The sequence below is a fragment of the Macrotis lagotis genome, chromosome 7, assembly GCF_037893015.1.
Source record: "Macrotis lagotis isolate mMagLag1 chromosome 7, bilby.v1.9.chrom.fasta, whole genome shotgun sequence".
Taxonomy (NCBI): Eukaryota; Metazoa; Chordata; class Mammalia; order Peramelemorphia; family Peramelidae; genus Macrotis; species Macrotis lagotis.
Window position 1 is genome coordinate 95,381,192 of NC_133664.1, and position 130,000 is coordinate 95,511,191.

Here is a 130,000-nt window from a genome sequence, read left to right on the forward strand (position 1 = left end):
TCTTATGAAGAAGTTGAATGCTATAGAGTTTTAAAAACCAATAACAACAATTTATTGTCTGTAGAACAAAGTCTAAAATTCAAAGCCCTCCCAATGGACATTTACATGCTTCTCTAAAGAATCATATAATGTTATCCTCCTGGGCACTTGGACTCACAATCTGTTCATTTATTCAATCTATTCATATTCATCAAGGCCAGTGCTCTATCCACTGCACCACCTAGCTGCCCTTTGATCCTCTAACCTTGTCAAGTTTGTGACTTCTAGATGTCAAGCCTTTCATCTTCAGATGGTGACCCACAATGGCTACCAACCAGTCTCCATTGCTTAAAAACCTCATTGCTTGAGCCCTGACTCCACTCCTCACTTGAAAGGGGTGCAGCTCTATGCCCATTTGTCAGCCTGAAGTAACTCTAGAAAAATGAGACATCTTTCCCTTTGCCACTAGCTCCCAAAATTAAAAATGTGGGAAATGATAGTGTTAACTGCTGTGTTTAACTTGGATTTTGAAATAGAAAGGTTAACTATGATACCATGGCACTTGGCTTTGTTTGGAAAGAGGTCTCAGACTTAGTAACATAAACACGCTTTTGTAAACTAACCACATAGGATCATCTTTTCAGGCAGAGCATAATCTTGCACCATTTTCTCTAAGGCCCCTTACTTGCCATCAATTCCTCTCAAACTCCATCCTTGAAAATTTTACATATGGAAAATTCCCTGGCCTCTGGGGTACCTGACTAGGGTTCAGAATCTTTCCTTATAAGCATTCTCTTTCTACCAATAGTCAGACAACTACCTTAAACCATTTCTTGCCTTGACTTGATAAGCTTATGCTCAATAAAGGCTTGTTGCTTCCTGCTTATGTGGGTTCTCTCACAGTCATCCATGGACCAGGACAGGGTACCTAGAATCTTTCTGGGTCCCTTCCCTAAGTATTATGGTGTTATTTATTTGTTCAGTCATTGATTCCATTTCATTATATTCCATTCAACAAACATTTCCAGAGTAGCACTATATACATGTTCCAATGCAGGTTACAGTTTATAAGATGGCACCCCTTAATTGTGCTATGGTCTAACAGAGAACAAATAAATGTAAATGACTATAGCATCAAATAAAACATGATTACTCATAAGAAATTACTTTTCTCTTAGGGTTTTTTTTTTGCAAGGCAATGGGGTTAAGTGGCTTGCCCAAGGCTACACAGGTAGATAATTATTAAGTGTCTGAGGCCGGATTTCAACTCAGGTACTCCTGACTCGAGGGCCAGTGCTCTATCCACTGTACCACCTAATTACTAACAAAGTGCTATGAATGTTCAGACACAATAGACATTATTAATATGTTGGACCAGAGAAGACTTTATGAAGGAGGAGTGACATTCAAATCCTCCTGAGAGAGAAGAGTGTAGGATTTCACCCCTTCAGGGAACATTGACATTTTGACAAAATTTCAAAATTTAAAACTCTGAGGGTCTTCCCCTCTCAGTTTGAGTCTTTTGTGAAGGTAAACTAGTCCATCAATTCCCTGAATTTTTACATAGTTTTTACTACTAAATGACTTGCTCAGACAAACTGAGCCCTGGGAAAAACCATAGCTTAAAAAGGTCACCATCTCCCACTATATCCTGGACCAATGACAATCATCCTGACCTATGTCTTGCCCCTGAACTCTGATAATTCTGGAGGAGAGACTGAAGTTAATGACTTTGCATAACTCTGCCTCATTTAAATTAATTCACTTGCAAGTCAAGATAACTTCCTAATGTCATTGGTTCTCTTTAAGAATAAAAATGAAGGATGAACAACAGCAATATTTTAACAGGTATGTGCCTTAACTAAAAAGAATAAATATTTAGTGGTAGAAATTTTAAGCATGCTGACAGAACAGTGACAAATTTATGAGCAGATGGAAACTTTTCTCTGAGGTTTCAATCTTCAGAGAATCAATATTATTGAATAGAGAACTTGGTATAGGACAAGGCAAAATAGGCAGTCACCTAAGATAAGATAAGGGGTAGGGTTACTGGTAGAAAAGAGTCTTATAATAATTTTAAAAAATAAATTCATGGGGCAGGTAGGTGGCGCAGTGGATAGAGCACTGGCCCTGGAGTAAGGAGTACCTGAGTTCAAACCCGGCCTCAGACACTTAATAATTGCCCAGCTGTGTGGCCTTGGGCAAGCCACTTAACCCTATTGCCTTGCAAAAAGAAAAAAAAACCCTAAAAAAATAAATAAAGTCATGTATTTTGTGCCAGAATATTCTATTCTCTATGCCAAGTTGCATGTCTTACAATGAAGATCCAAGGTATCCAGTGAATGTGTTGCAGTTAAGTTGTTGCAATTATATCTGATTCTTTGTGACTCAATTTTGTATATCCTTGGCAAAGATACTGGATTTTTGCTAAGAAGTATACTGGAATAGTTTGTAGCTTCCTTCTCTGCCTTTTTTAGATGAAGAAAGTAAAGTAAACTGGGTTAAGTGGCTTGACCAAAGTCACACAATTAGGAAATGTCCATAACTTGATTTTAACTCAGATCTTTCTGACTTGAGGTCTGGTGCTCTATCATTTGCAAGAGAATGGTAACACTTAAGACCCATTGTTTTTACAACTCACCTTGAGCCCATGGATATCTTTTCCCAATTCCTTTGACATGCATCCTTCAAGAGACTTTGGAAAAACTAAGAAAAGAAAGATGTTTCTTTATCTTAAAAATAAAATCAGGTGCAATGTAAGACTGCACCAGAAGGCCCCAGTACTAAGAGTATCCACCTTTTCCCTTATCAGCTTCTGGTCATAAGTACCTAGAGACTGGTGCATGTATTGATGAAGGCTTAGGGGTGCCTGAGGAACGGGAAGGACTAATGACTGAAGAGAAGTTGAGCCTGAACCCAGTAGTTCCACAAAGGAATCATTATATCCTTCAATGGCCTTTTATGCATTTGTCTCCCCGGACCCAACTGAGCAAGTAGGAGCTGCTAGGGGACTCCAGATGGGCAAAGGGGCAGAGAGTTGGCTTTCTCATTCCTCACCCAGATGCCCTGAATCTTTAAGAGTGTGACATTTACTCCATCATTCTTGTATTTGTGCTTTATATGTTTAATCTTTTTCTGATCTTTGGAGTACAAGTGTTCTGAGAGGGAGGAGTATTCAGAAGACCAGTGAGATCCAACCCACTGAGGTTACATCTCCCACTGCAAGTCTAGAAGCCAGTGGAAGCAAGGATTGAGCCCAGTGAAGAACCAGGACAGTCCATAGGAAACCTGCTCAGGCCAGCCTAGCAATGGAATGAGAGAGCAGTTAAGACAGTGAGAACTGCAAAGGGTCAGTTGAGCTGAACAAAGGCGTGATTCATTCATCAGTTATGTCATACCCCAACCTGAACTTGGTGAGGCCCTCTAGAAGAAGAACAGGACTCTCGGAACCAGGAGGCATCCCCAGGCCCCAGGTGCTTCTTATATAGATGCCAACGGGCCAGTGTGTGCAGAGGAGACTATGTTCCTTGGTGTGAAAAGAGAAAGGGGCATTTTTGTAATTTCAAGCCTTGCTGTACTTTCTTGGGAAAGATCCTTTGGGAAAAGCTAATTGCTAACACCTGGCTAGCTGTTATGGGAGTGAGTGAGGCACACCAAAGGAGAACTCATAAGTGATGGTATGAGAAACTCGATCTCAAAGGATTATTTCTGGAATTCTGTGATTCCAGAAATGGCAGTTCCATCTGCCTCCCCTGACCCAACCCCCTCTTCCTCCCCCTCCACCACCACCACCACCCCCACTGGGACCAAGCCTGTTTCAAAGGAAATTGGTAGAGACCAGACACAGGGTAAACAGGAAACAAATTGTGATGTGATAGCCCCATGTAGTTTCCCCATCCTCCTCACCTACCTTCTCTGCTAACTGAAATAACTTTCAGTTTCTGATTCTAAACTAAGAGCATGTGATTTCTGGGAAAAACACAGATCAGTTTCATACACTTATAATCCTGCTGGGTGGTGCAGTGGATAAAGAGCTCAGCCTATAGTCCAGAAGACTCGTGTTTCTGAATTCAAATTTGCCTTCAGACACTTATTAGCAGAAGTTTCATATAAATAAACTTATGTGACCTAGCTCATCCTTCTGTTCATCCCAGATAAACTTCCCACTCCTCTTACACATAAAAAAAATTCTACAAAAATAAATTATGGTTTTGTTTGCTAATCAACCAGCTTTACCTAGAGCATATTAACTAGCTGGTCACTAAGGCTAACTCACTGGTAGGGTGGGGAGCCCACCCTGGTTGCCTCAGTTTCTTCATCTGCAAAATGGGCTGGAGAAGGAACAAAGTATTCCAGTATCTTTGCCAAGGAAACCCCAAATAGACATGACTAGAGTCTTGACTGAAATGACTGAATAAGCTGCTCCATAAGTCTTTTCTCTCTATACTGAGCTTATTCTATGCTACTCACTCTAATTCATCCTGGGAAATCTCTCTCTGTCTGTCTCTGTCTCTGTCTCTGTCTCTGTCTCTGTCTCTGTCTCTGTCTCTCTCTATCTCTGTCTGTCACACACACACACAAACACACAAACACACACACAAAGACAGAAAAACACTCACCCCTATGGCCTTCTAACTAAAAGAGTTGATAATTACCTGTGAAAATTATAAAGCTGGACTATGGAAACAAAGAACAGAACAATGCAGACAACAGAGGATGCTGCCTTATCAGCTGTTTCCACAACTTAATAAAATTTTTAAGATTCCATATTATGAGTTAATGAAACTGCAAGGCATGTGCCCCTCTTCCCAAACTAGCAAAATAACTCCTCTCACATAAGGTTAGCATAGTTATAGTCATATCTTTGGGTCACACCCTCTGGGCAGAAGTTTCATATAAACAAACTTAGGTGACCCCAAAGCATAGCCAAACTTCACCCGGCTGTTCACCACAGAAAAATTTCCTCTTCCTCCTCCTCACATATAAAAAAAAAGTACCAAAAAGCCTTACTTTGTTTACTGCTCAGCCGCTGACTCACTAGTGGGATGGGGGAGCCCCCCTGTCTCTGCCCAAGGGGAGCCATGATCTGACTTTTGGAAGATCTTCCTGTACCCCTCTAATCATGGGCAGCTCCAGACAGACGTCGTCCATCAGTCTTGCCCAATACCATCCTTGGGCATGATGAAATCCATGTAGACAAGTATTCTGCTTCATTCCTGACTAGGCCCAGTTATTGTTTTCAGCCGTGGACAGTAACAGTAACAAAACAACCAGATCTTTCATGCGTGAAGTCCTCTAGGCATGCCAGAATTCACTCATTTCATATCATTCTCTTTTGATTCAAACAGATTCCTTGAAACAGGAAGCTAGGGACCAAAGAGCAGTGATTGCCCAAGATCAGAGGAGAGAGAGGGAGGGAGAGACAGAGAGAGAGAGAGAGAGACAGAGAGAGAGACAGAGAGAGACAGAGAGAGAGAGAGAGAGAGAGAGAGACAGACAGAGACAGAGACAGACAGAGACAGAGACAGAGAGAAAGAAAGATGGAGGGAGAGGGAGGGAGAGAAGCAATAGCTGGGCCCAGAACCAAATTTCTAGACACTTGATGAGATTCTAAAACCAATCTGATTCCTCTTTACTAGGATAAGCCCAGTAACAATTTGCCTCTTTGTCACCTGTCTCAGGTCAGCACCTGCCTCTCAGACAGCCTGGCTCTGCAGAACAGAACAGAACTGAGAGCAGAGCAGCCTGGGTCAGTGACACTTGGGCAGTGGGAGGAAGAGGAGGAAAACCTCTAACCAGGAATTGGTGCTTGCTATCCCAGCATCTTGGCTGGGCAACATTAAGGAGAAGCTCCCTGAGGATCTGTCCTCCAGTGAGAGGGGATGAGAGAGAGAGAGAGACACTTTTACAGAAACCCTGCCTCTTCTCCTTTAAGTTAAATACTCACTCAGGTTTCAGTCAGGAGAGAAAGGGAAATCAGAAACTCAGAGGGGCCCAGCTAATATTCCTCTGCCTTTCACCTTATCACCATTCCCCCATTTCCTTTTTAATGATTATTGTTTAAACAATCCTTGGAGAGGGAAGGGTTTCGTTATGTCTAGAGAGGGTGCTGGAGAGGACACTAGGTTGATTTTCTTTCTTTCTAGGGGTGTCGTCCTGAAGGTGTAGAGATCATTCCATGATAGGAAATATCTAAGGAAACCCCAGGCACCCAGGTGGCATAATCAACAGAATGCTGGGCCTGGCTTCAGGACAACCTTAGTTCATTTCTGAAACAGTCCCCTTTTTCATTTCTTATGGCACAATGATATCCCACCACAAACATGTACCACAGGTCCTTCAATCATTCCCTTAATCAAGAGGTATCTGGTGGGGAGCTAGGTGACACAGTGGGTAGAGTATTGGCCTTGGAGTCAGGAGTACCTGAGTTCAAATCTGGCCTCAGACACTTAATAATTACCTAGCTGTGTGGCCTTGGGCAAGCCACTTAACCCCATTGCCTTGCAAAAAAATCTTAAAAAAAAAAGAGTTATCTGCCAAATGTTTAGTTATTCATTGTCACTAAAAGTTTTGCTCTAAATATTTTTACACATGAAGGTCCTTTTCCTTTTTCTTTAATCTCTTCAGGATACAGATCTAGTAGTGATAGTAGCAAATCTATCAAAATATTTCAGACATAGCATGTTTCCAAGAACTGAGCCCCAACAAGCAGATTGTGCTCTGAGCTTGGCCTAACCACAATCCTTTGCACTTTGGATGGTCTCACCCCCTGACAAACAGCACCAGATGTTCACTGAGGGATCTCTGTCCCCTATTTCCCAGGGACCTCAGGGTCAATGTGCTGCAGCCAAAGTCTCCATCACTTCTCATGACATGTTTGTGATCTCTGGACACAGAGATCAGACACAGATTTTCAGACTGGCCAGTGAATTAAAGCAAGTCCTTCCCACCTGCTCCCATCACAGAACTCTGGTTCTGTAGCCCACAGAGTAATCATCAACTAATTCATCAACTATTCCCACTGGACCCAGGAATACTACCCATAAGCCTATCATGGAAAGAGCAACTCATGACTTAAACATGATTGTGACACAAGCCAACCTTTCTGCCTTTTTCTAAGAAAGACAAGCCCTTCTGAGGGCAAGAGACTTCCATTTGCAAACATCATTTTCCTCATTCTGAAATTAACTAGATCTCTATTTGTTTACTGATTCCCGTCTCTAGCCCCTTTTGTGTGATTCTGGCCACCTACAGGTTAAAGTCCAGTTCCAGTGCAGTTGACAGATCAAAGAGTATGGACAGTTTTATAGTCTTTTGGGGCATTGCTAAGTGGAGCTTTTCTTAAAATGATGAACACTATTGAAAACTAAGAGCAAGCATTATCTGGAATGGAATAAACTAGAAGGATATTCATCATCATCATCATTATTATTCAATATATTGCATCCCAATTTTGATAACTAACCAACTTCAGTTTCTGGGTTTGGTGGACAAAAAGTATGAAGTAAGATCTGTTCCAGAGTCCTAAAAACATATTCCATCCCCACTCCTCTCTAGATTCATAAAAACACTGTTCCCTCCCTGAATGGTATGACTGGCCAACTGGGAAAGCTACTTTCACTGTCAAAATCAATAAACCTTGGACTTATTTAAAATTTTTTGGTTATTCCTTTCTTCCCACAATTTTAGTAAAGTTACAACATAAAAATAAATCCACACAAATCATCGGCAAGCTCATATATCACCAACAAACATAGTAGAAAGAAATAGAAAAAAATTTCACTTTAAATTATTGCAGACAGTATAAAATACTTGGAATTTTATTTGTCAAGATACACAGGATCTATACGAACAAAATTACAAAATACTTTTCATAAAAATAAAGACAGATCTAAACAATTGGGAACATTAATTTCTCACATGTAGATTGAGAATATAGTAAAAATTATAATATTACCAAAATGAACGCACTTTTTCTGTGTCAAACTACACTATCAGAGAAATATTTTGTAGGACTTGAAAGCTACTAAGAATTTTCATCTGAAGGAATGACAGATCAAGAATAAAAAAGGAAATAATGAGAAAGGAAAGAGAAGAAAGACTAACAGTACCAAATTTCAAACTGTACTACAACTGGTAATCATCAAAACAATCATGTTCCAGATCAGAAATACAGTAACTGATCAGCAGAATAGATTAGGCATATAATATACAAAAGTAAATGATCATTGATAAATCCAAAGGTCTACATTTTCGGGGCAAGAACTCACTAATCAATTAAAATTGCTGAGAAAACTGGGAGGGCTTCGATAAGCTGCTACAAAATAAAGTGAGCAGAACTAGGAAGACATTGTGCCCAATGACAGCAATATTATACTGACAATGAATTGTAAAGGCAATAGTTACTCTGATCAATAGTGTAATCCACATTTCTGAAAGATGCAAGAAGAAAAATGTTATTCACATCCACAGATATAATTGGGAAACTCGGTGCAAATTGAAGTATATTTTCTTTCCCTTTATTTTTCTTGTTTTTTCCCTCTACAACATGACTGATGTGGTAATGTTTTTTGTATGACTTCATGTTTATAATAGATCTCACACTTCTTGCCTTCTCAATAAGTGATGGAGAGGATGAAGGGATGGATGGAGAGAAACTGAAAATAAAAATAAATTTAAAAATAGATTTTGGGGGTTACATACATAATAATGTTTCAAATATTTTTCAGCAAAACATTTTATAGCTTTCCTAATAGTACTTTTCAAATAAGGAGTTCTTGTTTCAATCATTTGCATTCTTGATTTATTTGGCATGATTGCTATGTGCATTATTTATTCTATTTTACTAGTAACCTTTTCTAGGTTTTATACAAAACTAGATAATTCTGATAAATACTATTTTTTGTTAGAGTCTGAGATCTGGTAGCACCAATTCCTATTCATTCCCAATATATTTATGATGTCCCTTGATATTCTTGACCTTTTGTTGATCCATATGAATTTTATTATTGCCTTACCTAACTCTAAGTCATATGCCTTTGGTTATCTGGTTGAAATAGAGCTAAATCTATTATTTTAATATTATTTCCATTTTTGCTATATTGGCATGGTCTAGCCATGAGCATTCATTATTTTTTAAATTATTCATGTCTTTTCCTTTTCTTTAAAACTGGTTCATATATGTGTTAATATAAATTTTACGTATATTAGGGCATTTTAAAATCAGAAATGAAATTTCTCTTCCTTTACTGGTTTTTATTGGTAATAATATTTATTGATTATTAATTTTTATGGATTAATTTTGTTTATTCAATTAATTATGGTGGTTAACTTTCTGTTTATTTTCTGTTCTCTAAATAATTACCTTATCTTCAGATAAAAAATAATTTTTTCTTCTTTTTCCTAGTGTAATTTTCTTAAGCATATTTCTTATTTTATTGCAAAAATGTAATTTAGTATATAGAGTTCTTGTCCCCAAAACAAGAGAGCCTGGGTTCAAGTCCTGTCTCTAAAACATAATGACTGAGTAACCTTAAGTAAATCACTTACTCACAGGATTCTTGGTAGCATATTGTTAAGAGGGAATTTTCTCATTCAGGAATTCTTTAAACTACCAAAATCACAGGTTCAGTTCCTGTTGCTATAATATTGCTACATCTAAAACGTACAGAACTAAAGAATGTGATAGTGGAAACAATGAACATCTTTTATTTACCCTTGCTCTTACTGGGTTACATTTCCTAGTATTTCTTGATTTTTATGTCTTTTACCATGTTATGAAAATGTCCTTTTATTCTCATTTATTTTAACAGATTTTAAACACCAATGAACACAATATTCTTTCCATATCAATTGAAATAATGGAATGTTTAATATTTTCATCATAAATTTAATTTATTGTATTTATAGTTTTCTTAATGTCAAACCATCTGCAATCCTTACTGCTATAACCTTTTCACTAATATTTCATTTTGTATTTGTATTCAAGAGTCATGTTGTAGAATGTTTTCTTGGCTTTATAAGAATTATCAATATAGCTAATAGTCATAAATATCAGGTTTCAATATTTACAAAGTATTTGACACATATTATCTCACTTATTCCTCACAACAATCCAGTAAGTTAAGTGCTATTATGATCTCCATTTTATAAATGAGGAAACTGAGAGAGAGAAACTGATTTGCCCAGTGTCACACTAGCTAGTAAGTGTCTGGAGTCAGGATTTGAACTCAAATCTTCATAACTCCAGGTCCAATATCCTATCCACCATGCAATTCAGTGATACCCACGAAGTGGTGATCTGGAGATGTAGCCTCTTAGAAGGATTAGTTACTGTCTTTCTCAGCTTATGGAATATGGTGAGATGGGTGTTTGTTCTTTTAATATTTTATTGAATTAATTTGAAAATCTATCTGATCTAGTACTTTGTTTTTAGGAGTTTATTTATTACTAGCTCAAATTCCTTTTGTGCTTTGTTAATCTGGTGTATTTTTTTAAATATTCATTTAATTAGTTTTCAAGTATTTTGGTATATGATGAGTATACTAATTTTTAGCAATTTTCTTATTTCTTCTTTATTGTGAATTACTCCTTGCATTATTTGGTGATGTGGTTCTCTCTCTCTCTCTCTCTCTCTCTCTCTCTCTCTCTCTCACACACACACACACACACACACATTTAAATATTTTATAGGTTTATTTACAATCTGTGGCTAGTTATATCCTAGCATTACACTTAACCTGTTTTGGTTAACTTAACCATCTAACTTTCTATCCCCAAGAATACCCTCACTACATTTCCTGAGGCGCTCATTTTATAGATCAGCAGGTATATCAAGAACCGATTGGATTAAGAAAAAAGTCAATGCCTCTTGTATACTGTAATCAATAAAATTTTCCCTTTAAAATATATACATATATTCATTTAGTTTATTTTTTTCTGTGCCTCTAAGAACAAAAATGGTTAGGAAGGACCTTTCACATAAAGAAAGCCTCCTGGTAATCACATCAAATTAGCAATCAGATCAAAATTGCAATAAGAAAGCTAGCTTTCTTGTCTCCCTAGATCCCATCATGATAAAATGCTTTGTGAAGATCTTTTTATTTTTTATAACTGATAAACCCCAGGTCTGGAGTAAGAAGGGACATTTTATAAACTTAATGAAATTATTGATAATGATCCTTCCTTCCAACCTTGATGGATATGATTCAAAACACATCAGGAAACTCCTTTGATGGATAAGTACTGAAAATTGCACCAACTGAAGTCCCCACCTTCAGACTGTAGCATTTTCCTCCTCAAAAACCTGAGAACTAGGGGCAGCTAGGTGGCCTAATGGATAGAGCACTGGCCTTGGAGTCAGGAGTACCTGGGTTCATATCTGATCTCACACACTTAATAATTACCTAGCTGTGTGGCCTTGGGCAAGCCACTTAATCCCATTTGCCTTGCAAAAAAAGAAAAAAAACAAACCTGAGAACTGAGCCCATTCTACTGAGTCCCCTTTAATACAAAATTGCCTGCAGGGCTAAGTGAACAATAAATATGTGAATGTTAGCCAAACTCTAAGCAACATTTTCCCTCATCCATTTCCCTATTCTACTGAAAAGGCTTTTCTTCTGGAAATCTTTAATCCTTTGGATAAAAGTCTGAAAGTCATCATTGACAGGATAGCCTCGGCCTCCATGTCTCCAAAGCAGTTGTTGCACCATTTCCAAAAGCTCATTAACTTGCTCTTCCTGGGCTGGACCACGTTCTTTGTTGTTAAAAGCACAGCATCTTCCTCCACACCTTTTAATTAGGTTCTTAAGAGATTTATTATTTGAAGTCTCCAGGTAATTCTTCAATGTCTCAGTTCCTAGATCATCTTTCCTTGTGAAGACCACAATCATGTACTCAATGACCTCTTCTCCAAATATGACTTCTAGTTCGGTAATGCTTTTCTCATCTTCTTCAGTGAAGCTACCCAGCTGAATCACCAGAATGAAAACTTTGGCTCCTGGAGAGAGGCAAAGGCTACGCAAGACTTCTTCCTCATGGTTAAAAGCTTCATTAGTAAGGTCAAAGGATGGAGTATCAACAACTATGATTTCCTTCCCATTCCAGAACCTATTATTATTCTTACAGGTCTTAGTAACTGCTCTTCCTGCTAGTTTGGCTTCAAAATTTTGCTCCCCAATAATGGTGTTCCCAGTTGAGCTCTTCCCAGTTCCACTTTTCCCTACAAGAATAAGGTTTAGTATATCTGTGGGAATAAACATATAAAAGATTAAAAACCAAGTCTTCATTGGAAATGCTACTGTCCATGTGTTCTCTATTTCTCATGTGCTGCAATGCAGGTTTTCACCTCCTTCCTACTGGTTCAGTTTTATTATCTTCTCTAATTCCTTGTTTCTTCTTCTCTGGCTAAAGATATACTCTCCTATTTTCAATAAGATAAATAGAGTAAACACTCCAGGTGTTCACTTGGTCTATTTGTGCCTAACCTGTCATAGAGCATTCTAAGCTGGTATTGGTATAATTGACCATAGCAGGACATACTATAATGGTTCTGAAACATGATGATATCCTTTTGGTCTTCTTCAGTAATGAGGGATAATAATCCACCATACCCTCTAAGTATAATACTTTCATCTATATTCAGTTATTTAACTATCCTAAAAGAAATGCATTTCTCGAGAACTACAAGTGTTATCTTCCCTTGTAGGGATGAATACAGTTTAATGTTCTTAACTAGTCTTTTTCCCTCCACTTTATATTTATCTTTTTGTGTAACACTTGAGTTTTATATTAAAGATTGAATTTTCTCTTCACTTCTGCTCATATGAGCCTCATATCAGAAAATTTTAGACATGCTCTATTTCATTGAAAATCCATCTTTTTCCCTGACAGACTATGCTGAATTTTACAGGGTAATGTTGAAACTGTTAAGTCCTGTGTAATTTTGATTGTGCTTGCTTTGTATTTAAATTGCCTCTTTTGAGAAATTTGTAGTTGATTGCTTACTGTCTCAGAGAGGGGAAAGGGAGGAAGAGATAGAATTTGGAACTCAAAACTTGAAATAAAATTTAGTTTAAAATAAAAGATATCCTAAGTATTTCAAATATACTGTTTCCAAAACTCATTTTAGATTTATTTTGCTCTTTTGTGTATTTTCCTTTAAAGTTTTCCAGCTCTGGGAAAGATACGTGAAAGACTCCTAAGTAACTAATTATGATCCTTTAATTTATTTTCAATACACTTAAATTTTAATTATAAAAACTAAACATTTGATAAATGATTTTTCATTTATTATAGGAAGGAAATTTAAAAAATAAGTATATATTAAGAGCCTACTATGTACCAAGCTCTTTACTAAGCTCTTTACAAATATTACTTCACTTGGTCCTTACAATAACCCTGAGAGGTAAGTACTATTAGCATTCCCATTTATCAATTGAAGAAACCAAGACAGATAGAGGTTAACCAAGATTTCAGAGTGACTCAGCATCACCCCTGATTTGCTCTCCAGTCTTACTGACTCCAGTCTCAGTACTCTATCCAATACCCTGTCTAGTGCTAGTATAGAAAGATGAATTATTGTTGCTATGGGACATTAGGGGATCTAAAGTTTCTGGGTAATTGGCTCCTCTTTCAGCTTTCCTTTGTCTGAGTTGATATATTACTATAGGTTCAAGGAATAGGATTGAAATGAATACTTACCAAGTAGACTGGGCTCCTTTTGATGTGGTTGGACTCTTATCATACGTTTCTAAAATAATAAGAGGGAAGTATCCCATGTAAATAACCAAATTGATCTTGTTCCAAAAATGGAAAAATAAATATTTTGAAACACCCACTATTCCAAGATCAGTATTCAAGGTTTTTGAAGAGCAGACTATTGTTTCATAAGTTATGAATAGTACACAAGATACTTCTTCCAAATGTTCAAGAGTCTAGAACAAGAGTTCTAAACCTTTTCTGTGTCATAAACCTCTTTGGAAATCCAGAGAAGCTTGTGGCTCACTTCTCAGAATAATGTTTTTAAATGCATACAATAAAATATACAGGATTAAAAAGAAGAACAATCATGTTAAAATACAGTTAATGAAATATTTCCTAAAGTTCATGGATTCCAGGTTAAGGATGCTTGATCTAGAACAAGACCAGCTAGGTCTGCACAGAACAATAATCAGTCCATCTGCTGCTCTTAATACTTACTCTACTGGAGAACAAAAGAACCTATATGTGAGAATTTCAAAAAATGTCACTCTTTTCAGTTTTTGTTGTTATTTCTTTTATTTGTTTCCACATACCTCCCTATGAAGGACTCTCCAATGTAGCAGGCATCCCATGTATGTATGTGATGACTACTATTCTCAACATTATCCTGCAGAGTATTTGCACTATAGGTGTAACGTGATGTTGCCTATTATCCAATCTGATATTTTATAATTATTCATTTTTATTTTATATTTATTCACAAAGAGGACATTCCTAGCCAATTGTCTCACCCTACTCAATAGTAGGGAGCAAAAGCAGTTCTTTTCTTCAATTCCACTTCTTTCAGCCTCATGGGTCCTATGCTCCATCCAATGGCAAAGGGTTCTTGGGGTTAGCAGCAAAGACTCTTTGATTCTCAAAGAATTGCTTCTCTCTCCTGGTTTCCCCATACCCCATCTTGGTTTTTTTAATACAAAGATTAAGTGTGTGTATTTATCCCAACATATGTATGCATACATACATGAATAATTATATACATACAAAGACAAACATGTACACACACTTATGAGTTTCTTTTAATGACACCAGTAAAAAAATGAATAAAATTAAAGAGCATCAAAAAAGCCTTCTAAACTGTACATCTTCATAAGAACAAATCGTCCCTAACCTCCCTTCATTTATAGATAACACAAAACTAAGATAGCTAAAAGACTCCCCATCAAACCTCTTTCAGCTCATAAGGCAAATAAATTAAGCTTTAATCATTAATTCCTCATCTGTAAAAATGAAGGCCTAGGTTAGAATTGGTCTCCAGGGTTCTTTTGGAATCCTGAATCTTAAGTCTATTTCTTTCTTAGAGTTAAAAGTATACATGAAAAATGTAAGAGATCATCTTGAACAATGTAATCCTTGGGTTCAGGTTCTTACCTTCCTTTCTTGGGTAGCTGGTAGTTTTGATAACAGATCTGCTTTGGTGTATATAGTATTTTCCTGCTTTTCTCCAGTAACGTTACATTCAGCATAGCACCAGTAACCATTCTCCTTTATCAAAATTTTGATTTTTTTAAGGAGATCCTGAACTTGGGTACTCTGTTCTTCACCCCCTATTCTATTTTTGAAAGCACAGTACCGACCTCCACAGATCTGAACCAACAATTTGAGGCATTCATCATCAGTTTCTTCAACATGCTTTTCAAGTGACCCATCTTCAAGCTCTTCTTTTCTTGTGAAGAGAAGTATCACATGTCTTGTGGCTTCAGCTCCAAAGGTCTTCTGAATACCCTTCACTATTTCTCTATCTTCCTCTGTATAATGACCAAGAGTGGTCACCAAAAGCAGGATGTGGGGACCAGGCAAGCAAAGTTTGTGGCAGTGCCTGATCTCTTCTTCCCTATCTCTATCACTCTGTCTCCTTCTGGAGAAAAGATCAGGGGTATCAATGATCACAACTTCCTTCTTTCCTACAATTCCACTTTCTTTCTTGCAGATTTTAGTCACTGGAACCTCACTGAATTTAGATTCAAACACTTTCTTCCCCAGGATACTGTTTCCTGTTGCACTCTTCCCTGCTCCATGTTTTCCCAAGAGAAGAATCCTCAGTTCTAAGGATCCAGAATCCAGTTCTGAACCCATCCCTTGCTTCTGGATCTTGTTAGTAGGCTCTGTTGGCACAAAAGTGAACCATTAATGATCAGTTCCTGACCTCCACAAAGTCATCAGAACAAGATCAGATTATGAGAAAGGGCAAAAATGTCCCTTGTACAAAAATATTCATAACAACCCTTTTTGTGGAGGCAAAGAATTCAAAATTAAGTGAATGTCCTTCAATGACTTAACAAACTGTGGTATAGGTATGTGGTGGAGCACTAGTGTTCTATTAGAAACCAGAAGGGATATGAATTCAGGGAAACCTGGAAGGATTTGCATGAATTGATGCTGAGCGAGATGAGCAGAACCAGAAAAACACTGTACACCCTTACAGCAACATGGGGGGTGATGATCAAACAAGATGAACTTGCTCATTCCATCAGTGCAACAATCAGGGACAGTTTTGGGCTATCTGCAATGGAGAATACCATCTGTATCAAGAGAAAGAATTGTGGACTTTGAACAAATTGTTTTTGGTTTTCCTCTGGATTCTTTAACAGGTCATCTAGTATAGTCCTAGATCTTTGAACAGCTGAATTTCTCATAGTTGGTCAACTCAGCATGTAGTTGTTAATGGATATAATGTTCTCTTGGTTCTAATCTCTTTGCACAGCATCAATTCGTGTAAATCTTTCCATACTTCTCTAAAGTTTAACCATTCATGGGTTACAGAGTAACAGTGCATTGCTTACAGAGCAATAGTACTCCATAACATTCATATACCACAACTTCTTCAGCTATTTCCCAGTTGATGGGCAGTTCCTCAATTTCTACTTCTTTACCTATATAAAAAGACCTGCTTTAAGTATTTTTGAACATGTAGAACTTTGCCCATTTTTTAATTTCTTTTGGATATCAGCCTAGTAATGATATTGCTAGGTCAAAGGGTATGATCAGTTTTATTGCTCTTTGGCTATAGTTCCATATTACACTCCAGAAGAGTTGGATCAGTTCACAACTACACCAAACTGCATTAATGTCCCAATCTTGCCACAGTCTCTCCAACATTCATCGTTTTCCCTTTTACTCATCTTAGTCAATCTATGAATGTATGCATGTATGTAACTCATATTTGTTTCAATTTACCTCCAATCAATAATGATTTAGAGCATTTTATATGATTATATATGGCTTTAATTTAGTCATTTGAAAAGTGCCTCATACTATCTTTTGACCATAGGAAATGACATATGACCTTATAAATTTTATTCAATTCTCTATATATTTTAGAAATGAACCCTTTATCAGAATCCCTAGCTGTGTAAATTATTTCACAGCTTTCTGTTTTCCATCTGATCTTGACTGCATTAGTTTTCTGTAGTCTTTATGTTTGTCAAACAATGGATTACTATAACTATTTACTGCTGTTTCTTTTATACCTATTCTAATCCACTGGTTCTTTACTCTATTTCTTAATTAGTATCAGGCAGCTTTGATGACTATCACTTTATAGGATACTTTTAGTTCTGGTACAGCTAAGTCACTTTCTTTTGCATATTTCTTCCATCAATTCCCTTGATATTCTTGACCCATTGTTGTAGCAGGTGAATTCTGTTGCTATACTTCTCTAGCTCTGTAAGACTGTAAGATAGGTTTTAGTGATTTGATTGTATGGCACTGAATAAGTAATTTAATTTGGGTAGAAATGTCTTTTTATAATATTTGCTCGATCTAAACATGAGCAATTCTTCCAGTTGCTTAGATCTGAATGTATTTGCGCTGAAATGTTTTCTAATTATATTCATACAGTTTCTGGGTTTGCCTTGGGTGATAGATTCCCAAGTATTTTATGTGGTCCACAGTTACATTAAAATGAATTTCCCTTTATATTTCCTGCCCTTGGGTTTTATTGTTCATGTGTATAACTGGTGATTAGATGGGTTTATTCCATAAAAATACTGTTACTCTGATAAAGTTGTTAATTGTTTCAAGCTGTTTTTTAGTTAATTTTCTAGTTTTCTAAAAGTATACCATCAAATCATATGCAAAGTGAAAGTTTTGCTTCATCATTGCCAATTCAAATTCTTTCAATTTCTTTTTCTTCTCTTATTGCTAAAGCTAACATTTCAGGGGTGGCTCAGTGGCGCAGTGGATAAAGCACTGGCCCTGGAGTCAGGAGTATCTGGGTTCCAATACAGTCTCAGACACTTAATAATTACCTAGCTGTGTGGCCTTTGGCAAGCCACTTAACCCCATTTGCCTTGCAAAAACCTAAAAAACAAAAAAAGAAAAAAAGCTAACATTTCTAATTCCATCTTGAATATTAATGGTGATAATGGGCATCCTTTTTTCACCCCTAATCTTCTTGGAAATGCTCCATTTATCTGAATTAAATATAATGTTTTATTGATGGTTTTATTTTAAGGAAAAATCAGTTTTCCTATACTCTCCAGTGTTTATAATAGAAAAAGATGTGGATTTTTCTCAAAGGTTCTTTACAGCATCTATTGAGATATGTTCAATTATGTTAAGTGTTTTCCTGATAATAGACTATCCTTGCCTATCCAGTATAAATCCTATCTAACCATTGTGTATTATCCTAGTAATAACTTGTAATCTCTTTGCTAAAATTTTATAAAGACTTTTTTAGTTTAATTTATTTAAGGCAATGGGATTAAGTGACTTTCCCAAGGTCAAACAGCTAAGCAATTATTAAGAGTCTAAGTCTGGATTTAAACTCAAGTCCTCCTGACTCCAGGGCCAGGGCCCTATCCACTAAGCCACCTAACTGCCCCACTAAAATTTTATTTACGATTTTTGGATCAATGTTCATTAGGGAGATTGGTCTATACTTTTCTTTTTTTATTTTGGCTCTCCCTGGTTTAGATGTCAGCACCATATTGGTGCCATCAAAGGAATTTCACAGAAGTCTTTCTTCTCCTATTTTTTAAAATAATTTATGTAGAATAGGAATTAATTGTTCCTTAAATGCTTAGGGAAATTCACTGGTAAATTCCTCTGGATGGGATGATTTTTTCTTAAGGAGTTTATCGATGGTTTTTTCCAATCTCTTTTTCAGAAATGGGATTAAGCATTTTATTTCCTCTTCTATTAATTTGGGTACTTAATATTTATGTAAATATTCATTCATTTCCCTCAAGTTGTCAAATTTATTGACATAGAGTTGGGCAAAATAGCTCAGAATTATTTCTTCCTCACGGGTGGCGAATTCACCCTTTTCACTTCTGATTGTGGTAATTTGGTATTTTTTAAAAATCAGATTAACCAAATGTTTATCTATTTTATTGGTTTTTTTCCCCATGAAATAAACTCTTAGTTTTATTTATTAGAACAAAGATTTTCTTTCTTTTAATTTTATTATTCACTCCATTGAGTGTTCAGAATTTCTAATTTGGTATTTATTTGTGGTTCTTTGATTTGTTCTCTTTCCAAATTTTTTACTTGCTTGCCCAATTCATTCATTTCCCCATTCTCTACTTCATTCATATAAGCATTTAGAGATATAAAATTCCCCTGAAAATAGCATTGGCTGTATCCCATAAATTTTGGTATGATGTCATTTTCCTGGAAGAAATGGTAAGATATTTGCAAGTTGTTTGATGCACACATTCTTTAAAATTACGTTATTTAGTTTCTAATTACTTTTTTTGTTTCTCTTACCATGACCCTTTATTACATGTAATTTTTATCGCATCATGATCAAAAAAGCATGCATTTCAAATTAAACCATCTCTGAGATACCACCTCACACCTCTCAGACTGGTCAGTATGAGCAGAAAGGACAATGATCCATGTTGGAACGGATGTGGGAAATCTGAGACACTAATGTATTATTGTTGGAGCTGTGAACTCATCCAGCCATTCTGGAAATCAATTTGTAATTATGCCCAAGGGACAACATAAATGTGCATACCCTTTGATCTAGCAATACCACTACTACTGGGTCTATACCCTGAAGAGATGAGGAAAAAGGGTAAAAACATCACTTGTACAAAAATATTCATAGCAGCCCTGTTTGTGGTGGCAAAGAATTGCAAATTAAGTGAATGTTCTTCAATTGGGGAATGGCTTAACAAACTGTAGTATATGTATGTCATGGAACACTATTGTTCTATTAGAAACCAGGAGGGATGGGAATGCAGGGAAGCAGCGAAGGATTTGCTTGAACTGATGCTGAGCAAGATGAGCAGAACCAGAAAAACACTGTATACCCTAACAGCAACATGGGGGTGAAGGCCAACCTTAATGAACTCTCTCATTCCATCAGTGCAACAATCAGGCACAATTTGCAGTTGTCTGCAATGGAGAATACCATCCATATCCAAAGAAAGAATTGTGGAGTTTGAACAAAGATCAAAGACTATTACCTTTAATTCCAAAAAACCCATTATCATATTGTGCAATTTTGCTATTTCTTATACTTTATGCTTCTTCCTTAAGGATATGATTTCTCTCTCATCACATTCAACTTAGATCAATGCATACCATGGAAACAATGTAAAGACTAACAGACTGCTTCTGTGGTGGTGGGGGGGTAGGGAAGCAAGATTGGGGGAAAATTATAAAATTCAGAATAAATAAAATCTTTCTTTAAAAAAGCATGCATTTATTATTTCTGCATTTCTGTATTTGATTTCAAGATTTTTATGCCATATTACATAGTCAGTTTTGGTAGACATGCTAGGTTCTACAGAGTAAAAATTATATTCTTTACTATCACTGTTCAGTTTTATCCAGAGGTCTATCATATCTGAGTTTTTTTATATTTTATTCACCCTAATAACTTCAATCTTTTTCAGTTTGTAGTTAGATTTATCTAATTCTGTGAGATGAAAGTTGAGGTCCCCACTATTAAATTTTGCTGTCTATGTCTACTTGTAATTTATTCAGCCTTTCCTATAGGAATTTAGATGCTATATCATTTGCTGCATGTATGTTTAATAATGATATGGTTTCATTGCCTTTGGTGCCTTTTAAAAAGATACATATTTTCTCCTCATCCCTTTTAATGAGATCTATTTTTGCTTTTCTTTTGTATGAGTTCAGGATTACTACCCCTGATTATTCTACTTTTATTAAAGTATAATATATTTTGCTCCAGTCATTTACCTTTACCTTGAGTATATCTCTCTGATTCAAATGAGTTTTTTTATAAGCAACATATTGTAAGATTCTGGGTTTTAATACACTTTGCTATCTGTTTATGGTTTATGAGAAAGTTCATTCCATTTACATTTTCAACTAAGATGATTAATTCTGTATTTCCCTGCATGCTATTGAGTGGGAAAATTCCTGGTGAAGTCCTCTCGGGGTTAAGAAATGTTTTTGTCAAGAAAACCCTGTATTCCAAAGGAGGCGCAGAGCTGGTTTTATGATAAGAATATTTTTATTGCCTGGGGGACATTTTGAACAAAAGATATTACTTCATTAAGATAGTGATGAAAATCCTAAGTTACCTCACCATCTGGTGGGTAAAATATCATGAAAACATTTAATTCTTTTCTTTGTGGCTATTGATGGGGTAGATGTTCTGTGAATAAGATTGTACCTCTGGAGATCCAGTCAGTGATGTAAAGGAGAAGGTTGTTAGGGAGGGAGACCTGCATCAGGACCTATATAATCTTGCTTGACTGTCCTTTAGGTGAAGCTCTCTCTGACTCTTGCCACTTTTTTTGGTGTAAAGTCTTTCATTCTACCCTTTTCTTGAGAAAAGCAAATAAAGACTTCCTTTTGCTCAGGCCCTGTCTCTGAGAATTTTATTTAGTGTATTTTTTATCATATGCACTATCTTTCCACATTTATATTTTCCTCTTTTCTTTCCTCTTATTTTTCCTCAGCAATGCTTTACTCCCTTTCCCCTTTAGCTTTTCTTTTAAATTGTAACTTTGCTTTTACTTTTACCCACATCTTCCCTTTTAGCAGAACCTTCTTCCCCTTTCTTTCCCTTTCGCCCACTTCCTTGTAGGATAGCACAGATTTTTAAAACCCAATTGGGAATGTATGTTATTCCCTCTCTGGATCAAGTCTATTGAGCAGGATTTACTCAATGTTCACACCCTCCCTTCCTTCCCTCTGCTATAATAAGTGTTTGAGCCTCTTTACCTGGTGTTATTTACCCACTAATGCCTTACTATATCTTAATGTCATCCTTCTTTTTATATTTTCATTGTTTTAGCCCAGTCTTATACCTACAATTCCTTTGTCTAAATATACTCCTTATATCTGTCTTAATAAACATTCTCTTCTCAAAGACTGACTGATTGATAAGCTGCATAGTCTCATAGTCACTAAGTATCCTCCCTTCTTATATCTCACTAAATATACACTTCTCAAGAGTCATAAGTCACATGAAATAATGGTCAATTCATACCAGATCCTGTTTTCAAATACCCTCCATGGATACATAATCCTCATGAACCAAAGCATCATGCAAAGCCATACCATTTCATGAACCAATTATACTTCCCTCCCAAAGCATAGTTCTTCCAATTTTAACCACCAAGCAAAGCAAAAATCTCTTCATGATGTTTTCATGTCCAGGTCGTCTAAGTATGTTCTTTCCATATCTGTCTCTACAGTACTCCAATCATAGTCCTATAACCCTCCACAAACAAAGTATTGGGTACTCTCTCTCCCCTTTCCCTTTAGCACCCCAACTGTGGTACTAAAACCCTCATGAATTCATGGTATGGATTAAGACAAGATCACTTCCTAATCTATTTATGTACAACTCTTCCAAATATGATCCAATCCTCTGCTCCTACTTAACTAAGGTATCTAGTAAAGTAGGATCACTTCCAATTTAATTATTTACAGAGCTTCTAAGTACTGTAAGTACTGGAACATCCTGAAGGTATCCCTTAAGAGCTTTAGAAGTCAATAGCAAGGCATAAGAGACATGATCACACAATTGCCTAGCATTAAGTACCCTCATCATAGTATGTGCTGAAGTCTATGAACAAGACAGAATTAAAGGAGCTCTAAAAAAAATTTGAGATATGTAAATTTAGAGTAGACCCTCCAGGTGTTCACTTGGTCTATTTGTGCCTAACTCTCTTAGAGCATTCTGAGCTTGTATTGGTCTGACTGGTCATAGTGGGACACACTATAATAGTTCTCAAACATAATATCCTTTTGGTCTTCTTCAGTAATGAGGGATAAGAGTCCACCATATCCTCTAAGTATAATCCCTTCATCTATATTCAATTAAGTATCGAAAAAGAAATGCATTTCTCAAGAATTACAAATATTATCTTCCCTTGTAGGGATGAATAAAGTTTAAGGTTCTTAACTAGTGTTTTTCCCTCCCCTTTCTATTTATCTTTTTATGCAACCCTTTAGTCTTACATTTGAAGACTGAGTGTTCTGTTCACCTCTGCTCTTTTTATAAGAAAATATTGGAAATACTCTATTTCATGGAAAATCCATCTTTTTCCCTGACAGACTATGCTGAATTTTGCAGGGTAATGTTGAAACTGTTAAGTCCTGTGTAATTTTGATTGTGCTTGCTTTGTATTTAAATTGCCTCTTTTGAGAAATTTGTAGTTGATTGCTTTCTGTCTCAGAGACAGGAAAGGGAGGAAGAGATAGAATTTGGAACTCAAAACTTGAAATAAAATTTAATTTAAAATAAAGGATATCCTAAGTATTTCAAATATACTGTTTCCAAAACTCATTTTAGATTTATTTTGCTCTTTTGTGTATTTTTCTTTTAAAGTTTTCCAGCTTTGGGAAAGATACATGAAAGACTAATAAGTAACTGATTATTATCTTTTAATTTATTTTCAATTCACTCAACTTTTAATTATAAAACATAAACATTTGATAAATGATTTTTCATTTATTATAGGAAGGAAATTTAAAGAATAAGTATATATTAAGAGCCTACTATGTACCAGACTCTTTGCTAAGCTCTTTACAAATATTACTTCACTTGGTCCTTACAATAACCCTGAGAGGGAAGTTCTATTAGCATTCCCATTTATCAGTTGAAGAAACCGAGACAGAGGTTAACCAAGATTTCAAAGTTACTCAGTGTCACCCCTGATTTGCTCTCCAGTCTTACTGACTCCAGTCTCAGTACTCTATCCAATGCCCTGTCTAGTGCTATTATAGAAAGATGAATTATTGTTGCTATGGGACATTAGGGGATCTAAAGTTTCTGGGTAATTGGCTCCTCTTTCAGCTTTCCTTTGTCTGAGTTGATATATTAATATAGGTTCAAGGAATAGGATTGAAATGAATACCTACCAAGTAGACTGGGTTCCTTTTGATGTGGTTGGATTCTTATCATACGTTTCTAAAAAATAAGAGGGAAATATCCCATGTGAATAATGAAATTGATCTTGTTCCAAAGATGGAAAATAAATATTTTGAAACACCCACTATTCCAAGATCTGTGTTTAAGGTTTTTGAAGAAGAGACTATTGTTTCATAAGTTATGAATAGTACCCAAGATACTTCTTCCAAATGTTCAAGAGTCTAGAACAAGAGTTCTAAACCTTTTTTGTGTCATAAACCCCTTTGGAAATCCAGAGAAATTTGTGGCTCACTTCTCAGAATAATGATTTTAAATGCATACAATAAAATATACAGGATTACAAAGAAAAGCAATCATATTAAAAATACAGTTAATGAAATATTTCCTAAAGTTCATGGATTCCAGGTTAAGGATGCTTGATCTAGAACAAGACCAGCTAGGTCTGCACAGAACAATAATCAGTTCATCTGCGGCTCTTAATACTTACTCTACTGGAGAACAAAGAACCTATATGTGAGAATTTCAAAAAATGTCACTCCTTTCAGTTTTTGTTGTTATTTCTTTTATTTGTTTCCACATACCTCCCTATGAAGGACTCTCCAATGTAGCAGGCATCCCATGTATGTATGTGATGACTACTATTCTCAACATTATCCTGCAGAGTATTTGCACTATAGGTGTAATGTGATGTTGCCGAACTATTATCCAATCTGATATTTTATAATTACTCATTTTTATTTTATATTTATTCATAAAGAGGACATTCCTAGCCAATTGTCTCACCCTACTCAATAGTAGGGAGAAAAAGCAGTTCTTTTCCTCAATTCCATTTCTTTTAGCCTCATGGGTCCTATGCTCCATCCAATGGCAAAGGGTCCTTGGGGTTAACACCAAACACTCTTTGGTTCTCAAAGAATTGCTTCTCTGTCCTGGTTTCCCCATACCCCATGTTGGGTATTTTTAATACAAAGATTTAGTGTGTGTATTTATCCCATCATATGTATGCATATATACATGAATAAGTATATACATACCCAGATATACATGTACACACACTTATGAGTTTTTTTAATGACTCCAGTAAGAAAATGAATAAAATTAAATAACATCAAAGAAATCTTCTCAACTGTACATCTTTATAAGAACAAATAGTCCCTAAACTCCCTTCATTTAAAGATAACACAAAACTAAGATAGCTAAAATACTCCCCATCAAACCTCTTTTAGCTCATAAGGCAAATTAACTAATCTTTAATAATTAATTCCTCATCTGTAAAAATGAAGGCCTGGGCTAGAATTGGTCTCTAGAGTTCTTTTGGATTCCTGAATCTTAATTCTATTTCTTTCTTAGAGTTAAAAGTGTACATGAAAAATGTAAGAGATTATCTTGAACAATGTAATCCTTGGGTTCAGGTTCTTGCCTTCCTTTCTTGGGTATCTGGTAGTTTTGATAACAGATCTGCTTTGCTGTCTATAGTATTTTCCTGCTTTTCTCCAGTAACGTTAAATTCAGCATAGCACCAGTAACCTTTCTCCTTTATCAAAATAAGGAGATCCTGAACTTGGGTATTCTGTTCTTCACCCCCTATTCTATTTTTGAAAGCACAGTACCGACCTCCACAGATCTGAACCAACTATTTGAGGCATTCATCATCAGTTTCTTCAACATGCTTTTCAAGTGACCCATCTTCAAGCTCTTCTTTTCTTGTGAAAAGAAGTATCACATGTCTTGTGGCTTCAGCTCCAAAGGTCTCCTGAATACCCTTCACTATTCCTCTATCTTCCTCTGTGTAATGACCAAGAGTGGTCACCAAAAGCAGGATGTGGGGACCAGGCAAGCAAAGTTTGTGGCAGTGCCTGATCTCTTCTTCCCTATCTCTATCACTCTGTCTCCATCTGGAGAAAAGATCAGAGGTATCAATGATCACAGCTTCCTCCTTTCCTACAATTCCACTTTCTTTCTTACAGATTTTAGTCACTGGAACCTCACTGAATTTAGATTCAAACATTTTCTTTCCCAGGATACTGTCTCCTATTGCACTCTTCCCTGCTCCATGTTTCCCCAAGAGGAGAATTCTCAGTTTTGAGGATCGAGATCAATTTTGGCTCCCTTCCCTGTTTCTGGATTTTGTTAGTTGGTTCTGTTGGCATAAAAGTGACTCATTAATAAATCATTCCCTCTGACCTCCACCAAGTCATCAGTAAAACAAGAGAATATATGGTATTTCCTTATAGTTCAATTCCACTCATAAACCACTCATTAAACAATCTCTTATATGACCAAATCTGTAGTAGGTATTGTGATGGGTTGAGAAAAAGAAGGCACTTTTATAGAAGGCATCATTAGAAGGGAACAAAAGAGCCCTTCCTCAATGAGCAAAGCATTTTGTCATTCAAATCAAATTATAATTTATAAACTATTGCACGCAGAACTTTGTGGCAGAAACTTTGAAAAAAACAGCAAGTGACAAAATCATCAATTTGGTTGACCTGACAGAAAAGAAAATTGCCAAATGCTAGAGAAGATACAGAAAAGCAGGTACACCAATGCACGGTTTTTGCAGCTATGAAAAATATTGCATCCATTCTGCAAAACAATTATGAACTATGTCCAAAAGACTATAAAACTGATCCAACTAACCTAGAAATACAACTACTAGGAATATATCCCAAAGAGATGAAGAAAAAAGGAAAATGGCACATGAAAAAAATATAGTAACTCTTTTATAGTGTCAAAGAATTGCAAATGACAATCATATAAAACATTTGTAACAAAGTGAGGCATCTTTCCCATCTTATGCTTACCTTGTTGTCTTTCTTGGAGCCTTTCTGGATGATTTATGTCTGTAATTTGTTGTAACAAAATGATATCAGATTATTCCAGTTGAAAGTTATTCCAGATCACACAATTTTAAACCTTTTTTGATCAAAGGTCTCATTTTGTATTTCTAGGACCATTTTCTTCCAAATATATAGAACTTTTTAAATCAAAGTGAAATATAGTAAATGTTATTGTTAAAGATTTAGCATTATTTCCATTCAACAAGAAACTTTCTTCAAGTTCTAAATCTATTGTCATATAGTATCTGACATATTTGGTAGATATTCAATATCACTTAAGGTTTTAGTGAAATACTAACACAGTAGATGTTTAATAGGCTCTTGTATATTGATTATTTCATTACTTCTATATGGCATTATTCATCAGTGAAGGGATGTTCACCATGAAACAGTTTATGAACCTTCTATGCCTTAGAAGATGGTCTTTAAAAGTTACTTGACTGAAAAATCCACCCCTTTTCCACTTGCAAAATCGAGCCTTTCTAGATTTAGATGAGGAGCCCTTAAGTGAGAGTTACAGAGAATCTAATACTAAGCATCTACTCAGCAAATATTTATTAAGAACCTTTGTGGTTAGGTACTATACCAAGTGTTCAGGTTGCAAAGACAGGCAAATGACAATTTCTTCTTACAGTCTAATGAGAGTGACAACCTACTATTGACTATGTCTGATCAAGTTAAACCAAAATAAATTAGAGATAATCAACACAAAAAAGGCATAAGATTTAAAGTGGACTAACCAAGGCTTCTTGGAGAAAGTGAGATTTTAGCTGGGGTATGTAAGAATCCAGGGAAGCCAGGAGTTAGAGATGATTAGAAGAAAGTGAATTTCAGACATGGGAGATAGTCACTGAAAATGCACAGATTTAGGAAATGGCATTTTTGTGAAAGGAAGAATAAAGAGGACAGTGTCACAATCAGAGAATACATGGAGAGTAAGGCAAAAGAAAACTAGAGAGAAACCAGAAAATGGCAGATTTTGAAAGGCTTTAAAGACCAAGGTTTTATATTTGATCCTGGAAGAAGAGGGAATTACTAGAGTTGGGAAGGTAGAAACAATAGGATTTGGCTACAGATGGATTTGCCTGATATCCAATAGATAGAGAAGTCAAAGATACTGTCTAGGTTGTGAGCCTGGATGATTAGGATGATAGTGAAATTCTCCATAGCAACTGGAAAGTTTAAAAGAAGAAATTTGGTAGCGGGAAGAAAACAATGATATCAGTTTTGGTCATTGCTGAGTTTAAGATATCTATGGGATATCCAGTCTGAGATGTCAATATACAGTTGGGAATATGAGTCTGGAAGTCAAAAGAGATGATAGGCATGCATAAGTAGATCTGAAAATGAACACTATAAAGATGATAATTAAATCCATGGGGCTGATGAGATCATCAAGCAAAATAGCAACAAAGAAAGAAAAAGTTCCAGGAAATGGTCCTGTGGGACACAAAGTTAGCAGGTTTCATCTGGATGAGTATCTAACAGAAGAGACTAAAGAGGAGAGATCAGATAAGTAAGAGAGACAGTTGTGTTATGAAAATTTAGAAAGAAGAGAATATCAAGGAAGAAAGACATCAAATTTTGCAGAGATGTCAAGAAAATTCAGGATTGAGGAAAAATCATTAGATTGGTAATTTTGGAGAAAGAAAGTTCAGTTGAATGACAGAGTCATAAACTTTACTATAATTAAGAAAACAATGAAAGAAAAGGAAGTGGAGGCATCAGTGAGAACAATTCTGCAATTTCTGATAGCAATGACTTGTTTGCATTCTATCATAAAGTCCTCTATTTCTACCAGTATGTATACATGACTAAATTACTGATTTGGTGTTGGTTACATTTATGCAGACTTTGTCCACAGAGGATGATTTATGCTACTTCTTGATCTTACCCATTTCCTAGGCTCTAACCAGAGATTTTGACAAATTCAAAGTCATATATCTGGGAGCAGTTATTATTACTGCCTGATGTAATGGTAACTTTTATTTCAAAGATATTTCAGAAGAATTTTGATCTATTTTGCATGTTCTTTAGTAATATTTATCCAACCTTTTCCTCCTTTTTTTTGACAGAGAAGTACTGATGCCTTAAGGTCATAAATTCTATTTTTTGTTAATATTATACCATTATTATTATATTACTATTATTATTATTATTATTATTATTACTATAAATCAAAAAAAATCACATTTATATGGTTCTTTAAGATTTACAACACACCTTTTTTCCAAAACCAAACAAGAACTACATGAATACCTAGAAGAAATGGAGCAGAAGATAAAAAAAAAATGAAACAAAATCTCTGGAGGAAAAAAATGGAAGCACAATAGATAGTTTAGATGAGAAAGTGATAAACCTTATTGAAGTAAAAGATTCCCTGAAAAGTAGAATGGAGCAAATTAAAATGAATGACTCTCTGAGATAGTAAGAAATATTTGAATAAAAATCAAGAACTGAAAAAATAGAAGATATGTAACATTTCCTATGTCAAAAATAATTGAGCTGAAAAATAGATCAAGGAGAGATAATTTTAGAAACACTGGACTCCTTGAAAAAAGATTTTAAAAAATATATTTGAAAAAATTGTAAGTGTAAAAATTTGGTTTTTCCTCTTTGAGGCTCACTTATAATTATCAGTCTTTCTCTTGAATCACTAGATTTGCAAAAATTTTTATACTGATCTATTATTTTTAATCATTTCTCTAGCTTTAGTTCCTGGCTTGAAGCTTAGTGCCAAGGACCAGACTAAGGCTTCTGATGAACTTTTGGGTAGGATAGTTACCCAGAATGGCCTCATCCAGATAGATACCCCTGAGTCTTTTCATTGATCTCCACCACTTGGGGTTGTGCTCCCCTGGAACTTTGAGGTATAGCTCTTTAAATCTTTTTTTTTTTATATTTTTGCAAGGCAAATGGGTTAAGTGGCTTGCCCAAGGCCGCACAGCTCGGTAATTATTAAGTGTCTGAGGCCGGATTTGAACTCAGGTACTCCTGACTCCAGGGCTGGTGCTCTATACACTGTGCCACCTAGCCACCCCTAACTCTCTAAATCTCAATGACCCTATCTAACATCTTAGAACAGAATGGTATGCAACAGAGAATCCAAGCACTGTGACACCATGTTAGTTTCTTGGGCCACCATTACCTCAACTGTAAAATTTGATGATTGTTGCATGATAGCCTGGCACAGGATTTGTAATAGTCTTGCCATTGACATTCAGCATTTACTCTCTTTAGGCTTCAATTTTTCTCACTGATAAATAGTATAAAGTTTATGTATATATTTATATGTGTGCATGTATATGTGTTTATATATATATAAGTCATATGTGTGTATAAACATATATGTGTATATTGATATAGATAAAACCTAGATAGCCTTGAATGCATCTTTGAGGGCTATATGATCTCATAGTTCCAGAGAGCTCATTCATTTTATATATATGAAATAATATTAAATTAACATGTATATAAAATTAATGATGATGATGATGATATAATAGCTTGCTCTTATGCAATGCTTCAAGATTTGTAAAGTGCTTTACAATATTATCTCATTTGATTATCACAATGAGTAGGATAAAGTCTGAGATTTCTTCAGCAGACTATTATAGATTGGAGAATAGTTAACTATGTGCCCCTCCTCCCTTGACAAAGCAACCTCTGGGATATTGATGAAGAGTCAACTGACCTCATGTTATCTGTAGAAGTCTGGATGACCATTCAATTCCTGGGGCTGGAGAGATAATTGAGTTTTGGTTTGAATTTTATGCTCTTTTCCCTAGATTAGTTTGCAAGTCTAGCTTATAAAACCACATTCCTCATTAATGAGGGTGGGTGAGTGGGGGGCAGGAATTGCATTAGGATAAATGTGATTCTTGGGCCTTTTGCTTTTGCCTCAATCTCTAATTGTGGCTGATTCCTTGAGAAAAGAATAAAACTTTCTCTTCATACCTTGAGAGATCTCCAAAATTTATTTAAGTGGCAATTGTCCCACAGAACAACCCTGCTCTCTATTATTTTCTCAACTTTTACATATGAGGAAACTGAGAAAGTAAGAGTTTAAATGATATTCAGTGTCACACAGATAATCTATATCTGAGGTTGGACATCAGCTTAGGTCTTGCTGACTCCAGATCCAGTTCTCTATCCATTGTATTTCCTAGCTGCTCTAAAAATAATGTTTTCATTAGCATTTTCCATACAATTTTTGTTTTCCTGCCACCCATACTCAGCACTATGCTAATATGTAACAGGGGAATGTAAATCAACCTCTCCTCACTAAACCCTGATGTCATATTGTTCTTCTATTCATCAATTCTAAATCTCCCTTCCCTGTCCACTACTCTCTGATATTTTATTTTCCATTTTTAGAGGCAAACTAGTTTGCACAGTGGATACAGGGCAGGGCTTCAAATTAGATAGATCTGAGTTCAAATCCATCCTTGAAAATTTACTAGTTGTATGACTGGGAAAGTCACAACCAATTCTTCAATTATAAAATGAAGGTGATAGTACCTACCTTCCAATGTTGTTGTATGTAAACTGTTTAGTATAGTGCCAGGAACTTTTTTTTAAATTTGTATACTTCTTACTTAGAAGAGTGCCTAGCAAATGCTTAATTAACAAGAGGCCTTGGGGCCAGGGAGGGATTGGAAGGGGAAGATCATTGGTTCATTCACTGAAGCAATTCATGCTAAATCATTGTGAGGCATTATTATTTCTGAAGTCCTAAAGCCCTACTATCCCAATGTGCAATGAGCCCGATTCTTCTCTTATCCTCTCCACTACCGCCCAGAGTTCCCTACTATTCAAAGGGGAGACAAAAACCTTTCCCACCATTTCATTTTCTGTAGGCTTTAAGACTACTCCCCAGTTCACTTCTAGTTAGTACCGGCATCTAGTATGACGATAAGAGCTACTCTATAAAATGTCGGGGCACAGACTCCAATTTGCGCACCAAGTCCGAAATGAGACTTGTTAAGTGCAACAAGGAAATTAGTTCCTTTTAAAGTATGAACCTCTTAGTGCCAGACCTTCACTATTTCTCCCTCAAGTTGCTGAACTTTAAAAACTTGAAAAAGAAAAGAAAAATGACTGCAAAATTCACCATTTCTCCCTCAAGCTGCTGATCAAAACTTGACAAAAGAAAACTGTCTGCAAAAATTAGATCTAAGAACTTTTTGTCCCTCCATAATGCTTCTCTCCCCACGGGATCCATACCTTAAATAAAGAACCCTTGCTCCCGAAAAAGGTCTCAGCCTCATTCCTTTACCTTTCAGCCGGTAGGAAGGTCCTAAGTCCTTTTTCAGAGGACAAGATTTTTAAGGAGCCTATTTTCCTTGTGGAACGAAAGGGTCTGCCCCATTAGACGATTCCAGAAGAGGGTAGATGATCCCAGTAAACTTCCTTCTGCCCTGGCTCAGTGGAGCTGCCCTGCCCTAGTCTGGAGCTGACTGAGCAAATCGAAAGCTTCCGTAAGGTTTGCATTTCAAACGCACATAAGCCTATACACACAGACACTCACACAAGATAGCTCTCTTCTGTTATCTGGCTCGGGACATCCCGGGCTTGACCCCAATCCCCTCTTCCTTCGGTTCCCCGGGCTTCCCTCTGGATAATGCAACTCCCCGGCAAGTCTGTAGATTCGAGCAGAGAGGAGGCAGGGGGGAAAGACGATCGGTTTTCTCCGGTTCTTGAAAGTCGACTTCTTCCTCTCTCAAAGACAGCCTCGTCCATCCCCAGGGAAAAGGAGGCTTGGAAACTCTAGACATCAAAGTGAAAGTTATTCTGGTGTATGCTGATTAGTCAGGACTAAAGACAGAGCTAAATTGGCATAAAAATAAAAGAACCAACACACACACACACACACACACACACACACACACACACACACACACACACACACACCTCATTTTGATCCTTGGTTTATGGAGCCCTGAGAAATGAATCTGGGGACAAAAGGGTGGCAGATGGAGGAGGAAAAGGCAAGACTCTCTGGACTGGCTCAGCTATGCTATTTCCTCCCTACCCCTCCCAACTTCAGTTAGTGAAATGAAATATATTTAGAATAATAGTTTACGGTAGCACTCTTCATTTTGGAATGATATAAAGTCACCACAGGATTCATTTTCTTCATTCAACAGAACTACTCATTGAGATAGATCCTAGGAACATCAAAGACAGAAAGAAATGACCTGAATATGTCCAAATATTCACAAGTCTTTTTCTAGTAACAAAAAGATAGAAATAAAATGGGGGAAGGGGGTCTGTTCATTTTGTAGCCTACATTGATATAATGAAATGCTATTGTGCTAGAAGAAAAGTTGAAAATGAGCCTCTGAAAGACTTCATTTCTGCCTTATAGCTATCTTGACTTCCTTTTACGTCTGCCAATATCCTCTCTTCTGAAAAGAAAGGCTTTTCTTGATGCCCTTCATGCTACATAGAACCTTCCCTCTGAGATTATCTCAAATTGATCTTGCATATAACTTGTTTGCAAGTAATAGTTTCCATGTTGTCTCCCTCATTTGAGTGAGATCCTTGAAGCAAGGATTATTTTTTGTCCTCTGAATCTCCAGTATTTAGCACAGACCTGGAATTTAAGCCTAATCTCAAATCCAGAAGACTAATAAATGCTAAAAATGTTTCCTCTGTACCAAGTAAATTGAGGAAGGAACTTGACAGCCAGGAGTCACAGTGGATAGAAGGCTGGGCTTGGAGTCATTCATCTTCCCCTGCCTCCTCTATGCTTGAATCTAAGGACTTTCGGGGTTGTTGCATTATCCAGAGGGAAGCCAAGGGAACCGAAGGAAAAGGAGGTTGGGGCCAGACCCAGAATGTTCCGAGCCAAATAACAGGAACAGAGGTATCTGGTGTGAGTGTCTGTGTGTATAGGTTTGTGTGCATTTGAAATGCAAACCTTACTTGAAGCTTTCGATTTACTCAGTCAGCTCCAGACTAGGGCAGGGCAGCTCCACTGAGCCAGAGCAGAAGGAAGCTTACTGGGATCATGTGACTGCAGACACTTACTGAGTGTGTGACCCTGGGCAAGTCACTTCATCCTGTTTGCCTCGGTTTCTTCATCTATAAAATAAATGAGCTAGAAAAGAAAGTGGCAAACCACTCCTGCATCTTTTCTAAGACAATACCAAAATGGTATTACAGAAAGTAAGACTTGACTGAAACAATTGATTGAACTGGGAGGGGGATCAGAAAAGGCTCTGCCTACAAGTTGACTCTTGAAGGACTTGAGGATCTGTTTATGTTTTGCTGTGATCCAGGGCTTGGCAGGACTGAAGAATTCTTCATCATTGATATCCCAACCTACTGTTAGTGAATGTCTCTAATTCAGTAGGTTGATGCTTAAGCAAGATTTTTCAGTTTGTTACCAGTATCACACATGGAAACTTTCCAGCTTCCTTGAAACTGTGGGACTTTGTTCTTTTATGTTTTGTAATTTTCTTTGTTATTACAAATTTAATAATCATAAAAAAATTCATTTCAATATAGAAAGGACAAAAAAGAGAATTGGTGTAAAAGTGTGAGACAGTTATGTACAGTTTTATACATTTGTTAAATTGCATAAGGAAGTTAGAAAATGGCTCTTTTGTGTCTGCTTATGGCCCTTTTTTCTTCTGGGTGCTTTTTTCATGCACCCATGGTGGGGGGAGGTTCCTTTGTTTTTTTTTCTTGGATTTCTTTTTCTTTTTTTTAGGTTTTAGCAAGGCAAATGAGATTAAGTGGCTTGCCCAAGACCTCATAGCTAGGTAATTATTAAGTGTCTGAGACAGGATTTGAACCCAGGTACTCCTGACTCCAGGGCCAGTGCTTTATCCACTGCTCCACCTAGCCGCACCTTGGATTTCTCTTTAACCTGCTCAAGGTTTTGTGTTACTGGAAAGAGTCTTTGGAGACCCAGGGGATGTCCATACCATGATGAAATATCAGAGTAGGACTTTTGGCAAATATTGTCATCATAATTACTTTGCAATATTTACAAGTACTTTAGATGAGAAGAAATTCAAGCTATCCATAGCTATATGAAAAAACAAAAGTTTTACTTTCACTAATAACTAGAGAAATGAAAACTCAAACAACTCTGAGTTTCCACCTCACATCCAGAATCAGGAAGACCTGAATTCAAGTATTCCCCCAAAGCTTATGAGCTGCATAACAACCCTGGACAAGTCACTTAATCTCAGTTTCTTCATCTGTAAAATGAGGATGATAATAATAGCATCTACATATCTCCCAGAGTTGTCCTGAGGATCAAATGAAACACTATTTATAAAGAGCTCATCACAGTACCTAGTACACAGTAGCTTTTAATTTAACACATTCAATTTAATGAAATCAAATTATTGATTTAATAAATTTAAATTAATGATTTAATTAATTTAATTTTTTTTCCTTTTTTTCTTCCCTTTTCATTCAAGAACTCTATTCAACGCAATGACCCCACCACCACCACTGTTTTGGAGCTGATTTGATCCTTACAAAGTCTCTGTTGGATTATCCTCTTTTTTACAAAGGGTCAGAGGCTTAGAGCCTTAGAGTGAATTTATCAAGTTTCAGAGTCAGACCTTCGGAATCCAGATCCAGAGACCTTTCCCTCCAGCCCACCCTCGCACTAAGTATTGTCAAGTCCCGGAGGACAGCCTCCTCAGCTCCTAAAGTAAAAAAGAGGCGCAGACTTCCTGTTTTCGCAGCTGACTGTCTCAGAGCCAATAGCAACCATTTTTTACCATTATTTACCAGATCCGATCGGCCTCTCTCACCAAACCAAGCGACTTTTCAGACCGTTTTCTCTTGAACAGTTGACAGAAGACAGCTGAGGGTCTGCGGAATACAACTGGAGAGCCGATGGGCCGTGCAACCGCGGCCAAGCCACCGAGAAATTCCCAACAACTCACGGACCTCAGAGACACGTCCCTTCTTCCCAGCACGGCGGTGAATCGGTCTGTTCAAAGGTATGTGTGTTTGTGTGTGTGTGTGTGTGTGTGTGTGTGTGTGTGTGCTCATTGCATGGACTCATGTGTTCGCGTGTTGTGTGTCGTATTCCTGTATCGTGCTGGGGTGTGTTGCTCCCTGTTTTCGTGTGTGCTCTTTGTGTGTTCGCAAGTGTTCCTGTATTGTACTGACGTGTGTTCCTGTGCCTGTGCGTGTGTGTGTGTGTATGTTCATGTACGCTTGGGGCAAAATGGAAAAAGCCCCGACTTCTGGCAGGAGAGATAGACTAAAGAGCTGCCTCTGCCGCTGCCTCTCTCACTTGGATCTGGGCTAGGTCACAAGTTCTTCCTGTAAAGCCAAGTAGTTCCCTCACAGGATCGTTGTGGGGGACTGACCAAGGTCAGGGTTCTCAAAAGATCCATGATCAACTGTTCTCATCTCTGTTCTGCTTGAAGAGATGAATACCTTGCTAACTGAGAAGCGTGATGCGGTACTCCACAAAGAATTCAGGCTGATGGTAGAGCCCTGGCCAGGAAGCTGTGTTATTGGCTTCTCTACATGATTTTGCTTTGCTGCCAAATGGCGATCATTTATAGACTTTGTGGACACCAGAAAGGACATCAGTGATTATCTTCTCTGAAACCCTCTCCTTACACTAAGGGAAGCTAAAGTCACAGAAAATTTGAACTAGCTCACCCAAATGGGAAATTAATCAGAGCCAGGACTTTCCAGTCTCGATTCTCTGTTCTTCCCATAATATCATTCCCTGTTATTTTCCCCATCTCCTCGCATAAAGGACTTATTCTGGTCAGGGAGCTCTCTATTCCCCAATTATTCTCAAACTCTCTCTGCAATGTCCCCTCAAACTCCAATCTGTCTGGTCTTCTGGGGGGGGGGGGGAAGAACATGTCCTGGATTTGTGGTGTCTGGTACTCTGACTGGAGCTAAGTTAGTGTCAGTGTGATGACATTACAATATTCCAATACAATTTGTATTTTTTTTATTAGACCTAGAACAGCATCTGGCACACAAGAATAAATGTTTGCTGATTGAAAAAAATTAACTAATTAGAAAGAGAAACAGATTGCTTGAAAAACTCAAAATAGAACTCACATGAGACTGATTAATGATTCAGGAAATCAAGTCAATAATGTATAGTAAGACCCATGATAAGCTGGATTAGAATGCTCAAGTCAGTTTTTCATTACATTCTCTAAAAGGAAAAACATATTTTGAGGAACCAAATTAATAATAATCATTGTCTCAGTGAGATGAGCGGGAGACCTATTCAGGTTAATTCTACCAAAAAAATTATTAAAGACCAACTTTGTAAATGGTATATATCAATTTACCAGTATACATGATATATAATATGAAATATCTATATCTAGCTATCTTTATCCATATCTATTTATGTCTATTTATCTATCTATCTTTCTATCTATCTCAATATAAGAAGCAGCTATATGATCCAGAGGCTAGAACTTCAGGCCTAGAGTCAGGAAGGATCAGCTTCCTGAGTTCAATTCTGGACTCAGACACTTACTAGCTATGTGACCCTGAACAAATACACTTGTGTATGTGTGTGTATATTTATGCATATGTATATATATATATATATATGTGTATTATCCCAAAAGTCTTCAAGAAGTTTGAACTTTTTATAGCTACCAACACCTTAAATTGTCCTAAGACTTTTGGAACAAGCTATACAATGACACAATGTAGTGGTAATCAAAGATGAAACAAGATACTGTCCATACCCTGAAGAAGTTTATAAATTTAGGAAACAGGAAAAATAATATAAATGCACAAATATCCTTTGTTAACTTGAATTATTTCAAAGGGGGAGAGGGATAACCTTTTCTGATAGAAACTGCTTTTCTACTGTGATCAATCAATTGCTGGTATATGTGGTATATATGTATTATATATACATTAGCAAGCATTCTTTAAATACTAATAAGCATTAATAAATAAGAGATTCAAAAACAGAAGCAAAGCTTACATTCTTTCTAGAGACATAGACATATATGTATAGATACAAGATAGATACTCGGTGTCAAATTAGATAGTGGTTATCTACTAACAGACAGCAACAAGCATTAAGAACAACTTCATATGGAAGGCAAAATTTAAGCTTGGCCTTGATGGAAATTAAGAATTCTGAAAGGGGGAAGTAAGAGGGAATACATTCATTCCAAGCAAAGGGAGCTTCCAAAGGAGATGGTAAAAGAAGTATTTCTAAAACTGAGAAAAAGTCCAAAAGTCAGTTTGACTTGAATACAGACAACCCAAAAGAAAGTAATGGGGAATAAGGCTGGAGAGGCATATTTTTAATGCCTTCCTGAGATTTACTGAAGTGGCAAGATAGAAGTCTTAGCCCTGTCTGAGGATCAAAAGACCTGGAATTTGACTTGAACAAGCAGCAGAGGTCCACAACTAGGGGTTGGAATCTGTCCTTTCCCCCCACCCACTTATCTACATGTGAAAACTTAAGACTCAAAAGCTGAGGAAACCTTAATGGTGTCAAAACTACTATAACCACTACCTGTTCTATAGACTTGCCTATCTATCTATCTATCTATCTATCTATCTATCTATCTATCTATCTATCTATCTATCATCTATCTATCTATATCTCTATATCTCTATATCACTCAATCTCTATCTCTATCTACATCTCTCTGTATATCTATATATACCAATATAAGAGACAGGATATGTGATACTTGCCACAAGCTAGGATGAGTTTTCTAAATGATACCTAAGTCACTGAACCAGGAAGAGGAATCAGAAGAAAAAGAAAAAAACAGAGGTCTTTTGTTAATGGACAGGATCCTACTCTTTCTTCTAGAGTAGGGTAGAGCAAACTACAGCCAACCTAACCTCTCCCTCTTTTAGCTTTTAAAATTTCTAATTAATTTAATTTAATTTTTATGATTAGTTAATAATAAACTTTTAATTTTAAAATTATTTAATTTAAATTTTTGAATTAAAGTTAATTTAAAATTAAAATGTTTAATTAAAATTAAAGTTAATATAACATAAATGTATCTACACATATAAAACCATTCTTAGAGAGTATACAAAAAGAGTGCCCAGACCAGAGTCACTGGGTATTGAAGATGTCATGTTGACCAGTCTTGGAGTCAGGGGGACCTGAGTTCAAATCCCACCTCAGATACTTAATAATTGCCTACCGGTGTGACCTTAGACAAGTCACTTAATCCCATTGCCTTAAATAAATTAAATAAAAAAGAAAATGTCGTGTTGGAGAGATGAAAGCCTCCAACACAGAACCTGTGTGGGGATAAAACTAAAAGAGCCAAAGGAAGACTTTTTGATGGTACCAAAGAAGGGTTTTTGCCTTTCCTGAAAGAACTAGAAAGATGCTTGTAGACTTTAAGTTAAAAGAGAATGGCGGGAGGTGGCTAGGTGGCACAGTGGATAAAGCACTGGCCCTGGAGTCAGGAGTACCTGGATTCAAATCCGGTCTCAGACACTTAATTACCTAGCTGTGTGGCCTTGGGTAAGCCACTTAACCCCATTTGCCTTGCAAAAAAAAAAAAGAGAGAGAGAGAGAGAATGGTGGCAGCTACTCTTCCCTTAAGGAAGAAATAGCCAAGGATTTCAGTTAAGGCAGAAACTGGAGGCAGCAGAGTCTATAGAAGTTGCAAGTAACAAGCTAAGCAGGAAGTATATAATAGAAATAATATATAATAAAAATAGTGGACCTGCTTGCTGCCTCTCAGACTCATATGTACTGGCTCCCTATTCAGCAAGAATATAAACTTACCAATTTAAAAAAATAACATTTCATTAAATCTCTTTTCTCTAAACTAATTATGTCTTTTGACTGACCACCATGCGTAAGCACATTGGTGAGATTCCTGAGTTATAATGTTAGGGAATGTGTCTCATAGAGTACCTTGAACCTGGGGAATCTATTTCTTGAAGAATGTTGATAGTTGAAATTTTGCAGTGACTGTGCTTGGGGTATGACAGGAACTAAAAAAAAAATTAGGGGAAAGGGGGAATTGGGGTTTATCCTCAGCCTCAAAGAAATACAACAGTATATTGATCATGCATTGATCATCATGAGGCAAAGGAACCAGAGAATGGAATTCAGTCATCCTAACTCAACTGGGAGTAGGGGCTGGAGAACTTTCTGTGAGGAAGGATGAACCAACAGTCTCAAAGCACTTACCATCTCACTGGTGTGCCAGTTTGATTGAAACTGATAGAGTTTAAAATGTGTTGACTATCTGAGGGCGTGTTATTGAGGGTGTGGGGAGGAGGGTGTCTCCCTCTAGAAAGAGCAATAACAGTTCCCTAAAAGTAATATCAATGATAGCAGAAGCAAGGCTGAGACTCTATATATGGCACTTAAGAATCTTGATTTTAAACTTTACAAAACACTGTAATATCTATTATCTCATTCTGTACCATTGCACTATCTGTCTGTCCCTTCAGTTTAGAATGTACTTTCTTATTACTTCCACCATACAACATTCATCTCTTCCTTAAAAACATGGGGGGGGGGGGGCAGCTAGGTGGCTGGCCCTGGAGTCAGGAGTACCTGAGTTCAAATCCGGCCTCAGACACTTAATAATTATCTAGTTGTGTGGCCTTGGGCAAGCCACTTAGCCCCATTGTCTTGCAAAAAAACAAACAAAAAAAAACATAGGGGGTTCATATACCCCTTAGAATTATGAGAAACTTATCAAACGGTCTGAGGAATATTTGGTTAATATCTTATCCTGTTGAAATATTTCCAAAGTAACTGTAAATGGAAAAATATATGAATTGGACAAAGTTGAAGAAGAAAGAAAGCAGCTTTTAAAATCTGAGGTTAAATCCTGGTCTTGCTAATTATTACTTGTGCAATACTAGGCAAGTTGTTTAACTTTTCTGGAAATCCATTTTATTCAACAAAATGAGGAGGTTGTACTAATATGATCTGTGAAGTTCCTTAAGTTCTATAACCTATGATTTGTAAAATAGTACAATCCTATTTCTATTACAGATCTCAGATGCTTGTTACAAGGAAAATTCTTTATGAATTTCATAAAGCTTAATGAATATTTGTTATTTATCTAATTTTATTGCCCATCACTCTCAATACAGATCACCATTTCTGCTGTGACTTGACTCCTCATTGTTCCCTCATATTTGACTGACTCATTCCTGCCTATACTTCTCCCTCTCTAAGAATATTTAACTCCTCTTCTCTCTCTTTCTTAAATTCTAGCTATCCATTGGACCCAACCCAAGTCCTGCCCCCTACATGCAACTCTTCAGACTCTGAAATAATAGTGCTAGAAATGAAAAACAGAATCTCTTTTTTTTCCTAAAATAGAAAGGGTCATATTTGACAAACCTCCCTTCTTTCCTTTCATCCAGCTCCACAAACTGTTGAAAACTTACCAAAGGCAACACTTCTGAAAAGCAAAGATCAGGAGAAAAATTAAATTTTGCTTCTTCATTCCTGCTTCATTCTTCAAATGGAAAGAAAAAGAGGAAATGAAGATCCCTGTTGCCCTGAAGTTTCTGCCAAACAGACAACCAAAGGGGATGGTGAGAATTTTTGATATAAAAGTTTTTCTTTTAAGGAAGTACCTGTGAAAAGTTGAAGCTAGTCTTATATAAAGATTCAATAGGTAATTTTCTAGATGATATGATATCAGAGTACCAGTAAGGGTTTCTTTGACCCTCGAATCTATAATTTAAACTGCCTTGAACAGTGCCTGAAATTCCATCAACCCAGTTCATTGGGTAAAGGCATTGAAGATACAAATACACTTAGAATGGACAACACATTAAGCCAGATTTTCCAAGGCTTCACATTTGCTAGCTGAGTGACCCTGGGCAAGTTATGCAACCTATTTTGCCTCAGTTTCCTTATCTGTAAAATGAGCTGGAAAAGGAAATGACAGAAACCACCGGAGAATCTCTGCCTACAAACAAACAAAGCCCAAAACCACACAAAACCCAAATGGAGTCAACAAACTCACTTGGGCTTTTTAGGAGGCAAATCTACTTTTAATTTGCATTCCTCCCCAAACACTTGAGATCACTTGAAATAGAAGGGGAGGAGAAGAAAAAGGGAACAGAAAGAGAAAAGAGGCAGCATGATATTGTGGGGAAAGTATTGATATTATAGACAGACAGTTATCAGGGTTTTGTTCTGATACTCACTAGCTATATGATTCTAAGCAAAATCACTTAAGAGTTTTGTGCTTTAATTTCCCCACCTGTAAAATGAAGGCACTAATGTTTGCTTTATCTACATAATAATGTTATTGTGAGAAGAGTTCTTCTCAGTATTAAAGGGGGACAGTTGCTGATAATGAAATTCATGATTCAATTGAATTGGGGAGTATTAATGCAGTATTAATGCACCTCAATATTAGAAATATCAGTAAAATATGAGGAATGTGAAGGATGGGGTGGAACAAAGGATGGGGAGAGAGAGAGAGGCAGGAAAGGGAAGAGAGTTTGGCCAAAATGAGATGGAACATAATACAAAGTACGTGAAAAATCAGGGAGAGGATATGAAAGATCAGGAATCAGAGGCATTATGTAGAGAAGGTTAAGTGGTTTTGCCACATTTATTTTTGTTCTGGCTTTTTTCTTGTAAAAATCTAGGCAGCCAGGATTTATATGAGAGCATCTGACTCCAGAAAGGAGGAAGTGAATAAGATCTTTGCTTTCTTATCAAAGAAGCAACTTTTCAGTCAGCAACACACACATACACACACACACACACACACAGACATATACATATATATATATATACACATGAAAACACACACATACACACACCTTCACACACTCCCTCTCTTTGTGCAATGCTTGATTCTATGTAAGATGAAGATGGATTAGTGTAGGAGTGAAATATTTACTTCCTTCTCATGATTCAACTATAAAGCAGTGAGATATTCAAACCTGCCCCCCCAAATAAGAAATTCAGTCTGATTCTGAAGAAAGAGGCTGAAGAGCTCCATAATGATTAGATAAGTAGTTTAATAATCAAAGTAGGATATTCACAAACAAGATATTGAATTCTCCACCAAAAAACCCCAAATTAAAGAGGTGCTATAGAGCTAGGCTGATATTTTGGGGTTTCCTCAGTTCATCACTGGCCTCCAGTCCCAAACACCTGGGTGCCAAATCACTGCTGTTTTGGCTAAAATCCTGATTGCAAAGTTATAGAATGGGTATATTCAGTCACATTCCAGTAATGCTCTGGTCTGTATGTTTTCTTTTGACTTACATTAATCTTGGTTTATATTATTCATAGCATTCATGGATAGGGATGCCATGATAAAGATGAAGATGATGATGATTGATAATAGCTTTCACTGATAGAAACTTTTGCTAAGAAACTTACATTATTCATGACCTTCACTGTTAAAGATTTGCTAGGAAATCCATATTGTGCTTTCACTACTTAAAGGGTCCACATTATTATGACTTTCACCAATAGGGACCCCACAATGACAACTGCTGGGATTTTATTTCCCAAAATGAGTTGGCTAAAAGCAACAGAGGAAAGGAATATTTTCATCCTTCATTTTTCTGACTGTTTCATTTTCATGTTGGTGCTTTCTAGATTCAATGTGGCCAAAAGAGCTAAGGCTCATCCTGGTAGGGAAGACAGGAAGTGGGAAGAGTGCAACTGGAAATAGCATCCTTGGCAGGAAAGCCTTTACATCTAAGCTCAGTCCCAGGCCAGTGACTAAAAGATGCCAAAGAGAGACCAGGGAATGGAATGGAAGGACACTTGTGGTCATTGACACCCCAGATATCCTCTCCTCCAATACCCAAACAAATGAAGATCTGCAGAATCTGGAGATCTGTCGCTGTTTGGCCCTCTCTTCCCCAGGGCCTCATGTACTGCTCCTGGTGATTCAGTTGGGTCGTTACACTAATGAGGACAAGGAAGCTCTCAGGCGCATCCAAACGATATTTGGAACAAAAATCCTATTCCACACCGTCCTTGTCTTCACTAGGAAAGAAGACCTAGAGGAGGAATCCCTGAATAAATACTTAAAAGAAACAGAGAACAAAAGCTTGTTATGGCTAGATGTGGTGTGTAGAAGATATCACTGTGGTTTCAACAACAAAATTGAAGGGGAAGGACAGGAGGCCCAACTAAAGGAATTGCTAGATGTGATAGAAAGACTTTTCTGGGAAACTAAGGCCCAATACTACTCAAATGACGTATATCATTATATCCAAAAAAATATTCAACAGGTAAATGAGGAACTGGGAGAAGAGCCAATAGACCAGGAACAGAGTTCTAAGGGTGCTTTCTGTAAGGAGAAAATGACATCAGAGGAGTCAGATCAGACTTGCTCAGTCCTAGGAAGTCTGATGACCTGTCAAAGGAAATATGAGCAGGATCAAGAATCAGTGCTGAAGAAAGAGTCAGAGACCCCTTGGGTGAATAATCATTCAATTTGGAGTATTTTCTGGTAAAGACTCACTGTAGATAACCCCAATAATCCTTTACCCTCCCTTTTACCGAACATGGCTCATCCCCAGTTGACTGGACCCAGCCCCTGTGATAGAGGAAAGAACCCAGAGCTAAGAATCAAAGTACAAGGAAACTCAGGCAGGTGTCACTAGCCATGGTATCCTTGATGGCAAGTAAACAATAGACAAACCCATTCTGTGACATGTGTCAGGCTATTATACTTTTCAGTGAACTTTCCCACCCATAACCTTATCTTATTCTTTCTTCAACCCTGTTGGTAAAGCAGGATCAAAGAACTCACAGGTAGAAAGGGATGTTAGAAATAATTTTATCCAGGGCAACTAGGTGGTGCAATGGATAGAGCACCAGTTCTAGAGTTAGAACCTGAGTTCAAATTTGACCTCAGACATTTGAAATTTACTAGCTGTGTGTGTAACCTTGAACAAGTTACCTAATCCAAAAAGACAAAAGATTTTAAAAAATAATAATGTAATCCAATCCCTTCCTTAGACCTAAAGAGGCTAATTGTGTGGTCAAAATATAATTTGTTTTATATATATATATATATATATATATATATATATATATATATATATATATATATATGTATGTATGTATGTATATGTATATACAGAGGTAAGTTAGAACCTATATAGAAGATAATGGAGAGAAGCCAGGAAGGATCCTGAGCTCTCCCCAGTTTCCCTTGAAAACAATATTAGATCAAGCCTCTAAAAGAATTCTAAAGTGATAGAATCAACAAAAAGTGAGCAGGAAACAATTTTCCAGTTCACAATAACTTAAGACTTCAGCAAAAGTCTGTTTCATTTGGATGAAAAGGGAACACAACCCAGCAGAGGCAGGAGGCTCTTAGCTGCAACACAGATCAGCAAGTGAAGTCCCTTGGTTCTGGCTCAACAGACCAGTGGTTCAGTAAGCTAGTTGCAAAGCCTGCAATCCCAGCACAGAAGGCAAAATGGCAGCCTCAAAACCCTGGTACAACAAACAGGCAAGTCACAAGCATCTGAGGTCCCAGCAACAGAAAGTCAGTAACCAGACCCCTAACTGCAGGAAACAAAATCTGAATAGATGAGCAATGGAAGAATGCCTACATGTGAAGTCTCAAAGAGGAATATAAATTGGTTTCAAGTAAAAAGTTCTCTTGGAAAAGCCCAAAAAGAATTTTAAAAATCAAATAAGAAAGTAGAAGAAAAATTGGGAAAAGAAATGAAATTAATGTAGGGGAATTATGAAAAAAGAGTCAACATCTGGGAAAGGGAATATCTCATACCCTATACTAACATAAGGTTGAAATGGGTACATGATTTAGCCATAAAGGGTGATATTGTAAGCAAATTAAAAGAACGGGGAATGGTTTTATCTTTCAGGTCTATGGAGAAGGGAGGAATATATGGCCAAACAAAAAAACAAAGCACAATGGATAACTTTGATTACATTAAATTAAAAAGGTTTACACAAACAAAACCCAAGGTAAGGAAAATTAGAAAGAAGGCAGAAATCTGAGAAACAATGTTTACAGCCTGTGTTTCTGATAAAGGACTCATTTCCAAAATATATAGAGAGAGCTGAGTCAAATTTATAAAAATCAAGTAATTCCCCAATTGATTAATAGTCAAAGAATATGAACAGGTACTTTTTGATGAAGAAATTAAAGCAATCTAAGTTCTTATAAAATGCTGTAAAATATTGATTAGAAAAATGCAAATTAAAGTAACTCTGAGATACCAGCTCAAACCTATGAAATTGGCTAATGTGATAGAAAAGGAAAATGATAAATGTTGGAGAAGATGTGGAAAAACTGGAACACTAATGCACTTTTGGTGAAGTTGTAAACTGATCCAACCCTTTTGGAGAGCAATTTGAAACTATGCTCACACAAATATCAAACTGTGCATACACTTTGATCCAGCACTACCACTACTATATAGATCATTAAAAAGAGGAAAGGATCCACATTACAAAAATATTTATAACAACTCTTTATGTGGTGGCAAAAGAATTGAAAATGAAGGGAATGCTCAATTAGGAATGACTGAACAAGTTCTAGTATATGAAGATAATGGAATACTATTGTTCTATAAGAAATGATGAGTAGGTAGATTTCAGAAAAAGTTGGACTTACATGAACTGATGCTCAGGGAAGTGAGTAGAACTGGAACACTGTACACATGTAATATTGTGCACTGATCAACTACAAAAGACTTAATTAACTCTTCTTGATTAAAGGATTTGAGATAATTACAAAATTTTTGTGAGGGAAAATGCCATCCACATCCAGAGAAAGAAATATGGATTTTGAATGCAGGCTCAAATCATAAAATTTTTTACTTTTGTTTGTTTTTTCTTTTTCTTTGTTTTTTCCCTTTTGTTCTGATTCTTTTTTCACATGGCTAATAAAGAAATGTTTAACTTGATTGTGCTTATATAAATTATATCTGTTTGGGGGATGGGGAGAAAAATTTGTAATTCAAAATACTACAAAAATAAATGTTGGAAGCTATCTTTACATGTAATTGGAAAAAAATAAAATTATAAGTTTCCTGTCACATCTGGAGAGCAATGTGAAGAGGACATGAGTAGAAATTGTCTCTCTCTCTTTTTAAAATGAAATTGTTATAATTTTTATCTTGTGAAGAAAATAGATACATTCATATATACATATATAATTTTTAATTTCATAAAACTTAAAAAAGGTATATTTTATACAAAATAGAACACAAAAAAATTGTACGTGAAACCAAAAAATTCTATTTCATATAAATATATATATATGTTTTGTATTCTTTATTAGGGATTTTTAAGCATATAATAAATTCAAGTACTTTCAAAACTTTGAAATTCTGTTTGAAGTTCTCTGTGAGTTTTTAAAATTATTTCAGTGGTCCACTTTCTTTTTCTTTTTGCATCACTTTTGTTATCCCCTCCCCTTTTAACCCTTTACCCCAACTAAAAAATGGGAGGTCAAATCCTGAAACAACTAGAGTCAAGAAAAGCAAACTTTGTATGACCATATCCAAAACTGTATTTTTTTTTACTCACTGTGAGAATATCTTCTCACTGTTAGGAGGTGGATGAGATGCTTCATTACAGGTCCTTGTAGACGTTGTTAGTAACTGTTTTGAACAGAATCCTTATATCTATCAAAGATATAGTCCCTAAACAGTTAGCTGAAAGAGTAATGCTTCACCCCAGTCCTTACTGATATTTCCCAACAGGCTATAAACAAATCAAAAAGTATTATATTCCACTCTTAGAACTTGTAATAAGAGCTGAATAACTTAAAGGTTTCAACCTCGCATGAGATGTTTTTATGTGCCTTAAGGATGATGAAAAGAAAAGAAACAATTATGCTCTTTCCCTGAGGTCATAGTATTCCTTGTTCTACTCACAGGAAAAAGTGGACTTGGGGATTTATCAGTATTTCAAGATGAAACTATCACTTGCAATTCAAAATTTAAAATTGAGTGTTAAAAAATGTCAGTAAGCATTATTTTTAAAGATATGTTTTACATGACTTCACATGTATCATACCGTTTACCTTCTCAATGGATTGATGAGGGGCAGGAGGAGGGGGAGACTTTGGTACTCAGGATAAAAAAAATGTTAAGGACTCATCCCTTTGTGATATTTTACAATAAGGGGAGAGGTATGAATGATACATGTTTCAATTATTCCTGGTGGGAAAGATAGAAAAGCATAGTTTAAGATATGTAATATGGGTCTACCACAAAGAAAATTAAGATTATTTGCAGTATTTAGGTTTATCAAAATAGGCTATTAATAGAATTACTGTCCAACCATTTTATTGACCCTTTGACACAACTCTATATATAAGTAACTGAGACATGGCATTGAAAAAGGGAGAATGACTGATTGAGTCAGGACCATTATTGATAGTTCTTGGATATTTGGACTTGTGAGTTTAAAAGGAAACAGTCTAATAGTTGGAAGATCAGTCATCCAGAGAGAGAGAGATGAGCATAGGCAGAGACCAGAGAATGGGTTTACCAGTGCAGTATTGACAAATATTTAACAAACTGCTGGGGGGGGGGGGGATGGAAAGATAGGACACATTTTTAATTTTATTCTGCCTTATTAACATTTTTTCATAACTTTTTTAAAATCTAGATAATCAACAGGATAATAAATCAAGGCTTAATATGTGGTATTTGTTGATTTTCAGAGGATAAATGCTCATTCCTAAAATTTAACAACCAGACTCCTTAAAACCAGTTTCAGCTGGGGATCAACACAGATCTTATTAAATCCCTGAGATAGAGAAACTTTATTCAAATACATTTGACTACAGAGATGGAAATAAGTATGTGGTGAAGACCCCCACACCCAGCCTCTTAGAGAAAAGAAGAAAAATTTCACTCAATTTTTAGAACCATCATCCTGGGAAGACTAGCTAGTTTATTTTCTTGGATTGATTTATATTCCCTTTGGGTCTTTCAAAAATGGAAGGAGTTGGAGGAGCTGGTTCTGTGCTCATCCCCATCCCCCACATCAACAGTTTCCCCTGGCTGTGCTGGGCTATACATCCTTCAAGGCCTTGAGAACCAGGAATTATTTTTCACTATGAACCTTCCCCAACAGTCTAACATAGCTTCCTAAGTCTCTGCCATCAGATGGAAATGGAGATCCCTAAAACCTGGGTATATGTGAGAAGCAGCCCTGGAGAGACTAGGAGAGAGAGAAATTCTGCTGATGTGACTTCGGCATCTAGAGATGCAGTCTTTGACTTGCATCTCAGGTTAATGAAGTATTTGCCTTATTTGTTGAGCTGCTAGAGAATGCAAGAAGAAAAATGAAAGGAAACAAAGACTGTTGTTAGGGTTGATCATTTGACTGAAGCATTTTAAAAAAAAGAGATGCTATTTGTACAATGTTGCTCAGAAATCATTTAAACATATAATTTTTGTTCACTGTTTTAAGTATACATGCACATACAAAACATTTTGCAAATGTTTTTGTCCTTCCACAATTAACATACCTACTCAGCATGTTGGATCTACCTTAGGCAAAGAGAAGCTGATTTGGGGCTTCAAATAAAATGAACACTTCCATTGAATTAAAATATTTTTATTGAATTAAAAAGTGATTTTAGTAGTGATTGTTTTTTAATTTTAAAAAAGGAAACAAAACTTTATTGACAAAGTACTTTGTTTAAATCATTAAAATGAATCTTTAAATAATTTCATTGAGTTCCTCAAAAACTGAGACTATTTCTTTAACTTGTTTTTTTAATTCAAAATTTTCTAAACCAAATGCATAATTGTCATGCTCTAAGGAAAATCATCTTCTATAATAGGCAGCTCTTATTTACCACCTTATTAAGGGACTTGCTCATTTACATATCTGAATTCTGCTTATGAGTCTTACTTATGACATATATTTTATATAGTATATTCATATATCTGTGTATGTGTGTGTAAATTTTACTAACACATGTAATCAGCAGAGAATTTATTTGTCCCTGGATGCCCTGAAGCTAACAACAATAAAATCTGATGCAAAGCATGGTAGCAGCTGCCAACTTATAGCAACTGACTAGTTCATATTTCTGGCACATAGTGGGTCTATACCCTAAAATTACAGCTAATGACCCCACATCCAGCACCATGAGTTTATTTTTAATAGGTAGATATTCTAATTAGTTCAAAGCAAAGGTATTTAATAAAATGGCTTATAACAAAGTATCAATGAAAAATAACTTTGTCCATATATGTGGGACAATCTCTCCAATAGATACACACAGTCTCAGTAGGAAAATCAAATGCACATAGAGAACAGATGTAGAAGGAACATGTTTATCAATAGAACTTGGAAGGAAATGAATTTCAATTCACATTTCTAAAGATGAAAGGTCATTGAAGGCTTTATGAAGGAGATGGGCCAATATAAGTCCAGTCTTCATGAATTTATCCAGCAGACTCATCATGAGCTAATTTCCCATGACTTTGGAGCATGTTCAGGTGTTCTGTTTCTGGTCCATTTATTATATGATGAAGAGATAAATTTTTGATATGCTGCTAAGTTGAATATGAGAAGGTATACAAAAGACTGCTGAGGAAGCAACTACCATGAGCTTCTGGACTGCAGCCCATCTCTGACCCAAAGCTGAGTGCATGTTCCTGCTACTCCCAGGAGAAGGCATAGCAATAGGACCAGCTACCTACTTCCCCAAGTGGTCTCATGGGGCCCATATTCTTTGCTGCTTTGTACTTTTTTTTTTTGCAAGGCAATGGAGTTCAGTGATTTGCCCAAGGTCACACAGCCTTAAGTGTCTGAGGTCAGATTTGAATTCAATTCCCCTGACTCCAGGACCAGCCTTCTATCCATTGCCCCCCACACTTTGTACTTTCTTGTTCTTGGCAGAAGAAATAGAGTAGATTGCAACCTTTTAAATTTTGAAAGGGGAGAAAGAGAGCCACCAAAGATCTGGGAGCCACATTTTGCAGAAAGTTGAGACTGATGGGGATCAGAAACCTGAGTGATAAATGCTTAACTGGCACAGCTATTGATTTAAGCAGTAATGAGGGAGTGACCATGATTCACCTATTGGCTTCCAGATCATAAGTAAGGTTAGTGGTGGAAAATGTTTCTTTAGAAATAGCTTTGAGGGAGGCAGATAGGTACTTCAGTGGATAGAGAACTGGTCCAAGAGTCAAGAGTCCATGAATTAAAATCTGTCCTTAGACACAATGCTTATTAGCTGTGTGGCCTTGGGCAAGTCACTTAATCCCATTGTCCCACAAAAAAATGACTTTGAGGCTTTGACCCAATCTCCCCAAGAATATAGTTGTTATAGAAAAAGTGTGACACAGCTATTGGGAAGAAAGGCCTTGTACCTTCTGTCATTCCTGTATTTTCTGAGGAAATATTTTTTCATAAAAGCTAATGGCCATTAATTGGTTAAATGACACTTGAAGTGGTAATCACTAAAAGACATCAATAATATGAGATATAATAACTATAACTAATAATTGGTAGTAGGGAGCATATATCAGAAAGGGGACTTGAGTGAATAACATTAGAGAAAGACACTCTTTCAGTCCATCACTATGGCGATCTCTGCAAGGAAGAGACACAACCAAGCTCACTCTAGAGACACAATTCATTAGTGAAAATGGGAATTGGAATAAGAATCCTTATTGCTAGATGCAATAGATCATTCTCAAAGAATATAAAATACATTGGGTTTGTTTTCATAATCATCAATTCCTTTTAATAATGATCAGCCAAAAGATTTTAGATGATATAGAATATTCCTTTATAGAAATGATAGGTTTCAGTTAAATCCAACCAGTGTTTACCATCTGTCTCTTAACCTATTCTGGTGTCTGTAGGAAAATAGAGGAGAAGCAGCTTAGGGAAGGAGAAAGAACACTCTCCATCTTCAGTATGAAGACCCGGCTCCAAAAATTGTAGCTATGTTACTGGGAATCCATTGACTTCTTTAAGTCTTTTTCCTCATCCAAAAAATATGGATAATATACTCAAACTCCCTGCCTCACAGAGTTGTGAGGAAACCTATAAGGGCTGTACAAATGTGTACAACTGTATTTGTGGGTAAAGGCATCATTCCTGACCTTGCAGAGTCTAATGGAGGATTAGCAACATCAAATACCTATGGAACCAGGCATCAAATACCTGTGGAAACAAAGTTCCATTAGTTAAATTCATGTATAAAAGCAAGTCAGTGAAGAAATTTCATAGATTTAGAGCTAGGAAGGACCTTAAAAATCATTCTGACTGGGGGGGGGGGCATTTGATAGATGAGGAAACTGAGACTCATAGAAATTAAATGATGTGTCCAAATTCAGGGGTAGAATTAGATTTTGAATCTAAATTGTCTGACTACAAATGATTGATATTTTAAACATACTAATCTTCCTTTGCCATGAGAGTTGGCATTAGCTGGGAAGATTTCTTGAAGGAGATGAGACAAGAGCCAGGGTTTTCAGGCTATGCTGTAGATAGGCTTACAGAAAGGTGATAGATAGCTGTGAGGTGATCAAGTTCAGAAGACATTGTTCTTGATCAGTTTTCCCTAATGATTAATAAAGATGGTAGAAACCAGCAGCTATTCATGGCTAGTGGAACCCAACCAGCCACTATAAAAGCTTCTGGGAATCACTAGCCAAAGAAAGAAGATGCCAAAGATGGTGATGCTGACTTGCCATAGTTTTGGGTGAAATTTTCTTGATTCATACAAATCTCTCAATCTCAGAGAGAATCTTGACCATGATATCTTGAACCTCCTATTCTTTTCCTTAAACTCAACTAGTTTTGTCTCTATTTTTCTGAACTTCTCCTCTGGGCTGGCCCATTGGAGTTCTTCCACTAAGCTGTATACCTCATTGGTATAGTGCATGCCCCTATTCTTCTGTACCAGACTGTTCACTATATCCATTAATTCCTTCACTTGCTTTTCCTGTTCCCTCCCTGTAGCCCTATTATTGAAGGCACAAACCTGATCCCCACACTGTGTAACAATCTCTTTCAGGGCCTTATTATCTGTCAACTTGATGTATTCCTTCAGGGAGTCCTCTCCAAGATCTTCTTTGCGGGTGAAGACAATGACTGTGTGTTTCATGACTTCATTTCCAAAGATCTCCTTCAACTTCTTCACAGCATCCTGATCCTGCTTAGTGAAGCGACCTAGCTGGGTTACCAGGATCAGTGCATGAGGCCCCGGGGAGGAAAGGACGTAACATTTAAGGAGTTCTTGAGAAAGTAGACCTTCAGGAGATACCTCAAGGTTAAAGATATCAGGAGTGTCAATGACTTCAAGTTCTTCATTACCCCAGTTCCCACTCCCTTTATTGCAGACCTTGGTCACAGGTACTGTTCCAAGCTTGGATACAAATTTGTTTTCTCCAAGGATACTGTTCCCTGTTGCACTTCTCCCAGCTCCTGTTCTTCCCACCAGGATTAGCCTCAGTTTGGGCTCTTGTAGGGGCTGCCTCTCCTCTCCTGAGTCTGCAGGGAACAACCATTATTATTAAAAACTAAAATTTACCTTTTCAGGTTGATCTGCATACTCCATGGGATCAGTATTTCCATTTAACAAAAAAAAAAAAAAAAAAAAAAAGGAAAAAATAGCCAAAGACTATTGATTGTGAGAGCTGGCCCTCAGAATGAACTCCTCTATCTCCTCAGTTCCCTCAACCAAAAAGCCATCTTTGCCCTTGCCTCCTAGGCTTTTTCCTTTCAACAATGCTGTGTCCTGGGCTCTATACCTAGTTCTTCCACTAACACCTTGTATAATCTCAAATACTGAATCCCTTCTCCTCTCCTGAGCTTTAGTTTTTTTTTTATCTGTCAAGCGAATTTACCTCTCCTAAAGTATCTCTGGTGTCCCCTCCAACTCTTCTATTCTTTGAGTCCATAGATAATGTATCTTGTTCGTTAGCTTCTTTGTGAATTTGCATTAAACATGACTTTACTGTCAGTCAATAAAAAGTTCTTTCTGGAGCCAGGAAGACCAGAGCTTGAATCTTTTGCCAGGGACCAGGTCTATGACCCTGGGCAAATCTCTTAAATGATTTCAGAATCAAGTCCTCACATCTATATTATAAGATTGTCATGGGTATCAAGTAAGATAATGTGGGTGAAGTATTTTGCAAACCCTGAAAGACCAAATCTTGCTAATTACTGCTAATATTGGTTTATTTGGTTTATATTCTTTATATATGTATAATCTATATCTATCTGTCTAGATAGATAGATAGATATATTAGTTCCTATTCAAATTTATACCAAACTTGGATATCTCTTAAACATCTGAGCTAAAAGAGGACATGCTTAAATGGAGGCCCTCTTCCTCTAAGAAGAGTAGGTTTACTGTTAGCTTTGACATCTTGGGGGGGGAGAGAAGGGAAGGAGCATGGTACCCAACCTAGAAATTTTTTGCATGTAAAACTCTAGCAGGAAGTGGGTATTTGTGCCCTTTCAAAATCATTCCTTACCATAGGGATTTTCTTCATCTTTCATCACTTTTCTTCCTCTCATGTTCACCTGAAAAAGCCACAGAAACAAATTTAAATAAGTAGTGGAAACTCTGGCATTATGGATCTGAACAGAGCAAGGGCAGGATAGAAAGTGAGTATCACTGAGTATTACTATGGATATTTCATGGACTGAGGCTCCATTAATGCATAATAGAAGTACAATGAAATGGGAGTTAGGAGTCTCTAATCCTGCAGGACCTTGAATAAATCAAATCTTTCTATCTGTCTTGGTTTCCTCATCTGTAACTTGGACTAAATAATCTCTAAGAATCCTTCTAATTCTATGATCCTCTGTTCTTTCAATTCATACCTAAAAGTGAAAAGACAATTGATTCATTCTTTTAGGTGAGAATTATCATCTTTTAAAATAAAAATACCCAGTATGGTTTAACCCACTAATGCATAATACCTTATCAGATGGGAGATGGAGGTTCAAATCCTAGAGCGGGCACTTATTAGCTATGTGACACAAGGCAAGTAGTTTAACCTCTCAGAGTCTCCTCACCTGTAAAATAGAGGACTTTGTTAGAGGTAATAAGGAGTCACTAAAGATGTTTGAGTAAAGATGTGACATTGTCAGATCATTGTGTTAGGAATATCAATTAGGTAATGTTATGAAAAATTGAATGGAGACTGCTCTATATTAAATGGAATTCTGGCATAAGTCAAAATGGAGAACTTGTAGGTCTAGAGAATTTCTAGAGCCCCTGAATTTATGGATTCTGACAAAACACCACTCTTCCTACATGTAAAAGTGACCCTGTTGACTCAGTCAAATGGGAAACTTTCCTGAATAATCAGTTTTTGCCTGAAAAGTAAATGATAAATGTGACTCAAGTCCATCTAGTTACATCAGTACAAAACTCTGGGATATTCCAGCCCTTCTTCCTCTTTCTCCACCCCAGTCTATGTCATTTGTGAATGAAGATCCAGGCCCTTCAGGGAATAGGCCACAATCTATCAATGGCTGACAGAATAAGCCTCAAAAGAGAGTTGACTGACTTCAATGTCCCCATCTATTGCTTCAAGGCAGCTATCAGGGTGGTCCAAAGTGAACAAAGATCTGGCTGACTTCTGCTCACTTCTCACATCCTGTCTGCTGAGGCCAGCAAGACTGGATCTTGTTACCCTGCCCTTTGAAACTCATCCATTTTCCTCTTAACCCTGGCTGGCCAGGGGCTATTGCCTTGGAGGTGAAGGATGGTTAGGAAAACCCCAAATATTAGAGTTGGAAAGGACCTTACAGCTATCTAGTACAGCCTCTGCTTTTTACAGAAGGAGCTGAACCTCTAAATGGGAAAGAGATTGATTAGCCCAAAATCTTGCAGGTAGGATCAGAGCAGGCCAAAATTAAAGTCCTTTTTGGTGAGACAATAAGGAAGGACTTCCACTTACAGACAAAAAGAAGTGAAGGACAGAGAATAGAAGCTTTCCAGAAAATGAACTTTAAAAGTAAATGAAAGATTTTAAGGGCATTGGGAGCTTTTTAAAAAAATTTATTGAATAAAACAAGTATTTCCATAACATGGTACAATAAAAAAGATTATTGCATATGAAACTGTAAATCTTGTATGTATAACTTGCTATTCCCTTCAAATATACAAAATTATATAAATTTCTTTTTTCTTTTCCCCACCCTTGGACTAGAGATGGTTATCATCAGATACAAATAGGAGCTATATATATACATACATATATATGTGCAAAATTATTCCATACATACTTCTATTAATCAGTTCCTTCTCTGGATGTGGATAGTATCTTTATAGTTAAATGTCTTTAAGAAGTAATTTGTCAATAATAATAATTTTGTCAATTTATATTTGACAAAATGACTTTTTTGCTCAAAGTTGTTCTTTTTTTTAACATCTGCATTTAAAGTTTTGAGCTCCAAATTCTGTCCCTCCCTCCCTCCTGCCTCCCTAGGATGATAAGCAATTGATACATTACACATGTAGGGATATGTAAAACATTTTCAAATTAGTAATTTTGAATAAGAAGATTTGAATAAAAGGAAAAAAATTAAAAGAAAGTAAAAATAGCATGCTTTTTTTATGCATTTCTCTAGCAGCAGAATAGTATATACTTCAACATTAGTTCTTTGGGATTGTCTTGGATCATTGCATCTGAAATTAATCAAGAAATCAAACAATATTGTTGTTCATGTATACAATGTTCTCTTGGTCCTTGTTCTCTTCATGATGCCTCAGTTCTCGTAAATCTTTCCAGATTTGTCTTAAATATCCTTCTTGTCATTTCTTGTAACATAAGAATATTACATTACAATCATATACTATAGCTTGTTTAGTCATTCCCCAATTAATGAGCATTCCCTTGATTTCTAACTCTTAGCCACCACAAAAAGAGCTACATAGAATATTCTCTGTATTTTGTTCATTTTGTTCTTCATTATTTCCTGCAAGTCTTTCCATGGTTTTTCCTAAAATCATGGAGTTCATCATTTCTTATAACATTCCTTTACAATCATATACCACAATTTGTTCAGCCATTTCCCAATTGATAAGCATCCCTGCAATTTTTAGTTCTTTGTCATTACAAAGAGAGTTATGGTGAATACTCTAGAAAATATAGGTTCTTTTCCTTTTTCCCTAATCATCTTTGATGATATTGCCAGGCTGAATTATATCGATTGTTTAATAGTTCTTTGGGCATAATTTCAGATTGCTCTCCAAAATTGTTGGATTACTTCACCATTTTATCAACAATGAATTAGTACATTGGAGTTCTCTGGTAGTCTAGTGGTTAGGATTCTGTTCTTTACTGACACAGCCCAGATTTGATTCCTGGTCTAGCAGCTAGGTGGTGCAGTGGATAGAGCTCAGGTCTTGAGAGTCAGGAGGACAGGAATTCAAATCCAGCCTGATATTTAACACTTACTAGCTGTGTGACCTTCTGTAAGTCACTTAACCCTGAGTGCCTCACATCCAGAGCCACCTCCAGTCATCCTGATTCACTGGACCGAGATGACTACAGAGGAGAAAATGAGGCAAGTGACTTAGCATAGCCCCCCCTCCTCCCCATTAATAGTAATTAATAGTAGTAGGGAAGGAAAATAGTACACAGAGAGATTGGAAGTTGTTGAGTCTGCTTCCATGGTCCACAAAACTGAATACAATAAAAATGACTAAACAAAAATAACAAATAATAGATATGTTACAAGTGCAAAGAATGAAACAATCCCTACTTCCAAGGAGCTTACATTATGCATGAGGCAAAGCAGTAGATATGATGAAAATGAAAACTGAGTCTGGGTATTTAAGAGAAAGAAAAATTATTTTAAAATGTACAAAAGAGACATAGAATTAATTGTAGACAAGGAAGACTTCCATAGACTCTGGGATTGATAGACCCTGAAGAAGAGTCAGGAATAAGGAAGCTTTGAAAAAAAAAACATAAATAGATGTAAACATTTAAGTCAATAAAAGAGAACCAAAGACTCTGGGCATGGGAGAAAAATATGAAGTCTGAGGAGGACCAGAAACTGGTGGATGATATTTTCATATATTTTCTAGTTTTTATTTCTATTTGGTCCAATTTTTTCAAAGCTTTTTTATTCCTAGGAAGTAGGATTGTTTTATTCATCTTTAAACCAATGTTTAATATTCAAAATCAACTTTGTAATTTGTTCAGTCACTGATGTCAATATGCTTGTCTCTTTCTCTGCCTCTTCCCTTATTTTTTTGATATTTTCTTCATACTTTAACTTTAGCTCTTCAATTTTAGACTCTTTTTGGGTTTTATCCTCATCTGTGGGGTTTGGTATCTCATTATATTTTTCTTCTGCTTCACGGATGTCATTTTCCAAATATGTGCGGTATATTGTCTTCAGGTCCTGTCTTCTTTTTTCCAGTATTTCCTCAGTATTCTTGTATATGTCATCTGAAAAATATGTCCCCTTATTGTCTTCCCTCATGTTATCTATTATATCCAGTAGTTCTTTCACTTGGACTTCTTTTTCAGTATCATTAGCTTTGTTATTGAATGCACAGCATCTCCCTTTACACTCATCAAGGAGCACTTTGAGGTTCTTATTAGAGTCTTTCAAAAACTCTTTCAGAGTCTGAGCTCCCAGATCATCCTTCCTAGTAAATAAGACCACCATATACTTTGTGACAGAGGGTCCAAAGAGTGCCTTGATCCGGCAGACCGACTGCTGTTCTTCATCTGTATAGCGTCCCAGCTGCAGAACCAGAATGACCGCATGTGGCCCTGGGGAAGAGAGAATGACACAACGACTGATCTCTTTACAAGTGGTTGTCAGGCTTTCCTTTGTGTCAAACAGCCCAGGTGTATCAATGAGCACAAGATCTTCCTGATATGGTCGTTTCTGGATTACCTTTGTACATGCCTTGGTCACTGATTCAGATGTAACTTTAGATACAAATCTGTTTTCCCCAAGGATGGTATTTCCTGAAGCACTTTTTCCATTTCCAGTTTTTCCAACCAGGACAATCCTCAGGGAATTATCAGGCTTATAGTCATCATCATCAGGGATCTGTGGGGATAAATTTGCCTGGTTGAAATCCCCAATATCTAGTTAAGAAAGAAGAGTGAGGGAAGAAAGCTACAGAAAGGAAGTTGTTAGTAACGACTAGACTGTGGATGCCTAGTTAGAGCCTTAAATCTGTGTAATCCTCTAGATCTGATTTTTGATTCAATGTGAGTTGAGTTACAAAGAAATATTCCATATGGTCTGGGAATTTAAAAAAAATAAAGATTGGAATCAATAAATAAGACTGTTGAGTGGCAGAGTAGACTAAGTGCTTGACCTGAAGTCAGGGAAATCTGATAAAAAGCATTGTCATGAATTCAGGAAGGCTTGATATTAATACTAACCTCAGATGTTTACTAGTTGTGTGATCCTGGGTAAATCACTTAAACTCTGTCTGTCTCAGTTTCCTCAACTACAAATTGGAGGAAAAATAGCAGCATCTACTTCCCAGAGTTATTGTGAGAATAAAATGAGGTAAAATCTGTAAATTGCTTTGCAGACCCAAAACCCTACATGAATGTGAGCTAGTAATGTAACTTGATGAGTTAGTGGGAAAAATACCAAGTTTTAATTGGATGTCTGTCTTGTTTCAATGTTTACTACATGTTTATTGTCATTTAATTATGATATCTGAAGTTCCATCTCAAACTTATAGAGTTTTTCCTGATTACAAGCAAGGTAATTGAAGGGAAATAAATTTCCTTGAGAGTTGTCTTGAATACTTTCACTTTTGAGGGGAGCAAAAGTCACAGTTTGTAGCACAAGGGACTATAGGCTGTCTCCCTTGTCTGAAATGTACTCTGTCTTCACCTTCATCTCTTAGAAACCCTTAGTTTCTTCATTGTACCGCTGAAATGTTACCTATTTCATAAGGCCTTTTTTGGAGATCCTCCCCCAAAACTATCTGTTATTTATTTAGTATTTTCTTCTTAGGCTCATGGATCTGGAGCAGAAAAAGGCCTTAGCAGTCACAGAGTTTGAGCCCCTCGTTTTACATCTGAGGAAACTGAGACCTACAGGTTGAAACTAACGCAAGGTCACACAGCAAGTTTCTGAAGTAGAATTTGAATCCAGATCTTCATGACTCTGAGTCCAGAGCCCCATCCACCACATGAAGCTGCCTCTTGCTATAAGTACAGTTTTTCTCCCCTTTAAGAGGATAGGTTTCTTGAAGGTTGCATTTTTGTTTTTGTGTTCCCCATACCTAGAAGAGTATTGGTACAAAAAATAGTACTTTAAGGATTTTGTCCTGATTTCATATGTGTTCATATTTTCTCCCCAATTAGACCTAAAACAGGGACAATATCTTCTCCTTGTCTTCTGTCTCTATAGTGTCTAACACAGCAGTAAACATATATTATATACACTCCCTAAATATGTGTTTTTCCAGTGATTATCTCAATCTTTTATTCACCAAGTTAATCTGGTCCTTTTACTGTTCCTGAAGATAAAGCTGTTTTGGGTGAAACTTTTGGCTTAATCATTGGTTTGTGGTTTCCTGGGCCACTGCTCCTAGCCCAGAACCAGAAAGGACAAGTCTTTTTCAGCTCCTCTCCTTAATTTTCTGGCTAGGAGAGACTGCTGTCTAAGCCATGAAGTCAGAACATTTCTCTTCAGTGCTCTCTGATACCTCTTTAATGAGTTCTATTCCTTTCTTCATTCTCCCTGTAATAAATGTACAGGATTCTCAGATTGACCTTGATGGCCCAGGTCTTCCAGTTCTGTGGCTGAAAGTTCTAGATCTTTTTTCTTCTTCCATGTGTTGTGCTCCTTACTGTTCAGGTAGGTGACTGATTTACTAATCTCTAACAAATGAATTAATTCTAATAAATGAACTATTTTTTTTTTTTTAGTTTTTGCAAGGCAATGGGGTTAAGTGGCTTGCCCAAGGCCACATGGCTAGGTAATTATTAAGTGTCTGAGGTCAGATTTGAACTCAGATACTCCTGACTCCAAGGCTGGTGCTCTATCTACTGCACCACCTAGCCGCCCCCATAATTAATAAACTATTAATGACAGAAATAACTTATTGTGTTTTTCCTTCCTGGGCCATAAGTATTTTAAAAGCCACAGCCTGGAGATGTGATGGCTTTAGTCAAAGGAATGAAGCTTCAGTGGTGTATTTCAGACATGATGGTAAGCAGTAAAGCCAAGACTTTGGGGACAGGGGACATTTTTACTCAGATCCCAGAGGAAAGTCGTTGCCTTACAACTGTGTTAAGTCTGGTCCTATCTCTAATATTATCTGCTTTTGTTCCTAGATTGATGTTTCTGGCAATGATCTTGTGATAATTATAAACTTTACTATTTAATATTATTGTTGATGTTAGTTTGATGTCATATTATAAGGTGTGAAAACTATGACCCTCCCCTCTTAAAAAGAGTTGCAATGGAAATGAAGAATAGAGAAATGGATACAGCAGAGGATATCACTTTGTGACCTGTTTCCACAACTTAATTAAAGCCTCATAAAATATGTGAATGCAACTGTAAGGCATGTGCTCCCCCACCTTAGCAAAATAATTTCTCTCTTAATATAAAGAAGCATATGCGTAATCCACTAGACATGTTTCACATAGATAAGTTTATGTGGCCTGACGGCACTGTCTGAGCTCCTCCTGTTGTGTGTGTTCCCCAGATAAAGCTCCAACCCCTCCCCTTACACATAGCTGCACCTTTATAAAGATTGTATTTTTAAAAAAACATAATTTTATTCACTGGTTAGCTAGCCCTAGCTAGAGCAAACCAACCAGCTTAGTCACTAAAGCTGACTCAGTAACTGGATGGAGGAGCCTACCTGATTTTGCCCATGGAGACCCTTTATCTGCCTTTGTGAGACCTTCTTGGACCCCTGAAACCAGACAACTCCCTTCTATATTGCCCAACACCAACCCTGGTTCTAAGTATTTACACCTGCCTTATAATAAACATCATGTGTTTTGCATCATTCTTGAATGAATCTAAGTTATTCACACCACTAGCATTCCACATCAAGTTTTGACAAATGATAGAACTCTAATGTGGAGTCACTCAAACTAAATGTCCATAGAAACATATTGGAAAGGTTTTTCCATTGTTAACTCTATGTTAGACAGATACGCTTTGTAATATTTGACGGGATGAACACTTAACCTGCATCTAGGATCTTGACTCACTCTCCTACTGCCTTAATTTAACTATAGACCCTTTGATCAGTTGTGGGCCTGATGAAAAAAAAAAAAACAAAAACAAAAACTCCACCAACCTGAGCTTCACCCAAGCCTGATATCAATAAGGGACCTTGAGAACTTTTCTACTACACCTAGGAATGATTTGGAATTCTCCCTCCTACATCAGATATCAATTACATGTTATCCACCAAGGCCATTTTTAGAGTACATAATCTTGCTACCTTAGAATGTGTTGTCTCCCTAACATATCTCCTTCAGCCTTCAACAGGGTGAGTTTCTTGCATGCGCAGCCAACCCTCTATTCATTGATATTGGCATATAGTGATCATATATGCTTTGTTTGCCTATTGTATTACACCAGTAAGAAGGCTCTTGATTTTTATCATCTTCTGAGAAACAATTATCTAGAAATCCTAAACCCAGGTATTTCTTTTAACATGATTCTGTAAAGCCAAATTAAACAGTCACTATCCTGGGTGATAAGAGTAAAGTGAGTTTTAAGGTTTATGGACCCACGAATCAGACTTCACTAAATCTTTCAAAAGGGATCCAGGTATAAACTCTCACATCTAAATAATGATTTTTTCCAAATATTTCATATCACTTTATGTCAATTTCATTTTAGTCCTTACAAAAACTTTTTGAAAGAAGTGAAAACATTATAAGGAAAACGCTGAGGTCCATAGTGCTTCAGGGATTTTCTAAGGGCAGACAACTTAGTGGTAAGGTCAAAATTGAAGCCCAGAGTACAGAAAAGTTAGAGACAGAAAATATGTTTAGTAGCCTTCTAGTCTCAGGTAGATTCAGAGTGACTAGGGCTATGGAAGTATAGTAGTATATAGATGGGGGAAATTTGCCAGCCAATGACAATTATCCCTCACTTAAGAGAAACTCATTTCACAGAATTCAAAATTGAAGGCATCAGGTTAATTATTATATGTATCTAAACACTCATCTTCTTGACTGCCTTGCCATGTATTTGTTCATTTGATTCAAATAAGAAACCCATAAGATTCCCAAAGTACTATTATTTCCATTTGGCCTAAAAGGAAACAAAAGTCCAAAGACCAATTTGCTCAAGGTCACATAGCAAATCAGTTGCAGAGATAAAAACAAATCTCCAGTTCTATCTGCAAAACAGCAACCCTTGTGCCCCTCCCTTTCCCCTCATTCATAGAATTTAAGGAATAATCAATTTTGAATTAGATTGGGTGAAAAGCATTGAACTTAGGAGCAGAAGATGCTTTTTCTTTGTCTCTGACATTAACTTAATGTGTGACTTTGGGCAAGTTATATTATCTGCCTGACAAAGAACTGGAAATCAGGTAAATGTCCTTCAATTGGGGAATGGCTTAACAAACTGTGGTATATGTATATTATGGAACACTATTGTTCTATTAGAAACCAGGAAGGTTGGGAATTCAGGGAAGCCTGGAGGGATTTGCATGAACTGATGCTGAACGAGATGAGCAGAACCAGAAAAACACTGTACATCCTAACAGCAACAAAGGGGCGATGATCAGTCTTGAATAGACTCACTCATTCCATCACTACAACAGGCAGGGACAATTTGGGGCTCTCTGCAATAGAGAATACCATCTGTATCCAGAGAAACAACTTCGGAGTTTGAACAAAGACCAATGACTATTACCTTAAATTTAGGGGGAAAAAAACTGATATCTTATTGTCTGATCTTGCTATCTCTTATACTTTATGTTTCTTCCTTAAGGATATGATTTCTCTCTCATCACACTCAATTTGGATCAATGTATAGCATGAAAACAATGTAAAGACTGACAAATTGCCTTCTGTGGGGATGGGGGGAGGGAAGTAAGATTAGGGGAAAAATTGTAAAACTCAAAAATAAATAAAATCTTTAATTAAAAAAATGTTATTCTTAAAAAAATGTTATCTACCTGAACCTCACTTCCCTCATCTGTAAAATAAAGGAGATAATCTCTAAAGCCTCTAAGACTGTAATTCAGAAACTTATTTGCTCTTGTTTGGCATAGACAAATAACCAAACCACTTCCTGGCCCTGAGAGTCTTTGGGAAGATTTGCAGAGCTGGTCAAGGAAGGAGCATTTTGTTCCTTAGTTTTGTGTCATTCTCTTCCTAAAAGTTCCAGAGCCCCTCAAGGCAACAAACAGGTGTCACTGAATGCAAAGAAGACAGGAGAGAATTCAGTCTACTAACTCTCAACTCTATCCCTTCATTTTCATTAACCTCATTACTTTTGACTCATTATCTTCTGCCTGGACTATTCAAATAATTTCTTTCCTAGACTTCTCATCACCAATCCTTCTTCTCTCTAGTCCATCCTGCACAGAGCTCTTTGATTAATCTTCCAAATGTACAGATTTAATTATAATAATTATATTTATATAATTTATATAATTAATTTTAAAGTCCTACCCAAAAAAAAAAAATACATTAACAGCAGTCAGGAGGAAAGGAGTCCAAATACAGTCTCAGAGACATTTACTAGTTGTGTGACCATGGGCAAGTCACTTAACCTTGATTGCCTCACATCCAGGGCTATCTCCAGTCATCCTGATTCATATCTGGCCACTGGTACCAGATGGCTCTGGAAGAGAAAGTGAGGCTGATGTCTTAGCACAGCACCTCCTCACTCAAATCTAATTCACGTGCTTGTCATGGCATTATCTCCCTGATATTGTGGTCTTCTTTGAGAATGAAGAACAAACATTATTATTATCATTATTATCATATATTATTATTATTATTATTATTAAAAATTTAGAGTTGAACTGGTTCACCAAAGGATCTAGATAAGAAAGGGAGAAAAGTACACTCAGTGTAGGAGTGATAGCCTTGAAGAGAACTAAAGAATATGAGTATTGGGGTGTCACAGTGAGGATAAAGGACAGAATTTGGAATTGCAAGGCAGGGGATAAGATGGAATGACATTTGACTATAATTAGGATGAAATAAAGAAATCTTAGAATTTCTGGACAAAGACATGGAACATTGGTGGGTGGTGGCAAGATTAATAGTATCATTCATATGGTACTTTGTACTACTCACCTGCAATTTGTCCTATAGAGCCTCATGCCATAATCATTTGCACACATGCTTCTGTTCCCTGAGTCTGAGATTCCTTAACTATTTACTGAAAGGGTTGGATAAAATAATGTCTGATATTCCTTCCAGTTTTAACAGTTTACAATTTAATGACTTTATTATTTTGTAAGATAGTGCTATTTTGTTTTGGGTTTGGTTTTTTTGCTTTTTTTATATATACAGACCAGCTTAGTAGTTGCCTTAATGGTACAATTTCATTTTTTGGAGGGAGAAAGAAAGAAATTAACAAGGTCCCAAGTTATCTCCCACTTCCAAGTCATTTTTCTAGTTTAAAGCAATGAAAAACTTAAAATGCAAATAAGATTTTCAAAAAAAGAGAGATCTCATTGTATTATTATCAGTCATGAATGTCTTAGATTTGATAAATTGAACAAATGGTCTCCTGGTTGAGAGGTGGGAATATGGAATAGATGGTGGATAAGTGTAAATAACAAAGACTGTGTGTGTGGGGGGGGGAAGATCCTCCTATTTTGTTGGGTTCCTTAGTGAGAAGTCCTAGCTTATCCAGGAAGAGTCACAAAACATGAAAAGAGGTTCTTAAAAGAAAAAAGCACAAAATGGGAATCAGAGAATTACTGTAAACCTCTTTCTCCCTCATTCTACTGAGGACAGAGTTCTTTACTAAATTTAACATATTCAATATTATCTTTATAATTTACTTAGAGGTCAAAATCATTAAATATGGGGTTTAGAAAAGATTACCTACCAAATAAAATAGGATTGATTAGATTACTTTCATGGAAGTAACTTTCCCCTAATCTGAGGGAGATCTTGACATGAAACTGCTCTACTGTCTCCATAGGAGTTCAAAAGGTAACTTCCATCTATCTTGGACATTTTGATACTAAAAGGAAAAAGGAAAACAACAAATTGTCTTTGGTCTAACTCTATTGACCTAGGCATTCTATGCCTCTGTGAAGTCTATACTTTATAGTCACCAAAGTATGAGGAATTGAAGCAAGTGATACTCACTGAACTTGAGCTGGATCCCATCCTTGAACAGTGATAAGGAACTAGGCCTGGGAATAGGAAGAGACAAAGGAAAATATACATTTGCATTTGTTTTGACATTTATAGAAATATGAACAATTAATCAGTACATTTTTATTTAGCACCTGTTATGCATATATGTTCTCTTTTTTGCTATGATTAACCAAGCAGCAGATATAAATGAAATATGAGAAATGTCCCCTGTCTGCAAGAAGCTGATGATCTATTGAGGGAGATGAGATATATAAACAATTGTGTGGCACAGATTATAAATTATGTGGCACAGATTATAAATGACAGGAATTTCAGGATCAGTATGATCAATAAGAATCAAAATGGTCAGAGAAGACTTTGGACCACCTCCTCCTTGAAGCCTTTCCAGAATATCCTAATTAGGCATTATCTCCTCTTCTCTGAACTCATGTTGCTAACTGTGCAACTCACAAAAATCTTGTTCTTTTACCTTAAATTGGAGTTATTTGTGTATTATAGTATATTCTAAACTCCTGGAGGAGTTGTGCCTCAGTCTCCTTTCCCCATATTCTTCTATAAAGTCTAAGACAGCATCTTGCTCATAGAATGAACTCATTAAAGATTTGTAAATAGCACTTGAATTGAAGATGCTTGTCCTTTGTTCCCAAAGAATACCATGACACTGGGGCAGTGATGCTAAGAAAAGCATGTGAATCAGATTTCATTGGGGGGGGGGGGGGGCTGTGCTGAGTCACCAGTCTCACTTTCTCCTCCAGAGCCATCTGGGTCCAGTGACCAGATATGAATCAGGATGACAAGAGATGACCCTGGATGTCAGGCAATCAGAGTTAGGTGACTTGTCCAAGGTCACACAGCTAGAGAGTATGAAGTGTCCGAGACCAGATTCAAACTCAGGTCCTCCTGGAATCCTCATGACTCCAAGGTCAGTGCTCTATTCAATACACCATCTAGCTGCCCTAGCAGGTGAATTGAGCTAAACAAAAGAGAATTGTCCTAGATTGGGGAAGAAAAGCGAATATTTCAACTAAGGGTTCTTTGCTATGCAATTAATAAATACAAATTCTCAGGGATGACAATCCCAGGAGCAACCCTTATTTGATATCAGTTAATTGAAATTCTAATTAAGTGATTAGTCTCTAGTGAGTTTAGTTTGTATAAATCAGTCCTCCCTTAAACCCCACCACCACCACCTTCCTCCTATATACAGAAAATATTTAGGGTTTTGATCCCAAGACTTAGTTCAGACACCATATGAGACTCAGTCTGAGAAGCCAGCTTCTCTCCCCCAATGCCTTCTGGTTCCAGAAGCACTAAGCAAAGTTGCCCCACAGAGCAAACTGCAGTCCTGCTCTCCTGGTACCTTTAGGCTGACTCCATAGCTCCCCTGTGCACCAAGGAAAGCTCTGGTGATAGAGCTGAACAGGGTAGCCTCTTTCATGGAAGGGACCTTAGAAAATATCAAATCCAAATTCTTTATTTTACAGTTGAGGAAACTGAAGCCAGGGATGTTTAAGTGACTTAAGGTCACATAGTTTATAAATGCCTTGGTTAGGATTTTATTTCACATCTTTCTAGTCCAAAATTCTAAGCATATTTATCATGTGTATTAGGGTCCAAATGCAGTGAAAGTAATCATTAGGGAAAGAGGTAATTATGGAGAATGTTTTTTTCAAAAAATCAATGCTGCATGGATCATTTACTTCATTAAAGGGTGAAAGAAAATTACTAAGGAAGTAATAAGCTGACAACACTTTTTCTCCCCCTTAAAAGAGAGAGAAATTAGCCAAACATGAACATGAAACTGACCCACCATTCATCTCCCAATTCCAAGCTCAGAATTTCCTGCTCCTTTTCTTCCAGTGTTCCATCCCCTGAATCCTCTAACCCAGCAAATCTCTTCCCATTTTTCCTGCTTTTCCCCAGCCTCTTTCCCAAGACTCACCTCCCGGAGAAGTAGAAATGATCTTCCCCACCCGACTGTTAAAAGCAATCTGAGATGTTACTTTCATTTTTGCTTCCTAAACCAAAAGTTGTCTTCCTGGAAACGTCAAAGCGTGGCCCTAACCAATGAACTCTGGAGCCCTCAAGGGGCAGTGTGCTATAATGAAATCTTCCAATTTGTGATGAAAAGATCAGCAGTGTTTCTGCATGATTTGGTGAGTTTTTACAGGCTCTACCTAATTAATCCCCAGGGGCAGCTAGGTGGTACAGTGGATAAAGCACTGACCTTGGAGTCAGGAAGGGGGGGATTTGAATCTGGCCTCAGACACTTGATTCCTACTGTGTGACCTTGGGCAAGTCACTTAACCCTGATTGACTCACATCCAGGACCATCTCCAGTCATCTTGATTCATATCTAGTCACTATACACAGATGGCTCTGGAGGAGAAAGTGAGTCTGGTGATTTAGTACAGCATCCTCTTACTCAAATTTAATCCATGTGCTTGTCATGGCATCACCTCCCTGATGTCATGGTCTTCAAAAATGAAGGACAAACGTTATTATTATTAACCCTCAAATGACAGCTTGACCATGGTGCTTAAATTGCCATTGTCAGTTTCCTAGAGAACTTGTGACTAACACAAACACAAGACCCTCTAATTTCATATTCAGAATTCTTTGTACTATTTCAGGAGATGGGATTTTATCTCTAGAATCCCCTTATGCAAATTCACTTAATAACATTCAAAAAATATTCACTGAGAGTCTCCAGAGAACCTATAGTGAAAGGTCTGGGGGGACACAAAGAAGACATGATCTCAGCTATGCCAGAAATGACGATCTGTGTTGCCCAAGTAGGGATAACACTCCAAAAGGAAAATGTTTTGGTCACTGTGCTTTTTCCTTTCTTTCATTCTATATATTGAGCATGTCTCCAGTTATTCTGTTTATGGGAATATTTTCCAAATAAATTAATAATAATAATTATAATAGTAAGAAAAGTAACTCCCATTTAAGTAGCACTCTACGATTTACAAGCTGCTTCCCTCAAAACAACCCTGTGAGGTCAATTGTGCAAATATTATTGTGTCCATTTTCCTAAGGAGGAGCCTTTGCTTAACCAGTTCAATTTTACACTGTCCTCTTTTCTTTTTGTGTTTTTCCATCCCCTTATCTTATCATCCATCTTGCCCTACCAAGTCTCATCCTTATATTACCCCTACCATGTGCTCTATCTATAATCACCCTTTGAATGTTTCTCAGTAGAACAATCCCTTCTTCAGGTAATGACTCCTCTTTTATGGTCAAAGTGCACACTGATCGGATCAGAGGAAAGCTGGGAGCCAACCTCCTTACAAAGTCACTGAACTTGATGTGACCATCTTATCTCCCTTATTTTCCCACTATCATGAGAACAGTTTTTAGCTCTTATGTCCAGTCTCTAAATTTGTAACTAATTTCTTTTCTCTAAGCAAGGCTACCCTTGTAGCAAAACAGATAAGTGAGGAGTCTGCCAGCTTTTCTTGCTAGGATTTTCCTCATGTCCGTTGGGAGAAAACATCCCTTCCTCCCCAGAATCCCAGAACACTAAACCTGCCCCATCTCTCCCGTCAGATAGGAAAGAAATTTGGAAAATGTACTTACAGAGGTGTCAGTTCCTCAGAATTATTATTCTGTCCACGAATATTTGTGCTTGCAAAGGAAACCTAACAGAGAGACCAATACTTAACCCTAATGGAATGATTCAACAATGACAAAATTTTCAGGAAGTGTATGTGTTTGGGAGAGGGGTCAGGAGGAGGCATTTAGGAACACGGATTTTACTCTGACTAGGAAGAAGGCTAGGGCAATGATTCTTACTTGTAAGGTAGTGGAGAAAGAGTAAGAAGGTGTTTTAGGGGTCAGTTTATATATCCTATTACTATCCTTTCTAAGAAACTGGAGGGGAAAAACTAAAGGGTAGGCAAATCTTGTTCTGCCCCATCACTCTTTCAAAAGGCCAGGAAAAGAATCTGAAAAGATGGTAGGTTACAGGGAAGCAGCACAATTAGGCTTTCTCCTTCAGAATGAGTGGAATATTCCCTTTTAAGTGTTATATTCTTAGCGAAGTCCTCTCAGAGTTAAAAATCATTAAGACGAGGTTCCGCGGAGCCCCGCAGGGGCGCGCACCCGCGCCACGCACCGCCGGGAGGCCCCGGGGCGGAGCGGGCTCCCCGGCCACGGAGCGCAGGCTGCGGGCGGCGCGGCAGTGCAAGGCGGAGGGCAACCAGCGCTACCCGGAGGGGCGCCACCGCCACGCCGCGGGCCGCTACCACCGCGCGCTGCCGCCGCCGCGGGGCCGGACCCGGCCTGGCCTGCCCGCGGCCCCGCGCCGCCGCCCCTGCGGGCCCGGACCCCGGCCTGGCCTGCCCGCGGCCCCCGCGCCGCCCCTGCGGGGCCCGGACCCCGGCCTGCCCCCGGCCCCGCGCCGCCGCCCCTGCGGGCCCGGACCCCGGCCTGGCCTGCCCGCGGCCCCGCGCCGCCCCTGCGGGGCCCGGACCCCGGCCTGCCCCCGGCCCCGCGCCGCCCCTGCGGGGCCCGGACCCCGGCCTGCCCCCGGCCCCGCGCCGCCGCCCCTGCGGGCCCGGACCCCGGCCTGCCCGCGGCCCCGCGCCGCCCCTGCGGGCCCGGACCCCGGCCCGGCCTGCCCGCGGCCCCGCGCCGCCCCTGCGGGGCCGGACCCGGCCTGCCCGCCGGGCAGCAGCAGGCGCTGGACGCCACGCGGGCGGACTGCTACAGCAACCTGGCGGCCTGTCTTCTCCAGATGGAGCCGGTGAACTATGACCGAGTAAGAGAATATAGTCAGAAGGTCTTAGAACGCCAGCCTTGTCATGCCAAGGCCTTACACCGGGCAGGAGTGGCCTCTTTTCACCTGCAAGACTATGACCAGGCCCGACACTACCGTCAGGCTGCCACTGACCGTCAGCCAAAAGATGCCAATGTCCGGCGATACCTGCAGTGGACAGAATCGGAGTTAAGCAGCTACCACCAAAAGGAAAAACAGCTTTACATGGGCATGTTTGGTTAGCTACAGAGACAGAGCCCCTCCTTTGCCTTCCTTGCTTGAGGGTGATCGCTTAGATCCCCTCTCCCCCACCCTGAACTGGAAGCAGAGGACACGGGTGCTACTGCAGTGACCTACCTGGGTTGGGATTTGTGTCCGTCCCTGACAGACTCCTCCTCTTCCCTGCCATTTCTGTGTTTCTGTCCAGCATCATTGGGGTAGCCTTGTGGAGCTTTGGCATGGGAAACATCAAAACAAGTTCCATAGGGGAGGTGGAATAAATGATCTCGGAGCAACCATAGATTCCAGGACTGACCCAATGGCAAAGAATGAGGCCAGCAGAAAGTGGTGTGGGCAGGGCAGGCAGGAACAAGGCTTCCTTAGAGGTCCAATGTCCACAGAGCACTGGTGGACAGGTGTTTGGGTGACACTGAAGCCCCGGGGAAGCTGTGTACAGACCCTTGTCTGACCTCCATTCTCATTTTTTTTTAATGATAATTAGACCCAAATCTATTAAAACTTAACATGAGAATGATCATTTTTCTCCCTTGGTTAAGCTGATGCAACATTCTGATGCCCCAGGACTATAATGATTGTTTACTAACAGTGACATCTGAGCCCTTTTTTCCCTTCTCCCTCCTGGTTTCTGGTTCTTTCTATATAATTAGCGTTTCTTTCTGAAGCATACATGAGCCTCCAAAATGAGCCACATAGATTTGACTACAGTGGCAAAGTGTCCACACAATGCTGGCCTCTACAGCAACTGTTGGAAAGCAGGGTCAGCCCATCCCCATAGAAACTGCCACATGAAACCCGATAGTCCCTTTGTATTTCAAGTGCCTCTCTCCCTCTAAGGTACCCAAGTACGTGAGTGATAGAAAAAAAAGAGAGGATGAGACATGGTCTTGGCCTTTCTAAGGTGTTGGTTCAAGCCAGGGCTTCACTGATTAAGGAGCCATCAGCTTTTTTTTTTTTAAATAACTGAATACAATTTGTTTCCTTTGTAAAAAAAAAAAAATAAAGACAGACAAAAACTGTGGGGGGGGGGCAGAACAAAGATGGCAGCATGAAGGCAGCATTTCCTGGGAACTCCTCCCCACCAAAACTCCAAAAGCCAACAAATTGTGACTAGCCAAAATTTAGAGGGTTGAACCCACAGAAAGACTGAGTGATACGTTTTCCCAGTCCAAGATAACTTAGAAGTTCTGCTGGAAAGGTCTGTTTCACTGGGGGGGGGGGGGGGTTGGAAAACAGTCAGGCCTGCAGCACAGCACAGCCCAACCCAGCCTAGCCCAGAGATCACCAGCAACAGCTTGAAGGAGTGGTGAGAGAACTCTGCTACACCAGAATGAGTGTGGAGTGAGGAGTACTGGCCACAGAATCTGCAGCAAGAATCTGGAGAAAGCAGCCTGCACCCCCAGAGACAGTAAGTGGTCAAGGAAGACTGCAGAGATTTCTCTGCTCTCCCTCAGGGTAGGACTCTACTGCTAGCTTACACTCAGATCCAGGTTGCAGTTTGGGCTTCCATACTAAGTAGCCAAGCTGGATCCCTCCAGGGCAGAGGGAAGTACAGGAACCATATACATATCAAAGCACAGGCAAAAGAACATAAGAACTTGGAGGAATAAAGGTCCCAGTGGGGTGTCCCAAAAAAAAGCCCCAAAACCTTGGAAATGCTGTCTTGGGCTGATGAAATGAGTAAACAACAGAAAAAGAAGAATCTGACCATAGAGAATTACTTTAGTCCCATGGAAGATCAAAACACATGCTCAGATGGTGACAAAATCGAAGCTTCTATATCCAAAACCTCCAAGAGAAATAGAAAATGGGCTCAGACTATGGAGAGCTCAAAAAAGACTTTGAAAAGCAATTCAGGGAGATGGAAGAAAAATTGGGAGGAGAAATGAGAGCAATGCAGAAAAATCATGAAAACCAAATCATGGTTGGTGAAAGATATACAAAAAAAATTGAAGAAAATAATATGTTAAAAACCAGTTTAGGCCTAATGAAAAAAAGCAAAACAAAAGGTAAATGAGGAGAAGAATGCCTTAAAAAGAATTGGTCAGTTGGAAAAGGAGATAAAAAAGCTCTCTGAAGAAAATAACTCCTTCAAATGCAGAATGGAACTAAAGGAAGCCGATGACTTTGCAAGAAATCAGTAAGAAATAAAACTCTGCCAAAAAAGCCAAAAATTAAAAGAAAATGTGAAATATCTCTTTGGAAAAACAACTGACCTTGAAAACAGAACCAGAAGAAATAATATAAAAATTATTAGGCTATCTGAAAGCCATGATAAGAGAAAAAAAAAAGCCTAGACTTCATTTTTCAAGAAATAATACAGCAAAATTGCCCAGAGATCCTAGACGCAGAGGGTAAAATGGAAATTGAGAGAATCCACCAGTCACCTCCTGAAAGAGATACCAAAAGAAAAACTTCCAGGAATATTATAGCCAAATTCCAAAACTCCTAAATCAAAGAGAAAACTCTAAACGCTGCCAGAAACAAACAATTCAACTACTGGGGCTCCTTAAGTCAGGATCACACAGGATCTGGCAGCATCTACATTAAGGGCTCATAGGGATTGGAATATGATATTCTGGAAGGCAAAAGATCTTGGTTTACAACTGAGAATCAACTACCCAGCAAAACTGAACATCTTCTTTCAGAGGAAAAGATAAACTTTCAATGAAACAAGGGACTTTCAAACTTTCCTACTGAAACAACCAGAGCTGAACAGAAAGTTGTGATCTCTAAGAACAGGACTCTGGTGAATCATAGATGGGGTGGAAGAGAAGGACTAACTATGAGGAACTTAATGATATTGAACTGCTTGTATTCCTGCATGGGAAGAAGCTATTGATAACTCATATGAAATTTCTCATTTATAAGAGCTGTTAGAAGGAGCATATATAGATAGGACATAAGAAGGAACATAATATATAAAAAGATGGAGTCAATGGATGATAAAAGAAAGTACTAGGAGGAAGGGAAAGGAGATGAAGAGAAAGCTTAAGAAATTTCACATAAGAGTCAAGAAAAAGCTTTTTCAATTGAGTGGAAAGGGGGAAGGCAAGGGGGGATGAGTGAGCCTTCATTCTCACCAGAAATGGCTCAGAGAGGAACATACACATACACACTTAATAGAGTGAGGAAATCTATCTTACCCCTGGAGAAAAATGGGAAGAAAGGGATGGGATAAGGGGGAAGGGGGGGAGAGAAGGGGGGGGGAATAGGAGAGAGAAAGAGGGAAGATAGTGGGAGAGGGTACTCAGATAAAACAAACTTTTGGACAGAGCCAGGATGAAAGGAGAGAGAGAGAATAGAATAAATGGGAGTGGGGAGGAATAGAGTGGAGGTACAGCTAGTAAATAGCAACTGTGGAGAAAATATTGAAGCAACTTCTCTGGTGGACTTATGATAAAGAAGGCAACTCACCCCAGAGACAGAGTCATTGGAATCTGAACACAGACTGAAGTATATATTTGCTTTTCTTCTTTCTCTCTATTCTTGAGGTTTCTCATCTTCTTGGGGGAGGGGGGGTTATGTTTACTCCCAGCACATTCAATTTTGATCAGTGTGTAGCATGGAAACAATGTAAAGACTATCAGGCTGTCTTCTGTGGGGGTGGGGGAAGGGAAGGGAGGGTGGGGGGAAATTGTAAAATTCAAAACCTTACAAAAAATGATAGGTAGATACTACTATTGTATATAATTGGAAAACACATAAAATGTTAAAAAAAATTAAAAAACAAAGACAGACTATTACCCTTAGACTATTCTTAGAAGGAGGAAACAGGTCTTGCATTCTCAGTCAGATACCCTCCTGATTCTTTTAGGAAGGGAAATAATAGAATACTTCTAGAGAAGAGACCTTGCAGTCTTGGTTAGCCATCTGTTTGATAATGGACTGTGAGAACAGTAGCCTGTCTTTTCTTATTTGATAAGTGCTAGTAGAGTCCTGTAGAAGGCCTTGAATACTCAGACATTAATTCATTTAACAGAAGGTCATTATAAATCTTCTGATACCCTCGCCATCTGGATAGTGAGGTAATATTTTATGAAACCTTTTATTCTTCTCTTTGTTGCTGGGTAGATTTTTTGCATGAAGATTGTAACTCTGAAAACCTTAACCAATCAGGTTGGAAGAGAGGGGGCTAGGGAGGGGGGAATCATGCTAGGCCATATAATCTTGCTTGACTATCACCTCAGGGCAGCTCCTTTGTGAGAAAGCCACCTTTGTGAGATTTGGGGGTGCCCTTTTCTCAAGAAAAGTCAAAATAAACTTTCCTTTTGGCTCAGAGAAGTCTCTGTATCTTTCAAGTGGATTTTTATCCCACACAAGAACCCCTCCACAGACAGCTTAGAAGAGTACCAGACTGACTAAGGATTGGAGAACGCCCTTGGTGTTTCAACTGATACCTTGAATCCTTTCTTTGGCCCAACCTTGGGCTTATTCCCAGGCTCCTATATATTTTCCTGTTTTTCTATTCCAACGTGACTCTAGTTACCCCAAAGGCAACCCTGGCTACAAAGTAACTCAGCAATTATAGCCTCACAGAAGGCTTAATTCAGATTGAGTTTCTGGCATAACTCTAAACCTTTTAAGGAACATCCCTGAGTTTAAGAAAAGTTAGTGACATGGTCTGCCTGGTCTCTGCACATTTTTGCCTTTCTCCACTAATACATTCCATGAAAAACTACCCATGAAGCAAAAAAAATCTATATCATAAAAATACTATTTCCATTCTTAATGAGAAAAATTATGGAATATCCCTTGACACCCATCACCCTTTTCCATTCAAATACACCCAAATTTTAAAAACCCTCTAAATTATACTTGCTAAAAATGAGAAAAGATAAGATGCCTGACTGGAGTAAACAAGAAGAAAGAACATTGATAAGATGAAGGGAGAGGTTTGCCTATTTTTCTTTTCATTTTCTTCTAAGTAAAATAAACATGTAGAGATTAGAGAATAAATTTTTAAATCTAAGGGCACCAAAGGTAGATGCAGAAAATTGTAAAGATTTATATCATTTAATATTTCAATCTCTTCCTCTAGGTTGGAACTCAGGAACAAGAGATGAAGTCACTTTTGAAGTCAAACACAAATCAACATCTTGGTGAAGAAAACAACTTAGGACTTCAAAGATTTGATTACCCTCTAGTGGCTAGATAGCTTATGGCAGCCTGTGCACCATGTAGGAGTTACAGTTTGAGAAAGGCTGCTTCAGCTATTGCACTGAAGTCATTCAAACCCCTTGAAAGGATTTTTACCCATGCAAAAGCAAGAGCAAACCAGTACTACAAAACAATTCTACAGTTACATGCATCTCACTTGTTTATGTGATACTAGACCTAGTAAACCTAAATGAGACAATCCAATATTCCACTCTTTCCTAGATTCAATAAGTATGGATACTTGTTATAGACTTATAATTCACACATGTATAATAACATACCCAACTACATATAAATAATTATGCCTTTCCAGATAAACTAATAGCATCTTCTTCAAAAGCTGATTCTCCTTAGCTTGTATTCCTCAAGTTACCTTACCCCTGGGCTTTCATTTACTCTTAGCTTACATACACACAAACACACACAAACATACATACACACAAACACACATATACATTCCATTCCATGAAAACCACCCATAAAAATTGGTATTAAAAATAATACTATCTCCATCAATTTTTAATGAGAAAAAATATGAAACATTCTGGAATACCCCATCAGCCTTTTCCATTCAAATATTCCCTCCCCCCCCAAAAAAAACAACTAAAAAATCTACCTCTAAATCAGTTTCCTAATTACATTTACTAAAAGTGAGTAAAGATCAATTAGCAAGAAGAGGAAAGGAAAGCTGATCAATTTGCTGCAGAGAGTGAGAGAAGACAAGACAGGGGAGGGAAATGAAGAGCAACTCAATTTTGAACTTCCACAGAATGATTAAGCTAAAAATCTTAACAAATAATAAGGCCAGCATGTGCTATGTGGTATCAGAAGGCTGGACATTAGGGAACTCAGTGAATGTATCTTTTCTCTATATGTTGTATTGTGTTCCTGTAAGTAATGTGTGTCCTAGCCTGCTATAATCTGCCCATAATGACAAAAAGTTAAAGAGAGGTATATGTGGCTATATTTTATTAAAGTAAAAATTCAAAGAGTGAGTATCTGTTTAGAGTGAGGAATGGACTTTAACATCAGAAAAGTGATAAGATAAGTGAGTTTCTGCTTCCTGGATCTGAACCAGCACCAAAGCCCCAAAGGGTGATAGCGACAAATGGACAGGTAATACATAAAACTCAAATATTACAGATCAAGCTCAGGAAATGATCTAGGAAGTGAAAGCCTCAAATTAGTTCAGTGATTTAGGGAACTAAGCAAGAAGTGAAAGGTGAAAGTTTTGCTGAGGCTAAAAAGAAAAATTCTTCCAGACAGAGGCAGCTAGATATCCATCCCAGTGGATAGTCTGCCAGACCTGGAGCCAGAAAGACCTAAATTCAGATTAAGTTTATTGTGTGAATCTAGGCAAATCACTTAACCTCTGCCTGTTTCCTTAGCAGTATAATAATAATAATAATAATAATAGTACTTAAACCTCTTAGGATAGTTGTGAATATTAAAGCATTTAATAGTTATAAAGCATATTTATAAATTTATAAACATTTATAAAGCATATTTCTAAAGCAAATTTTCAAATCTTAAAGTTCTGTATAAAGGAGAGCTATAAACAGTAGAATTGATACTTGAAAAGTTATTTCAGGTAAATGAGAGCCAAGACTGTATTTTGTAAAACAATGAAAACATGGAACAAACTCTAATTTGAAGAGCCCATGGTAAAATTTTCAGCATGAGTATTTAACCTTGAAATCTATAAATCAGTAGTTAGTTTACTGCTTCCTTAATGGTCTAAACTTAAGAAGTTATTAATAACAGATGAAAATAAAAAATGCTTGTGCATCCATTTTCATATCTGGAAAGTAAGGTTGTTAAATATTCATCAGTACACCTCATATTGTTCCATTGTTATAATTCCAGAGGAAGAAAGAAAGCAATTTACCTGCCAAGAGAAAGGGTGATAGGTAAGATAAATAATGAAACATTTATTTTTTGATATGGCAAGCATTGGGATTTATTTTATATTTTATATTATTTACAACGCATATTTGTTACAAGAGTTTTCTTTCCTCCAATGGAATTAGGTGAATGGAAGAAAAAAAATAAATTCTTATTAACTTTAAAAAAAATTTTAAAAATAATTCATGCCAGCTTAACCTTATTTTCTTATTTTAATGAGATTATTAAACTAGTAAATGTAAGGAATGTTATAGATAAACTCACCTAGATTTTAGCAAAGTTTTGATAAAGTATGTTACACTATTGCAAAGATAAAAACATGGAACTAATCAGTAGTGTCAAACTCAAATAGAAATGGACCCTTGTGGATTATATGTAGTCTTAAAACACTATAAATTAATACTTTTATATTGTATTATATTTGGGAGGGTTGGAATATGACAGCTTTATAAAACAATATTTCTGAGCAGATTCAGAACTACCTGCACTCTAGACACAAGGATATACTGGTGAATGTTTAATAATTGGCTGTCCAGGAAGAAAAATATTTATGAGAGATCACGGGAGGGATCACTAACACATTAAATGAAAATCAAGATCCAAAAGGATCTTGACAAATAAAATTCTTGACCTTTTTCATATCATAGATGCCTTTGACAATCTGGTGAAGCCTATGTATCCTTTCTTGGGATAAGTTTTTTCAATTCATAATTGAAGAAAATAGTAAATTTCAGTTAAAGGCTAGTGAGAGTAAATGTGTTTTTTCTCATTCAAGTTCTTGGATTCTCCAAAATATCATAGAATTTCCCATATTTCTCTATAAGAATCTATTCCAGTGCCACAGGAAGGAAGATGTCAATTCTAAGGTTTGACATTGGCTAGCTACACTAGGATTTTGCATTTCTTTGGCCAGTGGCTCCCATTTATTAATTCAATAGCCTAAGGAGTTTATTTAAAAACTCTTAAACAGTTAAATAATTAATTTAAACAGTTAAATAATTGCCCAATTATGCCAGAAATATTTTTCCTCTATGACAAGAGCATGCAGTGAAATATAATTTGCATCAGATGTTAGTAGCTAATACAATATTACTATATAATTAATGCCTATTGAATATAAAGATAAAAATTTTGTAGAAACTATTTTATTTTACTTTTTAAAATTAAAATGGATCACTAGGGAAACACCAGAAGAGGCTGAAAAAATGATGTTCAAAAACATATAGTAAGGAATCTCAAAATATTCAAATTTAGCACACCAATCAGAAAATTAATAAAAGTCATTAATAAAAGGTCACAATTCTGAAAATAAAACACAAAGGTGTTTGAAATATCTATTTTATAATATGAATGGGAAAGGGACATATAAATAAGGCTACATTAAATTTATTTTTTCATTAGAAGGGATAATGGATACCCACGACTGCAATGTTTTAATTTTTTTTAAAGTAGTTTAATAATTTCTCCTTTGCTTCAAAATTTACAGTCAAAACATGAAAGCTATGTTGATAAGACTGTTGATTCTTTAAAGTGGAAAGAACAGAATTTACAACCTACAAATGATACATTTATTGCAGTGAACAAGCAAAAAAGTAGAAACTTAATTGAAGTAATATATCTATAAAACTGCAAAAAAGAAGGAACTCATTCCATTATAGAAAAATTACTTTTTTCCATGTGTCAAAACTAGTTTCAAGTGTATATTTGGAGATGAGTCCAGTAGGAAGTTTCTAACATTGGATAGATGATGTATCTGATGAAACTGAATCAGTTATTATAGAAAAATTTCAAAAAACTGACATTTACAATTTGCAATTAGATGCAACCACCTGGGAACTTTAATTGTATTTGCAAGATATCTGCATGATGACAAAGTGGAGAAGAATATGTTATTTTGTTGTCAGTTAACAAGATATACAACAGAGAAGATATTTTTCAATCAGATTAATTCATACTCTGAAGGAAAACAAATCAATTGGTTCTGTTACTATAGAATACACACAGATGACTGGGAAGTCAAACAGTGACTGGGAAGTTTTGAGGGATTATTTTATATATTTAAAAACAACACAAATATAATCTGGAAACCCTGCAGTGTGAATTAATAAGATTGAGCATCAAAAAGAATGTCATAATAACATTAAAGTATTCTAGGTGGTGCTATCAAAATAAATTTTATGAAATCAAGACCCATTAGCTCTCAATTGATTATTATTTTCTGTAAAAATATGGCAGGCAGCATGTTCCACTTTTAGTACAGAGATGTTGAATGACTTTCCAATAACAGAGTTATTATTCATCTAGTGGAACTGAAAGAAGAATCAGTTGTCTTCTCCACTGACTATCCTTTTTTACCTGATATAGAAAAAATATGATGTGGTTCTAAATATTAATATATTTAGCAGATTTTTTTTTACAAAATTAATGAACTTTATACATTATTACAGGATAAAAGTACAAATTTATTCAATGTTTAAGATAAATTAAAAAAATATGTGATTAACAAACTACTCACACAATTGAGGATTTGAGGATAGTACTGAATGCTTTGTGATGTTATTTGTGCCTTGTACTTTTTTCATTAACAATAACAAAATGAATTGTGAACCCCCAGAATAACTTAATATAGTTCTCATAATAATCTTTTAGCTTAAATAACATAAGAAACGATTACCTTAGGTTTTATAGGTGTGAAGTCTGTGAAAGATGATGCCTGGTACTATGATGAGTCAACTTCAGTACTTCATATGTTTTAGATTCCTCTACTAAAGTCCTGATCTAAACTATCAACAAGGTAAAAGGTGATTCTATTTGAAAAGGTTATAACAACAGAATGCAAACTGCTCCCAACCTATAAAGGTAGAAAGACTTGGAGACCTGACCCTGTGACATTTTAAGATTTACTTATCTAGGTTTCAGAGAGGTTACTCACAGGAAGATAAATTCTTCCACTGACAGTGCTCTTAAAAACCATTTACTGAAATAGTTCTTACCATTTTTTTTATGTCACAGACCTCTTTATCAACCTAGTGAAGCTTATAGATCCAGTGTACAAATAACATTTTTAAATTGGTGAAACAAAATATATAGGATTAAAAAGGAAAGCAATTAAATTGAAATATAGCTATCAAAATGTTTAAAAATAGAAAAATGATTTCATCAGACTGTAAGTTAAGAACCCAAGATTTGTTGAGGGTAGAGATGAGATCTCTACCAGTGGAGGGAGCACTCACTCCACGAAAATCACATAGACTTCAAGTATGAAAGTAAGTTTCTACCATTCCCCTCCAACACCCATATTTCCAAGACCCCTGATCAATTAACAATATTTAAATCCATAATACCCTTCCTTCAAGTATAAACCTAGTCTGTAGAGGAATTCATCCTCACTAAGCCGTTTAATGGCATTAACTTGGATCCTCCTGGGGCATCTAGATGGTATACTTGATAGAGCACTGGATCAGGAAGAGCTGAATTCAAATCTCTCCTCAGATACTAATTGTGCGACCCTGGGCAACTCTTTTAACCCTGTTTGTCTCAGTTTTCTAATCTATAAGATGAATTTGAGAAGGAAATGGCAAACCATTCCAGTATCTTTGCCAAGAAAACTCAAAATGGGGTCAGGAAGAATAGGACATAACTAAACTATAAAATGTTTTATTGGATATGTCAGATTCTCATCCCCTCAATTATTATGAACAGACTACAGCCCTCCTCTATTCCTCTGCCTTCAGTCCATTATACACACTGCTATCGCCTTCCTTTTTTGACCACAGTTCCTCATTCAAACATCTGCCACATCTCCTCCTCATCCTCTATTACACAGTGTTTTTCAGGGGTGCCCTGCCCTATCTACTAAGTCACTAGGAAGGCTTCATTCAGTCTTCTCTCAGCCCTTCTCAAACCCCAGCTCTAACCTCCACTCTATTGCTTTTCCTAACACCCTAGCAGGAGATCCCAAGCATTCCCCAGTGACCTAGCTGTGTCACCTCTCCCATGGCACTGGCAGTTATTTATTCACAGCCTCAACATACAGACAAAGACTAAGGGTCCTGGCAGGGAATTAGTAGGGTATATTGCATGGATGAGGAGGAAGGCATTTTCCCCCCTCCCCAATCATTCTAGGGATAAGATGGCTCTAGGATTTTCATTTCCTCTCCCCTTCTATATTCTCTCTTATAAAGTCAAATCCCATGGAGGGGCAATAATAGGGATGAGTATCTCTTAGAAGATCAAGGATTCTGAATCTCCAGAGCAGCATAGTAGCAGAAGTTTCTTTAACCCTTTTACTCCCTCTCTGAGTCTTCATGACACAAGATCCTAAAAGAATGTAGAGGGCATATAATCCAACCCTCTCATTATACAGATGAGGAAAGTGGTGGAGTGACTTGCCCAAGGTCACAAAAGTAATAGATAGCAGAAAGGAGATGTTAATTGTGTATTCCATCTTCAAATCTGCTACTCTTTTCACTGCACTGTGACAAGGACACCCCTAACTATACTTGTAATGGTATCTTTTTTAGAGAATTCTCTGCAGCCAGCTTTTCCTTTTCTCTCCCTAGATCAGAGAATAGATATAGAAGATATATTGGTATAACTATCGACACTTTTCTTCCAAGAGAATATGTCCAGAGACAGAAGCAAGATGATAGTTTGTCAGAAAGCAAAATGCCAAGCTCCCACAGACCTAGAAAATGTCCCAGGCTATATTCTTTTGTTTTGTTTTTGTGAGGAGACAATGGGATTAACTGATTTGTCCAAGGTCACACAGCTATGTCATCATTTAGTGTCTGAGGTTGTATTTAAACTTCCAGGTCATATCCTGATGGGAAAATCCAAAAAAAAGTCACAGAGTCCTTTGTTCATTCATTCCAAGTTGGCATAGACAGACAGAACTTACACTGGAGACAGGTTGGCCTGGAGCATACCAAATGGAGCACTTTAATGTCCCATAAAGACTGAATACCAGGGAAAGAGGAGGTCCCAGACCCACACTAGGGCACCCTTGGGCTTATACCAGGGTATTAATAGAGAGATGCAACAGGGAAAAGTGCCAAATGATAGCTTTGTCACCCATTTCCATTCCATATCACAGATCCAGGCAAGAGTTGAAGAAGACCTGCATCGAGGGCAATATTCCCAAGAAAGGTCTTGGGTGATATACTGAGAAAGCAAAAAGTTCAGAATCAGGAGCAGTAGTGCAGTGGCTCAGACCCCAGATACAGAATGTTGCCTCAGTTGTAGCCTTTAGTCCAGCCTTCAGAAGAAAAACTAGGGTAGGAATCCCTGCTAGAGAAGAAACTTTAATTCCATCTCTCTGAACAATTGATAGGAGTCATTGATAGGAACTGAGTCCAGAAGTATCTACTGGTATTCAGTCTGAAATGAGGGGCAGGGCCTTGAAGAGTTCAAACCAATGGGGCAGCAATCAAACTTTGAGACCCCTTTAAGAGCATTGACTCCAGTCTGTCCTCAATAATGTGGAATAGTGGAAGACTCAATAACACAGCAAAGCAGCAACAGGAATAACCCAGACTTTTCCTCTGTATTACACAAAGTCCAGCCCTAATATCATATCCAAATATCAAATCCAAAGTCAGGATGTAAGTAGGAAAAATGAAGAAACAGAAAAAGAATTCTATCATAAGGAAGTTGTTATGTGGTTGCAGGGATACTCAAGACATAAATCCAAGAGAAAAGGGCTCTAGAATCTCTACCAGCAAAGTCCAAGCTTTGGATACAAACTCAATTACAACCTTGCCTGCCTTCTCTAACTCTGTAGTTATCCCAGGAGCCCTGTCTTTGATAGGATCTTTTGGAAGATTAGAGAGCTAGAAGATGGTTTATAACTAACCATGACACCTCCCACAAGGAGCAGTCAGATACCCAAAGGTCAGGTCACTGACCTCTCTCGGGAAGTAACCAGACCTCTAGTCCAAACTGACCCTGCACTGAGCCTACGGAGAGGCTAAAATGAGACTGTGGCTGTTGAGTTTGGTGGCAGGGATCATCCTGGAGGTAGCTGGGACCCCCCTGGGAAAAGTCTCAACAGGGACAGAACAAGCAGAGGAGGAAAAGGAAGGCCAGGTATGTTACTGTTGAGACTGAGGCCCCAGGAGACAGGAGGAATAGTATCTGATGAGGGTGGTGGGGCTGGCAGGGGGGGCAGAACCGGACTCTAAGGCTGGAAGGAAGGAAGGATAAGTTTAGAAACTTTCTCACCCTTCTCAATGCTATTTGGGAGAGGAGAGTATCTAGAAGAACCACTCAAGCCTTTCCCAGAAGGTTCCAAAAACAGAGTTGTATTGGAAGCAGTGGAAATTCTTAGAGAAGCAGAAAATTAAATCAATATGAGCATTTACATCTTGGAAATGAGGAAGCACTGCAAATTAGGGCTTGACTTGTTATTTTGTTGGAGTTCTAAATTTAGGAAAGTGATAGAGAGAATGTTGATAATGCAATTAAATTTTAAAATGTGTCCTGGTTAACCATTTACCAGTTTTAAGCCTCTGGTCTTGTGATCCCTCATGCACACAACCCTTATCTTCAATAAACCAAAGGAGCGTGATGTGATTCCCCATCAGTATGTTATAGGATGCAAAGATACTGGAAATTATGGCTTCTTATTTCTTCTTCTCCCCAGAACCAAATAATGGATTGAATTCACTTCTTTTACCAGAAACTGAAAAGTGCAATTTAATTGAAGTTTTTTTTAGCATATTGAGGAGGTGAGTGTAGCATTCTCCATGCAGGTTGTAATGCGGTATGCAGAGGACCCTGGGTTCTGGAAGAGTGGAAGAGCATACTTCTACCAGGAAAACTCCACACCTTAATAAGTGGTCTCTATGAGTCACTGGGGAAAAAACTGATCTGTGACCAACCTGTGGTTGGAAAGAAAACGACCACCATTGGGGAAAAAGTTTTACAGCTTTAGAAAACCTAGTGGAAGTACTCTCCCAAAACCCTGGGTCCCCTACATACTACACTACAGCCTAAATGGCTGTTACCTTTACCTTTTCAATATGCTCAAAAAATTCAGTTAAATTCCACATTTCATATTCTGGTAAATGAAACAAATTCAAATATATTCTTTGGCTCTAGGGAGTCCTGATCAGGAGGTGGGGAAGGAGTATTCTAGCTTATAAGAGAATTGATTTCTGTAATCCAGAAATTTCAAATCCTCCCTCCATATGATAAACCCTAACTGAGAAGTTGAGTCTCTAGAATATGCCTGGCTGCTAAACCCTTCCTAATCTGACCTATTTGGATTCTAAGAAGTCTTCTCTCTGTACTGTATTATTCTAAAGTGTTGAAGTTAAACTGCCCACAGAATTAAAGATATGGGCACCCTAGGCAGGAAAAGGAAACCTCTGGATAACAGATATCTCCTACTGAGACATCATTATAATCAAATATATATCATATGATGTATTAATTACATTACTATCTTATGTAATGTTATATAATATTCAATCTATTGTAATCAAATGAGAAACTTATAAAGTTCTTAATACAATACCTGGTCCTTCATAGGTACTCTGCAAATGCTTATTCCTTTTTTCCCTTCCTAAGCCCAACTGTATCCCAAGGTAAAAATATCTCTATGGAAATAAAGAGCTAATGTAAATTGGAAAGTGGAGTAAAAAGAGACAAGCATCAGGTAGACTATAGAATTCCTCCAAAGTTATGAAAACTAAGACCTTTGCTGAACTAAGTCCAGAACTAGCTAACTAGCTAAGTAGAGGAAAGAGAAAATGCTGAGGGGAATGGGATAAAGTAGGGCTGTCCTGTTCTCCCCCTACCTCCCCCACCAGGATTAGAATTATTTTCTTCATCAATTCAAACCATTATAGATGAGACATAACAAAGCTCTGGATACCCTTTTGACCATCCTAGAGTGCAGGCTCCTCTAAAACTTCAAACTTTATCATTCTGTGTGTTAGTAGTTGGTAAAGTCTAAACCTCTCATCCATGCTCTAGTATGCACATATGCATATATGTGTGCATTTGTTTGCATGTCTATACATGTATGTGTGTTTTGCATATATGTATGCCTATGCTTGGTTATGTTGTGCATACCCATGCATATATATTTTAATATGTCTGATACATAATAAGTACTTAATAAATGCTGATTGGTAAATTTGCTAGAAAATGTATAACCAGCTTAAGACTTCAAGGATCCTGTGAAAGAATTCACTTAAAAGATTGATTCTGATAAAGAAGAATTTAGGGACACAAAAAAGTTTATTTATTCTGCTATAGCTGTCAGAATCTAAGAGAGCAAGAATAGAGGATTAGCAGGATTAGCAATAGCAATCCCAAAAGGGAATAAGAGGTGAGAAAATGTATAGGGGCATAAGAGTTTGAGATAAAATGCACCCTAAGAACAGACTGGTCTCCTAAAGGAAGACCTCACAACTCAACTAAGTAGAGCATGAGATTTTGGTTTTTGTTTTTTTGGGTTTTTTTGGCATGAGGTTAAGTGACCTGCCCAAGATCATACAGCTAGGTATTATTAAATGTCTGAGGTCAAATTTAAACTCAGATCCTCTGGACTACAGGGTGGGTGCTCTATCCACTGCCATCTAGCTAACATGAGCATGAACTTTTTTTATCTTTGTCCATTTTGCCTTCTTTTATTTTCTTTTATTTTTTTCTTATTTTTTAAATATTTAATATTTATTTATTCTCATTCTGTCCAAATAATGTTTTTTATACATTCACAAAATATTCTTGTTTAAGAGTAAACAAAATACCCCATTCCCACAAAAAATATAGACTCACTTGAGCGATAAAGTAAAGGGGAGAGAAAAAAATTAAAATTAAAAAATAATAGTAATAATTGTAGGTATGGCCAGGTGGCGCAATGGATGGAGCACCAGCCCAGGAGCCAGAAGCACCTGAGCCCATATCCAGCCCCATACACCCAACAATCACCCAGCCGTGTGACATGCAAGCCACCTCAACCCCATTGCCCTGCAAAAACCAAAAAAAAAAAAAAAGACCCAAAATAAAATAAAATAGTAATAATAGTAGGGGTGGCTGGGTGGTGGACAGAGCATTGGCCCTTGAGCCAGGAGCACCCAGGTCCAAATCCGGCCTCAGACACCCAACGATTACCCTACTATGTGGCCCCAGGCAGGTCACCCAGCCCCATTTGCCCTGCACGCTCCCACAAATAATAATAATAAAAAATGTGCTTCAATCTTTGTTCCAACACCAACAACTCTGTCGTGAGTGGAACACATTCTTTATGATAAGTCCATCACAAAAGTTACTTCCATATTTTTCCACCATTGCCGTTGCTGATCGCAACTCCCTCCTTTCATATTTCTCTACTACCATGTACTATATTTTCTGTCTCCTTTCACTCTGACTCTGCTGTAGGGTAGCTGAGTGGTGCAGCAGACAGATCCCTGGTCCTGGGGTCAAGAGGCACTGAGCCCCCCCTACCACCCCTTAGGCTCAGCATCCACCTGGCCCTATGGTCTGGGACAGGCCATCTAATCCCAATCCATTGCAAGAAGTAAAAAAGAAAATGTGTTATATCTGACCACTCTCCCCCCATGGTCCATCCTCTCCTCCATCACTCATATCCCCCCCTTCCCCCTGTCCCCCCCTCTCCTTCTTACTCCAGATGTCTATACCCCATTGAGTATATATACTGTTTCCTCTCCTAGCCACCTCTGATGAGAGCGAAGATTCCCTCATTCCCCCTTGTCTTCCCCCCATCCATATCATTGCAATAGCTCATTTTAATAAAGAAAAATCTTATTATATGAAATATCTTGGCCTATTCCCCCTCTCCTTTTTCTTTCTCCCATTACATTTCCCTTTTTTCTATTGACTCCATTTTTACACCATATTTTATCTTCAAATTCAGCTTTCTCCTGTGCTTCAACTATAAAAGCTCCTTCTACCTGCTCTATTAACTGAGAAGGTTCATATGAGTATTATCAGTGTCATTTTTCTATGCAGGAATACATGCAGTTCATCATCATTAAGTCCCTCATATTTTCCCCCTCTCCTCCAATCTCTATGCTTCATCTGAGTCCTGTATTTGAAGATCAAACCTGTTCAGCTCTGGCCATTCCAACAGGAACATTTGAAATTCCCCTGGTTCATTGAAAGTCCATCTTTTTCCCTGGAAGAGAACATTCGTTTTTTCTGGGTAGTTCATTCTTGGCTGCATTCTAAGCTCTTTTGCCTTCCAGTATATTATATTCCAAACCCTATGAGCTTTTAATATAGTTGCTGCTAAGTCCTGTGTGATCCTGACTGCAGCTCCACAATATTTAAATTGTGTCCTTCTAGCTGCTTGTATATTTTCTCTTTGACTTGGGAATTCTGGAACTTGGCTATAATATTCCTAGGTGTTGGATTTTTGGGATTTCTTTTTCGGGGGATAGATGGATTCTCTCCATTTCTATTTTACCCTCTGATTCTAGGATATCAGGGCAATTTTCCTGCAGTAATTCTTTGAAAATGAGGTCAAGGCTCTTTTCCTGATCATGACTTTCAGTTATTCCAATAATTTTTAAATTATCTTTCCTAAATCTGTTTTCCATATCAGTTGTTTTTTCAATATGTTTCACATTTTCTTCTAATTTTTCATTTTTTTGGTTTTGAAGTAATGAGTCCTGATTTCTTGTAAATTCATCAATCTCCCTGAGTTCTATTCTTTGTCTGAAGGATTTGTTTTCCTCAGAGAGTTTTCTTATCTCTTTTTCCATCTGGCCAATTTTTGTTTTTTAAAGTATTCTTCTCTTCAATAGCTTTTTGAACTGTTTTATCCATTTGACCCAAGCTGGTTTTTAGCATGCTATTTTCTTCAGTATTTGGGGGGATTTCCTTGACTAGGCTGCTGACTTCATGTTCATGTTTTTCCTGCATCTCTCTCATTTCTTTTCCCAATTTTTCCTTCTAACTCCCTCATTTGATTTTCAAAGTCTTTTTTTGAGCTCTATCATAGCCTGATCCCAATTTCTGTTTTTCTTGGAGTCTTTAGATGCAGGAGCTTGTGTTTCCTCATCTTCAGACTGAGTATATTGATCCTTCTTAGGATCATAGATAATGTATTTCTCAATGGTGTTCCTCTTTTTTCTCTGCTTGATCATTTTCTCAGCCTAAGCTTGTTTTGGGGGTGCTTCCTGTGCTTTTGGGACACTCTCACAAGGGTCTCAGTGTGTGAGGCTCTGTCCTCCCTCCTGGTCTGTGAATGACCATATGCACCCCTCCTCTGCTATGGGGCTGAGGTGGCAGGGGCCCCTGCTGTTCTATGGGGAGGCCTAGACTGCCATCAGTGTCTGAATGTGTTCAGAACCCCAGAGTCCTGTTCCAGGGCCAGAGGACAGAGCTCAGCAGTCTCTCTTCACTCCCCTCCTTCAGTTCAATGGGCTCATGCCCTGGGGGCTCCTTCTTATGTTTCCTGGATCTAGTGGCTGCTCACTGTTTGCCCTGAGGCCTGGACTTCAAGTGCTTGCTCTGGCAGAGGTCCCCCGTTCCCCTAATTTGTGCCCTATGGAAACTCCCCCGCTGCTGAGAGCCAGGGCTCCCAGTGCCCTGGGGCTGCCTCCGGGAGGGTGAAGCTCTTTAGCTCTGGCAGGCCACCTCTCTGGCCAGCCACCCCTCCCACCTCGGGGAGCAGAGCCTTTCTGCTCTTTTCCAGGTTACCTTGAGTAGAAGAACTGCCTCACTGGGTCCCTCTGTGGGTTCTGTCTCTCGAAAATTTAGTTAAAGTCCTTAGTTTGAAAGCTTTATGAGAGTGCCTAAGACAAGATCAGTTTTTGTGGCCATCTTGGCTCCACCTCAGAGAATGAACTTTTAAAGGTAATGAGGTATTTAAGGAAATGTACTAGAGGGACTGTACCTCAAAGATTTAATCCCTTCTGACCAGGGCAGGGATCCATTGTTGATAGGGGCTCCTCTTGTGACTGAGGGAAGGGATTTAATGAGCCCTTGTCAGGGAGGGGCAAAGTACTTTATAAAAAGTTCCTCAACCTTATCTCCCTAGCTTGGATAATGGGATAAGGATCAGTGTTAGTGTAAGATACATTGTCTGTACAGATGGAACAGATTAATTATAGAACATATTTTTCTTAACATTTCCTCTTCTTCAATGTAATGATCTTCTTTGACAAGAAAGGAAAAATAACAACCAAATTCACAAAAAACACCAAAATTTATTTCTTTTCATATTAAATACAGGGTACAGGAAGTACCAAAAAGACAAGTGGCAAAGGTACCAATGATTCTGTTACTGATGTTGGTAATTTCTTTTGCACAGTGACTATCTACAATTCTTCTCATGTGTGTGCATATACAAACAGAGAGGGAAGGACCAGGGTGGGAAGGAGAAAGAAAAGATGGAAAATACAGAGAGAAAAGAAGAGAGAAAAATCAGGGAAAGAGAGGTAAGAGGGAGAGAGAGAGCAGAGAAAAAAAGAAGGGAAGGAAAAAGGGAGGCAGAAAGACAAACAGAAAGAGAGGGAGATAGAAAAGTGTGTATAATCATTAAATGAAACATCAAACTTTTTTTAAGTGTTCACTATGAGGCAGACAATATACAAAGTACTGAGGCTGCAAAGACAAAAATAATGAGACTCTGCCCTCAAGGAGCTTATATTAATTCAATTCAACAAACTTTGACTGGGTTTCTACTGTATGCCAGGCATTCTGAGAGGCATTTGAGGAATGAAGATTCATCCTTTGTTTTTGGTATTGAATTTGATGATTAGTGGGAAAATATATAGAAGTTATTGTTAAAATTCCTTGCAATTCATACTCAGAGGTCCCATAATCCCCATCCATTATTAAATGAGTCCATTCTTCATCCTTACAGGACAAGCCCAAGAAATCAAAGAGAGACTTCTTTGTAACTGGTGGTTACTCAAGACTAACTTCTATAAGTTTGAAAATGGGTCAAAAGGCAAGGAGAATTAAAGATCATAATAGGGGTGATAAAATTGGGAAAGAGCTTTGGAGATAAGGTTAGGGAAGGCAGATCATGTGGGAGACCAGAATCTGAGGGGTAAATGGAGATTGCTGGACACTATTAGGGAAAACCAGAGTTCAGTCATGCATCTCTAAGGGCTTGAGTTACCCATCCCAAAATGAGTTGTGCACCAAAACCATGAAGTTGTTCAGCTCTAAGAATGTAGAAAGTTGAGTAAAATCCTTATTCTGTATCTGGGGAATGGAAAAAAGATGGCAGATGTAAAATAATGATCTGGAACAATATCCATATGCAGCCATGTGAAGAAGATAAACCCCTCCTGGGCATATAATTTCCCTCATCAAGGAGAATAAACCAATTAATTCATTTATAGAAGACTACACAGGTTATCAGCTGAACAGATATAACCAGAGAAATGGTATGCAAGTACACTGCTACTATAAAATGACACTAACTCAGGCTTATTCTTCAGGTGAAGCAAAGTAATGCAGTGACTTGATACTGGAGTTGGAGTCAAAAGGACCAGAGTTCTAATTTTTCCTTAGATACTCTGGGGAAGCTATTTAACCTCATTCAGTCTCAATTTCCTCATCTGTAAAACTAGGATAATTATAACCCCTACTTCATAAGGTTGGGGCAAAGATCAAATGAAATAATATATGTAAAATGCTCCACTATCCTTAAAGCACTATATAAATGCTAGCTATTAGTTCATGTTTGTCCAACTTTTAAGCTCTTCTGGGCAATATAGTCCAACAAAAACTTGTAAAAGGCCACATTTAGAAATGGATATTTATTTATAATGAAATTCATATTACCAATAATTATATTAATAAACTATAATAATGCCATATGAATGGGCTTTGAGGAACACATGTTGCCTGGGAGCCACAGGTTGAAGGCACTATTCCTCTTTCCAAATTATCCTGACCTTATTTAAGTCAGAGCCCCCTTGGTCTTGATCCATTTTTCTAGACTCAGACAACATTTTCCTGCCTAATCATTGGGTTCTGTTACCTTTCTGATTTCTAGAATTAACCTTTGATTAGTTACTTTGACCCTTGAAATGAGGTTTAGTATATCTGGATTGAATATCCTTGTTGAATCTCTCACCTATTAATTGCATGCTAATGCCCCATGTCTTCTGCATTATTGCATGCCTGATGATGACTCTATATTTTCAAAGTCTATTCCAGAAAAGCATGGGAGCTCTGGTGTGTTTTATCATGCTAGAAATTCTTCTAGTCCAACCCCAATGATAATTCAAATCTACAATTCTAGGGTCAACCTGGATAAAAATCTAGAGAATTCTCTTTAATAGATTGACTACTAGGCAATGGATTTTAAGGGCCATGGCAATCCATGAATCAAAATTTATACATACATACATATATACATATATATATTATATATATATATAATATATATATATATATATATATGATCTTCAGTCCTATGTGGACCCTTTTCATTTAAACTGTGAGGGTGATGAAGTATCAGAAAATTTGGTTGAAGTTATCAAGAATCACACAATTTATAGACCATCTATAAACATTAAACTAAATGCAGATAATTTAAACACGAGGTATTTGTCAAGTATCCAACAATTTAACATACTGTTGAAAGAACTAGACCATTTAAGTACTGAGATTCTCACAGGAAAAAAAACCCAGGACATAAAAGAAAGGTGCACTCAATGGAAGAGTGGCTCACAGGTTCCCTTTGAAAAGATAGGCACCGTGGATGAAGCACCAGACCTGGAATCAGGAGTACCTGAGTTCAAATCCAGTCTCAGACACTTAGTAATTACCTAGCTGTGTGGCCTTGGGCAAGCCACTTAACCCCATTGCCTTGCAAAAGAAAGAAAGAAAGAAAGAAAGAAAGAAAGAAAGAAAGAAAGAAAGAAAGAAAGAAAGAAAGAAAGAAAGAAAGAAAAAGAAAATATAAGCACTATGAACTGATGCTGAGTGAGATGAGCAGAACCAGAAAAACATTGTATACCCTAACAGCAACATGGGGGTGATGATCAACCTTGATGGACTCACTTATTCCATCAGTGCAATAATCATTCCATCAGTGCAACAATTTTCCTATCTCCAATGGAGAATACCATCTGTATGAATTTAAACAAAGACCAAGGACTATTACTTTTAATTTAGAGGGGAAAAAAAGTTATCTTATTGTCTGATCTTGCTATCTCTTATACTTTATGTTTCTTCCTGAAGGATATGATTTCTCTCTCATCACATTCAATTTGGATCAATGTATACCATGGAAACAATGTGAAGACTGAAAAATTGCCTTCTGTGGATGGGTGGGGGGAGGGAAGTAAGATTAGGGGGAAAATTGTAAAACTCAAAATAAATAAAATCTTTAAAAAAAAAAAAAAAGAAAAATATAGGCACCAAAACTGACATAGTTAGACTCATTATGAAAACAAAAGTAACAAGGTATATTTTCAATAACTGTCTATCACATGAGATATAAATAAATCAAAAAAATCCCCAAACAACTCATAAATAAAACTATCAGGAGGGAAAAAATAGATACCAAAAAGTGATCTCGTTTTTTATAATGATCTATTTTTAAAATCAGTAATAAAGGAGCCAAAACATTTGGAATCTTAACATTTCCCTCCCCTATGGGTTATACAAAGTAGAAATGACACCTAGGAAGATGAAGTTGGGAGTAGCAATGGGATTAGAGTAAACATTCACTAAGGAAATCCATGCTGGTGGTAGAACATTCTTGAAAGAATTGGGAGGTCACCCTAAGAGATATCTCAAGGATGAGATAGCCAAATTTTAAAAATCACAGACTATATTAAGATCTCCCCTCCAAAAAAAGTAATACATAATGTGTACTTTCTCAACTTTATACAAATTTATGAGAATGTTCTACATGGATATTGGGAGTAACATCAATGAAAATATGAGCAAGAAACAGGCAGTTTTTGCTTTTGTTGTTGTTGAGTCATCCAGTCATATCTTCATGACTCATGGATCATAGCATGGCAAGTCCTTCTATCATTCACCATCTCTTGAAATCTGTCCAAGTTCAAGTTTATTGTCTATGGCACTATCTAACCATCTTGTCCTCTGTCATCCCTTTACCTTTTGCATTCAATCTTTCCCAACCTTAGAGTCTTTTCCAGGGAGTCACAAAGTATTTAAGTTTGAGATTCAGTATTTGACTTTCTAGTCAATAGCTTGTTGTAATTTCTTTAATTATTGACTGACTTGTTCTCCTTGTTGTCCATTTATTATTTACAACATCTTACATCTTTTTGTCACATACTTAAGTGAAATGATCAGAGAATACAAGATTCAGCTATCATTTTGTTCATTGATTACCAAAATAAAAGGGGATTTGATTCAGTAGAACAAAATACAGGGTTAGCATTTCTCTTTCAACAAGGAATTATGCCTATCTCCTAGAATATTTTTAGACAAATGTAGATAGAGATTTTCAGTGACTAATTATGATCAGTCAAGGCTTAAAACAAAGAGATATGTATTCTTATACAATATCCAAATAGGATATAATTTCCCTTTATAGAATGAGAATGTTTATGGATAACACTGGACTGATTTTGTCAAGGCCTAGAATATTATAGACACTCATCAATGAGAGCCATCATTATCTAAAAGAAATCAGCCTAACAATTCATACATAAAAAATTAAATAAATGAAAAATTCTTTTTTTTCCACATGTAAAAAAATAAACTTTTTACAAGAGAATTGGGGTTAAGTGACTTGTCCAGGGTCTCTAAGTTTATAAATATCAAGCATTTGAGATCAGATTTGAACTCACATCCTTATGACTCCAGGACCAGTACTATTCACTGTACGACGTAGCTACTCCTTGACCAGAATATATTGTACAGTTTGATGGAAAGTCCATTTAGTTAGTAGATCATATATATCTGGGAGAGGTAACACAGATGGAGAATAAGTTGGACCCAGAATTAATTAAGAAAAAAAAAGGATGGTTTAAATTTGAGAAATGTTGATTATTCTAAGCTCCTCAATGGAGCAAAGGCCCACCTTTTGAACACAAATGTTCTTCTGTTGATGGTACAGGTTTGCAAATACTGGAACACCACAATCTTAGAGAGATAAAAATGCAGGTGACTCAAAAAAGTGAGATATGTAGGGTCATATTTCTGATAATGGCCTATGTCACATAATGCAGAAAGAATATTGTTCAAGAAATTTATGATCAGAAATGATCTGCTCTGAAATGAGGAAGTGATAAAAGATGAGTAGTCCAGATAAAGTTTTAGAAAGACTGTAATTCCCTACAAAGACTTCATCAAGATTAGAGATGTACTACTCTACTTTAAAAAAAATGTCAAAACTGCTCCCAGAAAATTGAGGTAAGTCAAAGGCAGAATACAAAAGGATCCTGAAGTCTTTCCAGCAGTTCCAACACTCTATGACTGAGTTCCTCAGAGCCCAAGCCCAGCCAAGTCTGAGCCTTGTCCCTAAGCCATGGCTTCAGGGGTGCAACTTTGGAGTATTGTGGGAACTCCCTTTCCAAGCCTTTCCCAAGACTGTGGCTAGATGTTTCAGCATAGTGTGAAAGAGGCCATTCTCAAGACTTTCCAATGAGGAGTCCAAAGTTGCACTTATTGGTCTAAGAGAAAAAAAGACCTGAGTTCTCACCAGTCTCAACAGGGCCCAAACCCAATCTTAGTTTAGCAGACAGTCAAACTCATTTGGTCATTCCAGGTCTGGTCCAGTAATCTATCAGTGGTCAAAGTTAAGTTTCAGAAGAAAGGTCCAAGTCAAAATTCAACTCAAATAGTCCCTGAAATTTGTTCTGAGATCCTAGCGTCATTTTGTGTATATGTGTATATGTGTATATCCACACTAAATTGTGGCCTTCTTTAAGATAGTGAGAGAGGAAGGGGGAAAATAAAGTCAAAAGTTCACAGCAGAAAACAAAAGAAAACCAACAAAGAAGCAAAGAAAAACTGGGCAGTTTTGAAAACAATGTGTAGTGTTGGTTATATAGGTTTTCTTGGAATGGAAGTTTATTATTTTATATTGAATCTTATCTTAAGTTCTGCTATGTACATGGTAATGGGGTTTTTTGGTATTTAAGTTAAAATAATTTTAAATTTACAAAAAAAATAATTTTATCGAAGTAAATGATTTTTGATATGGTGCTAAGAATGCAAGCTATCAAGATGGTGGCAGGAAAACAGCCTCTTTTAGGTGCTCTCTCCAAAATATTTCAAAAACCTTAAAATTATGAGTCTAACTAAATTGTTGAGAGACAGAACCCACAGAAAGGTACAGTGAGGCAATTCTCCAGCCCAAGGTAACCTGAAAAATAGTGGGAAGGCTCTGTTCCATGGTGTTGGAAGGATGGCAGCAAGGGAGTGAAGGACCTTCAGCCTTCCTAGAACAATCCCAGGGCACCCTAGCAGCCCCAGCTCCTGGCAGTAGAAGCAGTTTCCTGACCTGCCAACCCAGGGAACATCAAGTGCAACTTGGAAGATCAGCAGGGAGACTCTCTGTCAGAGTGAGTGCAAAGCTCAGGCCAGCATGGTCCTCCTCAGCATGACCACAGCCCTCAGTGCAGCCCAGATCCCAGGAAACAGAAGCAGACCTGTGAGGCTGCCCAGTAGGAGCCACCCAGCAGTTACTCCCTGAGTGCTCAACCCACAGAAGGTAAGGGAATGGAAGAAGACTGCAGAGGTCTGTCCTCTGGGACAGGACTCTGGGGCTTTGACTATATTCAGACCCTGGTCACAGTCTGGGTTCCCAGACGGGTGAACTTGTGGCCATTCAGCAGACCAGGAGAGCAATCAGAGCCTCACATACTGAGGTCCTTGTGGGGGTGTCCCAATAATACTCAAAAGCTCAGGAACACTCCAAAACCAGGCACAGGGTGAGGAAATGGGTAAACAAAAAAAAAAAAAAAAAAGGAACCTGACTATAGACAATTACTTTGGCCCCATGGAGGATCAGAATACACATTCTGAAGATGAGAAAGTCAAGGCTTCTGTATCTAAAGACTCCAAGAAATACAGAAGTTGGGCTCAGGCTTTGATAGAGCTCAAAAAAAGATTTTGAATATCAAGTAAGGGAGGTAGTAGGAAAAATTAGGAAAAGAAATGAGAGAGATGCAGGAAAAACATGAAAACAATGTCAGCAACTTAGTCAAGGAGATCCAAAAAAATGCTGAAGAAAATAACATGTTAAAAACCAGTTTAGGTCAAATGAATAAAACTATTCAAAAAGTTATTGAGCCCCTTTACTTTATCACTCAAGCAAGTCTATATTTATGGGGGAGGGGGTATTTCATTTACTCTTAAACAAGAATATTTTACTAATGCAAAGAAAACAGTATTTGTACAAAATGAGAATAAATATTAAATAAAAAAAAGAATACCAAATAAAAAAAAGTTATTGAGGAGAAAAATGCTTTAAAAAGCAGAATAAGCCAGATGGAAAATGAGAGAAGAAAGTTCTCTGAGGAAAATAAATCCTTCAGATGTAGAATGGAGCTAAAGAAAGCTGATGACTTTGCAAGAAATCAAGACAGTAATTCGACACCAAAAAATTGAAAAACTAGAAGAAAATGTAAACTATTTCATTGAAAAAACAACTGATCTGGAAAGAAACAGATTCAGAAAAGATAATTTAAAAATTATTAAGCTACCTGAAAGTCATGATCAGGAAAAGAGCCTTGACCTCATTCTTAAAGAATTTCTACAGGAAAATTGCCCTGTAGAAGCATAGGGTAAAATATAAATGAAAGAACCTTCTGATCTCCCCTGGAAAGAGATCCAAAAAAAAAAATCCAACCCCCACCCCAGGAATATTATAGCCAAGTTCCAGAACTCCCAAGTCAAAGAGAAAATATTACAAGAAACCAAAAGGAAACAATTCAAATATTGTGGAGCTATAGTCAGGATTACCCAGGACTTAGCAACATTCACATTAAGAGCTCATAGGGCTTGGAATATAATATTCTGGAAGGCAAAAGAGCTTGGAATGCAACTGAGAAAATCAACTACCCAGCAAAACTGAACATCCTCTTCCAAAGGAAAAGATGGATTTACAATGAAACGAGGGGATTTCAAATGTTCCTGTTGAAATGACCAGAGCTGAACAGAAAGTTTGATCTTCAAGTACAGGACTCAGGGTGAAACATAGAAAAAGTGGACAAGAAGGGGAATTTATGAGGGACTTAATGATGATGAATTGAGTGTATTCCTGCATGGAAAGATGATAGTGCTAATGCTCATATGAACCTTCTCATTTAATAGAGCAGGTATAAGGAGCTTTTATAGGTAAGGCACAGGAGAGACCTGAATCTGAAGATTTAATATATTGTAAAAGTGGAGTCAATGGGTGAAAGGGAAATGTCCTGGGAGTATGATAAAGGAGAGGTAGAATAGGCTAAGATATTTCATGTAAAAGAGTCAAGAAATAGATTTTGCAATGCTATGGAAGGCAAGGGAGAATGAGGAAACCTTCATTCCCATCGGAAATGGCTCAGAGAGAAAACAGCATACAAACTCAATAGGGTATAGACATCTAGAAGAAAAAGGAGAGACAGGGGACAGGGAGAAGGGAGGAGGGATATGGGTAATAGAGAAGAGAGTAGATCATAGGAGAGGATAGTCAGATATAACACATTTTCTTTTTTTACTTTTTGCAAGGTGGAGGGATTGGGTGGCCTGTCCAGGACCACAGGGCAGGGTGGGATATGGGTTTGGGGCCTCATGGCCCCAGGGCTGGTGCTCTGGATGCTGCACCACTCAGCTGCCTCACAGCACATTTTTGAAGAGGGACAGAGTGAAAGGAAAGAGAAAACATAATAGATGGTAGTGAGGAGGAATGGATGGAGGGGATTACAATCAGCAACAGCAACTATGGAAAAATATGGAAGTAACTTCTCTGATGGATTTATGATAAAGAATGTGATCTACCCAAGACAGAACTGATAGTATCAGAACACAGACTGAAATGTATTTTTTCTCTTTCTTTTACTTTATTTCTCATGAGGTTTTATATTTTTGTGGGGAAGGAGGTATTATGTTTACTCTTAAATAAGAATGTATAAATAATCTGTAAATAAATTAAAGAAAATTAAAAAATGTATTTGAAGAAAAGTGGGGGGAAAAGAAAGAAATGACAAGGAGAATGGTTTCAGAGAAACCTGGGAAGTCCTTTATGAACTTATACAAAGTGAAGTGAGGAGCACCCAGGGATATTTTATGCAGTAATGGAAATCTTGTAAGGATGATCAACTGTGAAAAACCTAGCTACTCTGATTCAAGACACTTACAAAGAACTCATGAGGCAAAGTGCTACCCACCTTCAGAGAAAGAATGGATGATAATTGAATTACTTTCAACAACAATAACAAATCAAAGCATATGTTTTCTTTCTTTATTTTTGCAAGGCTATTGGGGTTGGGTAACTTGCCATGGGTAACAAAATTAGTGTCAAGAGTCTGAGGCCACATTTGGATTCAGGTCCTTCTGACTCCAGAGCTGATGTTCTATCACTATGTAACCTAAATGCCCCATTTTATTTTGCCATATGGTTAATAAGGAAATGTGCTTTTTCATGACTTTGTATTTATAATTGATATATTAATTATCTTCTCAAGAGATAGGGGAGGGGAGCAGGAAGGGAGAGAATTTGGAACTCAAAAAAAATTTAATGAATTTAATTTTTTAATGCAGTTGAGAAATTTAATGAAATGAAAATATATTTTAAAGAAAAAAAGAATGCAAGCTATCATAATAAGAAAGGACAGGGGCTTTTTCGCAACGGGTTTGCCGCCAGAACACAGGTGTTGGGAAAACCATCGCTAAACCTCCACAAAAATGGGCAAGGAAGAGACTCACATGAACATTGTCGTCATTGGACACGTAGACTCTGGCAAGTCCACTACTACTAGCCACTTCATCTACAAATGTGGTGGAATAGATAAAAGAACCATTGAGAAGTTTGAGAAGGAGGCTACTGAGATGGGAAAGGGCTCCTTCAAATACGCCTAGGTCTTGGATAAGCTGAAGGCTGAATGTGAGCGTGGTATCACTATTGATATCTCCCTGTGGAAATTTGAGACCAGCAAGTATTACGTGACCATTATCAATGCTCCAGGACACAGAGACTTTATCAAGAACATGATTACAGGCACATCTCAGGCCGACTGTGCAGTCCTGATTGTTGCTGCTGGTGTTGGTGAATTTGAAGCTGGTATCTCAAAGAATGGGCAGACCCGTGAGCATGCCCTTCTGGCCTACACACTAGGTGTAAAAAAACAACTGATTGTTGGTGTAAACAAAATGGATTCCACTGAGCCCCCTTACAGCCAGAAGAGATATGAGGAAATTGTCAAGGAAGTCAGCACCTACATTAAGAAAATTGGCTACAGGAAGAAGGGAGTGACGGTGGGGCAATCGGAGATTGTGGCCAGCAGCTGCAGAGAAGGAAGAGCGAGCCCCAGTCGCTGCTCCAGCCCGGTCTGCGCCGCAGGCCCCAGAATGACTTCAGGTGCTTTGTTTCCAAGCCTAGTCCCAGGCTCCCGGGGCTCATCCAGCAAATATCTGGTCGAGTTTCGGGCAGGAAAAATGTCATTGAAAGGAACTACAGTTACCCCAGATAAATGAAAAGGGCTTGTATATATTCAGCAAACTGATGATTCCCTCATTCATTTCTGTTGGAAGGATAGGACTTCTGGTAACGTAGAAGATGATTTAATTATTTTTCCTGATGACTGTGAATTGAAGCGAGTACCTCAGTGCACTACTGGTAGAGTATATGTACTGAAGTTCAAGGCTGGGTCAAAGCGACTCTTCTTTTGGATGCAGGAGCCTAAGACTGAGAAGGATGAGGAACATTGCAGGAAAGTAAATGAATATTTGAATAATCCTCCTATTCCAGGAGCTTTGGGTGCCAGCGGAAGTGGAGGCCATGAATTTTCAGCACTTGGAGGTGAAAGTGGCTTGCAGAGCCTTCTGGTTAACATGAGTCATAACCAGCTCATGCAACTTATTGGACCAACTGGCTTGGGAGGACTTGGTGGGCTTGGTGCACTGACAGGTCCTGGTCTGGCTAGCTTACTGGGGAGCGGAGGGCCTCCAACAAGCAGCTCTTCATCAAGCTCCCGAAGCCAGTCAGCTTCTGTAACCCCATCTTCTACCTCTTCTTCCGCTCGTGCTACACCAGCACCCAGTGCTCAAACAATTGCCTCTGCAACTAGTCCAAGCCCTGCACTGAGTTCAGGTAATGGAACCAGCACAGCAACAAGCCCAACCCAGCCCATTCAACTGAGTGACCTTCAGAACATTTTAGCTACTATGAATGTGCCATCTGGGGCAGGAGGCGGACAGCAAGTTGACTTGGCCAGTGTACTAACTCCAGAGATCATGGCTCCTATTCTGGCCAATGCTGAAGTCCAAGAGCGGTTGCTGACTTATCTTCCCTCTGGAGAATCTCTTCCACAGACTGCAGAAGAGATTCAGAATACGCTGGCTTCTTCTCAGTTTCAGCAGGCATTAAGTATGTTCAGTGCTGCCTTAGCCTCAGGACAGCTTGGCCCACTTATGAGTCAGTTTGGTTTACCAACTGAAGCTGTAGATGCAGCAAATAAGGGTGATGTCGAAGCATTTGCCAAAGCCATGCAGAACAATGCCAAGTCAGACCAAAAGTAAGGAGATGTAAAGGACAAGAAAGACAAAGAGGAAGATATAAGTTTAGATTAAATTATTTGCTATCTTTTAAGATATTGGAAATTCTTAGTAATTAAGTGACTTTAGTAGTGTCATTAGTTTATTGCATATCCTCATGCCTACATTCAGCCTACAAAATAAAGGACTTTTCTTTAAAAAAAAAAAAAGAAAAAAAAGAAAATTGGCTACAGCCCTGACACGGTAGCCTTTGTGCCAATTTCAGGTTGGAACGGTGACAACATGCTGGAGCTGAGCTCTAATATACCTTGGTTCAAGGGATGGAAAGTCACTCATAAAGATGGTAATGCTAATGGAACTACACTGCTCGAAGCCTTGGATTGCATCCTGCCTCCAACCCGCCCAACTGACAAGCCCCTCCGTCTGCCCCTCCAAGATGTCTACAAGATTGGCGGTATTGGTACTGTACCTGTTGGCAGAGTGGAAACTGGTGTTCCAAAACCAGGAATGGTGGTCACTTTTGCCCCAGTCAATGTTACAACTGAAGTAAAGTCTGTTGAAATGCACCATGAAGCTTTGAGCGAAGCCCTGCCTGGGGATAATGTTGGTTTCAATGTCAAGAACGTGTCTGTCAAAGATGTACGCCGTGGTAATGTGGCTGGTGATAGCAAGAATGACCCACCTATGGAAGCAGCTGGCTTCACTGCACAGGTCATTATCCTGAACCATCCAGGCCAAATCAGTGCTGGCTATGCACCTGTTTTGGATTGTCACACATTGCTTGCAAGTTTGCTGAGCTGAAGGAGAAGATTGATCGTTGTTCTGGTAAGAAGCTAGAAGATGGCCCTAAATTCCTGAAATTTGGTGATGCTGCCATCATTGACATGGTTCCAGGCAAGCCCATGTGTGTGGAGAGCTTCTCTGATTATCCTCCTCTGGGTCATTTTGCTGTCCGTGATATGAGGCAGACTGTTTCAGTTGGTGTCATCGAGGCAGTTGACAAGAAGGTTGATGGAACTGGCAAGGTCACAAAATCTGCCCAGAAGGCTAAATGAATATTCTGTACAACACCTGCCACCGCAGTCTTAATCAGTGGTAGAACGGTCTCAGAACTGTTTTTCTCAATTGGCCATTTAAGTTTAATAGTAAAAGACTGGTTAATGATTACAATGCATCGTAAAAGCTTCAGGAGGAAAGGAATGTTTTTGTGGACCATTTGTTTCGTGGCAGTTTTAAGTTATTAGTTTTTAAAATCAGTAATTTTTAAATGGAAACAACTTGACCAAAAATCTGTCACAGAATTTTGAGACTATTAAAAGAGTTTAATGCAGAAAAAAGAAAGAAAAAGAAAGGACAGCGGAGGCTTGGTGGCACAGTGGATAGAGAGCACTGACCCTGAAATCAGGAGTACCTGAGTTCAAATCTGACCTCAGACACTTAATAATTACCTAGTTGTGTGGCCTTGGGCAAGCCACTTAACCCCATTGCCTTGCAAAAAAATCTAAAAAGAAAAACAAATAGAAATTGAGATTTGTTTTTTTTCTTTCTTGGAGGAAAAAAAAGAAAAGACAAAGATGGAATAAGGATGTGATGGTGTGTGCATAAAATTAAAATTCACCTAACCCAAGACAATCAACTAAAATTAATTTAAATAATTAATAACTTCAGCAAAAATGTAGGACTTAAGTTAGTCCACATTCATTAGCAGTATTTCTACATTCACCAATAAAATTCAGAAGGGAAAACTAGAAAGAGAAATTCTACGCAAAATAACTATATAATCTACAAAATATTTGGAAGTCTACCTACCAAGATTTACATAGGGACTGTAGGAATTTAACTATAAAACGCTTTGTATAAATAAAGACAATATTAACTACTTGGAAAAGCATTAACTGTTCGTATGGAGATTGAACCAATATAATAAAGATGGCAATAGTAACTAAATTAATTAAAACATTCAGTACCAATTTTATAGAAATAGAAAAAATTTGCTTTCTGTCTTTATGAGTCTAAAAGACAGCATTGTGCTTCTGTTGTTACAAGGAATGAGTCAGATGTAGGCAGAGGTGTTTTGGAACTAACTCTAACCAACTTGGGTTGATTGTTCAATTCTCAGTGAAAATATTTACATCATGGAAATTGGCAATCACTATAAATAAAAGCTTAATCTATTGTTTTGTTGATTTTCTAATCTTGATGTGGATTAAACTTAAAAGTGTATGTTCATATAATTTTCAGAGAGCTCATTATATCAAACATTTACCAGTACATGTCTATATTGATCAATAACTATTGCTTAAGATCAGTAGGAGTCCAGGAGATGGCTCAGAGAAAGAAGTCATCATCAGATTAGAGACCTGGTGACAATAGGCCAACAACAAATAATAATAATATTAATAATTGGCATTTATTTAGTATTTTAAAGCCCGCAAAGTACTTTTTTTAAACTTCATTTGAACTTCATAACCCCCTTAAGGTATGGCACATATGAAGAAGGTACATTAAGAATATTTTCCTACTTCCCATCTCCAAGGTCCCTTTTTCCTTTTCTGAGTCCTTCTAGCTCAGTTTGTCTCATTACATTAATAGCATAGAACTGTGATACAGGACCCAAATCTTCACCAACCCTTCTTCCAATTTTCTTCCTTTCTCTCTCTTCAAATTGTCACCCCCAGATCATTTAAAGGAAGCATTTTTCATTGTCCCTCGACTCCAACTTTGATCCTTGGAATCTCCCCACATCAAATACAGGGTTGATTCATCTCCCCAAATCTAACACTGAACTTGTCTTCTTGCTCCTCAGAAAATAATGATTAAAAGTGAAAATGTCAACACTAACCCTTCACAAAACTGTAGTAGTAGGTGCAATGAATCTAAGATGTACCATTTGGGTAGATCTGAGGAAGAAAAAGGAGAAAGAAAAACACAAGCAGAGGGAAGGAAGCTGTCCAGGACTATTCAAAAATATTAATTCATTCAGTCAATATTTAAGTATTTGTCATGTGAAGTTTACTTTGCTGAATATGAGGGGAGCTTATATAAGATAATACTATTTCCCTTATGGAGCATACAGTTTAGGAATAAGCTAACATAGATAGCTATAAAACATAATGTTGTATGAGAAATGAATTATAGGGCTGTTAAATAAAGACTATATAGCATCAGGCTGCTTGTAAAATTTTTTCTTTGACCTGAAAAATTTGAATTTTGGCTATGATATTCCTTTTTTTTTTTTTTTTTTTTTTTAGATTTTTGCACGGCAAATGGGGTTAAGTGGCTTGCCCAAGGCCACACGGCTAGGTAATTATTAAGTGTCTGAGACCGGATTTGAACCAAGGTACTCCTGACTCCAGGGCCAGTGTTTTATCCACTATGCCACCTAGCCACCCCTATGATATTCTTAAGAGTTATTATTTTGGTGTTTGTTTCTAAAGTAAAGGTTGACTCTTTCAACTTTCACCTTGACCCCTAGATCTCAGAGATCTGAGAAGTTTTCTTTTATGATTTCTTCAAATTGTATATCTAGTCTCTTTGGTCATGGTGGTCTAGTGATTCTTAAACTACCTCTCTTTGATCTTTTTCCATTCTGCATTTTTTATATAAAATACATTACATTTTCTAGGGGTTTTTTATTCTTTTAACTTTAATATTTTTTGTTGTCTCTTGGAGTCATTAATTTTGGTCTAATTTTCAAGAAATCTGTTGCTTGGGTAAGGTTTTGTACCTCTTGTGCTATGCTATTAATTTTCTTTCCAAATGTTTCCTCCATAGCTTTCATTTCTTTGACATTTTTTTCTTTAGCACCTTCATTTCATTTATAAGAATCACTTGTTTTTACTCTTGATTTATTTCTCCAAGGAATTCTAATTAAACTTGTGATCACACTGAATTTTTGTTTTAGGATTTTTTTGAAGCTGCTTCAAAATCATCATCCTTCTTCCAGGTTTTCAGTTTGGGTATCTGAAACTATAATAACTTTTTTTCATTTACATGAAAAAGTAGTTTTCAACATTCATCCATTTGCGAGTTTATGAAATCCATATTTTTTAACAATAGGTTTTTTGTTGTTGTTTTCGCAAGGCAGTGGGGTTAAGTGACTTGCCCAGGGTCACACAGCTAGGTAATAAATGTCTGAAGCCAAATTTGAACTCAGGTCCTTCTGACTCCAGGAAGTGCTCTATCCACTGCAACACCTAACTGTCCCTCATGTGATAGTTTTTTATGAAAGGATTCTTCTTTTTGATTGTTTAATCATTCTTCTGACCTCATTTTCCAAATTGGAATTAGGGTCAAGATCACTGTACTTCTGAAGGGAATTTCTGGGCCTTGTTGATTTTGTTTTACATTCTTTTGTATCTTGTTGCTATTTTCTCTGATTGTTGAGCATTGTATTCTTCAAGGATCTCAGGATCACTTCAGGTTGGGGACCCTCAAGGTTTTACTGTTCTTAAAATAGTATGATTCAGGGTGAAATCTGATTTTGCTACCCTGATCTCAATTTTGCAAGCTCCTGACCTGGACTGGAGTGTGAGCAACACAATTGTGAATTGTGGGTTTTCCCCTAGCTAGAATTCCAATAGACTATTGCTGGACTCAACCACCATCAGCTACCTAAAAAGTTCTACAATTTCAGATTAACAGAACTGTAGGATCCCCATTTGAGTTCTCCACTCTGTTACTCCTCAGGAGTTGTTTTTGAGATCTCACCTAGTTACTGGGATAAGAGTCACATAGCCATCTCCCAAATCTTTTCTTGCTCTTTGACAAGTAGGTAGAATCAATTCCAAGTCCTCCCCTCAGATCATACTTGATTTTTAATTCAGTTCTGAAATATAATCTATAGAGTCACAAGTTGGCCTCTTTTCCTGCATTGTAAACAAAATCAAACCCTTTTGTACTAAATCAAAGATTTATTTCTTCTTGTCCCATTTCACAGTCCCAGATCTCTATTCAGTTCCTATGTAAGAAGGCTCTACATGAGTTCTCCTACCTCTGACCTATATTGGAGAGATGACTCACTAAGACTTTTCCTCAGATTTCCTAATAGGGATTTGTTCCTATGTTTTCTAGGTCTTCATAGACCTTGTAGGCTTGTAATGCTTCCTTCTACTCTGCCATCTTGGCTAATCTCCCTATATGAATGACATCTAGAGGGCAGTCAGGGATCAACTGTCATAGAACTTGGGAAAACAAGTCTGACTTGACTCCACCATCCTGACCTAGGGCTTTAAGAAAAGAGAGGTAGAAAGGAGAAGGAAAAACTAATTCCTTGTTGCATGTACTAGAGTAGAAATTCCTTACATCTATGAGTGATACTAAATGGTGACTAAAGTCCTCTCAAACTCTCATATTCTGTGTGATTATATTCCACTGAATGTCTGACACCATCTCAGGCTTTGTCATTATCATGGCCTCATTGCAAGCAAAAATAAACTGATTCTTAGGCATTCCAAAAGCTGGAACAGAAGACTTTTCTAGGGATTAGTTAATAGTCAATTAGTCAATAAGCACTGATTAAGCATCTACTATGTCCCAGAAATTGTGCTAAGCATTGGGAATACATTTCAACTTCCCAAGGGAGAAGGGAGATCTCCTAGATTTCCAATAAGTTAATCAATAGGGTGCTATCTGTGACCTGAGATGTCTCAACCTTCCCTTACCCCAAAAGCAATACACCCCCCTCTCTCTCTTCTTTTTAGTACTAGGTTGTTGCAAGAGAAGGCTACAGTAGAAATGGTGTTGGATTTGGAAACAGAATACCTGGGGTTTATTTGGTTTCTGACAAGGTGTTTAATTTCTCTGAGTCTGAATTTTTTCATCCATAAAATACAGATAATAATGATTCCATTACCTACCTTATAGAATTATGTGAAGCATCTCAGTATTAAATGAAATGTGCAAAAGTTGTTTGTGATTATGAAAACTTCTACATCATTGGATCTGTGTTCACATAATGATATATATTCTTTCCTTATGGTTCAGATCTTTACCATTATAGGCAACTTTTGCCCTTGCCCTCCAGAGAATCAATCATCCAAAAAGAACCCACTCCAAGCACAAAAGGCTTTTCTCTGGATATTTTGACATTCTATCTACCATACCTCATTGTATATATACACGTATAATATATATGACTATGTATATATATATATATATATATATATATATATATATATATATATATATATATATATATGTATATATATATATATTTGTATATGTGGAGAGAGATAGCATAATTAATCAACAAGCTTTTATTATGTGACTATATACACATATAAAATGTGTATAATATATGGAGAGAGAGAAATATGAACAATCAATCAATCATTTATTAAGTGACTCCTGGACTAAATGCTGGGAATGCAAAGTCAAAAATGAAGCAGTTCTTGCCTCAGGGAGTGTAAATTCTTTAAAAATGGAAAACACACACACACACACACACACACACACACACACACACACACACACACACACCATCTGAGGAAGAGTTGGTGATAAACTTATGATGAGGAGGTGCTGGAGGGAATTGAAAAGAAGAGTAAGATAATGCAGTAATATATTCTTGCCCCATCTGTGAGAGATATTGCCTCAGTGCTGTGACCTTCTGACATCTTTCTCTATTTCTCTGGGACAGACGGATCCTTACAAAGAGTCCATGGTCACCCTGAACCTCTCAACGACCAGCCTCCTCCAGCTGCTTAATCTGTCACAGGTAAGAGACGCCCTAGTCATCAATTTGTGGCTCACAATCCAGGTCTGAGCAGAAATAATCCAAATTCTATGACCTGAAGGGGAGAGTGGTCGAATGATTCCTGCCAGAGCTCCTGATTTCCTTAGGTCATAAAGTTAGTAAGTTTAGAGGGCTCACTTAACCTACAAACTTACTAACTTTGTGACCTTTAGTAAATCAGTCAACCTGTCTGTCCCACTGGTTGGTCACCTGTAAATTGAAGGGAGTGGATTCAATACACTCTCATGAGGGCCCCCATTCTGTTTCTTCACAGTCCCTCATCATACTGCCATTATGTTCCCATTTTCATTAAAGTACACACATGGGATGAACTATCCCTGGACATGTCTTTTGCTTTTTGGGCACAGTTAGTTGGGAACCTTGGTCTCAGGTCATCATATTCATAGTGGTCAGTCACTGAGAGGCATCACACAAAGTGTTGAAAGACTGGACTTGACGTCAGAACACCCAATTTAAACTCCACTGTTATTTTTTATGCTTTATGTTTTTTGGGTTTGATTTTTTTAACCCTCTCATTTTTTTGTCCCTTTTGTTCTGATTCCTCTTTCACAACATGACTAATATGAAAATGGTTTTTAACATAGTTATACATGGATAACTGATATCAGATTGCTCAAGAAGAGAGGAGAAGGGGGTGCGGCTAGGTGACACAGTGGATAGAGCACCAGCCCTGGAGTCAGGGGTACCTGAGTTCAAATCTGGCCTCAGACATTTAATAATTACCTAGATGTGCATCCTTGAGCAAGCCACTTAACCCCATTGCCTTGCAAAAACTAAAAAAAAAAAAAAAAAAAGAGGGGAGAAGGAAAGGAGGGAGGGAGAAAAATGTGGAACTCAAAATCTTGCAAAATCTTGCAAAAACGTGAATGTTCCAAATATAGTTGGAATATTCAATACATAAATTTAAATTTTAAAAAATCCTGTTGCCTATATAAGCTATGTGACTCTGGACAAATCATTTAGGTTCCTCATCCATAAAATGAAGGGATAGGATATGATGACTTCTAAGATCTCTCTCAGTTCTAAATACATGATTCTATACAAGAAGATAAATAGTATCCAGGGGACTGAAAAAGGAATATAAGAGGTTACTCTGGAAGAGAGTCAGGAAGGCAGTAAAGAGAAAACCTGGATGCATCTAATATATTAAGATACTCCCAGTTCTGTCCTGATATCCTACTAAGGAAGAAGAGGGAAAGAAAAACTTAAGGGAAAAAAGAGACAGAAGAGAAAGAAGGGATGCAGGAAGGAAGACCCACCTTCTCTTTCTCTCTCTCTCTTTATTATCAGCATGGTAAAATAAATTACTTGGAGAATTTCTCTACTTCTATGACCTTTAAGGCAACACTCAGAGAATAGCACTGATCTACCAAATGGATGGAACATGTGCATGTTTGTTAGCAGAGATGAAGTTGGTCACCTGCAGGACTGATGTGCCCTTGACCATGGAAGGATGCCTCAGTCAAAGCCTATCTATCTACCTCTCGATTTTCTTTCTATATGCAGGCTATGAATAGGAGTTCAGAAATGGATTTCATCCATAGGAACCTAACTTCTAGTATCTTCAGAAATCTCTGTGAAGGCTGCTGTAAGGAGAAAAATAAAAATGAGCCAAACCTAGTTAGGATATCAACAAAGACATTGAAGGTAAGAATAATATCAGAAAGAAATATTTCAGGGGATAAGTCCTCACTTATCCTGAGAGGAGGAAACCAGAAGAGCTAGAAATGGTTTTTCCTGATACCACCACCCAACTTTTCATGCTTTCCTTATCTATCTTGTATTAAGTTCCTTAAAACTATTTTGTATGAAGTTTGTATATCTTTCCTTCTGCACCTCTTATGTACATATTATTTCCTCTGATAGAATGTAAGTTCCTAGAGATTAGGGATGGTTTTCTTTTGTTTGTTTGTTTTCCCTTTGTTTCCCCAGAGACAAGCATCAGTAACTTGCATATAGTAGTTGCTTATTGAGTGATTAACTAATGGATGATTTGTTTGACAGAGGGCATAGAGTCCAAGTCCCTCATTTTCCAGAGCCCTAGAGGTGAAGTGCCAAGTCAAAAACATGGATAATCATCATGGGAGACAAGAGCCAAGGTTCTTTTTCCCAGGTTGGGTGTTCAAGATAATTCAGCAGACTGCAGCCCTCCCTTTTCTACCCACTACCATTCTGCATTAATGGGCAAAAAAGGAAATTTACTTTGCTAAAATTTGTCCTGAGACCACAGGAGTACAACAACAGACTCAATAATAATATTATTATTAATTATTATAATTAGCAATCACATACTGCCTATATGTGACAGGCATTCACTAAGCAATTTACATTATCTCATTTGAGTCTCACAACAATACCAAGAGGTAGCTGCTATCATAATCACCATTTTACAGATGAAGAAAATGAGATAAATAGAGGTTAAGCAACTTATCCAGGGTCACCTAGTAAAGAAGCACCTGAAATTGGATTTGAATTCAGGTCTTTCTGAACTCTTTCCTCAGTGCTACTTAACTCTCCTGAAGAGTCTAAAGAGAAAATAAGAAGATCAAGAATTTTACAGAGGGGATAGAGATAGGGAAAAGCTGTACCTAGAGTTCAGGTCCCAGGATATGTGACTGGATGAGAGTAAACAGAAGCTGCACCAACATACTTAATCCCTTTAGGAATCAGAGAATGAGTACACAAGCAAGGACACACTCTTCTATCCTTTTTTTTTTCCCCACTGGTCTGAGTTCCCTGATGTCTTTTCCTTCAGTGTCAGTATCTTTCCTTCACAATATCAAAGTCCACCCTATCTCTTCCCCACCAACTTTCCCACCATCTTCCACTCCCTCCAGGTTCCTACAGTAATATCAATAATTACTAACAATTTGTGGAGATTTAAGGTTTGTCAACATTTAAATCTCAAAACCCCAACTCTTCAAGGTAGGTGCTATTATTAGTCCCATTTCACAAATGAGTTACTGAGATCCAGTCAAGTTAAGCCTAAGATTAAACACCTAGCAAATGTCTGAAACAGGATTCAAGCTCAGGTCTTATTGACCCCAAGTCCAATATTCTATCTGCTATGCCACCCAGCAATTCACAAATCTTCTAACAATCCCCTCTCCCTTTTGTCTTGACAAAGTTGCACAAAGATGACTCTATTCCTGAAATGTCCTTGGTCCTTGTCTCTGCCACTCAAACATTTATCAGTTCTGCAACATCAAACTCAATTCCGACTCCAACCAGGACCCACACTCCAGTTCATCATTATCTACAGCCCACAATGGTCTCACCTTCACTGAAGTTCTATGGCCCAAATCACACAATTTGACCTTTAATCATCCTCTGCTTGGAAATTCAGATAGGACCCTCTACCTTTTTACAACCCCTTGGTCTTTGGTCCTGAGAAGGCAAAGTATTCACTAAGTATTGATTGATTTGAATTATAGAATTACAAGAAAAAAAGACCTGGTCAATGGACAATCCTTGCTAGAACGACTTCTCAACTTGGAAACAGTTCCATCAATATGGTAAGAAGAAACTGGGAATAAGGAAAGGAAAAATAAAGGGTTAAAGATGAACACTTGGGAAGAACTCTAAGGAAAAAGAAGTTCCCCAATTCACTTTCCCTCTGGAAGTGTCAATGTGACCCACTCATAGCTGGTTAGTAAGGTATGTACTATGCTTAGAAAGATGCCAAATTTGTCAAACTTTCTGAGTCAGCTATACCACTATTAGGCCTATAACTAAGAAATCAAAGAAGCAGTAGAAAGGATCCAAATGTACAAAAATATTTGTAGCAATTCTTTTTGGGGGAGTCCAAAACTAGAAACTAAGAGGTGGTCCTAGTGAGGAATGGCTAGAGAAACTGTTTTATGAATGTAATGGATCAGAAAAACTTTCAAAGTTAAGTTTTTATTTATTACTCCAACTTTACAGATAAGGAAATTGACACAAAGAGAAGTAGTGATTTACCAAGGGTCACACGGGTAGTAGGTCTCTGAGTCCAGATTCAAATTCAGGTATACCTAGCACTCTATCCTTTACCCCACCTAGCTTTCCTAAAGAATATAAAAAGGAAATGGGAGGGTAGGGTCCTGGGGGGAATGGGGGTAAGGGGCATTGAACCTGGAATTACACAACCTATATAGTAAAAGGTTCATTACTGCTTCCCAAGTCAATGGGAAGATTAATGAGACCCTTGGGATAAAATGTGCAGCAGAACCAACAGAAGAAGCCCTGAATCAAAGAGGTCTTAGGGCGATATACCTAAGGAAAGGAGATTGAGACTGAAAAAGAAAAGGAATCAGGCTTGAGAGGAAAGAATTTGGGCAAGGAAGAGGGAGACAGTCTGGGGACATGAAGGACTTAGGGTCATATCCCTGCAGTTCTTCAGTGGCAACTTGTACCATTTGATTTGGGGATTTGCAACTGGCATATTGCTTAGTTTGTACATTTCTTTCTCTGATTCCTAAAGGGAACTGGAGGGGAAGTGTTGACATACCCTTTTACATAAGCAGAGTAGTCAGCTACTGACATGTTAGGATATAAGGGTCTCTGCAAATAACCCCAAACCAAAAGTATATCTTTCTCAGAATCACAAATATAGAGTTGTAAGGGACTCTAGAGGCCATATTACTCAACCTCCTCGTTTTACAAATGATAAAAACTGAGATCCAGAGAGGAGAAGTGATCTACCATGGATACATAAGAAGAGTCAGGATCTAAATCAAGATCTTCTAGACCCAAATCTACATTGCACAAAACTCTCCTTATTTCCTTCTTCCAGAACATATTTGTTGTTGTTGCTCAGTCATATCTGACTCTTCATGATGCCATTTTGGGGAGTTTTGGGCAAAGATACTGGAGAAGGTTGCCGTTTCCTTTCCTAACTCATTTTATAGATGAAAAAACTGAGGAAAACTGGGTAATGGCTTGCCCTGGGTGGCTCATTTAGGAAATAACTACAATCAGATAGAGAAATCTTTCTGACTTCAGACCCAGTACTCTATCCACGGCAATGCTGCTCAGGTGGAGTACCAAAGTGGGGTAGTGATTTTGTGTGGTTCCTAATTTTCTTTCTACTTGATTTTCTGCTTCTCCTCATCTCTTTCTCAACTAAATCATTGCCTATGTCTTTTCAGGTGGTGATGAGGTTTCCTAATGACACGCATATTGGCTATCAAGTTAAGAATATCTCACAAAACTATGGGCATCGTTCTTTAAGTGTCAAGGTAGGAGAACTGGGTTTTCTAAACAAGTTTTGAGAAGCTGACCAGTATGCTGGGGGTAGGGTGCCTGAAATCTTTCCCTAGCCCTCTCCTCTTCCATCAGGATGAGGACCTCAAAGGAGGGTGGTGCACTGGCTGCTGTGAAAATGATGAAATCCTTGAGAGAAGAGAGGAAGAAGATAGAGAAGTACTTCCTGCATGGGTAAGAAATCTATAAGTATTAATCATGATGGTCAGGTCCTAAGGAACTCTGGTTCCAAAGAAATGAGATTTCCAGACTTTTCTGAAGTTTCTCATGAAGTGAGAAGGCAGTTTGATCCCAGACTTTGTAAATTCCCTATAGAAACCTTTCCCATTTCCCCCACAAGTTAAACAGTGCTCTGGTCTGGGTCCCTACATTAAAGTTAACAAGGCAAATCAACAAATACAACCTCCTACTGTGTTTCCAGCCATATTTTATTTAGGTTCTATGGGTAATACATGAAAAGTCGAAGATTCAAGAAACTTACAAGGAGCTACAACTATGAAACAAAGAATATTATATACTTTTTAACCAAGTGCCAAAGCAGTCTCAATTCCTACAACTATTAGACCTAGAATAGTCATGACATTTGTTGTGGGATTTCAAAAAGTAAGAGAAGTATAAAAAAGAAGTAATGAGAAAAATAGCCTGATTATAATAATGCTTCCACATCTGATAAAGAGAAATGAGGCAATGACACAGGACAGTGGACAGAGGACCCATCTTAGCATCAAGTCTTAGAAATGTGAATGTGGACAAGTCATTTGACCTCTTGATGTCCCAAGGCAACTCTCTAAGACTCTTAAGTTATGGATTATTGCTGATGTGAATCTGTCTCTCTCTAGAGATAATTTCCACATCATAGATAAAAACCTCAGGTCAGAAAAAAGAAAGGTAAAGTGGAATCTTGATACCAGTCAAAGGTTGTGGAATTAGACTTAATGAACAGGCAAAAGGGAGTTATTGCTTAGAGGATATCTAACTGAACTCCATCTTCTCTTCTACTTCCAGACCTAATACAATGCCTGGCAGGAACAGACCACTACATTGAGAAATGTTTTACTTAAACCAAACAATATTTGTGGGAAATAAAAAGGTCCTGTGTTTCATTCCCTCCACATGGCAGCAGGAACCAGTCACTATCAGTTGTGTTTCATTTTCAAAGAGTTCCAAACGGGGCAGCTAGGTGGTAGAGTGGACAGAGCACTGGCCTGGAGGCAGGTGGAACTGCGTTCAAATCTTCACTCAGACACTTATTACCTTAGGTAAGTGACCTTGGGCAAGTCACTTAACACCATTGCCTTGTCAAAAAGAAAAGTACCAATGACACTAGTACATGAATTGAATTCAATTGAGTCAAATTTGCACAAAGTAGTCAGCCTCACTTTCTCTTCCTAAGTCACAGAAGTCCTGTGGCAAAAAACAAAAACAAACAAAAAAACCACATCAGGACATGTCAAATAACCCCAAATACAGTGAATGACCTTTGTGTCTTTGATGTCTGACCGTTTTAAGTGTTCCACAGATCCTACTTTAGCCACCTTCATGGTTTTTGGAACAAATTGTTCTCATCTGTGTATTCTATTGGGGGGGTGTCTTCACACATTTAGGGAAGATGCCCCCCAACTCACTGAAGAGTTTAAGGCTCATTAGTTATTCACGATCTGGTTTGACTTGTCTTCTAAGATGGTTTAGAAGACTACTGCTTCTTGGAGTCAGAGGCTGGGTGAGAGGTAGACACCAAACATGGATGAGCATCTCTGAAAAGGGTTCAGCTGGCCCTCATAATAGAGGTGCTAGTCCTCTGCGAATAATCCATATATCTCAACTAGTTACTACTGACAATGGGGCTAAGATGCTATATTTGAATTAGCAGAAGAAAGTGTTCTTTGATTTCTCTCTCCCTACTTCCATATTGTTGCTAGGCCCTCAGTTTCTTTGCACCATGCCTGAGTTTTACTTTCTCCTTCAGTTTATAATAAATATCTCCCTTTTCCTGATCATCCTCAAAGATAGGGCCACATAATCTCCTGAGAAAAGAACAAGAAATAGTCAGGAGACCAGACCACATTTCAATTGACTATATACTACTCTAGGGAAAGAATTATTATTCTCAACAATAACAATAATTTTAATGACTTGTGCCTCCATTCATAATCTTCCCTGGGAACATCAGAATCTGGTTTATGTTTCTTAAACTATCTTCAATTACTCTGAAACCCTTGGGTTAGCAAATGTATTAAATATAGAACAGGTTTGTTTAACACAAAAAGGAGTCATAACTGAACTCTTGACCAAGTAATACAGAGCCCTGTTTGTAAGCTCTGTTTCACTCTCCAGAGGTTTGGTTCACTAATGAAGTACCTGCTATTAAGTGAAATCATAGGTCTGAAGGCCCTTGTAACATCTGTGGTACAGGCATATCTGTGATATGGGCATATGTCCAATGACTACATCTCTCCACTCACCTCCTTCCCTACATAACTCCAGTGACCTGCAGCGGTCTTTTCATTCCAGTCCACACAGATCCTTACTTTTGCCTTCTCTCAGTCTATCTTTCCATTCTGGGCACCCTGTGTCCCCCTTCCCACAAAAACAAGACCTTCTTCTATTTTACAGTCCCAAGTTTCCCTCACCCCTTAATATCACTCACCTAGCAGCTTCATTCTCCCCTTGAGCACATGCCCTATGTGAATTGCAGGGAAAAGAAAGAGATGAGTTGCCTTAACTCCTATCAGTCCCTGATTGGTACATTTGTATCAGCAGGAAAAATCATGAATTGAACATAATAAACATTTAACAGATGTTTCTTAAATAGAATTGAACCAAATCAAATTGAATACATTAGAATTTTCAATAGTGAGACACTTCCCCCCTTTCCCTAGGAAATTAAGTCAAGTACCACAGGCAACTGAACAAATTGTCTCCAGTCATGGGAGTAACTGATTATGAAGTTTTCAAGATGAGAACAAATCATCAAATAATCCTAATTAAGGGACCATATGGACATTATCCCTTACCAGCTTCCTTTAAAAAAGTCTCAGTTCTTCCCTGCTAACAATTTCAGCACAGAGTGACTGAAAATGAGTTTTCATCTCATGCAGAAGGAAAAGGGAAAAATTCTTAAATTTTTTTTCTTTGCCTTTCTATTGATTCCAAACTCCTTTTCCCCCTTTCCAAAAGATCCAGATTTTCACAAGTTTATCCTTCGATTGCAAGAAGTGAGGTGTCTCCAAGGGAGATTCTGTTGTTAGGAGCAGGATTCCAATAGACCTAAGTTTTTTGATGTTAGCCTTTATCACCTTCTAAGAATTGTCAAGGGGCAGCTGGATAGTGTAGAATGGATAGAGTGCTGGCCCTGGAGTGAGGGAAACTCATCTTCCTGACTTCAAATCTGGCCTTGGATTTTTTTTAAATGTACCATTTATTAAATTAGGCTAATAGTCTTACATAAATTACACAATGTATTCCAGACAGAATATTTCACATGGAAAAAAAATCAAACTTCTGTATGTAGTCAAATAGAATCACACATAATATGTATTTTAAGGGATGGAGTGACAGGGGAAGGGAAACAGCTAAATACTCAAAAATAAGGCCATAATTATAATTTTAAAATTTAATAAGAGACAGAAACTCAAGCATTCTTTTTTTTTCTTTAATTGTACTCAGTATTACATATTATTGTCCTTTCTTAGTGTGCTCATAAAATCAAGGTAATGATCTCTTTTAATGCATTTAACATTATTAAAATGGAATAAGGTTCTTTAATACATAGCGCTTCCCTTGGAATTTCATTCTCTATTACTTTCATTAACTTAAAATTCACAAAGTGCACAATTGTTAAAAAAAAAACACAAAAATAAACTGAATTTGCTACTCTAGCACCAGTTATCCATGCTTAATGCTTAGTGGTCTATATGAATAAAGTATGTTCTTTCCAGGGGAAAAAAAAAGAAAAGCCACCATAAAAAAACTTAATTTGATATATGTGCTTGTTTTCTTGTAAACTGAAAAACAGGTTCAAAAAAAGAAAAGGAATGGGAGGAGGGGAAGGAATATAAATACTAATAATGACCAACCATTTTTAAAAAATAAGCAACACAATGGACATTTGCATTCAGTTTGCTTGTACATCAATGGATGTTTCTTTACTCCAACAAATCCACTTCATCAAACTCTGAATCATCTTCAGAACCACTATATTCCATAGTAATCCGACAGGACAAGATGGTAACCACGTCATTTTCAATGCATTCATGTTTAGCTTCTGGTTCACATTGTTCCTTTGCTTTTCATAGTTGAATACTTCTTATATTACTTCCATGGCAGTACTTATTACTGACAGGATTGATGGATGATGCTTGGTCTCTGGAGCAGGAACAACACGTGCTAGAGGACATGGGAGACATTAATGGAACCTAAGACCCAGGGGCATGTACTGGATGTACTCCAGAAAGAAGATGAAAAAGAACTGCAACAATGACAGTTACGATGGCCTGATACTGATGGGAGGTGATGGGGGAGGAAGTAGTGGTGGTGGAGGCAGCCTTTGCACTTCCTCTGGTGCAGTGCTTGAATGGGTTCGGTTTCACACACTGGGGCATCTCTAGTGCCAGGAGGATAGGGCTGCCCTAGAAGTGGCACTGAGGAGGAGCTGGGTAAAAGACTCCAGGTGTGATCTGTAGAGAACCTGACCCTGGAGGCTTTGCTAAACCCTGAAGAACAGTGGTTGGAGATGGAGACGAGGGAGGGGTTGAAGTCATAGTTGTTTGTGCCTCATTTTTGAAGAAGACCATGACATCAGGGAGGCAAAGTCATGACAAGCACATGAATTGGATTTGAATGATGAAGGTCTATGCTAAGTTATCATTCTCACGTTCTCCTCCAGAGCCATCTGAATCCAGTGGCCAGATATGAATCAGGCTGCCTGGAGATGACCCTGGATACAAGGAAATCAGGGTTAAGTGACTTACTCAGGGTCATACAGCTAATAGTGGCAAGTGTCTGAGGTTGGATTCAAACTGCCATCCTCCTGACACCAAGGCCAATGTTCTATCCACTAAGCCACCTAGATGCCCTCTGAAGCCATTGAAGCACTTAATGAGGTAGTTGACAAAAACAGAAGGAAGAAGTGGTGGAGAAGGCAAAGGAGGTATGGTATGGGCTCATAAATACTGCTGCTCTACCTATGACTAGTGACTGGAGAGGACTTTCCACCATACCTGGAGCAGAGTTGATTCAAATACATACTAGTTTTTCATCTCCTGCTGCATGCATAGCTGGAGGGGGAGGTGGCTCATGTGGTCTCACTAAGATCCTTACCTCAGCTCTGTTTAGGTTAACTGGGCAAGTCACTTAATCCTATCTGCCTCAGTTTCTTTCTCTATAAAATGAGCTAGAGAAGGATAAAGTAAACCATTCCAGTGTCTTTGCCAAAAGAAAACAACCCAAAAGGAGTCATGAAGAGTCAGATCCAAGTAAAAAAAATAACAACAAAAAAACCCAACTAAACAATTTTAAAAATTATCACAGAAAAAAGAAATGTTTCTTTCAAGACACCATGATCCCAAGCTTTTCTCCTCTCTTTCCTTAAGGTCACTCACCTGCAAGCTTTATTTTCCCCTTCTGAAAATGCAAAAAGAATTTCTGGAAGAGGATTTTTTTAAGGATTTTAATAGGTATTTAATATATTAATAAACATTTTAATAAGTATTAAAGCATCGTAAGATTTAGGCCTGGAAGGTATCATCAAGCGTAATTCCTTCATTTTACACAGCACAAAACTGAGGCCTAAAGACATAAAATGGTTTGCCTGGCGTCATCTAGCTAAGGGTCTAAGGTAGAATTCAGGTCTTTCTAACCACAAATGATGAATTCTAGTCACCACATCACACTGACTCTTTAAGATCTGTCCTCTGGTAGTCTTTTCTATATCCATAGTCCTCAACCTTTCCAAAGAAAAAAGGGAAATTAGGCTTTGGTTTTTGGCTTCTACTTGGATATCATCCAATTATTAATAGGCATAATAACTAATGGTATGTATAATATTTTAAATTTTACATTAAGTCAAAAATTTAAGAGCTGGAAAGACCCCTAAATCTCAAAAGTTATATAGTCCAACCCCTCCATTTTCCAAAGGAAGAATCTGAAGTCCTAACAGGCAAAGTCGTCACAGGCAGGATTCATACTGAAGTTTCACAATTGTTTCCACCATTCCATAGAACTTTCCCCAACTCTCAAGCAAATTAGTATTAAAGTAGAGAAGAGAACTTCATTTTCTTCTTCTGATTTTCTCATTAATGAAAGAGAGATCAGAAGTTAATTTGATCCTGAAAATCATACCCCTAGACAAGTAATACTTAAGGGAGCAAATAGATATAATTCTTACCCATTACCCCTTTCCTCTGAGGAGAGCAAAATGTCAGTCTCCAGCCTCAACTTCTTGCTTCCCTTCCTGGAAGGAATTAAAGTCCCCCTTGGAGAAGGGTGAGAGGAGAAGAGATGTCTATTCTGCCTCCCTTCAAAGCACACAATGACAACCCTATGCTATAAATGGGATATGAACTGCTGCTATGAACATGTTAGATGTGATCTCAGTTAATACAACAAACTTGTGAGGTAGGTACTATTCACAGTATTCTCTTATCCAGATTAAAATCTTCTTTTCATCCATCTGATGCTAATATAATTTAATTTCAAGCTCCTCCACCATCCTGATTACCCTCCAAAGTATGTGTTTGTAAAAGACACTCCAACTCTATGACCCAGGAATTTCTTACAATAGAAGGTTTATACTCAGGGATCCCAAAGACATTTCCCAGCCCAAATCTACGCTCCAATGCCCTATAAGCAAATACTCTTGGAAAATTTTACCCCACAAGTGATCTAGTCTTCTAAATGTGAAACTAGCAATGGAACCATCACCTCCTTTGTTCTAGATGTGCTTCTCTCAATATACTCTAAGATTTTTTTTTGGGGGGGGGCTACTATTCACACTATTGATTTGCCTAAAATAACTGGAAGAGTTCTCTCCTTATATCTCTGATTATCCAGGGCAACATCTAATTGGCAGAGCAGATAGGTTACTTTTGTGGTAAATACAAGTGATATCAAGAAGTCTCCAATTTGCTATCTCCAATTCCATCTTGCTCCCCCCCTTCCCAAATCTTCTGCTACCTGTTCATGACTGTCTGTAATTCTGCTGTTGGTGAGTCATACCAGAGGCTGGATGTACTTCTTTAGTAATGGATTGACTCCTTAAATTCTCTTCCAACTTCAATATCCTATTATACTAAATCTAAAGAGAATAGATCTTAGAAAAGATAGTGTGGTGATAACAGGGTATATACTGGCAAATGTTTAACAAGAGGCTTTCCAAAATAAAAAAGTGTACTCTACACTTTTAAATTTAATCTTCATTATTAACACTTTCTTCATAACACCTTCTTAAGTATAGACAATCAAGAAACCCATCTCTGAGGGAGAAATATGCACACTGAAAATTTAAACATCAGCTCTTAGAGCCAGGAAGAAATGGCTCCAGTATATCCCTGAGAGTAAGGGAAAAAATCTAGGTTTGAATCTGACGCTGTGTCTAACTACTTGTGAGAAATATGACAAGTCACTTAGCCTCTGGGTTCCTGCTGTTAAAAAAAAAAGATTTGGACTAAAGGATCTCCTAGATCCCTTTCAACCATAAAGCCAATTAAGTGTCTCTACTAATTAGAAGGTTTAGTACTAGCTGCTTCCTTTTTCAATCAAGGACTGATTAAAAGAGTGACTCTAATGAATGGGAGCCTCAGCTGAGGGATGTGAGTAATTATGTAGCATTGGACTAAATTCATTGCAAATAATCTTTTTGGTTCTCACAGCAACCCTTGAAGGTAGGTTCTTTTTTATCCCCATTTTCCAGATGGCCTAAATGGGGATTATACTTTGAGTGACACAGGTAGCTTCAAGTGATTCCTAAGTCCTCAGTTGACTTTAAAGTACCAAAAGGTCCTGGGTTTCCTCACTGCCAAACTCAGAAGGGTGAAAAAGTGGAAATGGGGATGAATGTGATGGAGAAATAAAGAAGAGTGACTATAGCTTGTATATTTATAGTGCTGTGCCTGGGTGTATGTTTTATGTATGTGAATGTGAGTGGCACGATTGCATATAGCATATGTATGTCATATCATTTATATGTATTTATATATGTATATGTATGTACAACATATAGCTATCTATATATTATACAAGATCTCTTTGTGTACCTATAGTTCAAGGAATGATTGAGGTAACCAATTCAGAAAAACAAATTACTCACCTTTTAAATGCATAAATAAATGAAAATGCATTTATTAAGTGCTTTGTTATTATTGTTCAGTGAGTCTAACTCTTCATGATTTCATTTGGGATTTTCATGGCAAAGATACTAAAGTTGTTTGTCATTTCCATCTCCAGCTCATTTTACAGATGAGGAAACTAAGGCAAACAGGGTTAAGTGACTTGCCCAGGGTCATATAATTAGTTAGTGTCTGAGACCAGATTTGAACTCAAGAAGATGTATCTTCCTCATAGTGGAAGATACTCTATCCACTATGTCACTTAGCTGCCTCTTAAAGAATAAGGTTTCCATTTTAATGGTGCTGTGGAACCATAACTGGCTTTGGAGTCAAGGGGACCTAGAATTAAATTCTGACTCTAATACTTTAGTATTAGCTGTAAGCACTTGATTAAATCATTTAACTAATCTAAGATAAGGGATTTGGACAAGATGATAGGCCTCTTCCAGCTCTTAACTGTGATCCTTGTTATCTTTGAATCCTTACTATCCAAGATAGCTCCTTGAATGCTAAAGAGACTTAATTAATGTGTATTAAATTGAATTCACATAAGGAATTGTCTCCAAAAAGTAATAGAGGAAAATCACTGAATGAATGAGAATCATGATTTAGTACTGAATGGGAATTTGGGAATCAGTCCATTCTCTTTGCTGTTGTTGTTATTTAGTCATTTTTCAGTCATGTCCTACTCTTCAAGATTCCTTTGGGGTTTTTGTAGCAAAAAAGACTAGAGTGGATGCTTTTTCCTTCTCTACCTATTTTGCAAATGAGGAAACTGAGACAAACAGGGTTAAGTGACTTTCTTAAGGTCACACAGCTAGTTAAGTCTGAGACTGAATTTGAGATGCCTGACTCCAGCCCCAGCACTCTTTTCACTGCATCACCCAGCTGCCTTCACTTTGAAATGAAGAAACTGAGGCACAGAGAGGTTATGTGATTTACTCAAGGTCACATTAGTAGTTTTCATATCAGAGTCAGAATTAGAATCTAGATCTCCTGATTGCTAGTGTGATTCAAAAGGAAAACGTCTGACTTTGAAAAACATGAACAGGAATCTTAGCTCTTTTATTTACTACTTGTAAAATAAATAGCTTGCACTAGATTAATGTCTCATTTCCCTTCCAGGAAGAAAGCCAATGATCCAAGCCATTATTATTATCTTAATCACTGAGAAACCCTAAGGGCTTTGCCCTCCCAATTTAATTTTTTTAGAAGCCTCTCTAGCTTCATAAGCCCAACTAAAGCCATGGCTCCCTTAGTTGCAGCTCATGAAAATAAAGAATATGGGATTGGAGTTGATGGATCTGTGTTCAAAACTTAGTTCTGCTAGTTTACTTTCAACAAGGCACATACTTCCTTCTTTCAGCCTTAGTTGCTTTATCTGTAAAATGAGGACAATTGGAAGAAATCAGTCAGGTCAAGTTCAATTAAAAATGCAGGCCTCTAAACAGCAAGTAAGGTTCTTTGCAGGATGAATATTGACTTAGAGAACTACATATTAACATTATCTTTGTTTTCTGTATTTTTGTTTATTTTGTCAAACATTTTTCAATTATATATTAAATGTAGTCCACTGCACTGGAGAGTTCTGTGGGTCAATCTTCTTGATCCCATTGGACTGGATGACTTCTTAAGGCCCTTGCCAGATCTAAATCTGTGAGCCTATGTGACAGATCCTCCTAGGTCCCCCTAAAAGACTCCTTGCATTCAAGACTTATCTCTTCTATCCAAAGATCTCAAAGGATTAAAGGGAAGGAGAATGAAAAGTCTTCTCTTCATGAACCCAACTCTACCAAGATGTCATTAAATTTGATAGTCATTCCATTCAAAGTGTAAGAATCTACTTTTCTACAATGTGAGTCATCATAGGAATAAACATTATTATAGATACATAGATTAGACAATGGCTCTAATGGCTCAGATTAACACATAAAAATCTAACTCTTTTCTTGTTTTCTTTCTGCTTTACCCCCAGCAAATACAACCTACCCCCAGCCTTCAGAAAACTAGATTTTGTTTTGTTTTTCCCTTGCTACAACCCTGGTCCTCCCCTCCTCCCACCTCAAACTTATTCTGTTTTTGTCTCTCAAAGTCAAAAATCTCTTTACTTAATAACTTATCTCCCCCACCCCACTCCTGATCTTCTTGAACTAACTTAGCTCTGGAAAGTCTTTCCCCTTTCACCTTTCCTTCCATGTCTATCTCCTTTTCCCCTTGTCCCCAGCTATTTGGACAGGTAGCTATTTTTTTGCTTTAAAGTCCATTAAGTGATTGATTATCATTTCAAGTATTCACATTGACTTTTTAACAAATTCAATCTGCAAATAGCAATAAACTGGGCAGCTCTATTAGTCTGAAGGATGAGGCCTTCCTTTGAAACTTTTATTACAGCTTTCTAAAGAAAATATAGACATCCTGCTTTCTATGATATGACTAAGAACATCTCAATGAAGATGAGTATCTAATTTTTATCTAAGGTGCTAGGCCAATCTGGGGGAAGGAAGGGATGGAAGTAGGAAGAGACAATGGTCCTTCAGCTCAGATATGACCCAAACCCATATCTCAGACCTAACTTTTCTTCTTAGGAATCTATTAACCTTGGAAAAGATACTATGAGACTATGCTTCTATTATGCCCCATAGACCACTAAATTCTACATAAATTTATTATTATTATTATTATTATTATTATTATTATTATTAAATATCTCCCATCATGTCATCTTGTCTCCCCCAGTGGCCCTGTCTCAGTGTCAAAGAATTTCCATTAGAGAGCTAATTCTTTTGGGTTAAGGCTCATCTTAAATGAGATGATAATCTTCAGTCGTCTCAATGAAGTTACTAACAGGAAGTATCAGTTGTTCTATTACTTCAATCATTATTCACTCTGATCTCCTAAAGGGCAGACTTACTTGCTTGTATTTGTATTCCCAGCCTTTAGCACTGTACCTGGCCTACTTAAATTCTCATTCATATCTTCCCAAGGAAGATGGAATCCTAGAAGAATTGCCAGACCTTCTTCTTGTGCCTCTCCAGAAATCTACTGATAAATAAAAACTTTGACCCAAAACAGGTATAATTTCCTACCTCTTTCCTTTGGTTTCATCATCTCTCTCTGCCTGAAATGTCCACAGACCCTATATCTGAATTTCAAAATTGAGTTTAAATGCTGCTTTCTCTATGAAGCCCTCCATGATTGCCCCAAAGTATTTTTTCTCTTAAATTCCCAGATTATTATCAGTACTACTTTTGTGACACCTAACCTCATCTGTTTTTTTACTATGTTTTGATTGTGTTGGGAATCTTATGTTCCCTATTAGATAGCAGGTTAATATAGGGCAGGGACCTCATTTTTTTGTCTCATTTTTAATCAGATTCCCCCAAGACTGAACAAAAATAGTAATAAGTCTATTTAATAAGGCTTCTCTTACTGAAGCCAAAAGTAAATAGCTTAGCCTCTGGTTGGATGGTAGAATAATGGAGATGAACTATAAATCAAAGGATGAGCCTATACATTAAATAGGTGAAGTCTGGAAGTGACTGAAAGGAGCAATCTAATTATATATTTGAACTGATTATAGACTTGACCAGGAAGAGAAGGGGAACCAAGCAGGGAAAAGGGTCTTGCCTTTGAAGCAAGGCTCATATTCCAATATATGGTCTTTAACAGAGAAGTCCCTTCTTACCCCATGACAAAATGAGGAGCAATAGAGGCTGCAAAGAAGCAAATATAGTTTCAATAGAAAGAAAAATTAACAATTAGTTTTGACCACTTTCAACAATCATAATGGAGACCTTCAAGTGGAGGCTGAATGACCAATGGTCAAGGTTGTCATTGGAGGAATTCTGCTTCAAGTTCAGGTTGGATCCATGACCTCTAAAGTGCCTTCCAACTCTAAATTTTTATTTTGTGAGGAAGCAAATCCATGACTCCCCATGATCAGCCAGGAACACTTTTACAACAGGCTAGTTGATACTGCTCCAAGTTCTAATTCTGCCAACAATTTCCAGTGTGATTAGGCCATCAGATCACTACTATACTACTATGCTTCCCCCAACCTGGAAGCTTGCAGCATTGCTTCTTTTCCCCACTTGATAGCCACCAAGACACAGAGAGGGTACATTCATTCCTGCATGTGCACACTTAGGTTATACTTTACCTCAAAGAGTTGTTTCAAGAACTGAGATGGCATATAAAAAGTATTTTGCAAACTTTAAAATGCTAAATAAATACTGGTTGATGTTGTTTTCATTATTGTTTATTAGGATAAGTTGTTTTATAGTACTAGACCTCTGATCAACTAGAGGGTTAGACTAGATAATCTTCAAAGGTCCTTCCAATTCTAGAGTTTTATGTGAGCCAATACAATGGAGGTGAATTTTAAATCAGAAGACTTGGAATGGAATTTAAGCCCAATTACTTACTAGCTATGTGACCTAGAGCAGGCTACTTCAAATGACTGGCCTTCATTTCTTCATCTGCCAAAAGGTATCAGCCATGCTTCTACCACCAAATCCACAGGACTGTTGTAAAATACATGCTCCATAAACCTTGTTGTTCAATCATTTCTTAATTGTATCCAATACTTTGTGATCCCATTTGGGTTTTGGCTTTTCTGCTTCTATTTCTGTAGATACTAGAGTAGTTTGCCATTTCTTTCTCCAGCTCATTTTACAGATAAGGAAACTGCGGTAAACAGATAAATGACTTGCTCAAGTTCACACAGGTAGTAAGTGTCTGAGGCAAGATTTGAATTCAGGAAGATGGTTTTCCTGACTCCAGACCCAGTGCTCTATCCCTTGCAACATCTAGCCTGTTCCTTAAAGGTACATACACACACACGCACACGCACACGCACACGCACACGCAGCAGCTAGGTGGAGCATGGATCTTCATCTGTTCTACAGTTTAAAATTGCCTAAAAGCACTAGGAGGTTAATTGATTTTCCCAGGGTCACACAGCCAAAACATCTTGGAGGCATGACTTGAATTCAGAGCTTCCAGACTCCAAGAGCGGCTCTTTATTCACTATGCTAGACTATTCTACTAGCCTTTTTGCAGAGGAGAAAACAGGGTCAAGGAGATCAAAGGTTTGCAACTTACATTCCATGGTAAACTGAAGCCAATCAGTCAAAAGATATTTATTAGTTACCTGCTATGTGCTGAGCATTATGCAAAGACCTTCCAGACTCCAAGAGCGGCTCTTTATTCACTATGCTAGACTATTCTACTAGCCTTTTTGCAGAGGAGAAAACAGGGTCAAGGAGATTAAAGGTTGGCAATTTAGATTCCATGGTAAACTGAAGCCAATCAGTCAAAAGATATTTATTAGTTACCTGCTATGTGCTGAGCATTATGCAAAGACTTGAAAGTGAAAGACAAAATCAAAACAGTCCTAACCTTCAAGAAATTTAAATTCTAAATTCTAGGACCAACTTGAGCCTCTTGAGTCGTTTTCTAATCTCTATCCACTATAACACATGGGCAGTCTATTAGCTTTGCTTCAGGTCACTAGGTAAGAAATGCTTCTTTTTCTCTCTAAATAAAATGGCACTAGTATAGCTAAGTACCCTTAGTAGGGCCTTTATTGCTTCATTTCCTCCTCTCCTTCCTTCCTCTCATTAGCAAGGTAGTATCACTAAACACAGCCTTCTTCAATTTACCATGGGTAATGGAAATACATTATTTCAACCAAGTAACTAATCTCTGTACTGATATCAATCTCCCTGGCCTCAAAGGTCTAACCTTTGGATAATAAATTGAATTTACCTAGGCTATTCCTCAAAATGTCCACAAGCAATCTGCTCAACCTCAAATCTAACTTAAATTACTTCCTGGTGGTTAATTCCCCTTGTGACTTTTGGAACATTAATGTAGCCAAGGCCTTCCTTCCCTTTAAGAGAGTATTATAGTGGAAGAAGGAAAAAATAAAGATATAGAAACGTAAATGTGATAACACCTCTCCAGAATTTCCCCCCAGTCCACACCAGCATTGGATCCCCAGAGTATACAGTTACTCTTAAGTTCTAGGGATCAGAGAAGTAGACCTAGAAAGAACTTTAACTTTCTCATTTTACAGATGAGGAAACTGAGGTTCCAAAAACATGAGGCAGATGTGAGAGGACCAGTATTTCCCTGATATAGCTTCTTTCCTCCTACCCACAACATAAGTTAAAAAAAAGACTAAATTGACCCTAGCACCTGATTGGCCCTGGGGAAAAAAAGGGGGGCATAAAAAGTCTCGGTCACATGAAATCTGTGAGTTGGTGAATGTCTGTAGACTACATAAGCCTCCATGTCCTTCACCAAATCTTGCCCTGATGACCAGGTACATTTATATGGAGATGAGGGGGCTATATACATAAAAGTTAAGTGTTATATCATATCTTCACTATTTTAGGGAAAAGTAAATCTTTTTGTGAACAGTTCAGTACCTCACTTCACCCCAACATTCAACCTGAACTTAAAATACTAATTAAAGTCATGCTACTTACACAAGATTTGAAACCAGGTTTATCCTGATTCCAAATCTAATACTCTTATCTACTTTTACTACTCACTGCTTCTCCACAGATAACCCTATTAGTGACTACTCTTAACAACTCATGAGCCACCCCCCACCAGTATGTTTCCCAAAAACAATCAGCCAGTAGTCTTAATTAGCTTTGAGCAAAGGTATTTACTAAGATAGTACTAGAGGAATAGTTAGTATAACACTCCTCCCAAAGGTCTAAGTTGTACTCTCCCACAAAATATACACACAGTACTCAAAAGGTGTTCAGTGGTAGTGAAGAACCCACACATAATACACATGGGCCGAAAGTAATTCACAACTCCTGGTACTTTGGGACCTGGAATTTTTTTCTCTTGTTAAGAGTCCTTGAGTAGGTCACTCCATATGTGGCTAGACTGGATTAGCTCCTCATAGAACAAAATCTCTGGACAGGTCAATCCACAGGCTTGCCTGGCCTGGCTTCTTAGTGGGCAGCTGCCATTTCTGCCATTTCTAATTCAATCACTATAATCTTTAGCTGGGGGACTGCCATTGCCTCAGGACCTGAGGACGACAGAAAACAAGGTGGATGGATTTTGTCTAAGGGAAAGATCTTAAGCCTCTCAAAAGTCAAACAACTTAAGTTTAAATCCAAACAGTCTCCATGCCCTCAGGATAAATAGGCAGCTCCAAACCTACAACCTTACCTTACCTCACTAAAAGGGTTTTTCTCGAGTTCATTTTTCTTAGGGATCTCTTCTGTCTGTCTCTCTCCCTTCCCCTCCCCCTTCCCTGCCTCTAATTTTCTTGAACTATAATAAAACTTTTATACTCTTCTCTTATTATTCCTGTCCACATCCAAAGAAAAATGACATACCCTGTCCCTTCTTTTAAAGAACATGTTCTTCTTTCTCACTGCCAAGCTACAAACATTAAATAACTAAGTCAGCTTGGCCCAATGCCCATTACATGTTTTTATAAGTTTCAAATAGCGTAATGGATAAAAGTTAGCAACTCAGAGACCAACTGTCTAAAGGGCAGTTTTTTTCCTCCTCTTATTGCCCCCTCCCCACAAAAAACAGAATTGATAAAGGCGGTAGAGATTAGTGTTAATTGGTAAATGGAAAGCAATTCCACCTAACCAGCAAGAGTATATAATAAAAGAAAATGTTAGGGACTAAGTATACCCATCTCAACGAATTCTTTCATGATCTGTTGGTTCCAATCATAATCGATCTAATCTAGTATGGCTCAGTCCCCATTCTACTCTCATCCATGCCTCAAACTTCATAAACACCACTCAAATCTGTCTATTTATTGGTCAATGTTATTATGAAATTTCTTGAGCA

At 37.6% G+C, this 130,000-nt stretch overlaps 5 protein-coding genes, 1 long non-coding RNA gene and 3 pseudogenes across 8 annotated transcripts; 6 read left to right on the top strand and 3 right to left on the bottom strand.

The window, feature by feature from the left end:
• Positions 1-10,591: 10,591 nt before the first annotated feature.
• LOC141492760 (GTPase IMAP family member 8-like) lies at positions 10,592-26,847 on the bottom strand. The gene is given in 6 exon segments (XM_074193416.1): positions 10,592-12,223; positions 13,681-13,729; positions 15,109-15,842; positions 24,040-24,088; positions 25,470-26,145; positions 26,147-26,847. Coding segments are annotated over 6 exon segments (2,241 nt in total). The 5' UTR covers positions 26,200-26,847; the 3' UTR covers positions 10,592-11,543.
• A 6,646-nt stretch (positions 26,848-33,493) lies between these two features.
• Positions 33,494-46,526, top strand: GIMAP6 (GTPase, IMAP family member 6). Of its 2 annotated transcripts, XM_074193404.1 has the most exons (4): positions 33,494-33,760; positions 35,331-35,864; positions 41,251-41,424; positions 43,463-46,526. In XM_074193404.1, the coding sequence occupies exons 3-4, from the start codon at positions 41,352-41,354 to the stop codon at positions 44,329-44,331; spliced, it is 942 nt and encodes a 313-aa protein (XP_074049505.1). In that variant the 5' UTR covers positions 33,494-33,760; positions 35,331-35,864; positions 41,251-41,351; the 3' UTR covers positions 44,332-46,526. The 2 variants fall into 2 exon arrangements, with proteins under 2 accessions (XP_074049505.1, XP_074049506.1); XM_074193405.1 differs by lacking the exon at positions 33,494-33,760 and having other exon boundaries at positions 35,326-35,864.
• Positions 44,889-68,121, bottom strand: LOC141492747 (GTPase IMAP family member 1-like). 2 transcript variants are annotated; one of them, XM_074193402.1, is made up of 5 exons: positions 68,084-68,121; positions 66,130-66,176; positions 54,779-54,874; positions 54,328-54,376; positions 44,889-53,338 (listed from the first exon to the last, which is right to left on the bottom strand). In XM_074193402.1, exons 4-5 carry the CDS (start codon positions 54,368-54,370, stop codon positions 52,440-52,442), a joined length of 942 nt encoding a protein of 313 aa, XP_074049503.1. In that variant the 5' UTR covers positions 54,371-54,376; positions 54,779-54,874; positions 66,130-66,176; positions 68,084-68,121; the 3' UTR covers positions 44,889-52,439. The 2 variants fall into 2 exon arrangements, with proteins under 2 accessions (XP_074049503.1, XP_074049502.1); XM_074193401.1 differs by lacking the exons at positions 54,779-54,874; positions 68,084-68,121 and having other exon boundaries at positions 66,130-66,170.
• On the top strand, positions 49,480-77,933 carry LOC141492765 (uncharacterized). Its single transcript, XR_012470046.1, has 3 exons — positions 49,480-60,664; positions 68,065-68,297; positions 76,185-77,933. It is a non-coding gene; the product is annotated as an uncharacterized LOC141492765 (long non-coding RNA).
• On the bottom strand, positions 54,881-68,193 carry GIMAP7 (GTPase, IMAP family member 7). The gene is made up of 3 exons (XM_074193400.1): positions 68,084-68,193; positions 66,130-66,176; positions 54,881-58,885 (listed from the first exon to the last, which is right to left on the bottom strand). The coding sequence occupies exons 1-3, from the start codon at positions 68,148-68,150 to the stop codon at positions 57,965-57,967; spliced, it is 1,035 nt and encodes a 344-aa protein (XP_074049501.1). The 5' UTR covers positions 68,151-68,193; the 3' UTR covers positions 54,881-57,964.
• LOC141492759 (tetratricopeptide repeat protein 9C pseudogene) lies at positions 70,857-72,147 on the top strand (annotated as a pseudogene).
• A 6,179-nt stretch (positions 77,934-84,112) lies between the features above and the next one.
• On the top strand, positions 84,113-115,389 carry LOC141492755 (uncharacterized). Its single transcript, XM_074193411.1, has 7 exons — positions 84,113-84,295; positions 108,474-108,551; positions 110,097-110,237; positions 112,025-112,105; positions 113,720-113,809; positions 113,910-114,008; positions 114,840-115,389. Exons 1-7 carry the CDS (start codon positions 84,182-84,184, stop codon positions 114,843-114,845), a joined length of 609 nt encoding a protein of 202 aa, XP_074049512.1. The 5' UTR covers positions 84,113-84,181; the 3' UTR covers positions 114,846-115,389.
• Positions 99,939-102,903, top strand: LOC141492761 (elongation factor 1-alpha 1-like; annotated as a pseudogene).
• LOC141492750 (proteasomal ubiquitin receptor ADRM1 pseudogene) lies at positions 100,687-102,014 on the top strand (annotated as a pseudogene).
• Positions 115,390-130,000: the final 14,611 nt, after the last annotated feature.

Coding starts and splice junctions, on each gene's coding strand:
- GIMAP6 (XM_074193404.1), top strand. CDS start 41,352: ATGGAAAGAAAAAGAGGAAATGAAGATCCCTGTTGCCCTGAAGTTTCT. Junction 41,425..43,462: donor ACAGACAACCAAAGGGGATG/GTGAGAATTTTT, acceptor GGTGCTTTCTAG/ATTCAATGTGGCCAAAAGAG.
- LOC141492747 (XM_074193401.1), bottom strand. CDS start 66,150: ATGGGATCCAGCTCAAGTTCA. Junction 54,377..66,129: donor TGGGATCCAGCTCAAGTTCA/GTGAGTATCACT, acceptor TGGCTTTTTCAG/GTGAACATGAGAGGAAGAAA. Junction 53,339..54,327: donor AGATGAAGAAAATCCCTATG/GTAAGGAATGAT, acceptor TGTTCCCTGCAG/ACTCAGGAGAGGAGAGGCAG.
- GIMAP7 (XM_074193400.1), bottom strand. CDS start 68,150: ATGAAAGTAACATCTCAGATTGCTTTTAACAGTCGGGTGGGGAAGATC. Junction 66,177..68,083: donor CATTTCTACTTCTCCGGGAG/GTGAGTCTTGGG, acceptor TCCTATTCCCAG/GCCTAGTTCCTTATCACTGT. Junction 58,886..66,129: donor TGGGATCCAGCTCAAGTTCA/GTGAGTATCACT, acceptor TTATCCCCACAG/ATCCCTGATGATGATGACTA.
- LOC141492755 (XM_074193411.1), top strand. CDS start 84,182: ATGAGACTGTGGCTGTTGAGTTTGGTGGCAGGGATCATCCTGGAGGTA. Junction 84,296..108,473: donor AGGAGGAAAAGGAAGGCCAG/GTATGTTACTGT, acceptor TCTCTGGGACAG/ACGGATCCTTACAAAGAGTC. Junction 110,238..112,024: donor TATCAACAAAGACATTGAAG/GTAAGAATAATA, acceptor TTTGAATTATAG/AATTACAAGAAAAAAAGACC.